Source organism: Aphis gossypii, chromosome 1 (assembly GCF_020184175.1).
Source record: "Aphis gossypii isolate Hap1 chromosome 1, ASM2018417v2, whole genome shotgun sequence".
NCBI lineage: Eukaryota > Metazoa > Arthropoda > Insecta > Hemiptera > Aphididae > Aphis > Aphis gossypii.
The window spans coordinates 49,603,812-49,747,990 of NC_065530.1; the positions used below are offsets into that span (position 1 = coordinate 49,603,812).

General features: G+C 27.2%; 4 protein-coding genes across 7 annotated transcripts; 3 read left to right on the top strand and 1 right to left on the bottom strand.

Annotated features, from left to right (window-relative positions):
• Window positions 1-2,620: 2,620 nt before the first annotated feature.
• LOC114132497 (cytochrome P450 18a1) lies at window positions 2,621-6,140 on the top strand. The gene is made up of 5 exons (XM_027997966.2): window positions 2,621-3,455; window positions 4,079-4,200; window positions 4,417-5,114; window positions 5,214-5,389; window positions 5,505-6,140. Exons 1-5 carry the CDS (start codon window positions 3,098-3,100, stop codon window positions 5,687-5,689), a joined length of 1,539 nt encoding a protein of 512 aa, XP_027853767.1. The 5' UTR covers window positions 2,621-3,097; the 3' UTR covers window positions 5,690-6,140.
• A 3,829-nt stretch (window positions 6,141-9,969) lies between these two features.
• Window positions 9,970-55,361, bottom strand: LOC114132491 (cytochrome P450 306a1). Of its 3 annotated transcripts, XM_050201812.1 has the most exons (10): window positions 55,215-55,330; window positions 26,453-26,652; window positions 26,236-26,395; window positions 16,539-16,565; window positions 13,298-13,669; window positions 12,704-12,849; window positions 12,410-12,609; window positions 12,032-12,326; window positions 10,554-10,884; window positions 9,970-10,468 (listed from the first exon to the last, which is right to left on the bottom strand). In XM_050201812.1, exons 5-10 carry the CDS (start codon window positions 13,608-13,610, stop codon window positions 10,275-10,277), a joined length of 1,479 nt encoding a protein of 492 aa, XP_050057769.1. In that variant the 5' UTR covers window positions 13,611-13,669; window positions 16,539-16,565; window positions 26,236-26,395; window positions 26,453-26,652; window positions 55,215-55,330; the 3' UTR covers window positions 9,970-10,274. The 3 variants fall into 3 exon arrangements, with proteins under 3 accessions (XP_050057769.1, XP_027853760.2, XP_027853758.2); XM_027997959.2 differs by lacking the exon at window positions 26,453-26,652 and having other exon boundaries at window positions 10,554-10,872; window positions 55,215-55,361; XM_027997957.2 differs by lacking the exon at window positions 26,453-26,652 and having other exon boundaries at window positions 55,215-55,361.
• Window positions 54,279-63,550, top strand: LOC114132490 (zinc finger protein 182-like). 2 transcript variants are annotated; one of them, XM_050201792.1, is made up of 21 exons: window positions 54,279-54,785; window positions 55,152-55,282; window positions 55,742-55,860; window positions 55,926-56,070; window positions 56,145-56,308; window positions 56,383-56,511; window positions 56,592-56,756; window positions 57,198-57,353; window positions 57,644-57,814; window positions 57,901-58,018; window positions 58,100-58,324; window positions 58,957-59,032; window positions 59,141-59,289; window positions 59,841-59,917; window positions 61,352-61,426; window positions 61,858-61,932; window positions 62,372-62,449; window positions 62,513-62,574; window positions 62,634-62,796; window positions 62,866-63,133; window positions 63,265-63,550. In XM_050201792.1, the coding sequence occupies exons 2-21, from the start codon at window positions 55,162-55,164 to the stop codon at window positions 63,366-63,368; spliced, it is 2,640 nt and encodes an 879-aa protein (XP_050057749.1). In that variant the 5' UTR covers window positions 54,279-54,785; window positions 55,152-55,161; the 3' UTR covers window positions 63,369-63,550. The 2 variants fall into 2 exon arrangements, with proteins under 2 accessions (XP_050057749.1, XP_027853757.2); XM_027997956.2 differs by having other exon boundaries at window positions 59,841-59,911.
• A 39,101-nt stretch (window positions 63,551-102,651) lies between these two features.
• Window positions 102,652-112,086, top strand: LOC114132504 (BTB/POZ domain-containing protein KCTD8). Its single transcript, XM_027997975.2, has 3 exons — window positions 102,652-102,825; window positions 103,002-103,597; window positions 110,771-112,086. Exons 2-3 carry the CDS (start codon window positions 103,104-103,106, stop codon window positions 110,958-110,960), a joined length of 684 nt encoding a protein of 227 aa, XP_027853776.1. The 5' UTR covers window positions 102,652-102,825; window positions 103,002-103,103; the 3' UTR covers window positions 110,961-112,086.
• Window positions 112,087-144,179: the final 32,093 nt, after the last annotated feature.

Sequence of the window (144,179 nt, forward strand, 5' to 3'; positions counted from 1 at the left end):
TTTTTTGTACCCATCACGTCAATACACAATATTATAGGTATAATTTTATTTTATTTATAAATCTGTTAGGTTAGATGTTTGAGTATTTTTATTTTTATTCAAATTTTATTAATTATTTTAATTTGTTATTGATTTCGGTCTTCGGGGGGGGGGGGGGGGGGGGTGTTTTAACACCCAAAACGCCCCCCTGTGTACGTCTCTAATATTTTGAGTAAAATGATATGTAATATAATAAATAATTAGGTACAATTTTAACTCTTATAATATTTAATACATGCAGAAAATATAAATTATAATAAATAAATCTAAAATAAGTCGTAATGATTCGTTTCAACATTTAATATTCAATATCACCGTGATTATAATTTTAAACGTTAACCAGAAAAATTATTGGATAACTATTTTTGAATCGTTTATAACTCTTGGCAATTTTATTCAAATTAAAAGTTTTAAAAATAAATTTGTAAAATGATTTTTTTTTGTAGTGTACTTTCAGAGAACTTAACCTTTTTTACAAGAATATTGCAGAAAGTGTGTTGAACTTTTAATCAATGATATGTTATTGTCCATAGAGCTAATGAATTGTCATAAAATATGTTCCGAAGTTCGACACGTTTGTAAATTTAACGGTTCATCACTCTCAATAAAAATCTATGGTAAAAATATATTATTTAAAGATTATTGTACGTTTGCACCCATTATTTGCTTCTGATAAAATCGTATACTCTATTAGTATCAATCTATCTATAAGTAAATAAATGCTCAATTATTGCGTCTGAGCCACTGCTGTTTATTATATTATTATTAAATACATATTTATTATGTGTGTGTAAATACGTTATTACCTTATCAACTAAAACTATAGGAATATAGTCCGTTTTCTGATTGTATATTGTAAATAAATTAAACAAAAATAACCTAAGTAATTTAAAAACCTATTTAAATGCTAAATAGTTCTTTTGATAGACTTATCACAGTAATGTATAATAGAGATTATACCATTATTATACATTACTAATATTTATAACCAAAATAAAACTCTATTTGAATATATTATAACGCTTATCGTTACTAAAAATCTTATGAAGTGAATAAGAATAATTTTTTTTATTTTTGATACTTAAGAGCACTATCGATCAAAAATAGTTAGTATTATTATATTATATTAATATACATCAAACATATACAAGAACCAATCGACAAATAATGTTTATTTCTTATTTAAGTTTTTAAATATTTATATTGCGATAAATAATGACCTTTTTTTTCTTCAAACAATTACATTTCATAAGCTTTTTATTCTGTAAATATTAAAAAAAAAAGTATGGTAAAAATATTGAACACAATACAATACAACAAACTGAGTAAGATATCGCGTATGTTTATTATGTAGTAGCTGATACCTACCTAATATACGAAAGTTCTATGGATAGAAATGTTTATTTTCCCATACGTAAACACAAACAAAACAATATAATAGACTCGTTTTGTGAAAATGACCGTTAATATAATAATACATAGGTATATAAATGTCTAAAGCGAAAGTTCCCAATCTCAACTTGCCGTTTCTGGTGTCCTATGTTCTGGTTATTTATTATTATTATATATCCCTCTATTTGGTTTTCTAATGAACTATTTAAACGACTAAATAACATCATTTTTAGAGTTCTCGAGAATACGTCGAAAAACATATCGGAATTAGAAGCAAAAAAAAAAAAAAACACGCACATGCACGCACTTACGTACACACACACACACACACACACACACACATACACACATATACTTATACATATTATACTGAACAATACATTATTATTATTTATGTGTACGGCGTGAAATATTGAAAAAAAAAAAATCAAAAATAACGTTCGTTCGAAATACATGTGTTGTGGGCGCGGCACGGTTTGCCGTTGGGAGGATCTACAAGTGTGCATGTGTATGTATACGCGAGTGAAATAAATAAATAATCCGGTGGTCGCGGTGTGCGCCGGCCCAACGCTCAGCCGCGTCTGTCCGCGCGACGACCGTCGGGGCCTGGCGAAACTCGCTCTTTGAGCCGTCTTCGCCGCGCGCTGAGAGTAGGGACCGCGACTCGTGCGCGCGCTCGCATGTGTGTGTGCGTGTGTGTGTGTTCGAGTGTCGGTGTGTGAGTGAGAGAGTGTGATAAAGAGAAAAAAACACCGTACGGGTACGTCCTGTTGTGCACGATAGAGAGGAAAAAAAAGTGAGATATACGAAAAAAAAAAAAAGGAAGGAAATCTCGAACGCTCTCGCGCTCCTCCTCCGCCGCCGCCCCGGATCGCGGGTATCCCCCTACAATCGGTCGCGCGCTGGTCTGAGAGAGAGAAAACAACAACAAAATATTTAAAAAGAAAGAAAACACACACTCACACACGTGCAGATATACACCATACCAATACAGGTACACGCACACACACACCTGTAAATACACCTGTATATAGTGTATACCCGGGCGTATATAATATAATATGTATTATACGAGGTGTACCTACCTCGCGCACACGCACGCCCGCACGCACGTACACGCACACGCCTATCCCTACTATATGGGCTTTCGACACCCCGATATATTATAAAAGACCAAAAGAAGTACTCTCCCACGATTATTTTCAAAAGTGATCCCAACTCTTCGATGCCGACGCACGCGTCTCTTGCGTAAATACTGGCTGCAGAGTACACACTATACGTATATCACATATCATATTATACATTATCCACCATCGCCGACACCATCACCAACACCATCATCATCGTCATCATTATAATAATATTATTTATAAATTATTATATTAATATTGTTTTGTGTACCTACTGCACTTTCGCGAACTCGCCGTTATCATTGCAGTCGGGAGTGATTTTTTTGAAAAGAATAAAAAACCGTCTTTTCACACAATATTATAATATATTATATTATATTTTATATATCGATCCGATATATACGTATATATAAATATTTTAATATTTTTACCGTCCGCCGTACAAACGCTGCCCAATACACTATATCTCTTCGCCCGTTTGACCGTCTTGTTCACACCCGGTCCATCGGCTCTCCGCGCGGCGGAGGCGGTGCGAGATGACGGCCGAGATCATGTCCGAAGGCGGCGGATACAGCCGCGAACTGTGGCTGAACGCGGTCGCAGCGGCGCTGGGTCTGACCTACTCGGCGTACCAGCAGCTGCGGGCCGCCAGGACGCTGCCACCCGGGCCGTGGGGCGTACCGTTCCTGGGGTACGCGCCGTTTTTGTCCAACCACTGCACGTACCTCAAGTACAATGAGCTTGCCCGCCGGTACGGGCCCATATGCTCGTTCACGCAGCGCGGAAACACCGTCATACTGCTCAGCGACCACAAGCTCATCAAGACCGCGTTCGACATGAAGCAGATCACCGGTCGTCCCAACGACGGGTACATGGACATCATCGGAGGATACGGTAAGTCGCTGTTTAAATAAATTATATTTATAATTTTTGATAATAACGCTCGCGAGAAATCGACGGACGTAGGTTTTTTGATTTCTGATATAATATCACAACGATACGACCGATGTAATATAATATAATATATTGTACCGATTATAAAATTGTTATAGTAATTTTTACCACGGGTTTTTTTTCTCGTCATCGTTACATCGTAAATCGACTTTTTAAACGCGTATCATTAATATTATAATACTATGTTGTGTGCCGATGTAAGCTATTAATTTTTTTTTTTTGTAAAGTTTTTATTCAAATAAAATATACACGCGTGTCCTCGAGATGACGAGATATCATGCACGTTGAATATAATATTTTGAAACTATGTCGCAATTTTTTTTGACATACTATACGCCGGCACAATATTAATTATTAAATAATCACGTGGCCCGTACTGTTGCTACTGCTACTACTATAATACTGCAACTATTACTACTACTACTTCTACTACTACATTACACAACGTGTGCGGACACGCGAATAATGGCTAGAATAATAATAATAATAATAATAATAAAATACTGTGTGTCATTTCCATACCGACCAGACTTGTTATTAGAAACGTTACTTTTTATGTATAGGAGCGGTAAATAGCACTGGGAAGTTATGGGAGTCGCAAAGGAAGTTTTTGCATTTAGTACTTCGACATATGGGGATGACGTTCACGGGCCACAACAGGTTGAACATGGAAAACAGAATAATGGTAAGTAACGTTATACCATTAATACATATTATATATTTATATATTATATTTTACCTCGTAATAACTAATATTGTACACGATGATCGATTTTTCGAAATTTTAAAATAATTAAATTGAGCGCAGTAGGATATAATAAACTGACGTTTGTAAATTAATAAAAAATGTTTAATTATTATGTATACTTATTGTTATTAATTAGTTTTTTGCTTTACACAGATCGAAGTATCAACGTTAACGGAAACATTTCACAAGGCCTGTGGTAAACCAATCGATCTAAATGCCGGTTCGTTGTGCCTGGCCATCACCAACGTGATTAGTTCATTGACGATGAGTGTTCGATTCGAACCGAACGACCCGCGCTTCGAGCGGTACATGCACATGGTCGACGAAGGTTTCAAGCTGTTCGGCATGTTGAGGCCGGTGAGTTTGTTTTTGCCTAGACGTCATATTAACGACGAACGAAACATACAGGAAAAAATCAAGAATAACCATCGAGAAATCGCCTCATACTTTCAAAATATTATCGAAGAACACAGGAGTACATTCGATCCTAATTGCATTCGAGACCTGGTCGACGCTTATCTGCTGGAGATAAATCGCTCACAAGAAGCCGGCACGATGGACCAATTATTTCAGGGTTTAGATCCGAACAGGCAGGTTCAGCAAATTCTCGGTGACTTGTTCTCGGCCGGCATGGAGACTATTAAGAATACGATTTTATGGGCCATGGTGTACATGCTCCATTATCCGGATGTGATGACCAAGGTACAAGAAGAGATCGATTCGGTTGTGGGTCAATATAAATCGCCGGTGTTGGACGATTACCCCAATTTACCATATACACAGGCCACCTTATACGAAGTACTGCGGAAATCGAGTATCACGCCTTTGGGCACAACTCACGCAACCACCAGGTAAATTGTTTATTCTCGTTTCGTATAATATGTAACACAGTTGTCAAATATTTTATTATACGGGCGAGCATTTCACGAAGTATTGTATTGTTTTAACAGTGATGTAACACTCAATGGTTATCATATACCGACTGGCGCTCAGATCATACCTTTACAACACTTTGTACACAACGATCCAAACTTATGGGACGAACCGGAGGCATTCAAGCCGGAGAGATTTATAAATGCCGAAGGCAAAGTGAAAAAACCCGATTGTTTTTTACCTTTCGGAGTTGGTAAGATATTATATTTTTTTTCTGAGTACATAATACACAATATAATGTGAATAATAAATGTATTATATGTTATATGAAATGATATTTATGAAATTTTTTTTTTTTTTTATAAAAGGTCGGAGAAAATGTCTGGGTGAAACGTTAGCTCAAATGGAACTATATTTGTTCTTTTCAACCTTGTTACACGAATTCGATGTATGTCTACCAGATGGTGACGAATTGCCTAGCATGGACGGCCAAGTCGGTATCACACTAACTCCACAATCGTTCAAGGTCGTTATGAAAGCACGCAACAAATAGATTTTATCTAATTTTTTTATTCTCAGATCCTCTTATTTAGGTTGTTTATGTATTTTTAATGGAATATTATGTATTTATTAGAGTAATATTCCATAGTAATTGTTTAGTTTAAAAATGGTTTATTATTTATTTACCAATTGTACGTGGTTCCCTATAAATTATATACACATTTTCTAATATTTAATTTAAAACCATACTATTTATTGATTAGCTAGTTTAGTTTAATTTATACTGTTATGTAAAATAACAATTTTATTTGTTTATTTAAAGTAGTTAGAAGTGCATGTTTTCCTATTGATATGTTTATGTACTTAGTGCCATATACCATTTTTTGTAAAAATGATTTGATGTAGTGCTTTATTTTGTATTAAAGTATAATTGTTATTTTTTTTTGATATATTACCAATGTACAATCAACCTATTAAAATTAAATGTTAAATGTTATTGTCAATCTCTTGTTATACTGATTTACTTCAGGGGGACTATTCATGCAACTAATACGACACGAATGATATCTTATTTGACTAAGTATCATTAAGTCATTTTAAATTTAAGGTACCCGCTGACAAAAATTTTTTTTTTATTATCCATTTCATTGTTAAATATCACATGTTTCTAAAGCATATATACTTAGATTTTATATGATAAATTTCAAGTAAAAGTGAGTGAGAAAGTACTTTAAACCTGTAAGAATTTACACTGCTGAGCTAATAATATAAGACATACCTACAGTTATAAATAAATAAATATACCTGTGTGTGTGTGTGTGTGTGTGTGTGTGTATGTGTAAATATTTAGTACCTACATCTATGGTAAAATTAAACTTTTTAAGTATGTATTATGTCAATGTATTCACAACTATAAATGCTAAACAAATATACGGTTTGTAGAGTTAAAATACAATAATTAATATTGTCGTTGTAAAAAAAAAAGGTTATATGGCTGTTAAGCCTATAAAAGATGCTCGCCTGTTTCCAACTACTGAAAGCAATGATGAATTCGTTGTATTCAAAAAGCAATTCTGAGCAAATTTTAGTTTACATATTATGTTTATAATTTTAGTTCAATTCAAAGAACAATATTATAGTCATTAAAAATTTAACATTTTAACTATATTTTAACTAATTATTAATTATAAAGTAAATAAATTGAAAATGTCAATTTTCAATACTGAAAATCATAAAATACCATTCAAATAAATCTAAAGAATAACTTCATACAATTAAAAAAAAAAAATTATTATCTATCGAATTATCCGGTATTTACATAATTAAAATTAAAAAAATAATTATTATTGAGAATTTTTAGTTCTAGTTAGAATCATAATATATATTACATTTCCAGGTCTAAGTATATAAAAATGTCAAATTGAAAATTTTACATTAATAAAACCGAAAGAAAACAAAATAATAACCGAAATTAAAAATGCGTTGTCTCATAATAATATTTCAATGTTTTGTTCACAATACGAGAAATTTTCTTAACGCTTAAGCAAGTAAATTGTCTATGACCCTTTTTAAAATACTTTATAGATAACATTTATAATCGACAAAGTATGTGGTTGCTCAATACTTTTATGAAGAATTCATTGTATATTAGAAGATAAATATACGTTTAAGAGATAAACATCATCACTTTTAAATCAAAATCTACTCTTAAATCGTAACCTCAAGTTGTATGTATTTGTTTATAAATCTCTACTATATTATCGCAGCGCATTGAACATATTATACACTTAAGGTTTTGGAATTTATGACAGCGAAATAACTAAAATATGTACATAATGTAAATAAGTAACTATATTTTCTATTTTGAAGTATTTTACCTAAGGGTTAACAAAATCATGAATACATTAATAATTTGTCTTCTAAAGCAATGTATACTTATACAGAAGACGAGAACTCTTAAATAATTTTTAACTAAACTATTACTAAGTAATAGCTTAATAACTAGGTATCTAATATGTATACTAATCTGTATATAATTAAATGAAAATTAATGTAAGTATTAAATGTGGAACATTTTCTAAATTTGTTATTTTGCCTACTTATAAATTGTGTTACATCATTGTGACAATATAACATATATATTCGAATACGTATAGGTGTTCTGTATGTATAATTTATATAAAAATTACTATATTAAATTATTGGAGTTATTTAGTTTAGTATAACATCAATTATATTTTTATGGCAGACGGCAGTGTAACGGTTTTAAGAGAATTTAAAAAACAAAATAGTGGAGTGTTAAAGTATTCATAGAAAGTATCTATTAGATACCTAGTAATTATATTTTAATGTTGCTATTATAAATTTTGCATTTTAATCGACCTCTAATAAGTACCTACAATACAAGTACATCGTTAGAAAAGTCAATACAAATAAAACAGCTTTTTTATTTTATGGTATTTCAATACATCATGTATAAAATAAATATTATTGTTACGTATTTTGAGTTTAAAATCTTTACTTAATAAAAGTTTTAATAAGAAACAGCTAAAATAGCTAATATTATCATTATTTTAGTAATTTTTAAAGAAAAAACATAATTTTCGCGAAAATTCATTGGCATCTTTTCAAATTACGTCCTTAACATTATAACTTTATAGGTATTGAATATCTGTTCTCCGACCTTCCGCCTAATATTACCAATAATTTTAATAATGTGAATTTGTATAATATACTTGTAATAAATGGTGTCTCATTCTTTGTATAATAAATTGTATTTGTATGAGCAAAGTTTATGAAATTTGTGTAATTTTTAAAATAAAGAAATTTAAAATTATTATATACTGTGTATAAATATGTATTATTAATTGAAACATAAAATTAATTTTACTATAATTAACGCATATGGTATGCACAGTCGAATATGTACACTTATAATAAATGGTATAAAATGATAAAATATAACAAAAAAATAATATTTTTGTATCATTATTCATTATTAGGTACCAATGACAGATAAAAATTAAATAATTAAGTATATAGTACGCATCATCATAAATCACAGTACTTACCTAAACCGACATTTGCGCATTTTTATATATTATACTGTTTATAGATTAAAAAAAAACAATATGTTCCAATAATATTATACAGTACTCGTAAATTTGTAAATCGTAATTTTATACAACACATAACATAACCCTAGTGGCCTACCTAACGTGTATAAATGTATATAATACGAATGAAAAATGTCTTGTTTTTTTAATACTCATTTGGGTTATTGGGCGAAAAAAACCTGTTATTTAAATTTAACCATCGGCGACTATTTTAAAGATAATAAAGAAAAGATTTCAATACTTTTCGTCAAATAAAAATAGGTATATAATATAAAAATGATACTATATAAATCGCTTCTTACAAATATTATTCTTTGCCATCCCTTAAATGGCCTAAATCATAATAATAGGTACACCATCTGCAAATAATAAAAGTATATTTAAAATTTTAAATATTGTTCCAACCGATGAGACGGAAAAAACTACTGATTCGTACAAACGTATAGCGTATTATGTTTTGTTGGTTTTTTTTTCAAAGCACTTTTTAACCAAGTCACTAAATGTTTAAATGTTTTAAAGCAATATTGATTATTCGTTTTTTTGATTAAAAACCGATTTTTAAGGTAAGATTATGATTATATCTCGATAATATGCAAATTCGTATTATTTGTGCATTTTAAATAATTGTTGAACTCTCTGCTTGTATGAATTACAAGTTATTACTTATAGCGTAAGAGTATAAACCGATTGTATGTCGTTTTCAATTAATTTACCACCTAGCACGTTGCTGATATTTGTTTTATCATCATAAATAATTTGGAAAAATAATAAAAATTATCATGAATAATTATGATAATTGATAATTATTATAAAACCACTAACTGGTATACACCATGAAGCGTAGTAAATACAGTCAATGTAACCTATATACATAACTGACCAGACCGGTCGTGTTCACGTTATTAATAATTACTCATTATGTACCCATAGTATTACAATTTAATTGAACATTACACTTCCTACATTAATAGAATAATTTTCCCGCCAGAAGAGTACTACACATATCATGAATTATTAATTAATCTGTTTACAAACACGGATAAAACGAGCGAAAATCGTTCGCACACGCACACACTCACTCATACATTCACTCATTCACTTCTTTTTAGATGGATATAAAGTAGTAGGTACCACATCATAATATCATCATCATAAGCGATTAATTCGTTTTACTTATGTGCTGCAGTTATTATAATTACGATTTATTCGATACAAATTTTAAATAATTGGTAATTTTGATTTTTATTTGCAAAAGAACGAACAAATATTAACGATTACACCGATAGATTCAACGAAAACGTTGCAGTACATCAATATCATATAAGAAAATATAATACCTGTGTGAAATTACCGTTTATAGTTATTAATATATAATTATAGTGGTTTAAAAAATATACATTTGAACATTAGGCGAATATCTCACTCATAAGCCATAATAATTAAAATGTTGTATGTTTTTATAAAAAATTTATTTAAAAATCATTGTAATCAATTTAAAAACAAATTGCACACCAATTTATCCTAAATTCGAGATTTAAAAACGATGTTGTGCGTAGCCGGACTGAGCGTTATGCCAAACTCCCCGTCCATGATGGTGTTAATTTCTTTTTCAGATAAACCGTCTTCCATGGAAACATTGAAATTATGAATTATATTTGCACCGAATAAATAGAGTATCCAATAGGAAAGCGTATCTCCAACACAAGCTCTTTTACCTAAAAACAAGATTACGCATTGACTATTGGGGTTCAATAATTAAAAAAAAAAAAAAATGAACGTTTCTAACTAGTAATTACTAACCGGCTTGAAATGGCATAAATGCTTTGTTGTTTATCATATTTCCCTCGTCGTCTAAAAATCTTTTCGGTTGAAATGTTAGAGGGTCCGTCCAATATTTTTCGTCGTGGTGCATTGCCCACTGCAGTGGTAAAACCATGGTCCCTTTTGGTATGCGGTATCCCTCAAGTGTAATTTCGTTGTTGACCGATCGAGGTATTCCAGATGGAGCTACCGGCCGTAATCGCATCGTTTCAGATACACAAGCTTTTAGCAATGGAATGTTTTCAATTTGCTCTAAGTCTATTATCCCGCCATTTGTGCACACAGAATCCAATAATGTCTGTAATTCATTCTAAAAGTGTTTTATTTTATCAAATGGTATCAAGAAAACGTTATCAGTAATTTTTTATTAGCCCATCTATTACACAATATGGTTTAGAGTTTAGACCTTTATATGTAAGTGACATTTTATTACACACATATCAAATCTATCTTATAAATTTTAATTAATTATCATCATTTATTTTAAATAGATGCAAGTATAATTAAAATTATATGCTGCTATTTAATTAACTTCGAGGTATTTTGAAAGTAATTATCTACATTTCATTTTATTGTTCCTAAAAAATATGTCCATCAGAGTACCTATCATTAAAAGTTCATGTAATATTAAATATTGAAAACGACCATATTAGAAAAAAAAGCAAATAAATAATTTAAATTTAATTTAATAACATTAATTATAATTGTACACCATAATTCATTATATTTATTATTTACATATATACGAGTGTAGTTAACCTACAAGTAGTAGTTTATAGTAATATGTAGATGAGGTTATACCTGTATTTTATTATTTTCTTTGCATATTTTATTATAATATAATATATGAATCACACGCATGGATAAAAAAAGGTAGGCATATGTATTATTATGCTGTACATTAAGCGTCAAAAGGGTCACTATTATATGTATACTATATTTGAATTTAATGATATATCATTGTACACGAAAAACAATTCTGAGCAGAAACGACCTAACGTACTTATAATTTATAAGTTCACAAAGTATATTTCATAATGTTTTTTTTGATATGCTCGGATAGCTAATTTATTTTACTTATAGTTATTCGATAGCTATGATAAAATATTTTTCTAAAATATTTCATTTATTTTATTACTAGTATTTTTTTATTATAATAATATATATTTAATATTTATAGGTATCATATAGAATCATACTATCATATTATATAACTCAAAATTTAATATTTTTCTGTAATAATTACCGTTAAACAGTAAAAATAGACTCATAATATATAAACAAATAATATCGTCGCGTCTAGTAAAATACTAAAATTCATAGTTATATACTATATACTTAACGTACAGGATGCTTGTAATATTTATAAAAGATCATTATTCATTATAATATACATGGCTACGCATAAAATATAACTAAATTCCAGTATTAATATTAAAATAATATGTGATTTTTACCTGTATTTCTTTATTTAAAGCCATGTATAGAAGAAACCATCTTAGAGTATTCACGGAAGTTTCTACACCAGCACCAAAAAGATCAGACAGAAGAAAACAACATTGTTTTTCAGTGAAGAAATGGGAATCTTTGTTGTTTGTTCTTTTTATCATTTCTTTCATGAACATGGCCATTAGATCGTCACTTTCATTGATTTCATTGCCTCGTTTCTCCATCAATGTTTTGTAAATGCAATGCGTATTTTTAACTCCCTCGATTACTTCAAAAACAGTATTTTTGTACTTAGGTATTATCCTAAGAAAATTACATCAATAAATATTATTATAACACATAATTATTATACAGATATCACACGAAAAATTATATTAATTTCTAACTTCAACATTGGTAAAACACTCAATGGAGTAGCTATAGCAAATTTTTTGGATCCATCTTCAGCTAAATTTCGTAAATAAACCCAATTAGGGTCATCTTCTGGCCAAGCTTTACCCAACACTATGAGATTTATGAAATCTCCTATTTGTACTAGAAAAAACGTTCCTGTATCAATGGGACATGTATTTGACTCTCGTAATTTCTAAAAAAAATATATACATTCAATTATTAATTATATTTAGTAAAATATAATACGTTCAAATAATTTATGATTATCTAGTATAAATCAGTGTTACCGATATTGTAGTAGACACGGCGTCGGCAATAAGTAGTTGTAAGTTATTTTTCTTCTCCCCGAACTTCGACACGCCAATTACCTTAAGCCAATTGCAAACAAATTTTCGCTGTTCTTTCCAAAGAGGTCCGCGTGTAAATATCAGACCTATTCATTATTAAATTTATCTAAATTACAAAATAGCTTATAAGAGCTACAATCACTACTATAGTAGAGCGTTGATTATGTGTATATAAATTATTCACACTACAATTTTTTTTTAAAAAGATGCATTTTAATTTTATATTTTTAAATTAGTTATTTTTCATAATTATAACAATACATAATAATATATTATATTTATTTTATTATATTATACTTATGTATTATATATACAGTAGGTATATTAGTTTTATTTTTTAGTTATATAAAACATTTCAATTCTTGTTCATTAATAAAATAATACATTTTTAATCATTTTTTGATTTTTCGCATCTTCCTCAGTCCCAATTAGTGCGAATAATCGACTATCTACTGTATATTATAATGAATAGTTAAAATGAATAGTTAAATGCTATTTAACCCAGTTTAAGCCATTTGCGATATAGATACTTACCATGTTCTTGCATGATTTCGTTGATAACTTCAAAGTTAGTGCGGTCTGCCAGTTCGTTCCGTGCTAATGCCATTCTAACTAGTGTCGGCTCCGACATAACGACTGCAAAATGTTTTCCCATTTGAATACTGTAAATCGGTCCATACTTATAAGCCAGGGCCGTCAAAGTTTTGTAAGGTCTTTCAGGATCTAGCCACGGAAGATAACCGAGAATTGGAACACCCCAAGGACCTGGGGGTAAGTTTTTGTTGGAACGCCATAGATATCCAGCATACAACGCACCAAATAATATTACACCAATGATCCAAAACATAATTTAAGTTCCTTTAATACGATTCAATAGATATATAATTGTAGTAAAATAATTGATACCTACAAAATTATAACTTTAGATTAGTAAATATTTTTATTGTTACACATAAATATTACAGTACCCGATGCTAAGTCTTAAAAACTTACAATTAGATAATAACAATGCAACTTACGATACAATTAATTAAACTAAAAAACCTATAACATTTTATAATGTTTATTTATTTAGATAAATAAACAGAACATTTAAAATCTATAAAATTGAAAACAATTTAAATTATGTAAATTTGGTGTGAAATCACAATATAAACTGAATATAGAGTGGGAAGGATTATTGGATAGATACCTGTCTTTACAATTTTATAGATTCTTTTTATATTTATCATGCAAGATAAATCAATAAATTGACAAATACAGTAATATATCATAATATATTATACACTATACAGTAATAAATTGTTGGTCTTAGATTCTGGGTTCCAAAAGTTTTGTGAATACGTGGTCGAAATGAATTAGAAAAAAAGTCATTTGTATATTTTATAGATGTCTTTTAGTTTTCTTTACAAGCAAATAATATTATAATATATAAGTATAAACTAACGAATAATACGCGCCACGCGATCTATTAATGTATACGACATAGTTATTATAATAAATTATTACTATATGCTATTAAAATTAATTAATAGGTACAACAGATGGCTGTAAAACTGTAGATTGAAATTTATATATATATATATATATATATTTTACACAGCATTATACATTTGTTTTGATTAAATGATTTAACTATCAATTTTTCATAAAGAATAACAACAATTATGATTTATGTGATGTTACTCTAATTGTTTGTATGGCGAAAAATGTCAGAATAATGACAATATAAAGCGAGTGTGGTTCATAACCTAGGTACGCATTTGCGAGTATACATTTTTCTATATTTGACCACTGCATGCCTACATGATACACATTAGGTACTTATTGTCTATCGTCGAATGAGATGATTTTATGTTATGTTTATCTTTATTGCTTTCAAATGCAATATTGAATAATAATATAATTATAAGCTAACACAAGCAAAACGCTTGCGGGGTAGTATCATTTAATACTGGGGCAGTAGTTATAAATGTAAATACTACTGCCCACCCGAGTCCTGCTGCAGTATGTCACACTGAGTTATTTTTTTCTTTATTTTTTAATGTGTACACCGCGAGCGTATTCCGTTCACGACACATTTCGACCTTTTATATTTTATTTGTATATAGTTTTTTTTTACCTTCCCCGTGTTTTGATCGCGTCCCGTTCAAAACTGGTTGTAAAGTGGAGCATATTTATTATATTATTATTCGATTGCGTCCCAAATGCGGGTGAACGAAAAAAAATGTATACAAACTATACAGAATGTGTCCGGCGGGTACGGTACGGGAGAAAAAAACAGATTTCAAACGGTATATCTATACGATTGCGAAACGACATAATATTATATAGAATATGCAAAGAAATGTAAACACTAAACTCTTGAGTCCGGAATATTCAAATCTCAGCATTCTTTGCTGCAGACACACAAAGGGAACACTATACATATATATTTTTCTTTCAAATATATTTTAGGTATAATACTATTAACTATTTCAAAATCTAATACAGAAGAACTATAAAGTAAGTTAACATAAAATACATAATATATTATATTCCACATGTTTTAACATTTGCATGCAGTATGCACAATGCACATTCTATGTATGATTAAATTATTGTCTTGTACATTTTAAAATTGTATTGCTATTGGGCTAAGATGTACATATCTTTAATATCGTTTAAGTACTTTAAATACTTAATTGACATTTTAAGTTGGGTTAGAAATTCGATTTGAATCGGTTAAATTCAACCGAATCTACGTACTTCTGTTAAAAAAATGTAATACCAAATAAACCTGCAGCGTAATTTGCAAAACATACAATCCGCATTTTAATATTTAATAAATTTATATAGTATTTAGAATATTCAAGTATACTAATGGATCATATTTTAAAATGGAACTGTAATATATTTTCAAACGAGAATCACATATTTTACTATAAATTTATTTTTAGATTTAAAAGTGTCTAAAAGTTAGCCTTGCGAAAATAAATAATATAATATATTTTTAAATTAAGAGTAGTACCTACCCATCAATTTTAATAATAACAGTAATAAGTTAAAAAAAAAATTTGTTTAACTATTTGTCCACTTAAATTTTTTTCAGTAATTTTAAATACATAATGTTTTAATAAATAATTAAATATTGACATTTTCAAATATTTTATGATATAGTTTGTATATTATTTTATATATTGTGTAAAGGGTAAAGGCAACATTGTCTAACCAAATTTATAATGACTAGTCATTATTATGATTAATTTTCAACATTGACGGCGTAATATAACATTATATATATATTATACATATTTTCAAAAAACATTATTTCATTAACAATTTACAACCAAAAAGGGGGTTTTCATATTCTGAAAAAAGGTTTATATTATCATGTGGTATATATAAATAGTGAATAGGTAATACGTATACTTATTCAAATACGAAATTCAAAATTTTAATGAAGTCATATCTCAAACATATTAATGAAAAAATATAGATACTCGCAATTAAATTTCAATTCCTGAGCTAAAAAAGAGTTATCTACTTACAGAAAAAAAGCATTGATAAGTGAGCCGAAAGCGGCGACCGGAATGATTTTATCCGTAAAACCACATACGTATTAATATTATTACTAGGTACAGTATTTCACTTAGTTATAAGCTTCTCAAAGACTAAAACGTCTTTAATATAATATATAATAAAAAAAAAAATTCGATAGAGTTTATTTAGTATACTCGTAAATGCTTAAGTTAAATCTATAGAACAAAATAAATGGAGTTCATTAAAAACTTACCCGTCAGTAAACGGTGGTTTTTGATTGCAGTTGTAGTGATCTCTCACTATCGTTTATAAATGAGTGCTTGACATCTGCAGTTGGATCAAGTTGTTGGGAAAAGATTACGGTTTTTAAAAGTGAGACAAATACACAATGTTAATACAAGAGTTTATTAAAATTAAAGTTATAATTTGTTACAATAAAAACAAGTGTATAAGAATTTGAGGACAGCACGTTAAGTAGCTGCCCGAGAAAAAGTTAATCTTAGCAATTCGGACATAGACTAGCTCTATGCGAATGTGAAACTAATTCTAAATTTTAAGACGGACAGAGACCTGTATTTATATGGTTCTCTGTACCCCCTGGTTGTACATGATAGAGACTAGGAAATGGACAAAAAGGTGTGTTATAGAATGTTGTCATCGTAGCTGCAAAAGTGGTTTTGCGCCCAAGACACTTGACACTGGATTGGACTTGTTGTTGTGCTATTAAATCAAGGCGTGCGCATCTATGAATTATGTGCATGGCTTGATTGTCAAAAAGTGTTAAATAAAAGTCGTTTGTGACTGTGTTTTCCCATACGCTTTGATTCTTGGAAATTGCCATCAGAATTAATTGCGTATCGCTACGAGTATGCTAATAAAATATTTAAAAGCGAAGGACATTGTAGTACATGTAGATAAGTTAAAATAGAAAAGAAAAATAGTGAGACGACTCCGGCGGCTTACTACATTCCTCCCCTCGAAGCTGGAAGTCCCCGACTTTCTTACTTAAAACCGTAAGGTTGTAAATTTGCATAGTGGGGCTCCGGGCTATTTCTTGCTGTAAGTGGAAATTCAATTATGTCTTCGTTTTGATTTCTTGTTACTGGTGGATTAAGCTCTTGGCTTTCTTCTTGAGTATGTTCTGAAAATTGGGTTTTGCATTTTTCCGTTAATTTCGTCTTTATGCTGTGTATTATCATCAGTGTCATAATTATAGCGACAAAACTTATGGTTATATATAATGCATAGTTAAACATTTGTTGTATGTCTTGAATTTCCTTGATTTCTATGTTGATTTTGCTTTGACTGTCCAATTGATTTTTTGAGTTAGACACTAAGTGTAAGTCGTCCATGTTATTTGTTTTTACATGATAGTCTTTCATTAAACCGTTAGTCTCTGTTCGTGGTGAATATTGGTTACGATCTATTATTGATTTTGGATTAAAATCTGCGTATTCAGATCTGTAATCAATTTTTCCTGGTAATAATATGTCTCTTGTGGCGAAACCTTTGCAAGTTTCGTTTAAGTGTATTACTCCTACTCCTTCGATTGTATGGCTTGTTGATTCTTTGTCTTCATCACAGGTAACGAATAACACGTCATAGTTGGTTACGTATATCCATTCATTTTTGAATCTTTTTTTATGAAAGATAGTTGTACCGATTTGAACATGCATTACTTCACAATTGGTTGGAACTTTTGGTGGATCCTGTAATAGTAATACTTCGCATGTGGGTCTAATGTTACGAGGATGTAAAGGATTAATTTCAGGACATAATAGGAAGTCTCTAGCGTGTTTACAATGAGTATAGTAAAATTCATCATAGGTTGCATAATGTTCTTTAGACTTACTTATAGCTAGATACTTATTAATAGGTTTTATATAAACGCAATCGTTGCCAGTACATACTGGTACAGGTATTAAATTATATAAAATAAAATCATTTTGATAAATTAAAGGTAAAGAAATTATAAAAACTAGGTTGTCGTTAGCATAATAAATAGCAATATCTGAGAGTTTCACCAGTTCATAAATGTTAGTTATGATTAAGTCAGTGGGTAAATCAGTTCCCCCTGGTAATGATACTTTAATATCTTTAACGTGTTCTAATAACTCCTGTGGAGTTATTAAACTTGGGTGAATAACTCCTATCTTTGCTTGATGTATTATTTCTAGTAACGTATTTGTTTCCAATATATGTTTTGTAATTAATAGATTAACTTGTATAAAATGTTTTGTTAAGTAGTTTTTAACCTGTTGTTCATCTGTAATATTTGTTAATTCGTTTATTTCTAATGACATATTAACATATTTGTTTGTTCCTATATCATGGTTTAGTTGAACCACTTTAATTTGTTCTTTAATCAATTTAGATTGTGAGGTATTTTGTGCTACTCCTATGTTAAAGTTAAACTTTTTTATGCATTCTAAGTTACATATTCCATAAATTAACCTAGCTGCTTTTGCTGCGAATTTAAGAAGAGCATTACGTTTACTAATTACGTGTCCTATAGAATCTAAAACTTGTGTCTTTTGATGTTGTAAATTGTTAATTATGTCATCGGTTACAGTAAGTAGACCGTTACAGTTAAAGTTATCTGTTACTGGGTTATGCATATGTGTAACACATAATACTTTTGTTTTTTCAATCATAGTATTTATGTAGTCAAATTGTTCGTTATATTTAGTGAGACTAATATATGCAGTAAGGTCCCATTGAGAGGTTATAAGTTTCAACGGTCCGCGATTTTCGTAGTAGATACCGGAATGTTGAGTTAAATGTTCGTCTGTGAATCTTAATGTTCCCGACGTGAACGGTATCATTAACATTATTAGTCTGAAAGTTGTTTATGAAATTAATAAAACTGATTATTCATTTACTATATTGTTAAAGTAAATTGTTATGAACTACCTAATATCAGTTATTACTAAAAGAAAGTTGTATTTATATATAATATATATATTCCAAAAAGTAAAAATATTAAATAAAATTGTATTTAAGTAAAATAAAACCCAAAAATAATAAAAAATAATATACCCATTTCCATAAAAATAAATGCCAATATAAGCTGAGTTGGCTTAATAAAATAATGAATACGTATATTATATAAAGGAAATTTAACCACTGATGGCGTCATCTATCTGGACACTATATCTAAGTCGTAGATATCTAAACAGGCATCCAGACCAAATTACATCGGTTACGGGGTTATGTGCTTCTATGCACCCATGATCCCCTCCACAAGTTAGACCGTGTGCTTCTGTTAGACACAGCGCACGACCGTTTTTTGTTATATCTCCGATATAATGGGAAACTATAATTGTTTTTCCGTACAGTAGTTGTAAGTAAAATTTTCCGTTGGAGTCAACGTCCCATCCCCTCATTGAAAGAGCGATGTGCGGTACCCCTAAAGCGTCAAGTATTTTGATGTCTGTACTACCCTCCCATAGTACGATCACATCGTAATTTTTTATTAAGTTAAGTATTTGTTTTTTGGTTAAGTTAGTTTCAGTTGAGTGGTCCGAGTCATATATCTGGGCAAGTACTGGGTACAATGTTTTGGGTTTGTCTTTGAAAATTCTTACTAAATGGTGAACCATGTCTTTCCATTCTTTTGGCGTAACCGCTCTATTTTCTTTTAGTAGCAACGCGCGCCCTTCCAGTTTCGTTACTAGACCTGGCGAGTGTCGACCCATTAATGCTCCTGATATAAGAATTAAGTTGTCGCGCCCTAGATTCGTAAACTCGAAATCCATGACTGCGTATTGAATACTATAATTCATTATCCACACAAAAGAAAAAAATACTTATGTCAAAAAAAAAACAAAACACACAAAAAAAAAATAATAAAAATAAAATGAAGTAGAAATAGAAAATTAAATGAAAATAATAGACAGAAGGAAACAGATTGAGAGGTTTAGAACAAGACTAGATTACAGAAACGTAAGTCTAACATAGTCAAATATGTCTGTTGTGTCTTCGGCATTGTCTATATAGTTTTCAAGTAATGACAAAAAGGTTTTGTAAGTGGACGTTGGCTTTTTGTCATGTCGTGTGTAAAATGGTTTAGTGTTCTAGTTATGTTTAAAATTTCTTCAGCTGAAAAAGTTTGAAGTAAATTTTTGTTCGCTAGATCGATATGTTTTAATAAACAATTTGGTATTTCGTCGTGAACTAAAACATCAGCGTTGTGCTGTTCGCGTCCTATTACGGCGCTAAGTTCCTTTAGGAAAATATGTTGTTTAATTCTAAAACAGAAAAAAAAAAAAAAAAAAATTGTAGCGGATAGAAAAGTAGAGAGAAGAAAAAAAAAAAAAACTGAAAACTAAATGATTGTTAATATAGATTAGACTTATTGACTTGAACTTTGTTCATCGTCGTAATACCGTTTAACATTATTTTTATGAATACGATACTCGCGTCTACCTTTTTGTATTGTTATGTTTTCGTTGTCATGTACTAGTAACACTTCGTATGGCCCTTGCCAATTAAAGCTTAGCACGTTTTTCTTATTATGTTCTCTAATAAGTACTTTGTCACCTACGTGAAGTTCAATTTCGTTTAGAGATTTGTCATAGTAAGTTTTGTTTGTTTCTTTTTTCTTAATTAAATTGTCCCTAGCTATTTTATGAGCTTCCTGCATCATACGTTTAAGATCGAATACATAGTTATCGTAATTGTATTGTGGTTCTGGGTCTTTATTAAAGGCTGATGGAATATTTGGTTTAGTACCGAACACAAGTTCGTAAGGCGTAAAATTAGTTGAAGTGTGAACAGTTGTATTATAGCAAAAAGTTGCGTAACATAACAATTTATCCCAGTTGCTATCTTTATCGACAAAACTTCGTAGATACGTTTTTAACGTTTTATGACTACGTTCGAGAAAACCGTTTGTTTGTGGATGCCAAGCAGTTGTCTGTACCTTTTTAATGTCTAGTAGTTTACACATGCCCTTAAAAACATCGGATAGAAAGTTGGTTCCACAATCGGTTAGAATCGACTTGGAATACCATATGTGCATACGTAACATTCGACAAATGCTTGTGCTACAGTAGGTGCGTCCGTAGACGATAATGCTATGGCTAACGCGTAACGAGATAACTCATCTTGTAGTGTTAGTATATACATATTTCCTAATAAAGTTTTTGGTAATGGTCCTACTATATCTAGGCAAATGCGTTCGAACGGTTTTACTACTGTGCTGGTAATTAACATCGGTTGTTTTGTTTTATTATGGGATTTATTTTTCTGACAAAGCTCACAATTTTTAATATATCGTTTTACGTCTTTTTTAATATTACGCCAGTTATGGTTTATTTGGAGTCGCTTTACGGTACGCGATACTCCTGCGTGACCCCCTAGCGGCGAATCATGATGCTCGTAAATTATTTGTTGTTTTTCTTCTTCTGTATACTGTCTACCACTATATATTTTAACTACGATGTTTGTACCTTTAAAGATATATCTGAACATCGTTCTGATTCGTGCATAATTTGTTAAAGAGGACTGACCGTCTAATTTAATGGTTGAAAAGGCGGTTATGTCGTTGTTAATACAATACGTTTTAATGTCTACTATTGCTTGGTACACGCCCTCTGGTTCAAGAGGCGTGTTATGTGTTTTTAGCATATTATAGAAAATCATCAGAGGCAACGTATCGGAAATTACACAAAACCGGTTTTCGTCCGAAAATTGTATTTTATTAGAATTGACATTCTCTACGATACCTCTTACCTCGGAATGGGTTATTTTTTTGTCCCCCGGTATCGGTATAATTGTGGTTTCACTTTCAATGGCCTTGCTAATGCTGTCGTTAACCTCTACAATTTTCGAATTAAAAATCGGTTTGTCTTCCGCGGTTCGAAATTCTCCGAATGTTTTATTATCTACTGTTTGATCGGTTTGTATTACTCGGATACGCGATAAACAGTCCGCGTTTGAATGTTCCGGTCCTGCCCTGTATTTTATAGTATAGTCGTAATCAGCCAACTGTAATCGCCAGCGCATTAATTGAGACGATGCGTCTTTAATACCAAACAGGTATGTTAAAGGTCGATGGTCGGTGATTATGGTAAAGTGTCGGCCATAGAGATATGGTCTAAAATATTTCACGGCCCATACGATGGCTAACAATTCTTTTTGAATAACGCTATAGTTATTTTCGGCTTTGTTTAGTGTTCTACTCGCGTAAGCTATAGGTTGGTCATTAGGTACGTCCCCTTGAGAAAGTACGGCTCCTATGGCATATTGTGAAGCGTCAGTACACAAGTTAAATTTCCCTGCTTCCCAGTCTGGATAGACTAGCAATGGCGGGTTCATTAAAGCCTTTTTAAGTTCTTGGAAACTATGTTCGCAATTGTCAGTCCATGTAAATGGTACGTCTTTTTTAAGTAAGTAAGTTAGTGGTTTTGCTTTTTTTCGCAAAATTGTCGACGAAACGTCTATAGTAATTTAGTAGTCCTAGAAAAGATTTTATATCTTTCGCGTTTTTAAGCTTGGGATAATCTTTAATGCATTTTAATTTGTTAGGATCTGGTGACACCCCGTTTTCGTTAATTACATGTCCCAAATAGATAACTTCTTTCCGTAAGAAAGAACACTTTTGAGGTTGTAATTTTAATCTATGCACGCGCAGTCGATTGAAAACCTGTTCGAGTTTGTTTTGGTGGTCGTTTAGACTGGACCCATGTACGACGATATCGTCAAGATACGCTGTACACATTTCCTCTAGACCCATAAGAACGGATTTCATCGCGCGAGTAAAAGTAGCGGGTGCTGAACTTAGTCCAAATGGCATACGTAAATATTCGTAGTGACCCGATTTAGTGGAAAAAGCAGTTTTATGCACATCAGATGGTTCAATATTAATTTGGTGATATCCGGAAGCTAAATCTAGAGTACTAAAATATTTAGACGACCCCAGAGATTCGAGAATTTCGAGCAAGTTCGGCAATCCGTATGCTTCGTTCTCGGTGACTTCGTTAAGTTTTCGGAAATCTACACAAATTCGTAACTTGGGTTTCCCTGCCGAATCTAAATTCTTTTTCTTTACTACTACTAATGGAAAGTTAAATGGTGATTTAGAATCGCGTATTATATTACTATTTTTCATTTCCGTAACTTGTTTTTCGATTTCTTCTTGGTACGCCCAAGGTAAACGATACGGACGTATGTTAATAGGTTTTGTGCATCGCGGCGTGTTTATTGTATGTGTCACTACCTCTGTGGCACTTAAATAATCGCCGGGCAAGTAAAACAGGTCCGCGTAATTACAACAGAGCTCTAAAATATTATCGCGCTCCTCTTTGTTTAAATCGTTCGTGTTAAGTTCGTTTTTTAATTTCGTTATGCGATCCGTTTGGTCGTTATCTGCAAAGGATGCTTTAAGTACGGTTTCATAATACGGTTCCCATTCAATATGTCGTGTGGTTAGCTCGTCGATAATAAAAGGTTCCTCCGAAATATTTATTATATTGCTTATTATTGTATTAGTGCTAACCGGACTGATGCTATTTGCTATAATAACGTTTTCGTTGACGTCTTGTTTTTTTATAGTTATCGCGTCATGTTTAATATTTTCGTCGTTTTTAATTAGAAGTACACAGTTACTTCGCGGTGGTAATATAATATCTTTTAAACCGGTTTGTTCGGGTATGGTTAACGTATTTTTATTATAGTCCATAATGACTTTGTTTTGTTTTAAGAAATTTCGCCCGATTATACCTGATTCGTTTATTGGAAAATCGTCGAACACGACGTCGAATTTTACAAGGACGCCTACTTCGCTAATTTGCATAGTCGTCACTATAGTCCCGATCGTAAAAATAGGTGTTTCATTGATACCTTTGATAGTTCGTTTTTCGTATTCATTGATAACTACCTGTCCGTTTAATGCGGAGAGTTTAATGAGATTCATTTCTGCACCTGAATCGATTAATAATTTAATATACTGTGGATCGAAATTATGTGAACTACAGATTATGTGTTCCTCCTCGAAATTAGTAACTACTCTTACGTGATTTCGTTTTATTTCACTGACGGTTCGATTCAATTGACTAGTAGTGGAATTTTCGTTTTCATTCTCGTTGCTACTAGTGCTATTATTTTTTTCTTCGTTATACCTACGTTTTCTACAATCCTTAACAGTGTGGTTATTTTTTTTACAGTATGTGCAGAACCTAACCTGTCCTTGATATTCTTTTTTTACTACAACGGGTTTTTCGTCGCGATTACTTATGGGATTTCTAAAACCTGTGCTGCCCGATGTGCTCGCGTTACTACGACACTCGTTTGCATAGTGCCCCATTTTTACATTTATTACATTTAATATTTTTTTTATTCGCGTTATTTTTCCCGTTATTTTTATTCGTGTTAAAGCGTCTATTTAAATTTCTTATGTCCTCCTCTTCTTCGACAGCAAGCGTAATAGCTTCTTCGAGAGTAAGAACGTTTCGCGCTCGTAACAGACTTCGAATTGCGGGTTGTGCCCCGTTAATAAATGCATTGCGCGCTCCCGATTTATGCGTGTTCGCGACTGCGGCGGCGTCATTTTTATTTAGCCCTACCGTTAGTGCGCTTACCAAATCGTGGTAACATTTTTCGGTGCGTGCGGCGAAGCTTTTAATATCTTCGTCGTATTTTTGTTTAATATTGTATAGATTTGTTTGTAAAAAACCGATTGAGTGCGTTGCCCCGAATACTTTCCGAAGGTGGGCTTCGAGTGCGGGCCAATCCGGAATACTGCGATAGCGTACTGCTTGAAAAGCTTCCCCCTTTAAACTTGTTAACATTCGTTTGAAAATCATAGGTTTAAGAGTTTCGTGGACGTTTTCCATTATATAATTACATTCAAGTATATATGACGCTAAATCTGTCTCAGATCCCCCCGTAAAGGTCGGAATCATGCGTATTGCAGATTCAATTCCTAAAGTTACACTCATGATGGTTGTTCGTAAAGTTTGTGGGTTGTATTTAATTATTTCCCAACACCGATTAGGACTCTCAGACATATACTAAAGAATTTATTTGCTTAACGGCAACTTACAAAGTGTTCATTGTTTGTCTGGCCCTGTGGTTGTCCTGCTTTGAAAACTGCGCTGCGGCTCGCTTCGCTGCTAGGCTCGATTTGTTGACTTGTCGCAACTTATCCGTGATCTCCTTCCGTTGATCCTGATGTTGACACACTCGAGGTCCGCTGATGTACTTGATTTTGGGTTGGATACCAAAATTCTTCTTTCAGGTGACCCCACACCTGACACCAAAAACGTGTAGTGATCTCTCACTATCGTTTATAAATGAGTGCTTGACATCTGCAGTTGGATCAAGTTGTTGGGAAAAGATTACGGTTTTTAAAAGTGAGACAAAGACACAATGTTAATACAAGAGTTTATTAAAATTAAAGTTATAATTTGTTACAATAAAAACAAGTGTATAAGAATTTGAGGACAGCACGTTAAGTAGCTGCCCGAGAAAAAGTTAATCTTAGCAATTCGGACATAGACTAGCTCTATGCGAATGTGAAACTAATTCTAAAATTTAAGACGGACAGAGACCTGTATTTATATGGTTCTCTGTACCCCCTGGTTGTACATGATAGAGACTAGGAAATGGACAAAAAGTGTGTGTTATAGAATGTTGTCATCGTAGCTGCAAAAGTGGTTTTGCGCCCAAGACACTTGAACTGGATTGGACTTGTTGTGTGCTATTAAATCAAGGCGTGCGCATCTATGAATTATGTGCATGGCTTGATTGTCAAAAAGTGTTAAATAAAAGTCGTTTGTGACTGTGTTTTCCCATACGCTTTGATTCTTGGAAATTGCCATCAGAATTAATTGCGTATCGCTACGAGTATGCTAATAAAATATTTAAAAGCGAAGGACATTGTAGTACATGTAGATAAGTTAAAATAGAAAAGAAAAATAGTGAGACGACTCCGGCGGCTTACTACACAGTCAATAAATTCTAATGCGTACAGGCAGTAGGCATTAAACTGCAACGTAAACCTTCTTGTTGACGACGATTATCCTTACTGTAGAAAATATGATGATGTGTTGATGTTAATCTGATTATCTGAATTTATGATGGTATTGTGTCTGGTACCTGCGCAGTCTATAATAATATATTATGTATTGTCAAAATACAATGGTTTTACGAAAGAAAAAATACATTTTGAACGCGTGAAAAAAATCAGGAAAACCATGAGCGGCCGGCGGATTATCGTTATTTCATATCGACATTGATAATTATTGTGTATTTGTTTCAAAATTATTTGTCGGTATGTAAACTGCATAAAAAGACCATAATGAAAATAATGTACAAAGTATGTAACCGCGCTGTGGATTTCACTTTTAAATATTTGTTGACCGCTATAGGAAAAAAATAGTAAATATATTCAATAAAAATTGTCGTACACATTTATTTGACCAAATCAGATTCATAAATTCCACATTCTATAATAGGTACTCATTCTATTGGTAGGTACCTATATTATCATTTGTATGAATATCAAATTGTACATTGTGATTGTGGCGTTAAGCGCATGATCGAATAGTTGATTCGTAATACAATGGATTTTTGTCGAATTGAATAAAAAAAAATATTACGTATTATACTTACATATGAATAACAATATTGCTATAAAAAAATTGTCTAAAAAATAAATCTCTTAAATTGTTTACTCATAAGTTGCTTGATAGACAAAAATTATAAACATCACATATTATTCATTTTGTGTCATGTAGTTCACCTCGAAATTTGAGAATAAGCCTAATCATGAAAATAATTTAATATTTGTAGTACTAATTTTTGTTACTATTGAAGTCACGAAGATTTGATATTTTGCCAATAAATGTTCATTCTGAAATTTATTACCTTGATGAAAAAAAAATAATTGTTGGTATAATAATTTAAGGATCAGAACTAATAACTAAAATCTTGGACCGGATTATTTACTAAAAAATATTTATAGTATCGACAGCTTATTAAATCATTTATTATGTATATTAAAATAATAATATTATACAATATACCATAGCAGAGGTATTTCGTATTGTATAATTAATATATAATTATAATATTTCATTTTAGTTTCAAAATAAAAATCGTATTTTTTTTCTTTCATACCCAGTAGAGGAGTCACCCAGAGTTCTATGAACTTTTAAACCGATTCAAAATTGTTCAATGGGAACAGACATCGTGAATAATAAAACCTTGAAGACACATTAATGAGACGATAAGGTCGTCTGCAGGACGTAGTCTCGTCTACCACAGGTAAGATCCGGTTTTACTTTCATTGATGTAAACAAGTCCTATATTATATACGAAGGGTCTGCGATTCCAAGAAATCCGATGCAAACACGTTTATACTCATTGGGGTGAACAGTCTATAAAGAATTCGGTATTGTTCCTACGTGTTATAAGACGAAAAGAAGGATCGCTCCCCCAATGCATTATTGGAATGTCGACGACTTCAAAGAGTCATATAATATTCGGATATTTCCATTATATTATTATATACGTCTGTTACAGCAATTAATTGTTGAACCCACAGAATAATAATACACTTCAAACGCATACGAGAACCATTTTATAAATTATAACTTATAAGGGTACATTCCAAGTGGTAGACTGTAGTCGTACATCTACATGTAGACACATCCATTGTTGAAAAAAATTCAATAGAGAAAGACATTATTATTCTTTTGGTTTATAAAAAATTAATTATATTACCTATAAAATAACGTTTGTAGGATAGGTAAACACTTTTTATAATATGAATACTTTTTAGTATTTAACAATCATGTATCCGAGAAAAAAATCCAAATAAACGGAAAAAAAGTCCGAGTAAAATTATTATTTATTTAAATATATCGTTTATTATTAAATTAAAACAAAATTACTAATTAGGTAACTATTAAACAAATATGTTTTATTATTAAATAAGTAGTCATTTTTTCAAACAATATGGTTTAATCACTCTTACTACAGAGACAGTTTTGTACACAATGCTATTTCAATTAGAGCTGGTACGGAAAAGAAGAAGGGAGTAGCAATAATTTGTATTTTAATGTAATATATTAATTTTAATAAAATAATTTAACGTACAAGTAATTTTAAAATAATAGTTGAATGTCTACTGCTTTGATTAGTGCATAATTAATAATTATGTGTATAGGTACCTAATAAATAATTTTTTTTTTAATTATTTTTTGTTTTGACTTTTTTTTTCCGTTTTCCGGACTTTTTACCGTTTATCAAGTATACATTCATAAATAGTTATCATTTAAAACGCAAAACATTTAATTCCATTAAAATAAAATTGCCTTAAAAAAAATTGATTTTGTTATGTCAACTAAGATAAAAAGTAATACCTAACGTTTCTTTTAGATGGACTATGGAAAAATAAAAACAAATATTCCGACAATTGTAAATTTTCTAGAAAATTAATAAACAGTAAATTGTAACGATATATGAACTTGGTGGATATTATTTCAAAACGCGACCAAATAAAAGGTCTCAAGCGCCATCCAAAACGCCAAAAGTTGACCTCGGCCTCGGTAATTATACGATTGAGCGCAGTTCCGGAGTAATAAAGAACATGATTTTGACTATTCAAAGGCGTACGATTGCACACGAAATTAGGTTACGTTACCAAATTTCACATAGGAAGTTATACTTACATATAACACAAAAATTATGTTATATGATAATAATTTTGAATTTCTAATACTACGTCATGATAGTATGATCTAAAATATAATCAATTACTTCTTAGCGACGGGATGGTATTGCCAATAATAAGTAATAAATAATCTACTATAGTAACGTATGCAGTATCTATTTCAGGGGAGTGACCAGGGGAATAATGAATATTATCAATGGAGAAAAATGTATACGATATTGTGAATTCTCTTCGTTATTTATACACCCCCTTGAAAATGTACGATACCCCTTGGCTAAAATGTCTGAAATAAACACCGAATGTACAGATTTTCCGTGAACCTATTTATTTGGCAAGGTTGCTTAGAAGTAAAAATAAAATATTGCTTGTAATTGTACGTCTAAAAAGGTATCGCACCCCTCGGTCCAAATGTGGAAAATTCTGGTAAATAATGGTTAATAAATGACGGCAATGATGTCATATGCTTACAACAGCCAATCAGAATACGATATAAGACACACGACACGAGAGACGACGTAGTTGTTAACCCGACTTTATAGTATGTAATGCTCACGATAAAACTGTACGAGCGATGAGCTGGTCACAGTGATATTTTCCTTTGGTTAGTTGTAGGAAAACGACGTCGCAGTTCATAAGCGCATATTGTTTATTCAAAATAATTTAATATTGTTTTGCAGATGTAAATTGTAACAACATTCCGGCTAAACGAGTCTATGTAATAAATTAATTAATAACATGTATTCACGAGCATTATCACCTATTATAGTCGGTCAGACGAGACGCGTGCAGCCCGTTTTCCGATTTCTGAGGATTATTGCGTGGCCGAGGTTGTCGTGCAAGGTAAGAGTGTAAGACACAAATCGCTCTTCAGTCACTTGATGAAATATATTATAATATTATCATTCATAATATCATGGATTTCCTAGATTTCCACGATCACTTACCAAACTATATATAAATTATAATTCTACCTATATTTTATTTTAACGTACATTAGTAGGTTAGTAAAATGTTAGTGAATACTTGGCAAAATAGTTGCGTTAAAAAGGTTGCGGTTATTAAATACAGTTTTGATATAGCAATTAATCGACAAATATCAAAACACATTTCAGTTTTCTAGGTGTTTTCCATAATTGCCTAATAAAATAAAAAAATAAATAAAAAACAAAAAAATAAACAATTAACACCGGAAATTTAGTCCCTAAAAAAATAATCCTGTAATAAAAATTAGGTGTACTTATAACAACTAATACACATTATATTCACGAGAATTCAATGTCAGTCTTTGTATAATTTTAAAACAGTCAATTTTGTTAGTCATAATAAAAATAATAAAATTTTGTATTACAATATCAACAATAATATGTAAAAAAAAAAATATGATAATACTAGTATTTCATAGTAATTTTTTTAAATAAAAGTATAAAAAAAAATGTGTCCACTTCAATTTTATAAGTATTTAACCGTTCACATAAGGTTTTTAATTTATTTTTAAAGGTTTTTGATTTTGAATATTTATATTATTTACTTAAAATTTAATATTGATGGTCAATAATATAATATTATAGAAGTTGTATAGGTACTATTGTAATAATTAAAATAATATTAATTATTATCCCCAGACCCCAATTATTGTCTTTTTTAAATTTAGCAAAATCTCTGTATCTGTTTTCGACGTCGAACTGTTATCGTTATATTTTAAGTGTCAGATTTACGAATCATTTTCATCTAATCGTTACTTTTAAACTGCATCTTTATTCTTTAGAAATTATTATTTTTATAGTTTTTAGAAACATTGTATAATAATGATAATTATACAATTTTATATAATCCCAGTTTATGTTAATTTTATATTTGATTAAATTTATTAATAATCTGTGGTAAAAATAAGAGGCTAAAATAACTAATTATATTATTATTCATACTAATAAAGTATTGATGTTGACCTAATAAAAATGTATATATTTAAATAAATAAGTGTTAGTATGAATCGCCAATAATAAACATTTAACAATATTTAAGGACATTCTTAGTGAATGTATATTGAATTAATTTCAGTAACAATTATTATATATGATATTGAAAAACTAGAAAATTGCTATATTATAATATTACACAGTCATTATTTTTAGTGATTAATATAAACTTAAGTATAGATATTTAAATTAAATTATAAGAAAAAAATCACTTTAAATAAAAAAGTAAGTAAATGAATACCACTCTGCTGTTCATTAGGTGTCAAGTAGGTCACTAATATGAATGTGGTAAGTTTATTTGAATTATATGATATATCATTGTAAGCGAAAAATGATTTTTAGCAGAGACTGTCTGTCAGCCTAGCCTGTATATAAGTAAACTAAGTATATTTCGTAATATGTTTTTGATATACTTGGATAGCTATTATGTATTAAAGTAATTTATTTTACTATTAATAATACAGTATGTGAATATAATTATTTCCAAAAATATTTAGGTAATTTATTATATGTTATTAGTATTAAATTATTATAATAATACGTTTATATTTTTTTTATAATACGTTATCAACTTATATTAATAGAACTCAAAATGTAATAACATTTCTCTGTAAATATCGTAAAACAGTAAAAATAGATTCATAGTATAAATTGTCATTAGTATAATTATTAAAAAAAGTATAGTAGCTATTATTACTAGTATGTTACTAATTATAGTATACTATAATAGTATAATTTATTCATAATAATATAATATTGATATAAGTTTTAAGTTGATCCAATGAATTATTTTAAAATATAAAAAAATAACAACATGGTTGTTTTTCGTTTAAATAAGTCAATTCGTCCAAATTTAAATTTAAGATATTATTTAAACTGTCTTTATATTTTTATATTAATTATTGATGATTTTAATAGGAAGTACTTATGAGGAATCTTGTATTATATTTCTTAAAACAATAGATTAAGGACAATAAGATACGTCATAACGATAAACGAACAATTTTTTATAAAATTGTTTGTAATTTCTTGTGATTTTGACTTCAAATACTTAAAAAAAATATTTGTAGGTACCTAATTGGTATTTTTTAATTGAAAAATTAACAACTCATAAAAAGTTTAGTATAAAGTGTTCAAACATTTCTTTCCAGTGAATGTTTTTTAATCTACATTTATAGAAATAAAAATAACCTAAACAAATCAAAAATGTATAATATTTATAAAAAAAATTTAAAATGTTTGAACATTTTATCATACAATGAAAATGAATGATAATATTATAAGCATTTGGTCAAAATTACTATATCTACGGTTATTTGGTCTCGATTTACACTAAAAAAAATAAAAACGTTTTTGTTAAAAATTGTATTTGCGTAAAAATACAATAAGAAAAACCTAACACATTGTATATATACCTATATATTATTAATACATGCATATAAAATATATTAAGTTTAAAACACGTGGAGAAAATTATTAACTATACTTATAGATATTATATGTAATAAAAACGGTTCATTGAACTTTTAAACCGTTCTCCACATTACAACATCACAATATTTGAAAGACGTAGGTACCCAACGTGTATAATAATGCGAATAACTCTGATCAGTTAGAACCACGATTAGAACCAATAAGAGTCAAAAACACTAAGATAAATTTTAATGAACCAACAAAGAGCTTATTATATTATTATAATACAAGAAATAGTATTCTGCAATAGCTCATCATAGATAAAATAAAAAAATTAAAATTAATTAAAGTATCTTTAGTAAAACATTTACGTGTAGGACGTAATTACGTGTACCTGTATCGTTGAAAAAATATCTATAACAGTTCAAAGATCGCTATACAAAATAAACATTATATTATAGTATAAAATATGTCTATATTGCATTTACGAGTATAATAATAAAATGTTTCACTTTCAAAATATTATCACTGTAAATTTTGTATTTAAAACGAATATTAGAAGTAGCAGTGACATCAATTTAATATAAAAACTGCCCCTTATGGCCAAATCTTATTCCTTGCTCCTTGGATACGTAAAAAGGTTTAGCCATCTCTAATCAAACCTTATTAGCTTATGCAAGAAAACGGTATGGTAGCCGGTAGGTCCTTTTTTTGTGTTTGGTAAAAAATAATGTTATTATTACCTTTACTTATCTGTAAAGTTTAATTATAGTGCTATAACTTATTTATATGTATTAAAAGCAAAATAAACTAACTTTATACATCCTTCTAACCATCCCTTAATTTTTCAATTGTATAACATATCGATACAGTGCACTCAACGTTTTAAAATGTTAGTATGAATGTAAATTGTAATGTGATAATATTAATATCTATTATTTTCCGTGTTACAATATTTTTTATATTTGCTTACACGTGATCAAAACCACGTGTTTGCATTCAATGATGATGATATAAGTTATATCATATAACTATGAGTCATGTAGTGCAAAATCATACGAAAAAAACATCCGAAATGCTATTAATTCACTACTTTAATTGTTATGAACATTCACGAAATAAACAAATTTGTAAAACGTCACTGATAACCTTGTCTCTAAATTTATACTTCATAGTTCAATCGCCGTATATGCTAATATAAATATATTCATGGTCAATGGTTCAAGTCCGGTCATTTCTTTACGATATTTACAGACAAATTAATTGTATTATTTAATCCAAGTATACACTGCAGTGTTATACAAATATGCACGTGTATAATTTCACTCTAGAAGATTCGTTTAAGGTATTTTAATAATTAATAGCTAGGTACTATTATTTACATTTTACCTTTATTATATATTATTATAATATGACGTGTAGTATCGTATCACAACTAATAGTATTCAAATATCATGGTTGACCGCATGATGAGGATTCGTATCGGGGTCTTGTTATATCATGATAAATACTTCGTTCATATTCGTTTTTTATTAGTTACATATTATAATAATAAAATAATAACAATGCTACTAATAATAGTGAGTTAGTTAACATATTCAAAATTTGTTACTAAAAACATTAGTATCGAAGACATTCTAAGTCCGTATATTACCTAAACGAATTCGATAATAATATATTGTATTATGTAGTGTAGTATATATTTATACATTATACATGTGTATTTTATATAATATATAAGTAGGCACTGACTGCTTTTATAGTTTCATATTTAGACGGTTAATTTTCGAATCGTTATTGTGACTTTCAGGAAAAAATAAATTCCTTGGCGGAATTTAATTAAAAATATCAGAAAATTAACTAGAAAAGGAAATATAACCTACAAATTTTAAAAGTAAAAAAAATGCAAAATAAAAGTTTCATAAATGGATTCGTTGTTACATAACTCAAATTATGTACTTTGGACTTACAAAGCTACCGTTTCACAATCTACAAAAAAAAAATGCACTTCCCTAAAAATCCATAGCCCTGTTAATAAATTTTCAATTATTTATTATTTGATTTTTTAGGTATATACTTATTACTCATCCGTATTTCTAAAAATTTTTAGAAAGTTTTCTCAATTGGTATGCGTATTGCTATTTAACAATATTTTTATTTACGAATAATTATTTTCAATTGAAAGTAAAACGTATTCTTTTCAAGGTCAGATATTATATATTATTTTCGCGATACTTTTAACATATTCAGAATAATACGTTATGAGATAATAATATCAGACGCATATACAGTTCATGGACGATATATACAGTCGAGACGTAGAACGGAATCCCATTCAGACCTTGGGCACATTAATTACGTCGCGTACCTTAGATCATCTGACATTATGTATACCAACGAGTTTTTAATATATATATATATATATATTATATATATGTATATATATTATGTACCATCAAAATATAAAATTGAAGCCAATTTTTCAATACGCAGTTTTATAGTATAGGTGTGGATACACAAATCATTTTTCACTTATAGAGGTTTTCATTATTTTTTTTATGAACATATTATGTATATATATATATATATATATATTGTATAAAATATATTATGTATATTATGAAGGTTTGCCCTCGTTTGAGCCTCAAACAGGTACCTAACGAAAATATTTTTTTAAAATACTTACGTATTAAAGCACTGACGTAAGGTCTTTGGCGGTATTCCATTATAATATATTAAACGTGGGATACCGACATAAACGTATTGTATAAATATGTATTTTATGTATATTGTGTTATGTAAGTATTAGATAAATATGATTTGAGTTTTCAAAGGTTAACCCATTTTCTTTGGATAATAATGAATACAGAAATCGCATGTAAATAAACAACATAAATTTATATAGGGGTATCCACTATTCACTTTACATAACTATATGATAAACGATATTAAACATGAATACATTTAAACATGTTTTCAATTTTACATGAAAATTTACAAAATAAAAAATGAACAATATTTACAAACAGTAACTTATTATTTATTAATATCTAAATCCTTAAAAGAACCTGTATTTTTATGTCTAATACTCCAAAAAACTCAAAAATATATGTATAGGTATTTACTTAAAAAATATTTCTATAAAGGCATTTTTCAACGCTTCATACAAATCAAAAATTTAGTGTGAAAAAAAAATATTTGCTATTATTTTTAAAGAAAATTAGAGATCAGGTACGAAAACATTCCGGTTATCAAAATAACAGATATTAAGGTATAGAGGTAGGTACAGTTTTCCTTAAATAAAACAACTGTAACTAATAAGTTCAAAAATGTCCAGTAGTATATGTATCACACACACACACATAATATATTATGTATACAAATGCCTTCATAATCAAAATTGTACTATAGAATCTCGCACAAATTATCTATGATAGGTCATTTCAACAAGTTAAAACTTATTTGATTGTAAGTCGAAATTAAGTACTACTAAAAAGTATATACAACTATAACAGAACAACATCACTATAAAGTTATTTTAAGTTGTCTGTGTAAAATAAATTTATAATTTTATAATTAAAAATAAATATTATTTTTTTTTTTTTAATAATAAGTCAAATATTATGAAAAATAATGTTTTTGTTAGAAATCAATCCTAATATGCTTCAAATATTCTCTATTCATTCACATATGGACTCTCGAGAATCTTGGGCTATTACTACCTAAATAATATATTAAATTGCTATCGTAAGTGAATTATTATGCAGATATATCTATCTATATTCGTTGATACAACTATTATAAAGTTTATATAAAAATAATTATTTTAACGATGTAAATATAATATGTTGTAAGGGTAGTATAATTTTTTTATTGCAGAATATTGTGGTTTTACACCATATGCTTTAATAATTAATATATTGGTATATTATGTTTTATAAACATATATGTTGACTATAGTATAGAGTTTTTGATAAATTAGTTATTTCCTTAAACAGTATAAGTTATGTCTGTATCATAGACTACTTTAATATTGAACCGAGCATTTATATTTAAATAATTGTTGAATTGAAGGAAATCTACTGTGGAAATTGAAAAAAAATAATATTCAGTGACTAGTGAGTACGTAAGTTCCTGGTTTCCATACTTGATTTATAAGTATAAATTAATTACAACAAAATTACAATATTTCTTATCAAACCTGTCTAAATTTATATTGAATGTATTTAACATAGGGAGTTGTATTTAAACTGCAACATACATTGACATGGTTAAGTATTATTGTGTAACATAATATAATTAATTTGTATTTGGGAAAAAATTAAAGTTCAAATGTTTTAGTGCAATACGTAAAAATGTATAGGTACATATATAAAAATCAAAATATAATTTATCTAATAACAACAAATATGATTATAATTTACTATAAAAATGACAGTCTTAGGACTAAATTGCACAGATAGAAACTATCACGAAATTAACATACATAAATATGAACAAACTAATAATGTTTTTTTAAAACTAAATATATATATATATATATAACGCGTATAAATTGATAATCGCTTGTTAATTTTAGAAAATAAAACAATATGTTTATAATAAAATATAAAATAATTAAAACTTAGTAACCGTCAAAAATGCAATACCTATTATAATAGTCTTTCATAATATTTACTGAGAAACATCAAACACTTTCTCTTTAAAGTTAAAAGCTTAGTAGATATTATAATAAATTAATAATTAGAGATTGGAGTTATGGTTTTATTATCCGTAACATACATACCAATTCATTATGACACATACTTTGTATTTTAAACTATAGACAACCATATTGATATAGACCGTATATATGTATACTTGCATTGAGTACATACAATTAAAATGTTCGTATTTAAACGTAGTATATAGTATAATACGTTTAAAGCGTGGTGTATGGAGAGTATACGGCTATACCCTAGCACCAGTTAGCTGATTTAACGTAATTACTATAGAGATACGCGTATACTCTCTTATACCTTCAAAATTAATCAAAAATACTCCACATCAATACCATAAGTTAATTTCATGTTAAGTTAGAATTTTTTTTTTTTTTTGAGATGCCTACCCTCGATATACGTCTATGTGCTGAGCGTATATCTTAAAAAAAAAATTATGAATATTTCAAATATTATTTTTATTTATACTTGAACAATTTGTTATTTTTGAATAAAGCATCAAAATTTAAAACAACATCGCACATAAGTTGTTCTTATTTCCAGTATTTTATAAATTTTTATATGCACAATTCTTTATTAAAATGCTATTTATTTTACTTGTAAGCTAAGTATAAGGAATTACTTAAAAAATAGCTAGTAATATCATTTATTTATATAAAATAATATTATACTTATTGTCATAGACAATTTAATATGTGATTTATCCAACCTACCAAATTACTTATAGCAATAATATAATTACCTAATTATAAATATATGATAAAATATTCTAAGAAACATAGGTTGACAGACTATCTCAGGTTTGAATCATTTTTCTTTGAGTATGAAAATATATTATCACATTAAATTTTAACATTTCCATTACAGTGACCTACTCAATAAGGAGGTATACTTCACACCTTCTATACAGCAGAGTTACTTCCCGGATTCAATATAAAATATTTTCAATGCCTCGGTTTTTTTTTATCATAAACTCAGTCTACCATGATACTTTGCTTAGATATTGGTTTTACTAATATTAATATTTTAAACCTCCATATTTCATAACGTTAAGACAGTTTGACGCCACCTAGCTATCACTTATCAGAACAAATAATGCTTAAGATGTTCTAAAAAATAAACAACATCGTTGTAATAAAACATTTTATAAGATCATTAACCTATCCAGTCGCCCAAGAATTTTTCAGTGAAATCCAATAACGATACCAATCCATAAATGCATTGACCTCTGAACCTAAGGCCGATGACCGTCTGGCGTCTACAAATTACCAAGATGAGAAATATGTAAATTAATGAAAGAAGAACAGGGTTCGGATAACGAACTCAACAAAAATATATATATACCTATAGTTGTCCTTGGGTGTACGTCGACTTAACCAAGTCGTCTACAACTGTTATTCTTGAACACAGGAGCATATTTCCCTTGAAAGATGGATGCCAACAACCTCAACATGTATATATAGTATATACTAACAGTGGCGTATTTAGAGGGGGTGATATGGGTGTTAGAACACCCTCCATCGGCCGTATGTATTATGTTGTATTTGTTGTCTTAGTTTTAGTATTATTTATTTTATGTGCTTTATAATAAAAAAGTTTTATACAACTTACACACATACTTATAATAATTTTTACTAATATAATAATTTATATCGATATACCTATGATTTGTGTTAATGTATTATGGGGTGGTGTGAGGGTTCTTCCCCCGTCTTCCATGACACTATTAAATATTAAAACATCCCCATAAAATGAATCTTAGATACGCCACTGTATACTAATGAATAATGGGTAGGTACAGAGGCACTACACACTTTGTGATAAACAGTGGTTTATTCTACAGAAATTTCTGCAGTTTAAGATATAACTTTGGATTAGAAACGAAAAAGGCTAAAAAAGTAGAAATTCAATATGCATTTATGTCTATAATAAATATTATGTTATTATTGTAAATAAATAATTTAAAACTAAAGTTTTAGGAATGCAAATTTTAAAGAGTTAAGTAATAAGTAAAATACGATGTGAAAATAGTGTAAGAAATTATTAAATATGAGGATTCAAATAAAATAAATATTTTTATGTTATGATCCTTGTATGAAAAAAAATATTAGTATAATATAAGTAATAAGTATAGACGTATAGTATGTCCAAGAGTGTTGTGACATCATTAGATGACTTTTCCACTCGACATAATATCAAGTTAAAATTACATCTCACCCTTATTTAAACTTATTACCTAATAACTGTTCAAATAGAAAAGTAAAAAAGTGTAGGTTAGTGGGTGTATCACTCTGCTGTACGTTATAGGCTACGTGGATCACTATTATATTATATGAGTGTTAAATTCAAATGCAAAAAACGATTCTAAACGGAGATGATTTGTCAGCTTAGGGGTAGGATATATATTTTTCATTGGGTGGTGATTAAGATGGTTTATGTTTTAATGACCTGAATACTTCAAAATTAAATCATGCACCGACAAAAAATGCCAATTTAAACAATTGGTGTATGTTTCAAGTTTCTACAACTAGTAATTTGTAACTTTAACATAAATCTAAAATTAAATTAAATAGTTTACCGTAATAAGTTTTTGAGTTACAAGATAAAAAAAATTTTATTGAGAAACTGGTTTTGCGTAAAATTTCTCGTTTTTCCGTCATTTTTTTCGTTTTTCCTGATTTTTTTTTTTTAAGCTGTTAGAAACTTCTTACTTTTTACCTCTATAATTAACCAAGGATATTCACTTTGCTATCAGAAACTACTCCTGAAGTTTGAAATTGAAGCATTATTTCGACAAGTTAAGATTTACACAGACAAAAAAACCAAAAAAACACACATCATTATAGAATCGATATAGGTATTTATCCTCCGTTCTAAATCTAAAAGTATACAGTTTACAAGTAGGTACGTAGAAGTGTACTACTTATATTGTAATAAATTATAATTAGGAATACTCAAATATAACCCTTGAAGTTTTAATATTTTGACTTATATTATTAATATATATTATAGTAATTTGTTAATACGCAGAATTTTGGTATATTAGCATTCAAAAGTTATATGTTACATAAATGAGTGAACTTTTTTAACAACTTATTTAGATTAATGACATAATAAATAGCTTTTTAAAAATAGTAATAAAATTTAATTGTTCATATATTTATATTGATTTGAATAAGATTTTTTTAGATTCTGAACGAAGTGATGAATGTATTGATTTTACAATGTGTGTTTTTTTTGTGTGTCTGTGTACAGCCTGACTTGTCGAAATAATGGCTTCAATTTTAAACTTTGGGGGTGGTTTCCGATAGCAAAGTGAATATTCTTGATACATTATAAAGATCAAAAGTAAACGTTTTCCAATAGTTTTCAAAAAAAATCAAAAAAACGTCAAAAAATAGTGACGGAAAGACGGGAATTTTTACGCAAAACCAGTTTTTGACCAAATTGATTTTTTTTTTATGGTTGTAACTCAAAAACTAATCACTGTAAATACTTCAAATTTACACAAAATGTTTATATTAGTTAACTTTATATAAGTTTAATCTATATACAGTTAAATTTTCAAAATATTTTAACTTTTTTTGAGTTATTTATAGCCAACTGAAATTTTTCTGAGAAATTTTTTTTGAAATGTCGATAAAAAAAATTTGGATGACCAAAAAAACTTGAACATTTAATACAAAGTTCCTTATTAGTTGTTCTTATTGTAGTTAAAAAAAAAAGTCAAAAATCGTTAGTCACGGCTTTTTTTTATAAGTGTTTATAGTACACATTTTTAGAAATATGTCAAAATCGCGAAAATTTGGAAGTAATTTTGAAGTTCAAAAATCATAAAATTGTTTGTGTTTATATCTAAGAATAAAAAATGTAACTATATATATATATGTAATTATATTTAATTCAATAAATTTAACTTAAAATATATTCTATATTTTGAACTGCAGGAGGTATAGGACTAAAGAAAACTGTTGAGTTCATCAGTTGCTGTACTTATACTATTACTTATTTTACAGAAATCATTTTTAAATTTCAATTCAAATTTCAATTTGAAGTTTCATAATAAAGCAATTGTTATTTTTAACAAATTTATTTCTAATTGTATAAATTCCAAAAAAATCAAGATTAATTATTAACTAAATAGATATCATTAAATACTATAATGTCTATAAAAAATATGCAAAACAAAAAATCTATTATTGTCGCATAAATTCTTGTCAATTCTTCCAAAAGACTAAGAAGGAAGTATTGGCAAGTGTTTGACAGTATATACCAGGTTTCCGCGTGACCCTATAGGCTATTTGGCCATATAACACTATATCACTGTAACCACTGTAGTTGTGAAAAGTATTCGAATGATATATTATTATATTCGATGTAGGTCACAAAGATTTATCATTTAAATTAAATGGATACTTGGCTAAATTATTATAATTTAAATTACATATAAATGTTCATGAACTTTTATAGATATACGAGTACCTATAATCATTAGTTTATTCAAACCTTCTTGGATACACAAGTACATAGAAAATAATAGTATTATAAAAGGGGTGAAGGGACGTCTTGAAGGCTTACTGTGCTTCGAGGTAAAAAGAAGGTTAGCAACTCATAATTATTAATTAAGTTGTACATACAACTTTGTATCGTGTGAGATTTAACTAATATGTTTATTTTATCGATATCTGATCACGTGCGATGACTATACAAATACATCTGGTTGGCTATTTAGCTTATTGTAGTAAAAAATATTCTTTTGACATTCTTATTGATAATTTTTCGGTAGGTAATAATATGTAAACAATATTTATATAATACATCAATAAAATGTATTTTTGAGAATTTATGGAAATTACGAGACGACAATCAAAACATCCGCCTCTGATATAAGCAATTTGACATTGAACTACGTAAAATAATATCCTAATCAAGTAAACATCCAGCTGATGCTTATATAACATGTCATATTGAAAGGTCAAACGTTTTTGAAATTGTTGTTTATATTTAACACTTAATATGTAATATTATAGACTATAAGCAATACAGGGTACAACGGTGTTTTAATAACTTTAAGAGTTAAAAGTTTATTGATCTTTTTGGACCGTGTTCAAGATCCTTTCCTATTTTTTTTTTTTTTATATAATTTGACCTCTCTTCTTTGAATATATCAATAAACTGCAAAGTACAAGAGAAAGGGGTCCTTGAACGAAACAAACTTACACTCGATTCACGTCAACATTTATAAACAAATATTAATTTATAGCATTATATTACGTATTAATAATACGGTGTTTATTTATAATATTACAGCATATTGTACTTATTTAATAATTTTTAACTCTTTTTTTTTTCAAATAATATTATTCAACAGTTTTATCACGGAATTTAATGTATATTTTATTATTTTTATATTATATCTGGTGTATTTTAAATAACATATCATGTGTGAATCATCTAGAAATGTGAATTTTATTTGACATCAAATTGTTAATATAAAATCAAAATAATTAAAAATAAATACTAATATTAAAATTTTGCATTTTAAATAATAATTTTTTATACCAAAATAAATAAAATAAATACCAAAATTGAAGTAAAATTAAAAAAAAAATAATAATAATCGATAAATTTGTTTACCTAACCTAACGGAAAAACATGCATTAAACTTTCGAATCTGCAACTATCTACTATAGAATCTTGAAAAAATAATTTATACAGTTAAAATATATATATAATATTCAGATTTTTTTTTTATATTTTTTTCAACATTAAAATATGACCGATTATAAATAAATACAGTATTAAAAAAAATTACTTGTAGGTCTCCATACCTTTGATTTTCATATCTAAAAAATATATACTTTATTTAAAAGGGTGAACCATGATTTTAAAGTATGCCACCTGACCACCTGTCTGAACAAAACAATATACAAATCAAAACTAATTAAGCGAATCTCTAAGTCTCAATAACATATCATTATATTATAAGACTATAAAACTAATTGAATTTAAAAATAACATTTTATAAGTATATAATTTCTGTTATGTATATATTTATAAAATTTGAATAGTATATTCGTATGTATGTTACACATATTAGATTATTTTGATAAATTCAAGAAATTTAAAACTTTGATATTTATATTTTATTTGTTTATATATAATATGATTTTATGTTTTGTCTTACAGAAACCAGGAAAGTTTATAAGAATAAAAGTTCCCTACTCTTTCTTTTTTTTATAATATGATATCATTTAATGTAGTCAATGTAGATGAATGGAGTAAAATATCAATTTTAATTTTATATAATTCAATTTCTAAAACATATGGCTATAATCTTATGCTATATTGTATCTAATTAGTCTTATTCATTATACCATAGGTATCAAAAGACAACAGTATTACAATAAGTTTAGACGAGGTAGTTATGTTAAACGTACCCCATTTGTACATATTTTGTGTTGTACACGTAAATTAGAATTAGAATCTACATTATATGATAAATACCGGCATTTTCGAGGATTGATATTTTTATATAAGTTCCTACGACCTACCTATAAAAATGAATCTTGATCTACAATAATTTGCACTTTTTTTTACGTTTATACGAAATAAAAAGGAATAACCTAACCTAACCTAAGTACTATATTATAAACATTTTCTATACCTATTACATAATGTTAATACTAGTAATATATATATAGTTTATAAATTATATTATTATGCAATATACCTATAATAATCGTATTGTAGAGGATATAATAAATATTCCAAAACGAATGACGGAAACATGCATAACGTAATAATAGTAATATACGTTATGAACCTTGACTCAGTGCCCTTACGGCAGGACATAAGGAGGGGGTGGGAGAGCGGCAACGAAAAAAAACAGTTAAAAAATACACATTCAAGTCAAATATGTAGATTATATATACACATGACACACGTCGTATACCGATGACTGCAGTGTTATTATAACATTTTGTTATCCAGGAGAGGGTTTAACGTGGCAAAGGAGAGAGAGGGTATATGTATGTGTAGTGTGTGTGCATGTGAGTCGTCGTGTCCTAGTGCACTAAAATACGTGTGCCGCCCGCGTGTTTGTATACGTCGTCGGTCGCGAGCGCGACTAAGGTTCAACGACCCCCGGAACACCCAGCGGCGTGCTCGAACTGGACCACTTTCACTGTTTCCGGACGTTGAACCGGTGGCCAGACGAACCACTGACTATATTATTATACATATTATTATTATATTATATTATACGAGTGCGAGCACAACAAACTCACACACACACACACACACACACACACACACACACCACACACACACACACACCACACACACCAAAGACCAACGAGCCGCTGACGACTCGTCTCCCAAGAAAAACAGGCCCGCCGCCGACCCGCTTCATCGGTGGGTCAAGGAACTCAGCGAGCGACCGCGCATACGTACTTATAATTTTTAATATTGTATTGTATATTCGTGATGCGCTTAAATGTCGTATAAGTTATAATATCAATTATATCAATATATACCTTGTTTTTTGTCTCGTCATACTTATAATAGACAATGTTATGTCTTATTGATTGATCCTTCATAAGGGTATATTAAAAAAAAAAATATATATATTATATATATGTGCAAAACAGAAGTTTATATTATTATTATACGAGAACGTATTAGATGGTTAAATCTCAGATGGCTTCCTGGTATTTCTCCGTTTCGTTTTATGTACGAGTCCAAAATTAAATAATATAACGTTATGATCAGGTATTTTAGGTTTAAAACTTAAATTTATAACCAAGTCGGAGTACTTCCACTGGGCAGCCTCTTCCCTCTGTCTCTTCTGTCTGTTTATTTTTTTTTGCTATATGTATTATGACTTAAACTTATTTTTCAATAATTTAACAGTAATATAGAAATTAGTAAAAAAAAAAAACAAAACAAAACAAAAATAATAGGTATTTTAGATAAATTATAATATTATTTAGTGGCATTACAAGGACCATTTTGTGTATTTGTGTGTAGGAAGAGGGATCATAATTGCCACAAAAAATTAAAAAAAAATAATATTTATATCTCATAATATAATAATTCTTACATATATATATTAATTATTTTTATTATTATATACGAGTATGTGTCAATGTATTATGTTTTTCATATAATATATTAATATAGGTAATTAGAATTTCCTTGATTATTTCAAATAGTACTCAAAAGAATTGAATATTAAAATCGTTATTACAATATGTTTACCTGTTGCCTTATAGAAAACACGAGATCTTAAGTTTACAGAACGCGTCCCACTTTATATCAAAATAATAAATATAATAAACTGTATTTATGACATATATCTGAGTGATATATCACACATATTATGATCTGTAATTACACTACAAATATTATTATTATTATTATACCTGCAATCGCTCAAACTTACGTTACGGAATGGGACCGAACTCAATGGTAAAAAACTGCACTTTTAGAGTAATTTCGAATGAGGGTGTGACGCATTATACGCAATTTTTAAATTCTCATTTATATTTATTGGACACAACGATATTGTGGACCTATAATAAATGTGAAATTTACTACCTTTATATATCTACTATATAGAAAATAATATAGACTATCGATTAATCAATTTATTATCCATAAAACAATACATTCAAAAGACAATTGGCTATGTACATTCAACGTAATAATATATCTATCAGACGCGAGCAAATGGAATTTTTCAACATAAGACAATGATAGTTTTTTATTAAATCTACAATGGTATTGTAAACCACGTGGCGATTCGATTATAGCAACAACCATACAGTCAGTCGGACGGTCGCATGCACGCATATATTATAATATAGATGTAGTATGAAATACAAATGTATAATATTATTTCTATAATATAATAGGTAGGTACTCGTATATAAAAAAACCTTCTAATTCAACGTGACCAAATGACTCGAATCTGACACATAATCGATAGGTTTATAAATCAAATTAAAAATTTTTTGTAAGTCTTGATCCTGAATACTGAATAGTATAAAATATGGTATTGTATAAATATTAATTATTATTAAGAAATCATAATTCATAATCTGATTACTTTCGAAAAACGATTTCAAGCGGATTTCAATTTTTAAAGTTATTTACTGCTCACTAAAAATAAACTGTAATCGAGATATTTTTTACAAAAATTAGTGTTTTGAGCCTTAAAAATATTATAAAATCCAAAGTTTTCGTAAAAATTATAAATTTTGAATTAATTTTAGTCTATACACTAGTTACATTTGATAAAATTTAATAAAATGTTTATATTATTTTAAAATATTGATAAATATTACTACCTATAACATAATATATGTATTATAGGCGTATATGGTATTTAACACCGTTATACTATGTTATCCTCGAGAGAAGAGTAATGGACTTGAGATGTAATCCTTAAATTACCAGCTGCCCGTTCTACGAGTAGTTGCTTAGAGGTCATAGATACTTACATGTTACATAATATAGGTATAAGATCAATTTGGTAGTGATAGCAAGTATGTTAAGGTGTACATAGCGGTTTATTTTTGTCATTATCTCAAAAAGCATTAAGGTTCTCGAAATATTTTATTTTTACATAGTTTGAGGTTTTATAAAATTATTTATAATTCTTTTAATTACATAGATTTTTTTAGTATTATAATTTATAGAAATTGAATTTGTATTTGAACTTCTAGTTAATATTTAAAGTTTAAGCGTTTAGCTGATCCGAGGTAGTGTAGACCAATATTTTACGGAGAACCCTCGTGCCTTGTACCACTACTAGTCTACCTACTCCAACTATTATGAAAACTCTAAATACTTATTTATGGAACATCGGTTATAATTAATAATTAACTGTTTGTTTAAATTTCATTTTTTATACTGTTAAAGTTTCAAGGAAATATTCTGTTTTGGAATTTGTAATAAGAAGTATAATTTCTTTCATAAAAGTAATAAAAACTTTAAAATCATTGTTAAAATAAACGTTACAAATATACGTTTTTACTTTTTTACAGCTTAATTGCTTTTTAGATTCATCATATAAATTAATTTAATGTAACATCAATACCAATATACTATATGATATATTAATTATATATATAGTACCTACGTAAATGTAACTATATAGTAAACAACTTTAAAATTGTATTTATTTTATATTTATAATAAATAATTTTGATATCTTTATTTTATATTATACTCGTAAATATAGTATTACCATTTTGTATTTAGTAGTAATTTGGGGGGGGGGGTAGGTGGGTATTGCAACCCCGGGTATTCCATTATATAAAGTATTTAGATTTGACATATTGTTATATTGAACTAAAGTTGACGAAACCTATTTTTGCGCTATTGCTAAGGAACATTAATATTATACCAAATAATAAGTAGTCCATAATACGGACGTCGAACAAACTGTGTGGCGTGGACTAACTTAAATTTTAAATGCATCATGGTGTATAAAATCTTCAAATTAACCGTATTTTTATTATTATTATTATTATTATTATTATTTAACTTATAAATAGTATAAAATAAACTATAACAAAAAAAAAAAAAAATAAAGATAAAAATGTATATAATTTAAAAATTATAGTCATATCACAACTGGGCATATAAATAATTAAAATAAATAACAGCACTGCGTTCAATAATACAAGTTTATAGTAAAATAGTTAACTACTTTGCAATAACTAATTAATTAATGGAGCTGCAAATTAATGCATATACCTACATAATATACCTACTTATGTATAGGCTATGCCTGTTGTAGTACTGACTTGATGTAAAAGTTTTCACGGAATTACTGTTAGCCATAGATAATAATAATTATAATGCAGATTTGTATGTATTTGCATATTATTTATTCTGGTATCTGGCTGATCGTACTATGTTGTATCAATCGTATCATATGCCAAGTGAGCACAAAATTTGTTTCATGACATAACGATTTAAAAAATGAAAATTTTTTAGTGCATATTTTCGCATATTTCGACATTTTTCTATTTTAAAGGCTTATTTTATAATTTTAATCGCATATTTCATCTTTTAATGTATATTTCGATGATTCTTTTTTATACTATTGTCTATTATATTGTGATCGTAAGAAAAAAATATTATACATTTTTAGTTTCGATTAATATCAAAATAAATTAATAGGTATTCTTGTAAGTTTTAGGTATAAACGGTTTTTCAAAATATAACCTTACATCAATAATCGAGGAAATAAAACACGTATACCAAGATAAGAAAATATCAATTATTACGATCATGATTAACCATTGAAATTATTTCATTAGTGTTCAAAAAATAATTTTTTTTTTTTTGTTAATTTTTTTATCCATATTTTAACATTTTAGAGCATATATTTATGCATATTTAAGAATAATTGTTATCACATATTTAGTTGGTTTTTAATGCATATAAATATAACGATATAATAATAATTATTATTATTATAGCTATCGTTTTATATAACATACCGACATACCGGATGTTTCTCATAATAGAGAATACTATTCATTGTCTCAAAACATTTTTTTTTTTTTTTGAGAAAATAATAAATAATTGCTTTTCACAGACTCATAACAATTTATAGACGATTTTCAGTAAGTGGTTAATGAAATTTAAATAAAATTATTTTAGAATTTTGAAAAGTGACCTTTATCAAAAGTAACATAACATATTAACGTATTTATAAGGCGCTTTATAAACATTTAAGTAATCAAAAAAAAAAAATGTTAAACGTATAATGAAAAATGCAACTTAATTTTAATAACACAACAGCCATGATGTACTATGTAGACATGGAAATATTTGAGATTATTAATATTTACAAAGTTAAAATTTACAGATCTCTGCACCGCAATGCGATAATTGACGGCCGCGGCCTACCGTCCTAAACATAGTTTAAGTACAACATCATACGGGCATGTGTCATACGTCCATATACTACTTTAATATCCTCAATTCACACTCCCATATATGGTGACTACCTACTGACTTGTGCGGCACGTGTAGTTTTCTATAAATAAGTAGAGAACATTTAAGTACCTATAATAACTATTATAGGTATAGGTAATAAACAGTTGTTGCGTTTCACGGGTTTTGCAAATCGTGAATGAAATTCTATAGTTGTTAATTTGTTTACGTAAAATTATTAGTTTTATACACGACAAAAGACAAGTACCTGTACCTATTATTAAATGTGTTAAAAATATTGTCTATAAGGGCCTAAGAACGATGTTTTCATAAAATCTCTTAACATATTCCTTGTAATAGCTTATAATATTATATATTAGATAGGTATATATAGTCTATACAGGTAGTTACTTATATAGGTACCTGTTACATTATGGATTTCCTTCATTTTTTTTATTTAATCAACTGGAAGAAGGAGATATAGCGCCGTGTTCATAGTTAATATGGCCATTGACCATTATACTATTATAATCGATACGAGGTTATTGATACCTTTGGAAAAAAACATTAATATGGTCACTATACGTTACAGATTGTACTAAAAGTGGTATTACTTATTTATTCATCAATAAAAACTATTATTACTTATTTTGAAATGTACCTATTAATGCTTTTCTTGATTTATTGTTTTTGAAAATTTTGAGATATAAGTATCTACTATACGTATGAAATTTTAACATTTTTACTACCCTTAATTTTCCTTAGATATCTTAAACAATTTATTTATGAAAATTATATATTTGTATATTTGTATTAAAACAATAAAGCGTTAGGTTTTTTTTTTATTTGTACATATAAATTATTTTGAAAAGGAATTAAGTAGCATAAATAATATTATATTTACACTAGTACTCTATTCGTCTTAACTTTAAATGCTAGTTCATAAAAATAATTATTAAATTTGTATGTTTGATAGTAGTTGTAATTTATTTATATAATTATAATATGCACTTTTTTAAAAAAAGTATTCTGCTATGCATTGCAAAAATAATAAGTGTAGGTGGTAATTTAAAGATCAGAAATTAATGTATGAACAAAAAACATACAGGGGTGAAACATATGAGAGCAATAAAAAATGCTAGAATTGTATGCAATAAAATAACATTACAAATAATCTATAAACAAATTTTCGAAAATTATTATAATAAATAGTAATACCTACTTTACGAATATCGTTCAAATGAACATAAAAACCTCAGTTTAACCTATAGCCATCACTGGAGTTGTTCAACAAAATTGAACGTGTTGTACAACGATGATTTTTTTTCAATACCTACCTAGTCAACTTAAAATTATAATAATGAATCGAAAATAAAATGGAAGTACCTATTTTTGTGGACTCTTTAATATTATAATAGGTAAATATAAGAATGATGGTCAGACTTAAAATTCGACTTTATCGAGTCAATAAGAACCGTACGCATTTATTGTATATCACCAGTCAGTTACACTTAAAACACAATTTTCACTTCTAGAGCTACGTATAAAAAAAAAGCATCGCATTCATACCTCAGCTCTAGTTCCGTATACCCGATTGTACTGTAATATTGTGTGTCTGTGAGCATAATTTATATTATAGCGTAACGTGGTCGGGGAAACCTTTTTACGATTTTAGTTATTTAAAAAAAGGTTTTCTATTCCTTATGGATAAGTTTTCCGTAGCTGGGGGTTCTAGCACTGTGCAAAGCCAATGGCCATATATGAGGGGGTTTAATGTTCAACCACCTACACCCCACTGAAATATTTTATAGTTAATAAATTGAATTTATATAAGTACCTTAATTATAATAATTTGCATAGTAATGAAAATATTATTTGATTTAAACCCCTCCCCTACAGAAAGGGTAAATATAATATAATAATTATTAATTATTATATTTTAAATAATACTTAACTGTTTTGGAGATAGTTGGTTAGATTGTGTAATATAGTTAATGTCGAACTGCCTGCCGTGTGTCATTTTAATATATTAAGTAATTATTCGGACATGTAAAAAGTGTTGACTGTATAATTTTGTAATAGTCAATCATATAGCGTGTAACAAATGTTACAATAGTTATACTAGTTAGGGTATAGTTATATTATATAGGTAAATATAAAATATAATAATTTAAAGGCGGGTTTCCACTATATACGTGTACGTGCATAAAATACTTTTTTGTGATTGGTTGGTAATTGGTATACGTGGTAAGCTTTAGGTATATCAGAAAGTTTATGTATTCTTACCACACGTATAACCACGATACCATGAAGTTGAAACTAGTTCAACTAAATTTCCGTGTGTTTAACGGTCTAATTTGAGCGATAGCAGCAGTAACCAATTTTAAAATTTTAAAAATGTGTTATATTATTATAATATTAAATTGTATTGTTTTAAAAGTTAATTAAAGTGTTCAAGTGTATTATTTACACTATAGAGTCGAGCCAAATTAATGTAAGTTAATTTATCGCTAAAATTAAGCGCTTACCAGTTACCGTGCTATTACCAGAGTATTTTTCATGAAGAGCGTGTATGTAAAACCGTACGTACGTGTGTGTTGATAAACGTGCACGTACACGAGAACGGTCAAGTGTAAACCCACCTTAATACCGAAGAAAATAGCAAATTTATGTTTTCCATGAATAATGGAAGTGCATCTTCAACCACGGTAGATCCATGTGAATGCGAATTGTTTTGGACCGTGATCCGTGGATAATAAGATTTTAGACGCATATTAAATTAGGAACTTGAGCCTGACAATCGTTGCTTACCGTATCAAGTCACTTGAGGATTAAAAACTTTTACTTCTAAAATACATCATAACATGCGTTAAAAACTGACTTAGATACGTAGCATCATGCCGTCATAGCCACATAAGTACATTTTTAGATAGTTATTTACCTATTGGTTTTTCACTGTATTTTTTTTCATTAGTGTAAAAAGATTGTGAGGCATCGTTTTTCATGTACAGTAAGCGTGTCGATTTTAAATCAATAATTTTTTAATTAGGGGCCGATTGTATGAAACCATACTACGGTCAAGGATAATAATATTATGTTGCTGTGAATCAAATGACAAATGTAATACAAAATCAGCTGCGACATCTAGGTTTCAACATAAACACTATATTTATTATGTATAATTATATAAAAAAAAAAAGTCAAGTGGCACTCGGGGACTGCCGCGATAAAGCTATTGCAGTATTACATATTAACACGAAATAAGAAGTTAATAAAATTTAATAAAAAAAATAATAATAATAATATAATATAATATTATTATATTATTATATTATTTTTATTATTATACTGTATATCGTCGCTGAAACTGCAACACCGCATATCTCAAGATTTGACAAAATGCATTTGTTTTGTTGGTAGATAACAGTGAATAATATTAAACTAAAATAATAAATAAATGATAACGATTATTATTATTATTATTTTATTTTCGGTAACCATGGTAACAATTAACGGGTAACGGTCACGCTTTTTCGTTACGAAAAATATATTTTCAGTCACCACGCCTGCGATAAAAGCTATGCAATAGCTTAAAAAACATAAATAGGTACTTGGCTTATAAGGAATTAAGAATATTACTCATATTAATAAATGTTTAAAAAATATATGATAAAATATTATTTTACAATAATTTTGCAACCAACTGTTGTATAATTTGTACCTTAGTTGTCTAATCAAGTGTAGAGTTTTACTGTGGCAGCGTAGGAGGATAAAACTAATTGAAACGATTTAAGGGAGCACACAACATAAAACATAAGTGTTTTTTAACTTGTTTTTAAATTGTACATTAATGTAGCTATAGTTACATGAAATGATTCGGTGAAAATTCAATATTAAAAAAAAATATTAAGAAATTTAGAATAGTTGTGTGACGTCAATAGCCCGGTAAAATAACTTTATATTAAAATGTTGATACTTTTATCGTCTTAAACACTTAAAATCACACATTTTTACTTGAAATAAATTTAAAAAATAATACATTTAGGTAAGAAAATCTTGATGTGAAGCGAGAAACTTTTATATGTCGTATAATATAGGCAATTACGTTGAACCGAGTGACGTCACGCGTTTTTTCAATTTTTCATAATTCATTGGGGATACCTTCCCCGAATGCGTGCCGTTTTTAATTTTAATTTTTTATCGTATTCATAACCCGACTACGTCGTTGTATTATCGACAAATGTATGTATTATTTCAAAGACAATTTTATAGATTCTGAACTTCTAAAGCGAAATTTCCTATTTCTATGTGGGCTGAAATGATTAGTATAGTTATGAAAGAACAACAAATTCTTGTGAAAGTTTTCATTCCAAGTACAATTCGTTATTTTATACAAACCACCCAGTATCCAGATAAATATACTCTTCGAAATATTTAAAAAAAAATGCACAAATTTAAGCCCCAAAGATATTAAGAAAACTTAATAATAGTACATGCAAGAAAGTTACATTCATCAAAAACAATATTAATCAATTTTAAAATAATAAAATATCAAGTCTGAATTTCGTAAAAAGAATGACATTTAAACATTGGCCTAAAATAAACTTACTATCCAAACTTAAAGATGTAAGTCGAAATAAAAAAAAAATAAAATATTTTCGGGGTGTAAGCCAATTCATCACCTCATGGGGCACCCTGGATAACTCAAGTGAATTCGAACGCATTCGGGCTACGTAAAAAATTTAAAAATATGAAACATTTTCTTGGGACGCACACGGGTCATTAAATATAAAATAATGGTAATTTCGGAACGTACTTGGAAAGCCCCCAATTCATTGTATGGAGAAATGTGAGGAGAAACGTTCAACCACTTAATAGTTAATACTTCAACCTATATCATTTTCTTAAAATTGAACACTCTCTTTAAATAAAAAATATTTATTTTTTGTGTTTTATGCTCCTTAAACGATATTGAATTTGTGTGTGTGGAAAATCAAAATCGTAATTTAACATACAAATTACTTAATATTATTAATTTATCAGTTATCTCTCTTATATTATATCCTATCCATAAATATTATAATATAGGTGCCGGACGGATCTAATGATTTTAGTATTCTGCGCTATCTATCCACTATTTGAGCGAAAACTCACGTTTTTTTATATCAGCAACAGTAGAACGTAAATACTAAACATGATAACGAAACGACAATAATTTGATTTATAGTATATAAACATAAACATAATGCTAGATAATATTGTTTAAAAATTATTTATTATTTATTAGTTTATTACTAATTTTCTATTTTTCATTTTTCTACCATTTACTTATCTACATTCTACAGTGATTTAACTCCATTCTACACAAGAATGTCGAGAATAGTTGTCTCTTTGGATATATTCACCCTTTCGTGTGTGGTGTTGTATCTAAGAAACGCTTCCAACTCTATGAAATTATAGAACTATTATAGATAATTAGAAAACATTTTGGGTTCCTACTGGTTTTAAATTAATTTTAATGCTTACACAATATTTCAGTTTTAAAAATAATTATGAGTATAATATAATGGTTGTGCCTTATTAATTCATATTAAATCTAATAATTGTGTATTAATGTGATGTAATTGATGTAAAGTTACATATAGTAGATATATTATAATATTATAGTTGGATAAAAATATAAAATAAACATTGGTTATTCGTGTTAATAATTCGTTTGATATTATCATACAATCGAAAAGAATATCCAGCAAGTAAGTATATCCTTAATTTGATCCATCTACTTAGGTCAGCGTTTCTTAAACTATGTTCCGCGGAATCCCAGGGTTCCGCATAACTAAAGTGCTTTTTTTCAAGCTATTCAAAAAATTTAACTAAAGGTTAGTGACTAGTGAGAAAAAATGTTTTACGCGTTACAACTATTGAAACAAAGTACAGAGTTTAATTATCGAGTTGTAATAACTTATTATTGAAAACTTAATATAAGTAGCTAAAAATCTAAAAAATAAACCTCGGGGTTCCATGGTTAAAGTGAACATAAAAAAGTTTAAGAAACGCTGACTTAGGTATAATTGATTTCCTTACATGGTGTTAGTACCTAACATTATTATTTTCAACAGATATTCAGACATGGATAATCAACTAGATATTATGTTAGAAAATACCGATTCAGAATTTATTACCTTAACGTATGATGATCATTCATTGGTCTCTCATCCTGAACAATTATCTGCCGACTGCACAGATATGAGTAAGTATCCAAATATTTGTATTATGTATTGCTATTTGATAATGTACTTAAAACAATTACATTAACTTGAAAGAAAATTAAAAAAACTATAGAATAACATGTGACATGTTATTGTTAAACATTCTTTTGTTTTATATAGTCTTATATTTTATACTACCAGTGCAACAAACATTGTCATATTTTTTATCAAGTAATTTGAATTTTTAGGATCATATATATATAATATATATATAACTTGACTGTTAACTATTTAAAGATTATGATTGTTAATTTTTACTACTAACTAAATCTTTTATTTATAATTTAAAATTAATAATTATTATTTTTTTTTTTTTTGATTATTTATTTAAGTATAAATAAGAATTTTATGCAGTTAAATGTTTAATTCTATAAGTGTGCTTATGTAATTTACTGTTTAATGTTTATAAAATATGATATTTATTATTAATTATTATTTAGTTTTAGACCCAGTTAATTGTCAAAATATTAATGGCATGACTCCATTAAATGATTTGTTGTTGGGACAAACATTCTTAATAGAGACTAATGATCAACCATTATTTGTAAATGGTACAGAGGTAAAGAATTTTGATTTCAGTTTAGTATATTATTTAATATTAATATGGTTTTTTTGCTTTTACAGTTGATTACATTCCAACATATTGACTCTAACGGACCAATAAATGATATCCAGACTATTTCAAATAATATCGTCTCTGATAAATCAACAATTGAAAATATCAATTCTACTTTGAATTCTGATCAAATTCAAGAAATTTATTCAGATCGTAATAAGTTTAAAATTATTTTTTATTTTTTATTATTTGGAAATATAGTTATATACCAATCTATGACTTTATAGTTAATAAAACCAATTTGGATATAATAAAAACTACCAATGATTGTAACAATTTGAAAGAACATTTGCAAGTTACGATTAATACTGATATAACTAGTGGGAATTACAGTTATTCGACTGCTATTAAAATTTTGGACGATGTCGCTAAAAGTCCTGTTGATAGTAATGTAAGTTAGCTTTTGTTAAATTATTTAAGTTGTTATAAGTAAATATGATTAATTAATTATTAAATTTTATTTAGGGTCATTTTGTTTGTGATTTATGTTTACATGAATTTTACAACTGGAAGAATTATAAGAAACATAAACTAGAACATTTGAATGATAAGCCATTTAAATGTTTGAAATGTTTAAAATCATTTAACTATAATGTAAGTTATAATAATTTTCCATAAATTATTCTAATCATTTAAAATATATTTACATGTATTAAATTATTTTATAATTACAGAATAACTATCTACTTCACATTGCTTCTCATTCAACAAGTAATTTAAAATGTCCAAAATGTAAAAAAGAATTTAAACGCATAGCTAGCTTTAAGGCTCATTTAAAAATTCATAAAACTGAAGAATTGATTACATGCAATATTTGTGATAAAATATTTGACAATCAGGTAGGTACTTAATTATAGTTGATTTGTTCTTGTTTATAAATACAATGTTCAGTGATTTCTATTTATTATAACTTCCAATAATTTTTTAAAAAGCCTAGACTTAAATGCATACTAATTAGTAATTATTATTTAATTATGTTGAAAATTCATTACACAATATAATAGGTAAATATGTCGGTTTTTATTATTGATGTATTATTATACATTTTTATAGGTTTAATTTATACTTTTAAATTATGATAAATTATTAAAATTATTAAAAATTGAAATAAAATAGTATACAAAGTTGATTTGAAATGAGTATATTATCTAACCGCTTACTATAGATCACAGTCATTATCATATTACATCTAATAAATAAGCAAATACTTTATATTTGTTTATGTATTCTAAAGTGTATTTTAAGTCTTATGGTGTTATAAAATTACATTTTAATTTTAGTATCGTTTGGACATTCACAAAGAAAATTGTATGCAAGAATATATAATTAATCCTGATGAAGGAACATCTGTAGATTGTATTAAAACTTGTACAGTTTGTAATAAATCTTTTTCAACTATACCAGAATACAAAATGCATATAAAGGAACATAGAAAAGTAAGCAGGATTTATTATAAATAATAATTTTATCGATCACTAGGAAAACAGATTGCAATTATTCAAATAAATTTGCCCATTTTAAAAAGTAAATATTTTTAAAAATATTATTGAAATAAAGTTTATGTATATTTTGTTAGTTTAAGATACTGGCAATTTTTAATATCTAAATTGTGCTATAAATTATATTTCAGTATATAAAAACGAAGTTTTTCAAATTAGATATTTAAACTTTGCTGATTAATTAATTGTGATAAATTTAATTACTAATTATTTATTTTTAATTTTAGTTTGATTCGGTGTTAAAAAAATATCATAAGGTTACTTCAAAGTTAAAAAAAATGCATAAAACAAACAATAAAGTTAAAAAATTTAAATGTGATCATTGTGATTGGTCATTTAATAAGTCAAATCTTTTACTTCGTCATATGAGAACACATACTGGAGAAAAACCATTTGAAGTTAGTTGTTTATTAAATTATTACAATGGGATTTTTATGCTGGCATCATGTATGAGAAAAATAACATTTTTTTTTTTTTTATATAGTGCTCATCTTGTTCAAGATACTTTACTCAACAAAATTCATTAAATAGACATCTGTTAAAACATAAAGGAATACGACCATTCAAATGTGAATTCTGTGATATGAGTTTTTGTCAAAAAGGTCATTAAACAGTATAAATAAATTTTAGATTTAACATATTGTTTAGATAAGAAATAAAAATCAGAAATAAAAATGTTTTAGGTCATTTAATTAACCATATGAAAAAATGTCATGCTGTTACAAAAGAAGAAACAAGAGTTCATAAATGTTTCATGTGTTCTTGTGTTTACAATAGTTCTAATGCTCTTAGTAAACATTTGAGCGTTTACCATGGATTGAAAACTAAAGACTTAGATAAAACTGTTCGAAATCATGTAAGAAAGAGTATAGAACTAATTGATGATGAATCTTTACATTCAATGAAAGGTAAAAAAAATAAATATATTTATACTTAGATTTTTAATTAGAAAACATTTTTTGGCACATGTAAATGTCTTGTGGATATTTTGTTCTTAAAAATTGTATACAAATCACAAATCCTTAAATTTAATGGGTTTATCGTTGGAGTTATATTAGTTATATTTGAGAATATCATGACTATTTTTTTTTTTAATATTATTTTATAAGCATCTTGAAAATTGGAAAAATGACCTTCACAACTTTTTTAATAGATATAAGATTCTTACTTCATATTTTAAATATTTTAAATTAACTGCAAAATAAAAATCTCTCAAGAAAGAAGCTCAAGAAAAAAAATTTACTAATTGTAATATACTTATCTGTATTTTTCGATGATAGTGATTAAATATAATTTTTTATAAATATAATATTGTTCTATGTTTTTCTGAGGACTTTTATTCTAATTTCAATTTTAAGTATAATTAGAAGTTAGTTCTAGGCCTGAATGTAATTCACAATTCCTACATGAAATATAATGTAGTACATATGAATAATTGATTTTTATTCATAAAAATTATTTTGCGGCAATTTAACAAATAGTATTGTTATATTTGCCTTTTTACATTTTATTTAATTATTTTTGTAATATTTATGTTTAGATCATTCAAAGTTAGAACAATGGCTTGAAGAAGCAGCTCATGAATTGCAAAGTGGTCATAATAATACCAAATTAAAGTAATTAATTAATTAATTATAATAAATTAATTAAATAATAAACTAATTAATTTAATTAAATATTGATTTAAAAATGTTCTAATGCATTATATATTATTAATTTTATAGAGATTGCAATGATACAATTACTAATCAATGTAACTTTGGATTAAATCTAATTGAAAACGAACATTTTGATCAAATTTTAAGCCCGATTTCTAATATAACTACTAGTGATCACATTGAAATTGAAAACTTGACATATTCACTTGCTGATGGTATTGTATTTTTATTTTTTATTATATATATATATTCTACAAAGCTTTGAAGTGTAAAATATTTAGGGTATTTGTGTGGTATGCTACCTACTATAAAATACTGCCTACCAAAAGTCTGTATGCGTGTGTTATACTAGTGTTCTTATTTCACTTTGTTATGAAAAAGTATCTTTACTTTGAGTCTAAAAATGTATAAATAGCATATTGTAATAGCTGTACAATGTTAAAGCGTCATTATGATAACTTATGAATATTCACAAATGTTCATAATTTGCTTCATCATTAAAATATTAAAAAAGCCTATGAATAATATTTTTACTTTTAAATTTGATCAAGTTCAATTTATTCTAATAAAAATGTAAAATGGATTCTTCTGAGTATAAAATTGACCATGTTATGCACACTTATGCTTTAGTAAAAAGTATCATATATATTGTAAGTTAAAATGTTTAATTTGTATTAATTTATAGTGATCACAAGAAGTATACCTAATATTTTTTATGTCTCACCATAACAAAAAATGTTAATTAATTATTAATTTGTTATTGTAGATGAAAATTATATTATTATGAAGAATAAAGAAGACCAATCAATAATCGAAAATGCTATTGTTCAAAGCCAAGTAAATGTTTTTAAATATTTGTAACCTTTTATGCATATAATAGATAATAAGATAGAAGTAGGCACTTTGTGCATTTTTAAATTTAAAATTACTTTAATATTTGATTATTTAAATGAACTAAAATAATTTAACAGTTATAAATATTTTGTAATTGTTTGGTGTGTTGTATGTATTGACTATTGACAATGAAATCAATTCAATAAAAATGAAAACATTTTTATAGTTTTGATCAGTAGTATTTTAGTACTTTTAATATAATTTGCCTTAAAGAATCTGACCAAATTCATTAAAATCTTGAATATAACATTAAAAAGCATATAATTTAAATTTTATGATTTATTAATAAGTGATAACTACTATAATAAGTTAGGGGAGTATGTTCTGTATTCATTATGTTAAATTTTAATTAATCTATTTAATGTATAAAATAATATATCTTGACTTACTAACTAATTGTCACCTAGCCAAAATCGTAGAAGCTTTATGTATGAGTTTTGGTCAAATTTTGGTATAGAGACTCAAATTTATCCTTTTAAAAGTTGTAAGAAGAGTTAAAAATGAAAAATGTTATTTCTTAATCAGATTTTTTTCTTGAACTTTGTATAATATGTTGTACTCTGTAATAGCTATTATAATTAATATTAATTATAATTGTATATAACTTAAGAATTTAGACCTATATTTTATATTTGGTCAAAATCATTTAAATAACTATTAAAAATATTTGTAGTTTTCATTTAATGGAGTTTAAAACAGTATAAACTTACTGGTATTATTTAACCTGTTACTAGCAATTGTGTTAGCCTGTGTTCACATGTTTAGTTAAATAATTTTAAATTTTTGCTCTTTGTTAATAATAATAATTGATAAGTTATTTATGTTTTGTACATTTTTTTCTTGTCAAAACAATTTATTTAGAAATTAATATCTAGATTTATGTTATTGAAAAAAAAAATTTTAATTAATTTTTTTCTGTGTAATGTTGAGAAATACAATAGAACAATTAACAAACAAAACACCAGTGCCAGATTGCATACAAAATGTATTGCATAGTACAATTTAATTGATTAATTATGGGTTACAAGATCATATAACCATTAGCTCATTATTGGTTCATAAAATGTTTAATGATTTTTCATACAACACGGCATAATGATATTATCTGTTAAATAAATACTGTATTGTATACTGTACCTATTTAGTAATATAATATATCATTCATAATTTTGTGGCTAATATTATATATTTATTATGTCTTTCTGGTAATAATGACAAAGATAAAAACAAATACATAATTATATCATTAAATAAATAATGTTGATCAATGAAATATGGATATTATATGTAATGTACTAACATAATATATAGTCATAAGTTGAAAAAATAATTCTAGTTTCTATTATCTATTAGTATAATAATGTTATGAGTTTTATGTTACAGGAAATAGAACAAGTAACAACTGCTACTGAAAACGGATCAATATCTTTAAATGTTGTAAAAGAAACCATTGAAAAAGTAGGCAATATATTTATTAAATATTTATGATATAAATTTAAGTTGCTTAGCATTGGTTAGTTTACATACTATCAAATGAGTATTATCAATTAATGAATTATTGACATTACATAATATAACATATTATACTGACATAATTTGAGAGATGAGTTCTAATTTCTATTAACTAATTAGCTCCCAATAAAATTCACTGCAATAAGAAAATTAAGTATATTGTATAAACTCCAAATCTTCTTCTTTGTAGAAATTATTTATTTTTTATTTAAATAATTAAAAGTATAAAGTTATTTTAACCTTACATACTGGAGTATACAGTATTTACTTGATATTAATACAATTTTTCTATATTTTTTATATATATATTCTATATAATATATATAATATATATTTATAAATATTTTAATATTATCTATGTATTTTTTATATTTTAGAGTATAGAACCTGTAATAACTGCTATTGAAGATGAATCAATATCATTAAATGTAGAAAAAGAAACCACTAAAGAGGTAGTGTATTTATTATATGTTTAAGGCAAAAATTGAAATTACTAAGTATTATTTAATTTTATACTATTAAATGAATAATATCAATTAATAAATTATTGATATAACCTGTAATATATTCTGTTAAAATTTAAGAAATAATTTGAGCACTAGTTTCTATTGGATAATTAGTCCTTAATACAAGTTTAAGGAAGTTGGAAAATTTAGAATATTGTTGAAATTTTAAGTCTTTATCATAGTTGTTAAACTCAAGTTCCCAAGTTTCCCCCTATTCAGTAAAATGTATAAAAATACAGAAACCTTTATAGTGCTCCAAATAAAAATAAAAACTGACATCTTAACTGTTGGAATATTTATTTATTTGATAATAATAAAACTTTTTAAACTTTCACATATTTTTTTGGTAGGTAACTATTAATATTATGTATTTTTGATATTTCAGGATGTCGGACCTGTTGACATGACTGCTACTGAGAATGAATCAATAACATTGAGTGTTTTAAAAAAAACCACTAAAAAGGTAGTATATTTATTAGATATATAACATTTATACGTAACCTAATTATTCTGTCATGTGAAATAGCTCCCTTCAAGAAAAAAAAAATGTGGTGATAAAATGTCTAAAGTGGACGCACAAAAGATTTTGTAAGCTTATTATTTATAATATTATTAATGTGTCATTTAATGATGTACTTAAATTTTAGATCAAAAAAAAAAAATATGAGTAAAACGTTGAACATGAAAAAAAGGAATAGCATCAGTAATGAAGTTAAGAGAAGTATAAATAATGCAAACAGTAAAAATGAGCCAAAAATAATATTTGTACCAAATATAGCTACTAATTCAGAAGAAAGAACCATTAGTATTGTAAGTTATAAATACTATTTTAGTATACCAATTTTAAGAATTTCATTAATTTTTTTTTTTAATATGAAGACACAAAAACCGTCGCCAAAAGTGTGTCAATTCTGTAAAAAAATATTTAAAAAAAATGCTGATCTCGAAAGACATGAAAGAATACACACTGGTGACAAACCATATAAATGTGACCAACCAAATTGTAATAAAGCATTTGCCACTAAGAGTTCACTCGAATATCATATAATTACTCATTCAGGTAAGATGAAAAGAGCCGAGTGCCCTCAGTGCAATGGATTATTTGCTACCACCTCCACTTTGAAAGTTCATATGCGACAGCATACAGGTAATTGATTATTATTTTTTTGATTAGATTACTTACATATTTAATTTGTATACTTAAACATTTTTAAAAGAATATTTTATGATATTATAATACCTTATTCGTATAATTATAAGTTTATTATAATATTTTAGGTGAAAAACCATTTAAATGTCCTGTATGTGGAGATGCATTTCGAACAACTGGGCATTTACATACACATGTGATAATTCATGAACGAAAGAAAAAACCTAAATAAAAATATTTAATTTTTATCAGATCAAAATTTTGTTTGTGGTTTATTACAAAATAATTTTACCAGCAAGAATATAACCATTGCTGATGGTTCTGAAAGTAAATAGGGCATATGAGCCTCGCAACATTAGAATTAATTCCTTTGAATAGTTTTAGCTTATAATATGTTTTTATTAACAAAATGACCAAGAACTATTCAGACTATTCAGTTAGTCCAAGAGCTGGCTTATGTGGAAAAAACAGTTAACATATTTTTATTAATACATATATCTAATTTATATAAATTTATATTGTTTGTATTATTATATTAACATATAGGTAAAGCCACTTATTGATAATTTAATATGATTATATTCTTTTGTATATAACTTTTTATGTCCTAGAAGGTAATATGTTCCTACTAGCTCAATAATGAATTATGAGATATGTACTTATGTACCTACCTACGTATAATGTATGTGACTGTCTTATAATATCTTAATTTGAGACCTTACAGATCAAAAATTATATTTATAAAGTTAACATGTACGCTTATCAATGTAAAAGTGTACCTATTGGCTATAATTGTGTTATGTAATAATTTGTACATTATAGATATATATTAGTGTTAAAATTATTTAATATCTATACCATGTCTGTAATCGAAGATGAAATTTGAATAAATTATAGCATGTATATCTAATATTTATACTATACAGATTTTTTTTTAGGTAGGTATTCTTTTTAAAACCATAGATAAATCTCCTTCAGTCCTTTATAATCAAGTTTTCAAATGAATAATAGCTGATTAATAGCCGATAATCTGCTTTGATTATATGGTTGTGGGAATGATTGTAACATGGTTAATAGTCCTAAGAATATTATATTGTTTCTTAGCTCTTAAGAAAAACTGTTTTATCCCAAAAAGTGTCTCATAATATTTGCTTGCTTGAATACGAGTATATTAATAGATACTGTTGGGTAACATGGTATAAAAACTATAAAATATACGTTTTTAAAGTAAGGTTATTTAGCGCAATGTTTCCTAATAATTACCTACTTATTATACGGTATTTTCACTCAATTTAGCTGGGGATAGGTATTTGCAACAAATCTCTTTGTACTCGATAATGTAATTTGCATTAGATATTCTATTTTATCGTAAAAATTACTGTATATGTGATAATAGCTAGTGTTGTATACAATTTATATAATATGTGCTTCCATAATAAGATAATATGATCGGTTAGTGGCATGCATAGAATAAAAATATATTATACAGTACTTGAATAATTGAGAGGTAACGAAGTCCCTCTTCTTTGTAAAAAATATTTATGTAGATCCTGTTTAATTATGTTTTAAACAGTAAGACATTTAAATATTTGAGTAGGTATACGTTCATTATTTTTATTCTTTCGAATTGGCTATAATTGTTAATATTTCAAATAAAATTTTACAAGAAATTATTTGAATATGCCGATCGATTTTTCTTTTTAACTGTTCAGACGTCCTCGTGGTAAATTTGATATTGTCATAATATACTCATATTTACTAACGATTTTTTTTTGCGAATAATTCAATAATAGTTATAAACCACTAGGTATACGGGTATGCCATTAATGATCTTATGACTTATACAACAAAATTGTGAACAATTAAAATTGGTGAACGATACCAATGATTTGCTATCTGTATCTATAAAAGTCGAAAATCTGGCGTCCGATGTTATCATTAATGTAATATGGTCGTCTTAACGTCAAACGTGTTTTTATACCTAAAAATTAAAACATATATTTAGTTGATTACAAAATTAAAAGTTTTTCGTGTTATAAAATTGAAAAAAATGTTGTCATACGAATAAATTAATGTTTTTTTCGTTGGTTAATTATTTCTGAAGTAAATATTTTCATAATAATGTATACATAAAAAAGAGTACCTACTCACATAAAGTCAAACGGCATTATTTTGAGATATATATATATGTATCATGTGTGTGCATTTATATATTTGTATACCTACCTAAGGGGTTAGATACAAAGATATTTACAATTTTTTCTTCACGCGCAGTCAGTCGTATAACATGCGTAAATCCAAAATAAAATAATTTATTGTATCGTGCCATCGCTGTTTGTCTGATGTGAGCGTAATATAAAATTTGCTTTCAATGCATTTACACTCGTAAATCACAGTTTTTACTAGTTTTCATTTATGATTTCGGTCATATACGTAGACTTTTTGGAATCCGCATATTGTTGGCATATCTTAATACAATATACGGTAATATCACATAGACTGATTTTCTTATTTGGCGTGCAAACAAATATTACCTATTTAACATTTGTATGGTGTACATTGCCTGCAGAATGTTTGTCATCAACTGTTGCTAACATAATGTTTATCCGTGCAACAAACATTCTTCGATCGAAATAGAATAATTTTTTAACATTATTACACTCTATATGCTTCAGAAATGTCATCATACGAACATTCTATACATAATGGCAACTATACTATACGAAGATGGGACATCATTAAATGGCGCGTTGAACGATAGTTCGGAACCTTGGGACGCGTTGTTCGGACGGGCGGAAGCGCTGACTGGTTTGCCCAGGTTAATAAACGTGCATCGTTATTCTGTTCACATCGGCGCTGTTCGTGAACAGGGCCAGCGCGAAAATGCTGAACAACGCGATCCGGTTACGACCCAGCTATTGCAGACCGTCTCGCTTCCGGCGGAAGTACAACCGCGTCTCTGCCGCCGCCGAAAAACGGAACAATAAATTCGCGTATTGGATGACGATCGTCGTTCACGATGGTCTTGATTGTGGTATCACTTTGTCGGCCAGTCCTGCGGCTCGTCCCGCTGTACCAAAATATATACAGGACGTGTTTTTTCTATTTGGCGTTTCTCTCTGATCCAGGACAATGGCTCGGCGTATATTATATTCGACACGGTCATACGGCCGTGTTTCGAGTACGCAGCGTCGTTTCGGACCGATCCCTTACAAAAAATAATTATTTATTAGTTTCGTTTCACAAATATTGGGTTAAGACTTATGATTAATATAAAATTAAATTTTATACAATTGTATCATACGTATTATTGTCTATTATTGCTGTGCTAAGAACTATCTCCAAGTATACCAATTATTTAGGAAAATAGCATTGCAATTAAATTAATTATAATTGCGACATTGCGTTGTAAAATAATTTATTATAAATAATAAATAAATAACATAAAACATAAAATCGTACTTTTTAAATGTATAAAACATTAATTCTTTTTTGAAAAATAGTTTCAATTTAATTTATAACCTACATGGGTAATAGTAGGTATAATATAAATGGCCAGGGGCGTATTTTAGGGGGCCTGTATCACCCTCACACATCGTATTATATACTTTTTTTTTATTATTATTAAGAGTATTAGTATCTTTAGGTTCTTTGCACTCCCCATCATGTATGCTAATTTTAACTATTTGTTTGTGCCCCCCCCCCATAAGACATTTCTAAATACGCCCCTGCTAATTACTATAATTATTGTATAACCAATATTTAAATATTTAAATACTATTTCATCAAAAAAATTTATAATATTATAATTTAAAAATTAAAATAAGTATAAAATCCACCAATTTTATTATTGAGAATATTAACCGGCGCAGGATTAGATCTTAGATTAATTTGAATTTTTTGTTCGTGCCCTCCCGGCCTCTTTCCATAAGACATTTTTAAATAGTACGTTCTTGTGCATGGAAATGTATTAAATTTATCTTTCATAAAAGAAGGTTAATTGTTTATATCATATTAATATTAAATACCTATAATAAAACTTTATAATATGTTCTTAATATGTTGAGGTAATTAAGAAATATTTTGACATGAAGTAAAAAAATTGCTTTGTTGAAATTGGTACTCAAGTGGCTAAGTATTCTGTAAAATTAATACACATCAAAGTGAGAAATTTTGAATAGATCCGAAAAATTCGTATTAAATAAAAATCTATCTAATGTACATTTAATAGCTAAATGCAGGTATGTAAATATAAGTATATATTATGTACGTATAAGTATGAATGTATGTGTAATAACTAATATGTATGTATTCCATATTGATACGTATGCAAGTGTATCCGATATGAATGTACGAGTATATGTAATATGTACGTGTGACATATTGATATGTACCTATGTATGTTTAAACTTTAAAGTATACTCCAAAGTCTAAATAAATATATATATATCGGCCGTCCAACTAGTTGGCGTCGCGTATAATCCCCTGTAATCGTCAGTTTGCTTTTATATGACGTAGTGAGGGAAATTGTGTTGTGTCTTTATGAGTGATGCATAAACCGGTACCTATATTTCTATTTAAAATAACCTCTATGTGTATGTATGTATCTATTATACACAAATGCATGTTTGTGCATATGTATAATTTATTACGTATAGGTACACATATACGCATATACAAACATACAAACAGACTATATTATATACCTATTATACCTACCTTAAATACTTACATACCTGTAAGTACCTGTAAGCTTATATATATATTAGGTACATTTTCATTTAATACGAATTATTCGGATCTATTTAAAATATCTCATTTTGATAAATATTAATTTTACAGAGTATTTACCAATTTTAACAAAGTAATTTTTTTTTACTTTATGCCTTAAATGGATTTAAAATAGACAATTCGTTATTATTTAACTATACCAATATTTCAATAATTACAGGTACTATTATAGATAGCATATAAATACATAGGTAATTGTAAAAAACAAAAAAGAGTTAATTGTTTGATTAAAGCTCTAAAGAATAGGTGTACTTATAAAGCAGGTAATAGGTTATGGTCACGCGATTTTATTCTAAAATATAACATGTCGAATAATTTAATTTACACGATAAAAAGTTGTTAACACGACACTTAAAATAACTGCATCTAGATAGATAGAAAACTACCTAATATTAAACGAGCAACCAAATAGCGTATATAATTAATTTTTTTCATAAGATGTACATCTAAACATTCGATTTTTGCTAAAACGTACTAATTATATATGTAAAACGTAATTTAATTATAGTTAAGTAATGTATAAACCTGATAATGTCCACCATTTATAATTAAATAATTATTTTAATTATTTTATCTTATTTTATCTTCTACCTACCTGGCTACCTACCCAACTTAAATGTTTTAACAGAATTTTCCAAATAGCAAATGTAATTTATACGCAACAGATATTTGAGATGTGTTTATCCCTATATACAATAAACATACATTTTTAAATTAAGAATAAGTTGATAAATATTTTATTTTTAAATAAGAATAGCTATATTACATCGTTCTTCAGGTAGGTTCTGGGTTATTTTTTTTTAATATTTAATAATTTTTATTAAAAGTAAAATTTTATAATAATAATCAATAATGATATAAATGGTACCTATAAATTCAATTATACTCGTTTTCACTTTTTTATAATATTTTGTTCTAAATAATATAATAATTATAGTATAATGGTATAAAATAATTGTACAAATAAATGAAAAAAATCTTTTGTTTTAAATTTAGTTTTTATTATTACAATACAATTTACGAAATCGTGTTGATTTTAATAGCTACTGATATATCATATCCGACTCCACTAATTCCATATATATATATATATATATATAGGTACACGATTCCGCATAATTATAATGCAGCGTTACCATACAATTAATTACTCTTCTTATTATAAATTGTAATTTTTGAAAAATATTAATTTTTTCATGGTTGGTTAATAAAACGTGCAAGTACCTATACTTTCAACTAGTGGCTACTAATTGTTCAATTTAAAGTTTAATGGCATGATATTATGATGCTATATTCAATATTGTATACAATTATATTTAAACAGGTAATAAGTAGTTGAACAATTTACAAAAAAATGATCAGCTATTAATAATATATAATATGATAATATGTAAAATTTTGAAAGTGAAAACTTACTCCTTCATCGTGTATTGACCATAATGTGATTTTTACGAAAAAACTGTAATTCGTGGCCTTTTACATGAAATTCGGAGATATTCCATATTATGATTGTTCTTAAATATACTGCTACGTTCCCTTAAGATATACATTATATTTGTGAAATGATGGCAGTTTATTTACATTGTGAAAAATACGTAAAACTAGTTTTTTTGGAAATTTGATAACAAGTTACTGTAGGCCCAATAAAAAATAAAAATTTGACATTTTTTACGTTTTTATGCATGTAAATTATGGCATAAGATCATAATAATTATACAATTTAAAACATTTATTATTATAAAACATATAAAAATATAATAATAATAGATACGAAAATGAATAAAAATTTTATTCGTTATATCATTATTTCGTTATACACTAGAGCGATTTTGACGCGCAGTGAAAACACGCGTGCATCGCACTATCGCTCGAGTACAGCGTGTCCTTAAAAGTTAAAACGTGCGTTACCCGGTGCAACCGTAGTATGCTTACCACGTGCTAAAATCACTCTAGTGTGGCTCGGTCCTTAGAATAATATATATTTTGTTTTCGGAATGGCAACGTTGCATTTAAAATTATGCGGAACCGTGTATGAAAATTATGGATAATATAATTATAAATGGAATTTGCGGAGTCGTGTCTCGTGTATGTATATCAGTGGCTATTAAAATTTAAAATCAACACGATTCCGCAAATTTGCGGGAATCGTCCTCCGCCGGTTTTATAATATTATGTTTTCGATAAAACTATAAATGTCAAGAATTTGACAAACTCGAATCGGGTTATCGTATCAATGATTTTTATTGTATATTTTGTCATTTGTTCCTTTAAGTGCTTTAGGTGTTGGTCTTTATTGAGAATACTCTTTTTTTGTTTAGTGCTTCGTAATTTTACGCGCGTCTCTGACTATACTTTAGTGAAACCCTGCAAACTTATGATTAGCACATTGATAACTATGCAATTGCATATTTTTTTCCTTTTTACTTTTAGGGATTTTTGTCGGTTATCTTCACGAATAATAACAATTTGAAATTAATGGTGAATTTTTGTTGTATATTTCTGCATATTTAATGGTTACCTATTGCATATTTTTACAAAATTCGAAATTTATTGCATATAAAAGCAACAATATAAAAAAAAGTAAAATAACATTTGGTCAAGTAGAAATATTAAAAAAAAAAATTGTTGGCATAAAATAATAAAAATAAACGAATTTATATGCAATCCCTTAATATTTTTTTTTTTTACTTTTTTAGATTTGTTCAGTTATTTACATGAATTGTAATAATTTGAATATAATAGTGAAATTTCATTTATATAATTCTGAAAACATTTACGATATTCGAAATATATTGCATATTAAATCAAAAATGTTTTATGTAGGTACTTGGTTTATTTAAGTAATAATTATTGTAAATTGTTTAATTTATGAATTTTATTTAAACAAATTTAATTTAAACAAATTTTATGATTTTTACTGCACATTATATGGTATATTTCAATACATTTTAGTGCATAAAAATCCGTGATCTTCTACACCCACTCATGAATGTACATGCATAAAAATGTAAAAAATGTCAATATAGGCCCACAACCACTTGTTGTCAATTTTTTCTAAATAAACTAGTTTTACGTATTTTTCACAGTGTAAATAAACTGCCATCATTTTATGAATATAATATATATCTTAAGGGAACATAGCAATATATTTCAGAACAATCATAATATGGAATATCTCCGAATTTTATGTGAAAGGCAACGAAATACTGCTTTTTTGAAAACATCACATAATGTAATATACACGATGAAGAAGTAAGTGTTCATATTCAACATTTTACATGTACGATCTGATGCGATGATTAAATAATGTACATGCATAAAAACGTAAAAAATTTCAAATTTTTATTTTTCATTCAGCCCAATACCACTTGTTGTCAGTTTTTGACAAAAAAACTAGTTTTACGTATTTTTCACAGTGTAAATAAACTGCCATCATTTTATGAATATAATATATACCTTAAGGTATCGTCACAGTATATTTTAGATCAATAATAATGTGTAATATCTCCAAATTTAATCTCAAAGGCCACGAAATACCGTTTTTTTGAAAAAATCACATTATGTAGATTACTTGTTGAAGAATTAAGTTTTCACATTAAAAATTTCATATATATGATCTAATGCGATGACTAAATAATGTACATGTATAAAAACGTAAAAAATGTCAAATTTTTATTTTTTATTAGGCCCACAGCCACTTGTTGTCAGTTTTTGACAAAAAAAACTAGTTTTACGTATTTTTCACAGTGTAAATAAACTGCCATCATTTTATGAATATAATATATACCTTAAGGTATCGTCACAGTATATTTTAGATCAATAATAATGTGTAATATCTCCAAATTTAATCTCAAAGGCCACGAAATCCCGTTTTTTGAAAAAATCACATTATGTAGATTACTTGTTGAAGAATTAAGTTTTCACATTAAAAATTTCATATATATGATCTAATGCGATGACTAAATAATGTACATGTATAAAAACGTAAAAAATGTCAAATTTTTATTTTTTATTAGGCCCACAGCCACTTGTTGTCAGTTTTTGACAAAAAAAACTAGTTTTACGTATTTTTCACAGTGTAAATAAACTGCCATCATTTTATGAATATAATATATACCTTAAGGTATCGTCACAGTATATTTTAGATCAATAATAATGTGTAATATCTCCAAATTTAATCTCAAAGGCCACGAAATACCGTTTTTTTGAAAAAATCACATTATGTAGATTACTTGTTGAAGAATTAAGTTTTCACATTAAAAATTTCATATATATGATCTAATGCGATGACTAAATAATGTACATGTATAAAAACGTAAAAAATGTCAAATTTTTATTTTTTATTAGGCCCACAGCCACTTGTTGTCAGTATTTGACAAAAAAAACTAGTTTTACGTATTTTTAACAGTGTAAATAAACTTCCATCATTTTATGAATATAATATATACCTTAAGGTATCGTCACAGTATATTTTAGATCAATAATAATGTGTAATATCTCCAAATTTAATCTCAAAGGCCACGAAATACCGTTTTTTTGAAGAAATCACATTATGTAGATTACTTGTTGAAGAATTAAGTTTTCACATTAAAAATTTCATATATATGATCTAATGCGATGACTAAATAATGTACATGCATAAAAACGTAAAAAATGTCAAATTTTTATTTTTTATTAGGCCCACGCAGCCACTTGTTGTCAGTTTTTGACAAAAAAAACTAGTTTTACGTATTTTTCACAGTGTAAATAAACTGCCATCATTTTATGAATATAATATATACCTTAAGGTATCGTCACAGTATATTTTAGATCAATAATTATGTGTAATATCTCCAAATTTAATGTCAAAGGCCACGAAATACTGTTTTTTTGAAAAAATCACATTATGTAGATTACTTGTTGAAGAATTAAGTTTTCACATTAAAAATTTCATATATATGATCTAATGGGATGACTAAATAATGTACATGCATAAAAACGTAAAAAATGTCAAATTTTTATTTTTTATTAGGCCCACGCAGCCACTTGTTGTCAGTTTTTGACAAAAAAAACTAGTTTTACGTATTTTTCACAGTGTAAATAAACTGCTATCATTTTATGAATATAATATATATCTTAAGGGAACATAGCAGTATATTTCAGAACAATCATAATATGGAATATCTCCGAATTTTATGTGAAAGGTTACGAAATACTGTTTTTTTGAAAACATCACTTAATGTAAAATACACGATGAAGAAGTAAGTATTCTATTCAAAATTTCAAACATATGATCTAATGCGATGACCCAGGAATAGAGCTAGGATTTCTCTGCAATTGCTTATTTTTTCTTTTTTGGATTTTTGTCAGTTATCTCCATGAATCATAACAATTTGAATCTAAAGGTGAAATATTATTTGTATATATTTCTGTATATTTTCGCAAAATTATCGCATATTAAAACGATCATTTTTTATATAGTTTGTTTATTGCAATTTTTTAATTTGTGAATTTCACATAAATAAAAAAAAATGTTCTTGCATAATATTTGTTGTGTATATTTATGATTTTTACTGCATATTATATGGCATATTTAGGTACATTTTAGTGCATAAAAATCCGTGCTTTACTTATGACCATATTTTAAAATCACAGTTCGGTTTTTTGTTAGTTATTATTTCCATTTTCCTAAGTTTGAGAAAATATAATAACTCCATAATTGTTAGGCATATAATATAGTCACAAGTCACGTATAGCACGTTAATAAATAAAAATTGAAATATCCCAGATGTAATACCTGTGCCTGTTTGTAATCATCATCAAAATCGATGATAACTGATATACATTACGAAAAACATGTATGTTCGCGCTCATATACGTTTATTAATTAGTCTTAATCAAAGTTACGATGTTAGTTGTTAGATGTTAATTGTCGGACTGTTGATCTCTTAATAAAGTTGATAAAAATGTCCCAGTTATCCTGATCCGCTGCTCGGATAAGCGGTGAATGTTTACCTTATAAATATACATATTTTGTTTTAGTATTTGTTTTAGTACCTAAAGGATTAAAATGACATTGTTTTTTTTTTTTGTGAAAAATTAGGTATAGTAAATAGTAAATAGTAAATAATAAAATGTTTATTTTATTTTACTTATAAATGTATAACGATAAATAGATATACCTAGGTAGATATTACAGGTGAAATGTATTCACGAAGTAGATGTATTGAGGGGTATAAAGTATAATACAACTATTCATAGGCGATCATGATCGTCGCGCACCCACGACCCTATATTTTAAACAACACTTTTTATACATAGGTAGAACCTCTCACGGAACTGGCTGCAGTAAACATGAATATAGATAACCAATGACCATAATAGTTCAATTCTCACAAATGCCATCGATTCTCTTACTCCCCTTTTTTTTTATCCTGTGACAGTTATTTTTAAATATTACCTAAGTTTTAGTTTTAGTGAAATATTACTTATTATTATATTATAACTAATTGTGTTGTTTAATTAACTTTTGTCGATCCACATTATAATTCTCGTTCAATAATTATTTATGATAGGTGATTCAGGATTACTAAATTTCCACACCACCCTAGGGGTATTAGTTTGAGGTTAGACTAGTTAGAGACACTGTCGTTTATTCTGATTAAGTATTGCCTATTTGATAAGATAAGTTGGAGTATTTATATATTACGCAGTTTAATTTATTAGTAAAACTAGTTAAACAAATAATTGTGGACAGCATGGGTTCCTAAAAATTAATTTGTCTACAATATACTTTTTTTTTTAATAATAAACATTACATTTAATCGAAGGGTCGTGTTTATTCACGTTATTTCAGGGTTCTCCTTATTATTTGCCTTAAAAATGAATACATTTATTTTATTATTATTAGTTATTGTGTTATTATTCGAATATTTTATAAATATTTGTAAGTAATTTTTTTGTGGGTACGTGACTTTGTACAGAAAATATGGACAAGGGAGAATATTATGGTATCAGAAAATCGTAGTGCGGTTGCGTTTTTATCATTATCTTAGTATTACATTTTCCGAATAAAACTTCTTTATACCGAATTTCGAATAAAATAAAATAACATTAAGTGCGGTATAAGAACCATTACCTGTTTATTATTAAACTCACATCGCAAAAACTTCTTTGCGATTTTCAAAACGAATATAATCAATAGGCAACCTTCTACCCATATAATAGGACGTTGGGAAATAACGAACGTAAACTTAATTTGTGATATTGTTGTTTATTTAATTTGATTTAAAATCCGACCAACAATTCTATTTCTTAGAGCTGTATTTTTAATATTATTATTATTATTTTTCAAAGATAATTTTCAATTTCCAAGAGCGGTAATTTTAAAACTGAAGTTCTTTGTAAATGTTATTCTTTGCAGTGTGCACACTCATCAACCAGGTTTGATTATGAACATATTATAATATAATAGTTATATTTTGTTTGTTCAATATAATATAACATAAATGTGTATAATTTATAAAGTGTGATTTATCAAGCATGCTTATTGCAATCTTATTTTTGGAATTTTCAAATATTCTAAATTCTAATAATCTAATATACTATAGACGCGGTCTCACGTAAAGGTGGGTTTCCACTGGACCGTTCCCGTGTACGTGAACGTTTATCAACACACACGTACGAACGGTTTTACATATACGTCCTTCGTGGAAAATACTCTGGTAAGCACAGTAACTGGTAAGCGCTTAATTTTAGCGAAAAATTAACTTACTGTAATTTGGCTCGATTCTATATCTAGTGTAAATACACTTTGATTAACTTTTAAAACAATATAATTTAATATTATAATAACATAACACATTTTTAAGATTTTAAAATTGGTTATTGCTGTTATCGCTCAAATTAGACCGTTAAACACACGGAAATAGTTGCGGAACTAGATCCCACTTCATGGTATTGTGGTTATACGTGTGATAAGAACGTATAAAATTTCTGGTATACCAAAAGATTACCATGTATACCATCCAATCACAGAAAAGTATTTTCCATGCACGTACACATACACGTATGTAGTGGAAACCCGTCATTAATAGCTATTTGAATTCCAGAGACCTTTACGCGGAAACCGCGGTATCACTTCTCTAATAATAAACAGCCAATCAGCGATGGACGACGCCGATGCGCGACACTCGTGTCTGGAACCGTCGACCAGCCGATAGCGCGAACCGGTCCCGGACTTCTAGTCTTGTGATCGCAGTGGTGTGCACTACACACGCGAACTTTACTCGTTTTCGTTTTCTACAACACGCACTTGCTAATAAGCATACCACAATTATTGTTTTTTGTCTTTCTCTATTTTTTTTTGCTGATTTTTTTTTCGTCTGCAAAAATACGTCACCGACATCTGCTCACTCACAATAAAGTTTTTTTTCGTTATGACACTACACCTCAACACCGAAGCAACCCACCAGGTACATGTCACTAATACAGGTAATATTTTCTAATACTTATAAGATTTTTTGTTTGGTTTAAGTAGTGCAAAACTTTTGTTTATCAATTAAACATCGTTCTTATGCGTATAAATTAAATAGGTATTTGTTTAGTCATGTTTTTTTTATTATTTATTATTCAGATAAAAATTAAAAATTGTAGGATGATAATAGATTATATTAATATTTACTATAATTTTAGATCAATCAAAAACTATTCTTATCTACGATAACCTAACCTTCCTGTTATATCCAAATTATTTTTTAAATTTTTTCACAAATATAAACAAATAAATACTACATATTACAGGTATTTTTGTGATGTGTATAGGTTGTTGGAATTAGTTTTATTTGTAGTACATAATGATTTCAGATTAAAAACTAGGAAATTACTCGTTCGAATTTCGATTTAGGTACATCAATATCAAATAAATAAATATTATTCTCTATGAACTGATTTTTATAAAATATTGTCAAAAATCAAAAATTATTATAATTATTATTTTAAAGCAAACAGGAATATTTTTATTAAAATTCATAATATACGAAAGAACAATATTATGTCTTATGTTATAGGATTTTGAAACAATTGGTTCAATACTATTGAAGTATTGGAATTATATACGTTAGTTTACCGCATCATTCGTGTTCGTCGTATAAGGACACAAGGTGCACCAGTCTTATATCAAAAATATAAAATAAATAAAAAAAAAAAGTATAAATAAAATCACTTTTATTAATAAAATAATAATAAGCTAATACCTAATATAAAATATAGATTGTAGTTATACGTGTGTTTATTCGACATCGAACAAATTATTGTGTCACGGTTTTACGCACCATCACTTGCTAAAGTGCTTATATGAGTATAACTTCCGTCGTGAGGTTTATTTTTGGTCGGACCCAGAGAGTGAGATACATATTTTTGTGTTTGTTTATTATTTATATATTATATAATACATGACATAATATTGTACCTATATCTGGAAGACATTTGTAGCGGACAGAGGTTAATCTCGAAAAGCCGATAGTTAGAACGTGTGCGGAATTATTGCTATATTGAATGTATATATGTCGCTTCTATTTTGTGTTTTTACCCGTCTCTTGAAATGGATAACAATTTCATCCAGTTCACGAAACGGAACTTCATTTTTATACATCGCGTAATTACACAATTTGAATAACTTTTCACAAAACTGACTGCACGGATATTCAGTAGTACGGAACTTGTTCGGTAATCTGTACACACACATAACATAACAAATAATAATAATAATAATAATAACGTTTATTCAGATGAATAAAAACGGGCAAGTGCCCAATAAGCAATAGTAAAGATAAATAATGCGTATAACGTGTATAATGTTAATTAATAGAGACAACTTGTCATAATAACTAGAGATACTATATATTGATGGGTAATTAATATTCCTGTGCAATTTTGTCAGTTTTGTGGATATAAGCTGATAGTAATTACTTATGTGTGATCGGGGTTAGTTAATTGTGTATAATTTAATTTATTTATTTTTACTTAGTCTCAATCAAATAAGTAATTGCAAGTAATAATAAATAATAATAAAAATAAGTAATAATAATATGTACTATTGAATTTAGTTATTTAAATATTATTTATAGCAATATAAAAATAAAACTTAGTGGTTACTATTATAATGAGAACCAATAATCTTTTTTTCAGTAGGTAAATTGTTGATGTTGAATGATTTTTTTGAAATTTTTGATTTACTTATTTATAAATTTATACCAAAATAAAAATTTAAACAAATAGTTTCTGAGCTATTAAAATGTATAAACTAAGTTTGATATCATCCTTATAAAAACAGTTTTACAAAAATATAAAATGGATGTTGGATAGATTTTCAATATTGAAATAATGACTTTTAAAGTTTAATGTTTGTACAGTAGGTATAGGTATAGGTAACTTCATTTTTCAATAAAACCTGTAAAACAAAAACAAAAAAGATCTTTATTTACTATTACCATATACAAATAGTTATTATTATTTATAATAATTAAAAATATTTATTGAAGTTATGAACGTATATTTTTATCAAAAGTTTAACTATTATATCATGACGAATGGGCATGGAGCCAAATCTATATTTACCACAATTAAATTATAAGTTAACCGAAATATTACGTGAGCAATGAATTTAAAATTTAATAATAAATTGTTAACTAACCAAAAAAGATAAACTATAATAAAATATAAACTTTTCCAATTAACTTGATTATGTTGAAAAATAACTTAGTATATCTATACTATATACATTGTCGTGAAAAGCCACTTGCTGTAAGTTAATTGATTCGGATTTCTGAATAAAGTACCAATAACAACAACATACCTTAAAAGTTCAAAGTTTTAAGAATAATTCTTAACTCAATTTTGAGATGTTCAGTCTTACATCTACACTAAATATACTTAGGTACATGTATATATTATATAGATGTAAGAGTATTTATGGGCGTGTTCAAAACAATATTAGTAAGGATTACTTTTCTTCAATTTATACCTCTGTTTACAACCATAAAGGACAATATAATTGAATAAAGTTAAAATATAAGTCATGTTGAAGTTTTTTTTTGGTAGTATATATAATATATATACAGAGTAATTTACAAAATATGCTGACTCTTAGTTTAGATTCTGAACGAAGTGATGAATGTATTGATTTTACAATGTGTGTGTGTGTGTATAGCATAAATTATCGAAATAATGCTTCAATTTAAATACTTTGGGGGTAGTTTCTGACAGAAAAGTGAATATCCTTGGTGCATTATAGACGTTAAATTGAAAAGTAAAAATCTTCCAGTAGTTATCAAAAAAATCGAGAAAAAAAGTGACAGAAAAACGGGATTTTTATGCAAAAACAGTTTTCGACAAAATCGTTTTTTTATATTGTAACTCAAAAACAAATCATTGTAAATACTTAAAATTTTCACCAAGTGTTTATATTAGTGTAATCTATATACAGTAAAATATTTTGGCGTTTTTGAGTTATTTATAGATAACTACAATTTTCGATTTTTCTGAGTATTTCTTTTTTTGAAAGTCGATAAAAAAATTTTGGGTGTCCAAAAAACTTGAAAATTTAATACAACGTTTTAAATTGTTCTTATTATAGTTAAAAAAAATCAAAATCGTTAGTCACAATTTTTTGATTACCTAGTTGAAAGTTCAAGCTTTTACAAAATATGTAAAAATTGTAAAAATTTACTAGTAATGTTTTAGTTGAAAATTCAAAACTTTTTTATATTTATATTTAAGGTTAAATAATTCAACACTAAAATTTCCATAAGTTTTTCTTCAAATAGCTTTAGAGAAAACTCTAAGTCTCGTGATAGGAAAAATTTTATAAGCGTTTGAATTTTATATTTTTACGAAATCGCATAGGTAACAATAACGATTTATTCTCAAAGGGTTTTAATTATTTGTTATTATTCAAAAAGTTTAAGACGTTGATACTTGAAAATTTCACCAGTTATTTAGATAGGTATTTTCTGTACATGATTTATTTTTGGGTATTTAGTATTCACTATTTATATCATTAAAACATAAACCACCTTTTTCACCGCCCAATTTAAAATACAATATATTTTATATGTTATATCTAGACTGACAAATCATCTCCGTTCAGAATCTTTTTTCGTATACAATGACACTTATCATTGGATTCAAATTTAACACTCTTATACATAATAGTGATCTACACGGCTCCTAATGTACAGTAGAACGGTACCCATTTGACCATGCTTTTTAATCTTTATCTGTCGCACACAATTCATAAATGCATCGATTCAGTCGTAAAAATGGTAGTCATTCAAATCTAATACTGTGTAATAAAATGCCATAATACCTACTGTAATAGTAATTAGGATAAACGTTTTAAATTGACAAACACTACTTTTGTATGTACATGCGTTATAAATTATAATGTAGGTATAATAATAATTAAATAATATGTAAGTGTACATAGTTATAATATTATGCTATGCTATTGATTTCTATGGCAACCGGATCGAAGCGATTTTTTTCCTAGTGTCTCATCGTTGGTTTAAGTGATTTAATTTAATCGTTATTTTCAAGCTTTCGTACAGTTATTTCTATGCTAATGTATTGAAATAACAATAACCGTTATTTTTTTACAAAACCATTTTATTGATAATATTTTAACGTTTTACACAACAGTAAAGACACACTGTTATAGAGTTACATAACCATGTTATACATTCGTACAATTATATAATATCATTAATAATTATTTCAGTTGATAAATAACATCATTCTGCATTTAACCTGTTGTAACACAAACTTGGACCTTTTGTCATAGACTTTTCTTTAACTAATAGCATCAATTTTAAATAATTTATTTTTAAATAAAAAATTAAATTAAATTTATTTCTACCGATTTCAACCCTTTAAAATAAAAAATTTGAAAAATCCTTTCTTAGTGCACGGTGAAATTATAATATTAATTTATTCTCAAACTTTAAATTCGATAACTCAAATAAGTTCGGCTCTGCGTTGATTATTATTAAACTACACTCTTTTATGTATATATTTTTTTTATTTTTATTTAAAAATAAATTATTTATAAATTGTTGTTAATGGTTTTTAATAAAAATTAGTTGTAATAATAAAGTGATGAATGTGTCAACACATAAGTCAGGTTGTTATACCAACTATATAAAAACCACGAAATAGCACATTATTGTATCTTATTCACCATCGTAAAAAAATGAATGTAACTTTGAAACTTAAAGGTTAGAAAATATAAACTTTCGTACACATCTCACGGTGTCCAAAATTTACTACAAGTGGATTGCCTACCTGATAATATACTGCTCGCATAAGAGAGTCAAATTTTGGAATTTTTAACAGGCAACGAAGTTCGCGGGATCAGCTAGTATTATATTAAATAATGATTCTATAAATTAATAGCCATATAACTAATTTATTTGTTTTTTTAAATAAAAAGGCAAAAGGATTTCACTCATATTTATTTGCAGTAATATAGTTATAAATTATAGGTAAATAAATATTATTTGTAGTTGAAAAATATAAATTATAATTTACCTAACTGTTATAATAGTTATGAATTATTGTATTTTCAATATTTATAACACTACACGTGATTATTAATGGTGATAACTTGTTTTTATATCAAATCAATAATATATTCAATTGAAAATATTACTTATAGTTATAGCCTGTAGGCTGTAGGTATATACTTGTATTATAGTAGTGTTGTCCGTCAACGTAAAATAAAATATTGTATATATGTCGCATCCGTTTTCACTCGTTTCGTGGAATGGATAAAAATTTCATCCAGTTTGCGAAACGGAACTCTTTTTTTACACATCGCCTAATTATATAATGTGGATAACTTTTCACAAGACGGACATGGATTTTTATGGCGGTTTTCAAAAACGCTAGATTAAAAAATCACTGTATATAATAGAACACTCAAAACTAGTGCGACAAAAACGCAAAACCGTAGCATACAGCGGTTTCACCCGGTAACGCGCGTTTTTGTCGCACTAGTTTGGCGTGTTCTATTATAATATGTAGTGCGTTTTCAAGAAGCATTAAAATCACTCTAGTGTGGCTCGCCCCTAAAAATCCGTGTCCGTTTCGTGAAAAGTTATCCACATTGTGTAATTACGCGATTTGTAAAAAAAAAAGTTTCGTTTCGCGAACTGGATGAAATTTCTATCCATTTCACGAAACAGGTCATAACGCGAAATGGATACGACGTATATATTATATTGATATTGTACATATTGTAAATATTATACTATGTTTGAGAAAAGTAGTGGAAACAAATAATTATAAACAATTATGTATAAACTTTTTTTCATTTAGGTAATAATGAATGCATTCAAATTATGGTTTTCGAACCATTTTTAAAAATCATAGTTTTTATAGTTATATTTAACATAGGTAACCTATGGATAAATCATCAGTCCAGTTATAATTATTCCATTATTATCTTTTATTATTTACTTAAACTTTGTAAACTATGTTTTGTAAGCCAACATTTACCAACTTAACTAATTGTTAGTAATTTGGTTAGGGATCCTCTTTCTTACTTCGTGTATTAATTAAACACTTCCATTGTGCACCGTCCACTGCTGTAAAGTTTTTCAAAGCAATTAAACAGTAATTACACGTAAGATCTTATCAATGTCATTATTAAATACAAAACATTTTTAATGAATTAGGTAACACCATAGACGTATTGAGGGAGTGTTATAAGTATTTTAACTATTGCAATAAAGTATAGGTATTTATAGAATAATATATTATCAACTCATATTATGATCCTACATTGCTTATATTATTCTTATAATTAAGATCGGTCATAAAAGCACACACATATACATGCCACAAATAATTGTCTATCCTTCAACTTATAAAGAGTTTGTAAATAATAGGATTTTAACCTATTATTGTAAACCATTATACAAACCTAAAATAGCCAATTTCTCATAATATAATATTACAATATAAACAATATTCATATATTGATAAACGTATACTTTTATGATAATATACAACTATTTATGCAGTGTTACCTTATAGAGAACAGCATCAAGCGAAGAAGATTCTGTTTGTTCACTATTATTTATTTTGTTGTTTCTTTTATTTATACTTTGTATAATTTTCATAATTTATAAAATTAACATAATTGTATTAATCATAGTATTATTTTTATTAACTATCCTAATAATTTTAGTTTTCTATACTCAATTTAAATCTTGTCTTCTTTGAAATTTATTATTTTGGAAACTATTTTTGGTTTGTATAAACTTCCAAAGCTTCGCGTGAACAGTTTATATTTGTTGGTACAAAGGATTTACACTATACTACGATGTGCATTTTACGCATTTATTTTAGCGTATTTCAAATCAGTGATTTCAATTTACTAGTAGACTGAACATCTAAACTTTTAATTGAAACTTTACTTTGTTTTTCGTATGGATTTTCAGTTGCTTTTGAAAATTGATGTGAATAATAATTGTTTGCTCTGAATCATTTGTCCACCACAAGTTTCATGGTTGTGATTTCCATTATTTACTTTCATCTGTAGTTGAAGGTTCAAAAAATAATTTTAAGTGAGTTGAACATTTTTTACACAACGACGTCACTATTGTCTTCGACTTTTTTTTTGTTAGTTGTATAATGATAAAAATAAGACCCGTCTATTTTATACATGAGACAATAATACAAAGCTAATGAACGAATATCGCGTTTGCAGATACTGAATTTACAATAAAATGACTAAAAAAAAATAAAAATAATAATTATATATAAATCATAGTATGTATCAAGTTATTCATTTTTATATAAATTATGTTATAGAATAATTAATAATGAACTCACTAATTAACGTATGACAAAAAACTGATATAGTTGGAAAACCTAGTTATTGCTTTATTATATCTGTAATTCTTATAATTCAAAATTGGCTACACAAGAATTTCGTCCCGAAATAAAAAATTTAATAAGCAGGTACATTATATACAGACATTATACATTATATACGTATTTAGGGCCTTAGGGGTAATCAAGGTATCTTGAGTGGATTTATGTGTGTAGCTTGTGATAATAGTAATATAGGTGCGACTGCTGAGAGTGATGTGCAATGTGCATCTCATACCTTGATGCCTTCTCCTATTATTGTAATCCTCCGGAAATGCGATTTTCGTTTCATCCATAGACAAAAATAGTATTGCAAGTGACATGTAAATAAAGACATATTTGTCGATTTTGTCTATGGTCTCATCGGTAATGATAAAGCGTAATCAGTAAAGCTCGCAAATACGCACAAGAGTTGTTCTGTTAAAATTTTGTTCCTCTGCATAATATCACAATATTATTATTATTACAACTATTTATTGTTTATTAGATCGGGATACTTTAGTTATTTTTGCATCGTCAAGTTGAATTCAAATTAAATAATAATCGAGTAGAAACATATAATTGTAAATAATAATAATTGAACACAACACAATGTACCGTAAAACAAATTAATTTTCTTAATGTTTCCATCTTTTATCTCTGTCAAGCATTTAAATTAGTGTTCAAAGTTGTAATTTTCTATATTGTAACACCTGATTGTCAAAAAACGGTTCAAAAATTTTGGTTTCCTCTCAAATATAATTTTTTTTTATTTACACATTTTGCTTGTTTTGTATATCCGCCATTAAAGTCGTTATAATTAAACTTAAATTATTATGAATGCTGTGTACAGGTTGTCTGCTTTCGAGCGCAGTAAGCAATAGTTACTCGTTAGATAATACTATAATGTATATTGTATATCCTACAGGGAAATCACAAAGGTTGACTTGTTATTGTTTTGTTCTTCATGATAGTAGTATAGAATACCTATTCCTGTATGTACCTAATATGTATATAAAGTATCTTTATTGTTGGACATAATAATAGATTTTAGAATATGATTTTTATGTAGGAATTTCATGCTGTTCAAAACGATTTTAATAATTGCAGTTCTCATTTATTTTTTTAACTGAATTGTATAATAATCAATTGTGTCCGGTTCTTCGGTGGAGAAGTTAATAAAAACAATATTACCTAGTTTGAATTACTTAAATTTTATATAGTTAATATTAATAACGTTTAGTTATAAGCTTATATAGATCATTAATTTTAGATTTATTTTACTTGGAGGGCTAAGTTACATTTATGATGATTGCTGTTCAATATAAACATTTTTAATAATAACTAAATAGTTTATTTAGTTTATAAAAATATATCATAATACTTTTTTTTTTTATTACGCACTAGCTATAGTAGGTACTAACTACTAAGTACATCTGACGTTAACGCCACGCCACGCCTGAATAGGTTGATATTATAGGAAATTTTCGATCAGTAGAACTCATGTGTTATTTTCTTTTTAACTATCTCATGAAAATGTTTGTAGAAAATAATTGTTTGAAATTATGGCTTTTTAGTATATTAGAAAGTTCTAAAAATTTTAATTAGAATAATAATTAATGCATTATACTAAAGGTGAAAAAATGAGGATGAAAATATTTGAAAATCACCTTGTATAACTGAATAATATCATGTTTTGTATGATACATTTTACACTAACATTACTAATATTATATACCTACATTTAGCTATTAATTGATTTAAATTTATAATTTATAACTAAAGAAATTGATTTAAGTAAATTTCACAATGATCATAAATTATTCATAATATATAAATACTAGATAGATATTAGATACATAACATACCATTATATAATTTGTTTTTATTTGGGACAATAATATGATATTATATTGTATTATAATATGATAATTTCTGTATTTGTTGTGTTACACATTACTACATTAGACATGATTAGGATTAGATTACTCAACTATAGTTATGATTTTTTAGATAATCATGGAATCCTAATTATAACATCTAAATGCACGACTCATTTAAAAAATATTTTTATATTTGTTCGTCGTAAACACACATAATGCAATATACATTATACGAGTACACTACAAATACCTCCTATCCGAAATATCTTCAAATGATAACCAAAAGCCTATATTATACAGTGTATAAACTCATTCCCTTTGCTTTCGAATATTATTAATATTTATAGGCACTATAATATGTAATATATATATATTATCATGCATATAAATTTACAGACTCGTATTTGCGTTTAGGATACGGGTCACAAGCTATTTAAGATGTATACGTTGTGTACATTATACTACACATATTATATAAGTTTATTTTATACAAATGCGTGATCGAAATAATTTTTAGCGAGCAAGCTCGACGACTCGGGGGTAAGGATATAGCCACATAGGTATAAATTATTATTCTACAAGTCCATATACACTGCTGAACGTTCGCAGGTCTGTTCTCATATTTTTTTTTAAAACGTCTACCGACAACTGGCACACAGCTCTTAAATACACACTAGTGCTTTATGTAGTACATAATAATAATATATACATACTCGAAAGTCGTTTTATATACCTACCTATTACTATACATTGAAAACCACGCGTGTTTAATAATACGTGTGTACAATTATAATGAAATAGTATTATATTCAAAGTACTTATATTTATGGGTGATCTCAATAATATAACACATTATTTCAGAAAACATATTTTTTTTTTTTTGAATATTTCTTTTACATAAATGTAAGTCGTTAAAAAACAACACTTTGGGAATAAATTATATATTTTTTTATTGTTATAACTTTTCAAGTTTTATACTCTTTTTGAATGATAATATACATTTTTAATTTCATATTCTGAGACAGAATATTGTTTGGAGTATTTAGATTTATAAAACCAAATTTTAGTCATGAAGTTAGTAGTTTATTAGATAGTTATAATTTATATGTATTAAAAGTATTGTGGTATATAATATCTCTGTGCACCTCAACTCCATTAATTATTATCTAAATGCTTGAAATTCAAAAAATACTAGTCCAAAATTCTATTAGTTATTAGTTGAATATGTTTTAGAAGAAATTAAAAATGCATGTATCATTATAAAAGTAAAAAAAAAAATGTATAACGATAAAAAATAGTAAAAATATATTTTTTAAAACATAAGTTTATTTTTAAATAATGACTGATGATGCGTTAAATGGATTACCGGTATAAATATTTATATATAGATTGCATCGTACATAATATACTATATAAAGTTGATATTGTGCGCTTATATTTGTACCCATACGTATAGTTATAGAAATTATGTTATGTACTTGTGTATCGTACATATCATGTATACCTACATTATCATCCACTCCGACAGCGTATACCGCGCTGCACGACAGGGTTTGTACACGATGTACGGTGTAAATTTATGCGGGATGGCGATCGCAAGTGCAGACTTTGTTAGTTATTTCGGTTCGCCTCAGGGGCGTAACTTTAAATATTACTATACGCGTAGACGGTAAAATATTACAACGGGTGTTTTCACGATATGGAATACACTAGAATACCCCTCACACGTTCCTTCTCGTCATCCTCGTCACTTCATCATCTAGCTAGTACAATCACGATAATGATTTATAGTATAGGTACGTGGTAGGTAAGTAAGACCCAAAACGGTATACGCACGAATGCACGCACTGCGCACACACCACTCATTGACTTGGGCCTTTTTGGAATTTTCCCTGGTCTTGATCGATACCTGCCACATACTTATAAATTATAATGTATATTATACCTATACCTAAACGTATACCGGTATACCCATATAACGTGAGCGGAATTCACATGGATTTAATGACATTTTTCGCAGACGAAATGATAGATTGAAATCGTAATAAATAAAATAACTGATCGGAATCGTTTTCTATTTTGACTTATTTTATACATTGTATAATCATGGTAATTGGTAAATGTAAATGTATATCAACGCCGCGTAATCATAATATTAAGAATTCTTCCTGTATTTTCGTCGTACTCATATTATTTAGTCATAACTATAACACAATTTATGAATTTGCGAAACGGCATTCGTATACAGATTTTGACACTATGATATTACTGACTATAATTTTTTATAATATTTCATTCAGATAAATTTAACATTTGTATATAGTATATATACAGGGGTACCTTTTTTTTTTAAAAGCATGCCATGAAAAATATTATATTGTTATATTGAATGTTATATTCAATATTTAAAAAAAATTTTTTTAATATTTTTACCTATTACCTATAATATTATATAAAATATTATAGTAAAATTTTTTGCGTTATTTCGATTTCGCGATTTTCCATCCCTGATATATACTATGTATTAGAACAACAAAACGATTGTTAAAATTCATACAATTATTATAAATGCATACTTACGTTAAATAAATAGATTTAGGTGCATAATATTCTGTATTTACTAATTATAGCTGTTATGATTAATATTTTTGATAAATTTGATGTTTATTTAAGTATTAAAATTTAAAATTGTTAGAAAATTATTCTGCTCCGGAATATGAAATTTAAAATGTATTGAAACGATGTCATTAAACAAAAAAAATAACTTTTAAAATTTTATAACGTATATAAATAGTAATTTTTTTTCTTCAAAAATGTTGTTGGCTACTTTTTAATGACTTCAAATTGTCTAAAATTATCCCAAAACTATAAGACATTTCGAAATAACGCTTGTTACTTTGAAAAAAATCACAGAGCATTTATTATTATGAATTTTAATCAACACATTAGTTACTTATATTTATTGTGTGATGAATAACCATTTAAAATAATTAATATGCACAGAAATTAGAAAGATAGATTGAATAGTTAGTATAAGTAACAGCAGTTAATTATTTAACAAATGTCACATCTTTCGGTTTGTAATAAAATTTTGAGATGATTCTCAATTCCCTTGGCCATTACCAGATTTAATGTACCTACCTACCTACAGCTCTGCAATTTATAAGCTCTTTAGCTTTTGATGTGTTTACCTTGTTGCAGATTATTATTATTATTATATTGCGTTACTGATGGCACAGACGGCATTATACTCATTCACTCTCTTACCACAGCTGTGATACGTTTGAATTATCCATCTTAGAAAATATAATAATATATACTTGACCCAATTTTCAAGTAGTTAGGGCACCGTATGCGTACGCTGTGACATAATATCGTTATTATATTATATTGTCTCCGCCAAATGTCTCATCAAATTTATTCTATACGCTTTGTTAGTCATATTATACACTTCGATAGTCTACTCGTATATAATTATAATATTATGACATGCTTTGACATCGATATTATTTTAATATTTTATTCGTTATTAAATTGGACATTTTTTATATGCAGTAAAAATGCATCAAACTTGAACTATAAGGATAGTTTCTAGTTACGATTGGATATAATTGGATGATTGGGAGGTAAAAAATATTTTTATTAATAAATTAGTATAAAATATAAAGCAGAAAGACGGGTAATTTACACGACACTATTATAATATTATTTATATTATTATTATTATAATATATTTAATTAAAAAAAAAAAAATACTTATATTAATTTTATACCACAAAACTTTAATAGTTTAATTTACACGATTCTACGAGTTATTTACGTCGGTATTGACATAGGTCAATAGTTATAGAACTTGAAAACAATGTGATATAATGTTTGCGATGTTTTTGATAAAAGTTAGTTCAGTTTACCAAATTATAAATAGAAAAAAAGGCGGGCAAGAAGATACCGCTTTGTTGTTCATTAGTTGTCGAATGGTTCACTGTAACGGCCAACGGGTGTGTTAAATTTGAATTAAACATATCATTGTATACGAAAATCATTCTGAGTGAATGTCTCTCAGCCTATATAACTAATATAAGTATATTTCATGATATAGCTATTAAAGTAATTTATTTTAGTTTAGTATTACGCAAGATTGATTTAATATTTTCAAAAATATTCCTTTTATTATATTATTATTAGTATTATTTAATTATTATAATAATATAATGCATTTTTACCATATTATATTGTTTTTATTAACTTAGGTGTTAATAATACCTTACTGTAAATTTTAAATACTGTAAGACAGTGTAAATAGGCTAATAGGTAAGATGATAATATAAATATAAAATATTTTAAAATTAATCCACATATTTTAAAAATTTAATTGTGAATAATTTCCTTTCTTTTTTCTTGAATAATTACTTGCTTTCTCTTTTTCTCTTCTCAATCTTCCCACGAGCTAAGTGTCACTATAATTGGTGAATTCTTAACCACGCATATCATGTTCTTTTTTCTTTCGTATTATATATACTTATTATGCTAATTCAGTATAGATTGTATATTATATATATATAAAAAAAACCAAAAAAATAGTAAACTGTATAAGATTTTTACGTCCTCATAAATATTTTTCGTGTACAATGAATTAGCAATTAGCATTGAATTCAAGTGTAACATAAATAGGTCCTTTACAGTGGTCACTGATCTACTTTTTGACCAGCCGAAAGTCTCGCCAAAAGACAAAAAGTAACTCAAAGTTTATGTATAATGAATTTCTCGATTTTTTTCCTATGACTTTTTAATTTAAACATTTATTTTATTAATCTAACTATAACAATATAGAAAATAACAAATCAATATAATAGCTGTTACAAACTATCAAAATAGTATTAACAAATGTTATAAAAAAATGTATGAAATAAATATTTATATTTATATTTAAAGCATTTTAATATTATATTGTACCTGTAGATCAATAAAACTGTAATAAAAATCAAAATAAATGCAAAAAGCATCCTTTTTTAATTTTTTTTTTTTTTTGTAGCTGCAATTGAACCACAAAATACATTACCTGTTTGTTAAAAATTTAAAACCGATGTATCATATACAAAACGGGCTAAATACGTATTATTTGTTTAATGATACTTATAATGACTAAAAATATAAGAAAAGAGAAGTCTTTCTAATCTAGTTTTCCATTAGCACTTAACCTCTAATACCCAGAAGCCATATAACACTTGAGCTTATTTAGTCGAAATGTCTCTTCACATTGACGAAGTGGTTAGACAATTAGTACATGCATTTTAGCACGTTTTGTTTGTTCTCGTGGTGATGGATAAACTAAATAATCTATTTAAATAAATAATTCACTCTAACATCTGCTATTATTGTATAAATAAAAACACGCACATACTCGCTTTTCGCGTCTTTTAAACGTACCTAATTTTTTTTTTCTCAGCATAAAGTCTTGAAAACATAATATAAAATTTTTCATAAGGTATTAATCATAGGAAAAAAATATTATATTATCTTAAAATATCAAAAACACTAAGGCATAATTATTTATGGCATTTCAATTTAAAGTTAAAATTATAATAAAACGAGATATTTAAATGTATTATTAAATAACATTTTAAAGAAAAAATGTAAAAAAAATGTGAATATTATATGTATACACAATGCTATAGGTATATAAATGTTTGTGTAAATAATAAGCTTTTATTTCGAACATCAAACCGACAGCAGTATACGCAAAACTTTGGATACGTTATATTATTATTGTTTGGCGTTTTGTAAAAAACCATTTTATGTATTGTACTACTAAAAGTTCAATTCAGCGGCGACGTTTTGATAGTTTTTTTAGTTATTACTTGGTTTTTTTTTTTTTTGTTCAACGGTGTAAATATATCCCTATATTACAGTCTGTTGTGTATTTTTTCTTCTTGTTTTTCCCTTCTTCTTATTTATTCTAATTTGCATTCTATCGGACTTCTATTCTTTAAGTACTTCTTTAAGTACTGTAAATACTGTCACACTATATAGTATATTATATATTTATATATATATATATATATATTTCCCGTTAGTTACTCAATAAATAACATCAAAAAGGTTATCTCTACTATTATTATTATTATTTGTTCGTTGCATGCCATCTTATTAATTTATTCAAATTCCCGATAGAAACAAAAGAACTTCATTTCCAACTTTCCATTCATTAATATAATAATCACGCATCTAGTCAACTGTCATCGTTACCTCAAAATTATTAAAAAATTAAAAAAAAAGGTTGTAGGATCTTAACTTTTTCCAATTTGTCTGGTATAGTAAAATAAATATGCACATGTATAGTCTCATTTTATTTTATAACAGGGTAACATACGAATTCCTAAGAATGTGGATACATATAGAGTTAAAAATATTTAAAAATATTAAATATTTATTTTTCAAAAAAAACTATTGAAGGTTTTTAATTGGACATTTACTATGCAAAAAATGTAAAGGTATCTACTAGGTTTATTATAGAAGTAGTATCTAACAGTTTTTTTTTACTTGTAGATATTATTATGATGATCTTTATATCTCTGTAGGTATATGTAATTACACCTGATATATTTCATTTTCACCCTGTCTTTATCATAGTTTATAATATTTATAATACTACAAGTACATATTATGTATATTATGTAATATAAATTACTCTACGGAATTAGGTGGGTATAAAAAATGATTAGATTGTATATATTTATATGCATAATGATTAGATGTACAATAATAAGCGCAATAGTAAGTCGTGCACTCGTGCATTAGGTAGGATAACTTATGTTATCATTTGAACACATATATATAATATATATGTTAATAACTTAATTACAATCTCATAAATATTACATTAATTATTCCAATCACATAGATTATAGTAGAATCAAGTCATTAATATTGGTTCTAAATGTCCTACGTACGCGCTTATGTTCTTATGTTTTACCTTTGTAATCCTCGTACCACGGTTTAAAGTATATGCGTATAATTATTATAAATTCACTTAAACGCTTTTGAGTACTTAAAACTTAAATTAATTAACTTTTTTTCTTTATTTTTTTTATTGTTACCTAAGGATTTAAGTCTGTAAATTTGTTGATATAACAAAAATAATAATCAAAATTATTATTGATTGATATGTATTCAAATTGCAAATAACATAATTTTAATTTTAAACAAAATAATAATAGCTAAGTATTCATAATTGAAGAAAAGTTATAATTATTCTTTAAAAATATAACTTCAAATTAAACTTTAAACTGCATAATTTAAAATTTAAAATTATAAGTTCTATTAATTAAAAAAGAATAAATAATCTTTCGGAAAAAATCACAATGTGACAATCGTGTGTTGTATGATTTGTATGTATATGTGTGTGAACTGTGAGAGTGCTTTTAAAGTGTATACAGCTTATAAAAATAATAAAAATTGAAAGTATTATTATAAGTAGGTAGATATTAACTATTGAGTTTAATTCAGTGTACTTCATACGTAACTATATACAATTTAATGATATAGGTTGGTTATCTATAGTGTAATTCTATTCTATATTATGATATATTTTATAGCATTAACTAGCTGTTACCTGCGTGTTCCGCCCCCGTAGATAGTTGTTTGCAAATTGTAGGGCTGTTTCAAATTATGTATATATCATATATATATAAACCTGTCTGTATATATATATTATATATGTGTGTGTGTGTGTGTGTGTGTACTGTATATATCTACGCAATAATAATAATAATTTAAGATGTTTATAAATTTTCATGAATATACTTATACATAGATAATAAAAACAATTTTTTCATCACATTAATAACATTATTCTACACCCGGGAATAATATTATATAATGATATTATAACGTCGTTAAATGAATAACAATAATAATGATTATTAAACAACATTGGGCATGGAATTCTGTGGGTTTTTACATCTTACAACCAATCAGCGCGCTACTGACTTACTATACTACTTATCTATTAGTTATTATTATTATTGGATGTGTCTTATTTAACCTATCCTATCTTATAATCTATCTTGACTACTCAAGTCTTAAGATTAAGTACGTCAGTCGTAGTTAAAACGCAATAATCTATACTCCAAACCCAGTAGGACCATTCAAAGCACCGAGCCGATCTTTTTTTTATAAGAAACGAAATTAGCTATTATTTCTCATGACGTATATAATATATATATTATGTATAATATGTTTATATTAGAATGAACATATTTACTTTTAACTCTTAACGGTTGGCCTATTTTCTTCTATTTATACACATTCGTAACTAAAAAGTGTCAGTTGTGTAAAATAATTTTAATTAAGTGATTAACATTATTTTAGTTTTTATAATACTCTGAAAGGTATACGCAGGAAACCGTTCGTTGTTTTAACGCGCTCCATCTCTGTGAAGTGTGAAATTTCCAATTAATAACACTGACTAACAAACTTTCATTATATAGTATGATTTTATTAACTATACGCAAAGTTAATACGGCGTGTATAGTAAAATAATAATGTACACTTGCACATTACACGGATAATAAAGTTAATGAACGAAAAAGTGTAAAAACTAAAATTGTGTATTTAATATTAAAACAAATTTAAAGTTGACTAGCTTACAACGGTTAAAATAAATTATTACGTACAAAATAAGTTTATAATAAAGTTTTTAAATCAATTTTTCACTGAATAATATTATTTTAGTAAAAGAATTAATTAATAAACTGTACAGTTTATATTAAATATTATTATTTTTTTTTTAATGTAAAAATGTAAAAACAACAAATATTTATCATAAAACTTATATTATTTAACCAAATAATACTTATTATATTAATATAATATAAATATGTTATAATATGTATCCAGTTATTTACAAACATATATACCATGCATACTTATTTGTTAAGTAATATTTGATTATAAAAATTATTCATTTTATTAGATTTCTACCGAATTAGTTTGATACCATGTGTTTTTATTTTTCAATAATCTTGAATTTAAATTGTTTACTGTTTAATATTAAAAGTTTTAATTTAAAACTGTTTAGTGAATATACCTATTTAGTACCCACCTATAAACCGTATTTCAGTTTTTATTATTTTAAAGCTCTATTTAGTATATATTATATATTTTAACTTTACAAGGAAATTATTATTTAATGCAAATATTTATTCATATTTTGATACACGTGTACTTATATTGTTTAATACATTTTGAGAATTTTTATTCATAAATTCATTTTATGAGCACTTTAAACTTGAAAAATATCCAATGGAGTAAATACTATAATACATGATATTATTATAAGTATACAGCAATTTAAACTATGCTCAGATTCGTTTTTCGAATGTGATGATTGATCATTGCTTTCAAGTTTATAGCTATAATAATAGAAACAATAATATATAACACTTTTACTGATTCACGTCACTATACGTAGTAGGATATAGCTACATAATATATTAAATGCGTAGAACGAGTTGAATTTCAAGTTCCAGTAGTGTCTTATTAACTTATTATTAATATTTTATCATTATAATATAATATGATATTATTATATTCTAGAAAATCAACAAAAACCAAAATCGCTGTTTACTAGAAAACTTGCATCATAATATTATTGTATTGTATATTTTTGTGCACAATACCCTCGAAGACAGTGATGTATCGGTAAACGGTATTTTCTTGGTTGTGTATATTTCATGTATAATATCATATAATATGATACGGATTCGTCAGAGATTATGTAACGAGATTGAAGTACTTACTATGTATATATCTGGTAATTCAGTAAGGATTTCAGGGCTCTTCTACATATTATTATAATGTTAACTGTAGTGACAGAGTTTCAGAAAATAAAGTTCAAATATGTTTTTATTATTCTGATTCATATATATATTATAATAAATCATAATCAAAATTAAATACTATACAGTTTTTAGCGATTACACAATAATATTTTCAAAATATATAAATTACGTTTAAGCTATTTATGCCTTGATTTTATATTCACATCTATTTGGCCTACAATGCCATTAATTTATAAATTAATATCATAATATAGTAATATTATGATAAACAATTACTATAATATAATAAAATAAACGATTCATTGATTATTAAAATTGTTGTGTAATTTGTGTATTTGCATAAAAAAACTAATGTTTTACATAAGTTAATTATTTACTTATTAGTTATTATACTTTTTCCAACAAAGCTCAGGCCACATATTTATAAGTCATTTATTTTTAAACCCTACTATTATGTTTGAGAATCTGCATAATATAGTTGCAGTGTCTGTTTCCATTACAATATATTTATATAGTTGATCTTAACAATTAATTTTTTTTTTTACATTTATTTACAGTTTCCTACAGTTATACTTTCTTACTTACCTTTTTTTTTCATATTATAATAGGTATTAATGTTCTTTAATATTGTATTATTTTATGGATTTTTTTTGATTTTTTCAGCGATGTATTGTGAAATCTTATTCGTTAATGAAATTAATACTATTGTTATTAGTTTATTAAATTTAAATATCAGAATAGATTATAATTCCTAGATTTCATTATACAACAAAATTGTTATAGTTTATTTAATACTTTTTTGATTTATAAAATATATTTTACTGCCGTTGAACTGGTTTCTCTTACTTTTTTTATAAAGTATTATCTTTAAGTTAATTAATTTTTATATTATTTTTTATCAAACCCTATAAGTCATATCATAATTTATTTTTAAGCTTTATTGGAATTGAAAACCAACTTAGATTGCGCAGTCTCCAATTTCATTAGAACACTTTAACATTTTATAGTTGACTTGACTGTGTGTGTGAAAAGAAACATTATCTCCTTATAAAAAATATTGAACACTTTTTATTGTTATTTTTTTTTATAATTTTAATTTCAAAGAGTGAAATAAAACCCAAAGTGTGAGTCAACAAAATAATAATGAACGAGACAGTAATATTACAATAGTATTCCCGAAATGCATTAAAAACAAAAATGCTTGAAGAAACCCTAAACTATATATTAAAATAATATTTTACTTTGGTATGAATAAAAAAAAATTATGTTTATTGTTTTTATTAACAGCGCGTATCATCTATACGTCTATCATAACAGCAACAACAAAATAACACAAAACTTTCAAAACGATATTTCTCGCATAACGATAAAAGCATAAAAGAGTCTAATTTTTCAAATGATTGATGCATTTTTTCAATTATAATCTTTTTTGTTGCTATTTATATATGTTGCTCTTTTATGTATTGTTATTCGGACATTCGAGAAAATGTAACTATATTTTCGAGCTTAAACGCTATAATTTAAGTTTTAGTATTTCGAGGACAATTATTTTACGTTATATAGCAACTACAGTAAACTATAATACATTATATTATTATGTGTATTGTATATAGTATCATAACAGTGTCAAGTAAATATCGATATTGATTTTGATCGATTCCTATACAATTATCACATCATTATTTTTTTTCAATGATGACAATAATTCATATTTATGTTTTTAATATTCGTTATTTTTATGTTTCATTAACTTAAAATAGCGTACTTAATATTTTTTATATTTTTAATGTATGTATTGTGTTACAATAAATTATGTTATATCAGAAAAAATTTTGTTTACTATTTATTATTAACGTTATTTTCCTACAAATGTAAACATTATTTTCTATTAAATTATGTTAATACTTAATATAGACGTATGAAATCGATAATGTTGATGATAATCGGATAGTTACTGAATATTTATATGAATTATGGTTATACGTACTATTAGTTTGCAGTCATTGAACGAGTTTGGTCCAGGTAAACTCATATATTATAAAATAAATGTCCAACCAGCAATGATAAGGTGGCAGTTAAATGTGTAATTCGTAAGTATAAAGTTAGTAAAACTTTATCGAAATAGATAAGTTACATAGATGGTGATTAGGTTTTTTTTTATAGATGGAACATGAATACATTATATTCTTTAAGTAGCTATAAATGTATGAATATTTTGAAGTTATTTAGAACATGTTGACCTAAAATAATTATTATAGAAAATAAAAATACTTTATAAAAACAGATTATATTATTATAATATTAAATTTAAAAAAAAAATTAAATCATTTCAATAAATAAACTTTATTTTTAACTATGTTAACTTTGTTTTCAACTTCAATATTATTAAATATATTATTCTCTATAGCTATAAATGGGCATGTCTCCAATAATTATTTTTATAAACAGCCCACTACTAGGAAATCGAGAAAAGTCACGATATCTCACTGACATAGTCCGCTGCTGCACATCAATAAATAGCTACTTGCGAAGCAAAATTGTTAGAAATGAATTATGTGATCAATATATTAGTAGATGGCAGACAGTTGAAATATGTTTTACGAATGCGTAAATGGTAATATACAGTGAGTAAACGTCAGTTTATATATTATTCAAGCTGCGTAGACAATAATATAATTTAAATTCACATATAATAATATGGTGCGTACAATTCGTAAATTGTACATCGCGATATGAAATGAATGCGAATAGACTATAAGTTCTGTTTATATTGAATATTCTCTTTTAATTCAATTTCTTGTCAAATATTACTACATACATTTATAATATACATACATATTTTTTAATTATTTAATGTCTGTGTAGTATAAAAATATGAATTCTACTCCATCGTAAATTGTAACCCATTTCGTAAAATCACCACTTATGTTTATATAATATAATGCATATAATACTATTATACTGCTGTAATTTATGCATTATACGCGTGTCGCATAATATAATATATATTTATACGAAAACTTTAACATGTATCGAATTGTCTTGGATTCCGAAAACAAACAAGTGGTTATTACGTCGTAAAACACGAACGCGTTCTGAAAGAATTCGAAATAAATGTTAAATAAATTTTAAATCGGCGTGTAATGAACGTCAGCTGCCTTTGAACGTTTTCGAGCCAAATCGTTTCCGCAATACTGCGGAAGCGAAAAAGTCTTATATGCAGAGTTCGGAAAGCATAATTTATGTATTTATAGAGAAAGAGAATCATTTTAAATATATTTCGTTTGAAGTACTTGCACGAGATAGATTTTCCAATGTCAATGGTGATCTGAAACGAAATTCAAACGGATGTAAATGGGATGAGAGGACTCACGCGTCACCCATATTGTGTCTACATATATACAATATAAAAGTGCAATCGCGTATAAATAATGCATTTATAAATATATTATGTTTTTCAGCAAAACTGCAGTGGCGTAATTGTGAGTGTTTGGAACGGTACAAAATAGAGATAGAGATGATGAATGTTATATTAGTATCTAACGCGTAATCCACTGCTATACTTTTGTTAAGCGAAATACGATTTATTGCAGTGTGACATACTATATTAAAAACGGCGTGATCACCGAGTATATTGCCCTTTCCTTATTTCAGCCTTGCGATTGTTTAAATTTTGATTTTTGGAATATTTTCAAATATAAGTCAGTATTCTTCAGGTTTTTATATCATATAAGGGGCATCCTTTGTGGTGCCACGAATTATTCTTTTTCCAAACTTACTGTCGTAAATATTATTTTAAACCAAATGATAGTTTTTTATTTTTCACAAATAACAATACTTCTTGATTTTACATGATATAAAAATGAATGAAATATTTTGTATATCTATTACCTGGTATTTACTATAGGTACCTACTCAGATAATTTTTTTATGTCATTTTAAAATATTACTAGATTAAAATGATTTATACACTCTATTTTTAAACCAGAATAGTCCTCATGTATTCCAAACGAATTTATTATTGACATTCTAAATTCTTAATATATGAAGTTAAATAAATCAAATACTAATTGTTCAAAATTAAATTTAAGTATATTGACATTTTCTAAAATATCAACGGCTTGACAAATAACTTACAGTTGAAACAGTTAGTCCTAATTAAAAAAAACATAATTTTATGTTTGAAAATAAGATTTAAACATTTATAAGAATTAGAGTTTTTATGTTTTTACATACGAGTAATTAAATATAAAATGGACGTGGTGATGCTTGGTTGCCTATAAACTAGTGTTTTATTCACATGTAGTTTTTTGTACAACCAGAAAATTAACAACTTACCATATTTTTTATAAATTTTTGCATTTGTCACAATATTGGTTGATATCCTTAAAACTTTTATAATATGCAAAATTGAATAAGTCGGTCAATCGTTGTAAAAATATCATAAATCTGGTTTTATAATAAAATATTTGTGTAGAATTAAAAAATATGAGTTTTAACCAAATCCGTTACATTTTTTTTTTATTATGATTAATTGGTTTGACAAATACATTTTTTCTAAGTCAAATCATCACATTATAATATTGTATATTAAATATATATTTATAATATTGTTTTTTAAGGTTCCCGAAAACCAAGTTGTGGAAAGGGGAGTTGGATACTATAGGGCATACTTCCGTTATGAATCTTTTGGTAATACCTCAATATCTTTTTGGTTTTTTTTTCTTCGAATTCCGATAATAAACACCTAACCGAAATGTAAAACATTATGTTCTTAAATGTTAAAAACTATTTTATGATTATTTAAACGTTTTTAAAATAATAACTTTCTGAAACGTTTTTCCTGCAAGTTCATACAACAAAAGAATCACACACTGTATAATATGTACAATTCTTCTTCAAAATGACCGTGAAGAGGAAATTCTACTGCCGCGGCGAAAAAAACGTCTTTGAGAGCCAAAGCGGATAGAATACCGCAATAATTACATTTCGAATGACTACTCGCAAGTCATGACATGCAATATTAAATTTTACCGTATACATTCCACGTGCGGATTTGAGGAAATGTAGTATAACAAGAAAAGACACCGCCGGAAATGTATATCCATATTCGTATTTTATTCATGTAGTATTGCAGCTGTATAAGAAATAAAGAAGTATATCATTTATATTGTATATAGACAAAGGTAATTAATAATTATAAAAATATAAAACTAAGTATATACTGTATATATAATATATATGCATAATGTGTGGTGTAACGTATGTCTATGATGATGGTGAAAAGGTCGTTTAATATGAAAAATTCAATGGTTTCATAGTTTTTCGTCACTCGACATACTAAGTTCACGCCCAGTAGAACAAAATCTTGTCGTCAAGATCAGAAATTGGTCTTTATAATATATTTTGTTACAATTATATTGTAATAATATAATGTGTAATATTATATACTTGTTTCATTGTTGTGTCTTGACAACGATTTAATTTAAACGATTAAAATAATTGATTAATAATTATTATTGGACCACTGCATTTTAGATATTAGATATTATACTTTATATAGCCATATGTAGATACAACACATTATCATCGATAGACTTGCGATATATTGTGATGCAATGCATGTTGGTCTTCAACAGTTTGATTATCACATACAACTATTAAATAATACTCGTTACTATAATATATAATAGTATAATACTATAATTATATACCTACGTTACAGTCCACTAGGACATATTATATTGATTTTATTAAACATTTTCTTGCAATCTATGGAGTACTCGACGAATTTATTACAAACACCGAGTTCATCATTTCAGCATCATAGTCTGGTTATTTATATTAGCTTTATTTAAAATCATTTAAAATATCTATAGTATAATAAGTATCAAAATTAGTTAATATAGACACTTCGACTTGGATCAATTAACCCAAAATGAAAGTTTCAAAGTTGTAAAAGATATATCTACCAACATATAATAATTTAATTTATAAGTAAGCTTCTGGACCAATAATTATGCATAATAGGTAATTATTCAATCTTAGTTAATTTCTGTTATAAAGTGATTAAATATATAATATACTTATAACATTAAAATAGGTTAAAGATAAGGCGTACCTTGCATAGATACAAAAATAATAAATAGGTATTCTAATTACACTATTCTTATTAAGAGCATAACTACTGAGACAATATTAAAGAACTTGGGCAACATTGTTTAAGTATATTTAAAAAATAAAATTCGGGTAATAAATAAGGGAAAGAAATCTCGATAACAATGTTTTCGTTATTATAATATTATTGGTCATTATATTTCACTAGGTATTGTCGGAGTTGAAAGCAACAGAGCCAAACTACGGGTTGTCCGGAAGTGAGAGGAGAGTTGAAAAGGGGGTCGCAGTATTTGTTTTTTAGGTGTTATGATGGTTTTGACGACGATAAAAAGCCACTCGAGTTACATTAGATCGTCAGCCCCGAGCACACACCAAATTAATATCTGACCACACTCGGAAGGCTTAACATATACTACTATAGTGTTCCGAGTTCAGAATATAACGTAATGATGATAATATGTTCTGAAACTCCTCGGGATCTCACACATCGACCCCGCTATCGTCTGGGGACACGACTACGACGGCTGACAGCCGTAATAATAATAATAATGACGATGACTATATAATATACAATATCGTTATGATATCTGTTGTTTTCCTCGTATTCTCTCTGAATATCAGCTGTATAAACGTATACGGTCCATTTCGTATACCGATCCTAACCGCGTTATTAATATCATCATGCCATACGTAACAGGCGGTCTCGGATCTCGCGGTAGGTAATTTTTTTTAATTAAATCGAAATATGTCGCACGCGACGGCTGCGTCGGACGCGTGTGTCGGCGGGCGGTCGGACCGACGTGGACGGGGGTGAAGACGGGTTAGGTTGCGCGATTACGTCGGTCGACCGTGGCACAACGGATGCGACGCGCGCGACTGCGGCGCAAGCGTCGTGATCGCGGGGCGGCGACGGGACGGCATCATGGGACGGGGCGGCGGTGTATATTGATTACGCGCGACGAGCGCGGTCACCCGCGCGCGCCACCGGCCGAGAGTCGGCGAGGAGAGCGAGGCGGTTAGACTTATACCACCGCGGCGCGAGAGCGAGACAGCAGCGGCGTGCGCTTCGCGTTCCGGTCAGTCAGCGTATACCACCGGTGGTAGCGGCGGCTTCGGCGGCTTCGGCGGTGGTGGTTCCAGTCGATTTGTCGTCATCGTCAACGTGCGTATATTACATTATTATTACCTATTATTTCCGTGCCGTATTGTGTGTTTATATTTATATTATATAAATACGACAATCATACAGCATCGCGCGAAATTAGTCACTGCGCACGCGATTATAATAATATCACATCGTCTTATATATTGTAACAATAATATATTTACAACGCGTAGTTGCGTGTCGGCGAGCTCGCGTGTCTGTACAATTTATCAGAGACTCGTGTGGCTAGCGACCAGGAAGTCGCGTACCGAGAGCTGAACAGATCTCGCGCGGCGATGGACCAGGTGGTCGACCTGAACGTCGGCGGCGTGTTCTACACGACGGCCGCGTCCACGCTGGTGCAAGCGCAACCGTCGCTGTTGGCCGACCGGTTCAGCGGCCGGCTAGACCCGTTGCCCAAGGACAGCAAGGGCCGGTACTTCATCGACCGGGACGGCGTGCTGTTCCGGTACGTGTTGGACTTCCTGCGGGACGGCAAGCTGTCGCTTCCCGAGAGCTTCCGGGAAAAGGAACGGCTCCGGCTCGAAGCGGCTTACTACCGGCTGGACGGTCTCACCGAGCGGCTCCGAGAACAGAGGCCAGGCTACATCACCGTCGGCTATCGCGGCACGTTCGCATTCGGCCGGGACGGGCTGTCCGACGTCAACTTCCGCAAGATACCCCGGATACTGATATGCGGCCGCGTGCAACTGTGTCGCGACGTGTTCGGCGACTCGCTCAACGAGAGCAGAGATCCAGACCACGGCGATACGGATCGGTACACGGCCAGGTGGGTGTTTACTATATATTTATTTTTATTTATCGTCCAAATCGTCGACACATTATCAAGATATTGTCGTTATTATTATTTATCATCGTCATTATTATTATTGATCGAGTACGTTGTACTTAACGTTTTGCCCCCAATTTGGAGGAGGGGTGTTCGGTGGATGGTTAACACACCTAGTTTTTAAATTAGCACCAATAGAATACATTTTATTTGTGGACTAACTGAAAAAAGTAAGGTACTTCAGTATCCTTAGGTTTTTATTTTAACTGTATTTCAAAAATGCCTTGTTGTAAATATATACATAAGCAATAATGTCCCATATTTATGTGTAAACTTTAACTGTGATGTTCGGGTAACCGACCTCATTACCACGTTTTCTACATAATCCGATGTAGACTGTTACCAATCTTGAGCCAGTATCGTATTAGCATCGTGGATGTAAATATAAGGGGTCGCCACCGCACCCCAATCTTACCTGCAGTAACCGCATTTAGGTTTGAGTGGGTATCCGTTTGGTCTACAGGTCCGACGTGTGTGTGAGTGTGTGTTTATATTAATACTTTAAAGGTAACTGCTAGTAACCATGCGTTATGATTTCGTCATTTCGAATACACCTAGGTATCATATTTATATAAAAAGTACGACGTCGGACATAATACCTGTAGGTATTACATTATATTATTATTATAATAAATTGACCGCATATAGCTTATAAGAGCGGCTTTTGTGTGAGAACGCCTGTGAAATGAATATTTTAATAGGTTCCAAAGCAACATGTGTTTGACATGTCTTATTCAGCGATTCGTATAGTAATAATTATATATACATATATATATAAGCAGAAATAAAAATGGTCGAAAAAGCTCTATTTTGTTTTTGTTTTTTTGTTTAAGGACTCATGGACAAACATTAAATATAACAAAAAGATCCTTTCATAAGACTTCCTGGGTGTATTTTTTTTGTCGTTATTATTTTGTTAATGTGTTATTTGTTTACGCTCCGTTAAAATGTGCTTTTTTCGAGCTTATATGATGTAGGTAGCGTATTTCTATAATAATAAAGACGGCGTTAAAAGTTCAGTAAAAATCGATTTTTGTAAACGACAATTACTATAGGTACTATACGCAATAAACGTTATATTATTATATTTTTCTATGAACGAAACGAAAATCATCTACTTACGATATCATTATAAAAAAAAAAAAAACAAACAAACAAACAAACGAGCAAAGCTGAATATAACTATCTACTATCATCCATCAACCACTAATGAAATTACTTGAAATTTAATTTTGTAAACGGCAAATAACGTTATATACTATGTTTATAATATTAAATCTGTCAAGTGACTACATAATTCAACAATAATTAAAGTCGTTCGACTTTAAATGGTGGCTCGTTGCATTTATGTTATTGCAGTTAAGCATATTGAAATGGATGGTAGAATTTATTATTATGAACTAATAAAAATCGATTGTAAATAATAATAATGATGATAAAATGATAACAATAATAGATGATCACGTATTTTTTATTATGTTAAAGGGAAAAAAATTCTCATTCACAATATTACGAAATAGTATTATTTATAATATTAATAAACCAAGAACAAAAAATTATAATGATAAGGGCATTATAAAACAAGTAAATAAAATTGTTAAATTAGTGATTTCTTCATTTATAATTTTATTTATTGATTAAAATATGAAAAAAGTCATAGACAAAAAAAAAAGGTACATTAATACCTCTTTATGATAAATATTTGATAGGTCATACTAGTGTTATTATTATTATTATTAATTCACATATTTTTAAAAACTATGAGATTGAAAATTGATTTGTTTAAAATTTTAAAAGATAATCCATGAATTTAATTTCTCAGTAAGATTAATTATTAGTTGATGATTTTTGAAGGTTTGCTTTAATATTCCAATTTTTTCAATTAATCGTCTTACATGGCTATGAAGTAATATATCAATTATTGGTTTTTGATTGAATAAAAATATTGTAGTGCTGAATTTCTTATGATTTCTGAATAAGTATGTCCATAAAGTAAATGTATTATCAATTTTAAAAGAAAACGTATATTATAGTGTTAATACGTCAAACAAACTTTTGTTAAATTTAACACAATAGGCCACGGTCATTATTCTCAACCTCTTATTCTTTAGAAAACATCTTACACGAAACAGCATATAAATATATAATATGTATACGCCTATGTGTGTGTGATCTATGAAAACACTGAAATTTCATTATTTTAGGTGTTTGATAAAATACCTTTTAGAATTTAGAAAGTTATACAAAATTATATTTGATATATAGTTTAGTTTTCACCAAATATGTACATAATATAATTATTTTTCTCGAGAGTAAAGGCTAATATTATAGTATAATAAAATAACAAGTCAAATGCGTACTTAATGCAATGGTGTATTTTTATATTAGTAATTAGTTACCATTAATACATTCATATTATATTAAATTGAATATAATCTTATAATATAGTATCTTGTATAACCTATTTTTGGAAAAGTGACCGAATAAAAATATTTTGAATTTCAACATGAAATTGGCCGTTTGAGTCTGTCATGAAAATATTAAATACCTCATTCGTTCGTTGGTACTGCTAATATTATGATTGTCGAGAATGCCAATTCAAATACTCATGTAAATACCGTACTAACTACAAAGCCAATATTCTTGATGATTTTTTTGTTGAATAATATTCGTGGACATAGACTCAAATAACCTAATTTACGTAGGGCGTTCCTCCAACTATATAGTTATCGATATGAAAATACAAATTATTATTTACATAAGCTAGGTATATGATTTTCGCACAATATTTATTTTACGAGTATATCTATTAAGCACGAATGTAATATTATAGCTGGCAGATATACACATTTATAATAAAATATTACATGGTCAGGTCATATTATTATTTTACCACATTTTTTAAAAAAAAATCAATAATTCTCAACGTTTGTATTTATATCTCACTTATCATTGATAGGCTATCAATAATATTATTATTGCAACTAATTTTATAAATGTAAAGAAATTATATTTACTTAGTAATAGACTTGACATAGTTTTGGATAGCTAAGTCCTCCAAGCTCCTATTCTATATGTGTAAATTGATGCAGAATACAGATATACTTTAAAATAACGTATGTTTCTAATAATTTCTTATAGAAAGTGTGATAGTTGTATAATTTACTTGATAAAATCCATAAAAAAAACTATTTCTACAACAACTAAATACGACCTTTTTTTTTTTTTTTTTAACAATATATTAATCATCTAAAATCATTTTTTGACGATCTCGAGTATTATTTAATCTCAATTATTTACTTCCATTATATTTTTATTTTTATTTGCTTTTGTTTTTTTTTTTTTAGTGTAAAAAAGGTAAAACTAGATACTTTTTCTGTTAAATTAACATAATGTAAATAAATATTTTGTTACTTTTCGTTTGAATGAAAACCATTTAAGTTTCATATTTTTTTTTTTTTTTTTATTGTTAATTTTCATTAACTGGCATGTTTGTCCAGTTATAATCTGTGAGTAAATTACATTGAAATCGTTTTAAGTTAAATTCCTAACAAAACGTTAAGAAATATATACACCAATTGACCACTAGTGGTAAGGAGAATAATGGCCAATAGAAGCGAATTTTCGCATATTATACCTACTACATTATATTGTTATAATATAATATAATGTGTAATGTTACGGTTTATTTGTATCCTTACTACCCCAACTTATTCCTACCCACCAACCGTCACCGTTAATATATATCGAGTTGGCTAAGAGCTTTAAAGGTATTCCGGTCCGGCTCCGCGCTGTTTAAGATTCTGTTCTGGTCACGAGCCATTTGCCGACCGAAGACTCACCACGGATGACTAATGCTACTGGATTTCGAAAATGTACAACTCATATGGTCATATAACTTACATTTTTTACGTTTTATAATTTTATTGTAAACAAAAAAATTGTTATTTTTTTATACTCGCCTGTTTTTTGATTAGTTGTGTTTTATACACAGGGATGCTATAGTAATTACCTTGATTTTTTTAATATAATAGATAGACTTTAATATAAAACTATTAGTACAGATTTCATATAATAAAAACTGTGAAGTTTGTAAATTTTCTATTAAATTTGATGGCTGGCATTAGATTACACTCTGATTAGTGGACAAATATGTATCGATCGAGAGTGCCCGATATTTAGAAATGTAATTAGATAATATCTAATCGTATATATATTATATACGTTTATTTTGTTAGTCTTGTTCTCCAAAAATTAATACACACATTTCCTATTACGTTATATAGTGCATATTAAAATATAATATCATATAATAAAATACAATAATATATAATATTTATATATTTTTCCGCCTCTAGAGAATGAACTGTTTATTATCTTTTCTTAACACGTCATTGCTACTATGTGAACGTTGTACGAGTATTCTGTACTGAAATATACATGTTGCGAAAACACTTTGTGACGTATAAATGTAATTTATATGACGTGGGTATGAAGCTTTAAATTCCTGTACTCCAAACCCCTCTGTTCTTGAACCTTGTGACCATACGTCCCCGAAATTCGAAATAAAATTCCTTTCTTTTCAGCTAGATGATATACGATGACAGTGCAATATAATTACAAAATTACATGGAGCTATTTGTAATATATAATATATTTTACTTGTTCGATATTTTAAATAAATTATATACATTATTACTTTAAGCATTTTTAATTCCACAAATGTTTCTTATTATAAACATTACACGTACCTTAGTGTCTATATTATATGTACCTACAGTTTTATTTGTTAACTTATTTTGATTTTCATAAATAATAATTTTAAAAATATATACTATCAATGTGCATTTACGCTCACGTATTTTCATAAATGTTTATGTATGAATTCACCTATTAATAACCTTTCTCAGCACGTGAAATAGGGTAGCAGTGACGTTAAACATGTGTAGTAATAACCGGAAGTACAGTTAACACACCCACACACACATATATGATATATTATTTATCTATGGGTTACAGAAAATATATTCTATATAACTAGAACACCGTACTGATTCATTTTTTATATTTCGTTTAAAAAAAATATATATAATATACGGAAGAATATCTACTTAGATTTTTTAATCAAATAATATGTATAATATAGGCATCTTTAAACCACAAATATCGATTATTATAAATTATACATGTTTTTATTGTATAATACAATATAACGAATGAGGCAATCTGTATATTTTAATTAAATTAATTTCCCACGTGCATAATATAATATCTATAAATGTATAAATTGCATAAATATTTCATTATTATATTCTGTATACGCATAAATCGATTAAATTCACGGTTTATATCACCAATATAAATTAATCTATATAGTAGAAGGGTATATAAATATAATATATAAACGCGTTGCATTAAATTATGATCAAGTTTTCGTAAATAAAATATGAAAATAGTTGAAAATAAATAAAAAAACAAAAACATATTTATTGGTATCGGTATAATAGATTTATTCTTATTGGTGGGCGATTAAATCAAATTAAGGTTAATGGTTACGGAAAAAAATTGAATTCGTAAAATGTAAAGTAAATTGAATAGAATCTACATAAACTAAGTCGATAAAATATGCATAATTAGTTTTACAATTGTTTTCTCTATACTTATTAGTTATTATTATATTATATTATTCTGTTCGTGAATGTACGACGAAATCATCTAGAAAACGAATGGCAATTGTTATTTTAAAAAGTTTGTTTTCATCCGAATGTTTTGTTTCGCCGTTATTTTGTTTAATTTTGACTGTGTAAAAGCTCCCTTTGCGGATATGCGCGTCCTTAATGAGCCTAAAAATGTCCGTAAAGTGTTCCCTTTGTTTGCAAATATCCACCATTGTTCTCGTTCGAGCGATTGTCTATCCAAACAACGGGAAAGGGTTATGTACGCTAATTGTACTATAAGCCTTTATCAGACTCTGTGTCTTCAGAATCGCCACCGTTGCTATCACCGTAGTCGTCATTGTTGCGCGCTAAACAGTTTCAGCTCGATATATCATTATGATGACGGCAGCATATATGGGTTCCCTCAATCAATCGAATTCGAATTTTTCTTCCTTTGCATCATGCAAGTAAAATTTTCTAATATGTAGATTATAATAACTGTATAACTATGAGATTTTACTCATATGCGAGGACGCAAGTTTATATCACATATGTGACTTTTACCCCGACAGAGTGTACGGTAAATTTTTTTAAAAAAAAACATTTAATATTTATATTACTTTAAACTGCACAGTTTATATTATGTTTTTTTTTAATAAACTGATTCAAATAGTGAATGATCAACCAAATAACGCTATTTCAACATTATCTTTTTAACTATGGTAAAGTTTGAATTTGTTAAGGAAATACATTTTTATTAGGACGTACTTATAAATACAATATTTCACATCTCGGAAGATTAAATTAATCGTCATGGTTTCTTATCATTCGCGAACAAAGATGATGCAAAGGATCATTTAGGTCAAAAGGATTCCTTTATTATCTGCGATGATTACTGCCAAACTTGTGTCGTTATAGACCCAACTCGAGACTCCTAGCCCTTAAATCAGTGAGTAGCTTTATTCGACTGGCCACCATATTATCTTTTCGAAAGCGCCCTCTTCCGCATCTTTAGTTTATGATCGCATATCACAAGTGAGGCCTATATTATATTGTTATAGGTAAAGGTTATGTATATTTTTATTGCGGGGATAACATTTCATTTTGCTGAAAGACGTTTTTAAACTGCAACTAGTCGTTTTGATTTATCTTGGTCGAATTTAAATTATAACTGTAATTGGAAAAAGAGTACAGTTTACGTGCAGAAATAAATATAAAAAGATACATGTTGTATCACGTATACCGTCATATGATAACATAATATTTTATTTAATAACTTATACGGAGTTTGAATTTTAATGGCTTAATATACTATAGTCGCGTTAAATTGGAAATTATTTTTGATAAATACAGTCCGATTAAAACATTTTGAAAATATCCTTTTTTTTTCAACTAGAAAAATCCCAATAATCATAATGTAAAAATTGACACTAACGGAGTGGTAATTATTGCGCAGGTTTTTTCTGAAACACACGTCTATCGAACAGGCGTTCGACATGCTTCAGGAACAAGGGTTCTACATGGCCGGCAGTTGTGGATCGGGCACGGCTGGTGGCACATCCGCTGCTGAACTCAAACCGGGCGTGGACTCGGAGGAATGCCGTTGGAATCATTACAATGAGTTCGTATTCGTCAGGGATTCATGAATTTCGACCACCGACACCGTCACCGAGACGAGACGAGATGACGAGGGTAACGCGCGCCCGTCGTCATATCATTCATAATTTATGACATCTCAGACCAAACATATTATTATTATCATTATTATTATAATACTATTTTGTAGATAATATTATTATTATTCTATTTTCGTTTTCCGTTTAAGTTTCTATATTTTTTTCCATTCCTTTAATTATTATTAATATACGTAACGTTTATTTATATATATATAAATATATATAAATTATAATGGTAATTAGTGATTATACCATTTAATATATATCATTATTATTTTTAATGTTATTATTAAAAATATTACTAGGGTCTAGAAATAGGAATATTACGTTCGAATAATATATAATAATACAATATATATGAATATATATATATAAATTAAGTATAATATATGTTTATTCATATATAATAATAATTAATAAACCTATCTCTGTTCCCTCTCTCCAATCCCCCCTCAAAAAAAAAAAAAACCAACAAATTATCAAAACACCATTATTTTATAAAATAAAATTTTAAATTTTGGCCTAATTTTATTAATCGTACGTAATACCTTTTAAATAATAATATGAATAATAATATTACTATTATATTTTAGGACCAATTTGATTATATCCCTATTTTGTACCGAATAAAAAATCGGTTTCGTGGTTATACAATTATAATATAATATATATTTGTATTGTTTTTTTTTTTTAGAAAAATGATAGCTATTTAAATAGATATTATACATTAAACATATTCATCGTGTTGCGAAATGATATGATATGGTGTTGTAAATTTCATTACATTTATATATTATTATAATATAATATAGTTGCTCTAAAACATTATATATAATACACATATAAGGTATATTCGTTATTAAATTATTATCATATGATTAATATATAATATTATAATAATATACTATAATATACGTCGATATTAAACCATGCTATGTAAGATTAATATTTAATTTATTATTAACAATAATAATAAAAAAAAAAAACGAATAAAATAAAAAAATTCATGCGTCTTAAGTGTTTCATTATACGTTTTAAACAAGCGATCGTGCATTTGGTGTCTTATCTACATCAATATAGTGTGTATGAAATATTATTTGAGTTTTGTTTTTTGGTACCCAAGACTACCGTCGATATTATAAACATAATGTTTTTATACGTGCATTATCGTTAAACGCTAACGATATACAAAACGTTAATAACCGTAAGCCTTTGTGGTTAATGGGCATACATTATAATTAAAATATTAAATATATGTAATATCATATATAATAGGTACAGTATAATTATATTATGTACAGCACGTAAGTATTTAAAATATTTTATGTAAAACCTTCACTACCCATGGCGTCAGTATGCACATAATAATATTTTTTATAGTTATTATTAAACCCGTTTAATCCTAATCGCATATCGTAACAAAAAACACAGACTATTATAATTAATATTACAAACACTTGAGTTTAGATTTTGGAACAATATTATCTACAATTATTAAATATACCTCATCTAACATACACATATCAATATATAATGACTTGAAGTTGTAGTATTTTTATCAAATAGGTAATTTCACTATTAGCAACAATCGAGTAAAACTAAAAACAAAACTACTCGGAATGTTATTATAATAATTAAATCTTCATTGCATTTCAGTTTGTTTGTAAGGGTTGTTTGAAAAAAGTTATTGCTCTGAACACAAGACCAGAAAAAAAAAACCGGAAGTTTTATCCCTTATGTTAATAATATTTTGGTCACGTAAAACCGTCTTGGTACTTTTTTTTTCTTCTAATGAAACCACCACCGCAAGTCTGCTGAGAAAAGGACGCGACGATGAAATGTTGGAAAAGTTTTTTTGTAATCTTAAATTATTATTACATTGAAAGCTCGCTGAAGTATAGTCCCCCGCACCCCGTTTAATTCTAAAAAACAATGGGCAAAAAAGAAATGATTACGTTTTTTTGTAAAAAAAATCTTATGTGTTAAACAAGTTTCATCTTATTTATCTTATTATACTCCGGTAGTGATAACAGTATATTATATGATGTGATTAGTATTATTATAATTGGTTTGTATGCACGTGTGTATCTTATAAATGCGTTTTACTTTTTTGAGTGCTGCAATCGAAACATCCTTAAGCAACTATGAACCTTTAAATATATTTTAAATATAATTTCTCGAATATAAAATATTGTAATTTAATATTTTATTTTAATGAGTGAAAATTATATAGTTAAGAGGATGCAGCGCAATATTTGTTTTCTCTCTCAGACCCATATGTAATATAGATAAAACGCTTACACCTAAATTCGTTTCTTTTTTTTTTGATTTTTGAACAACCTTAAAGTAAAATCATCTATTACAAAAATGTTATAAATTTCAATGATACTTTCATTGCTTTGAGATATTATTTATTTTAAACAAATCGATATGTCATACCCTTAAAAATATTATTTTCTATCGTTTTTGTCATACGCAATTTTACTCTAATATTGCTCAAAAATATTTTTAAAAAAAAGTGATTCTGCGTAAATTCGCTCTGTCTATGTCACGTACAGACTAGAGAGAGAAAATCAACAGTGAGTTGACATCCTTTTAATAATTATTGCTAGTATATCAGACGTAATGGCTTACTGGTGCTTTAGGAAAATGTTGGACTTCTTTTGTATAATATACTATGATTTAATAGATGTTGATAATTTGTGTGAAGAAAAATTACACGTTGCTATAGATTTTCTCGAAAATGTCAATACTTTAACCCCGAAAAGTTTATATACTCGTCGACTCCATTTAATATTTATGCACTACAGATTAATTTATTAAAACTAAATATTGAACAACGTATATATATTATTGTTGGTATAAGGTATTTATATAATGCTGAAGTTGACGACGGGAGTGGCTAGTGATATAGATTATAGAATACATAATGAAATAATATAAATCGATAATAATATGTATTGGGGTAAACATCAGACGAGTACAATATAATTATATTTACACGAAAAATCATGAAATATTATCCTATCGGAGGTATTTTATTACAAATTATTATTATTATTATTATTATTATCATCAACAAGTATACTATATAGGTACTGTGTGTAGTGTTATATTTATATCGTAAATCTAGTAGTTGTAGGGGGACATTTTTATAATATATCGTCGCCGCACGGTCTCGCCGGCAGTCTATTTTCGCGTGTTACAGTAAAAACAAACGTTCGCCGACTGTCACCATTTTTCACACTCTGTTCGGAAAACTCATTTACGTTAAGCCGCGTATATACCATTCGGCGCGGCAGTCGACGCTTATTCACCTGCCAAACAAATTAACGTCGGTGGCACATTAAAGTGGTAATTGTTCAAAGGACACGAACGTGCCAAAAACTACACGTTTTTAAGCCCTAAATAGCGGCGTGTGTATGTGTTAACTGCTGTGTATATAATATTTATATATATATATATTATACGTGTATAGTTTATTACATAATATATACATTAGTTGAGCCGATGAGTTGTACACTTTTCACTGTATCGTTGTTGGTGAGAGGGTGGGGAGAACGTATTTATTTCTCTATAATACGATTTTTTTCTTTTTTGTTATTCGTGAAACTTCGTCGTATAGAGTGTTCACTATATTATAATCGTTGTTTGGAAATATTACCTATACAGCATACATATTACAATGAATAAACTATAAAGCATAATTTTCTTGAGAACCTATACGTATAACGTATTTAATAATAATACTATTATAATGTCTAATATTTTATGTGTGAGACAATAGTTTTGTCGATCAGTTTTTAACTGCTCGTAGAGATGGATTATTCCACTTAATTTTAATCGGTCATCATGTTCACATTTTTTTTGTCTTTTTTGAAAAAAATGGTGTTATGTAAAAAAAAAGGTATTACCATAGAACCCATTTACATGACCATAAGTGTCATATTATGACTATCGTGATTTATCATAAATACATTTTTCTTCAATAGACATTTTTTTTTTATTCAGATATTTTTTGAAAAAACATTGTATTATATTGTTACATTGTTCTTAAATTATAAAAACAAGTCATTTTTAAACATTTTTTTTCAAATAATTTTTAAAAATAAACATATTACTTCAACGTAAAGAATTATTAAGAATTTAATTTCAGAGAGTTTTAATTTTTAACAAATGTTTTCTATTAATTATCACCAATGCCTGTTTATTTTTTTATTATTTAAGCTTATAGATTGAGGTTATTATAAGTTATGACGTGATACAATTTTAGTAGACAAAAAAATCCTTATATTCACATATGTATCTCAAAAAACTCAAGACTTTAGGACCAAAATAAATAATCCTTTTACAAATCTAGGCTAACCTAAATAAAACAAAAAGTTTAGAAAAATATCGTTATTCAGCCTTAGCTCAACTACGTACTAACCACGATTTTCCTTTGTATTCGAAACATTTTTATAAACTTTTTGTTTGTCTGAAAGTATAAAATACCGTACAATTAGTTTATTATTTATAAATGATAAGTAGTAAATAAGCATTACAAGTTTAAATAATATATAAGCAGCTTTCAGGTTAAGGATACTAATCTTCTATTATTTGAACTTAAAATTGCATGCTTATACAGTAAAAGATAAAATCCTCTGTTTCCGATATTTATTGATCGGTGTTTTCAAGAAAGAAGTTTTTCTATTACTCCGAGTTATGTACAAATTAAATCGAGTTACCTTTTTACTCTTAGAAGTAAAACCATCGACATTGAATGCGAAACATATATTATGTATGTATATTAAAATATAACACTTTTTACGTTGTAAGTAATATTATAATAGTATATTATTATTATTATTATTGTATTTTATTTCTCATCAAGTAGCTTTTTCGGGCTCTTTGTTCTGCGTCGTTGTTACTATCTTCGCCGAAGAGACGGTAAGTGCGTTTATTAAATTTATCCGCAATAAGTATACATTTTTTCTTTCACTGCCTAGCTCACTGGCCATCTTTTCCCAACTGCGAGCAGTAAAAGTCGGCGTGTAAAAAGAAAATATTAACCATGTATTATATATACAGCATTCTTGACTAGAAAAAAAAAATAAAAACCTCTTTAACGGCTGAGTTACACCATCCCTCAACTCGTTTACCTACCATCCCTTTCATCACACGCCCGTCCATAATCCTTTGACCCCTCACGACCGTTGAACACGATAGATGAGGAGGTTTACGTTTCTCATTTTGTGGTGCGCCTACGCGGTACGCAGTATTTCGTCATGTAATTATATATTAAACATGCTGAACACGAAGATGGAATATATTCCGTCTTTGCCTGTAGTTATAGTATAATACACTTCAAAACTATACTATTCGGTTTATGACGCGCGACCGGAAATCCGGTCAAACGCGAAATTCGCTGTGGAGACCATCCGTCCACAACGACCTGTATTTACACCTACCCTATATTATATACTTACCTTTTACCACGATTCGATCGAATGGTTTTGTTAAATTACTATTGTTGTTGTTGTTGTTGATGTTGTTCAGAGTATAAGACTTTGACTCACAAAAGTCGTTTCTTGTGTTTATTATCATTATTATTACGCATGATTTATACCTACCTACTTCAATTTTAACGACCAAGATTTCCGATTAACAAACAACTTAGAAATAAAAATGTTCGTGTACCACACTATGGATTTAATAATATTTTTGTATGGTATTCATACATTTTTTACAAAATTATTCACACCTAATGTGTTAATGATTTTTTAAAGAAATGCATAATAATACACACATTATTAACAGGTATATATTGTACTATATAGTATTTTGTTATAACTGAGTTATTCATAAAACATGTTCATATTTATTTTTTCATTTAATAATGAATTTATTATTTCATAATTCAATCTATATTCAAATTTAATTTATTTATAATTATTTAATAATGAATTTATTATTTCATTATTAAAATTATACTCAAATTTTATTGAACTATCATCAATATTTCATAATAAATTTATTAATATTTCGATTTTTGTAATTTTTAAATATACATACTTAACTTAAATATCATATTTTAAGTTTCTTGAGATATTTTAAACTACTTAAGAAGTATTTTGTGGGTGTTGCAAACTTTTGTTTTTTTCAATTAAAACCTCTTTTTTACTGTAAATTATTTAATGAATATATTTTTTTAAAACTGTTGATGTACCTTATTTTAAATGTGAATGAATTTTTAGTTTCTTAGTTATTAAAATGTTTATACTAGGGATTAGTCTTTAATAAATTTTTTCAAAAATATAAAATATACATAACATTGGATCTAGTATTTATTTTATTATACTCTGACAATTTTTTTTAAATAATATAATTTAATAAATCAATATTAATTAATAAAATATGAATCCATAGCCCACACATCTTCCAATTCATTATCACGAAACTATTTTTCTTAATACACATAGTTAAATAACACAAAAACTCGTTCGAGTTTTGACGTTGCTACGTCAGCATTTTCAGAATAAATATTAAATAAATGATTTACAATAGAAAATGGTGTTGTTATTTGAAAAATATATTATATTATATATATATTATATTTCCATTAAAAACTTCTTACGTAGTTCAAAAATATCAAGAATTTAAGAATATAGTTTTATTTTATTTTTTAAAATTCCAAAAATTAAATAAAAGAACGAGGTGAACATGTTTAGTAAACCACTCTTTATAATATTTTGTCATTAATAACTAAATTACAGTTTTTGAATGACGCACGTCCGGCTGTGAGTCCAAACTCTAAGGCTTTATATTTTCCCGGAACGAAATTACGCCATCGAATACTGAAGTCTGTAGAAGTTTATTCAGACACCTTGCCAAACTTTCAACGTGCGTGAAGTTTCATATTATAATATGTTATGTTATATAGAGGCTTTCAATCTTCGTTTAAGTCACCAAAAATCACATCAAGTTTTTACGCGATTTCCAAAAATGTTATATGACAAGTAACGTAAATTATATTATATTATTTAATATGAATTCATGCTTAATAAAGTAAAATTAAATGATCTTCAATTTGAAAAATTTTCTTAAATTTTGATATTATTTTAGTGGTTTAGTTTATTTTTTATTTTTACATATATTTAATGATTAGATTCTAATCAAATTAAAATTAAATTATTGTAAATGGTTTTTTAACATTTTTTATAAATAGTTACATACTTTTAAAATTAACACATGTTAAGTAAATAACTAAAAATAATAATCTTTAAATATACTATAAACATTTAGTAGTCAGAAACTTAATTATGAATGTTGTAATGTTACATTTGTATTAAATTTTCAATTATTTTGACACAGCAAATAATTTTCTATTAACATTTGAAAAAAAAAATTAGAAATGTTATCATAAATAAAAAACGATAATTTAAACATTTGGTGAACATTTAAATATTTGCAGTGTTTATTAATTTATGAGTTATATAAAAAAAGACTCAAACATTTTATTTGATTATAAATTCCAATTTTTCATTCATTTTTTGTTCATTGTTCACGATTATATATTAGAAATAAGTACTAGAACATTGTAACATTTAACTTTTTTAAGTACAAACTAGATCCAATTTTATATTCTCGTCGCCTCATTTTTGAATATCAAATCATTTTATTAACAACTTATAAAAAAATGTAAAAAAAAATCACATTGTGATCAAAACCAACATTGTGAAAAACCAATACATTCATCCCTTCGCTCAGAATTTAAAAAAAAATTATTATCCATATTATAAAAACTTTAAAAAAAGGTTTTATACTATCAGTTTTTTGAGCCATCTGGTTATTTAATTGCAAATTTCGTTAGAAAAATACGAGTATGTGATATATTTGCTGCGATATATTACGATTTCGAATGTTACGATGAAGTTTTTATTTTTTTTTTTCATTTTGTATTCAAGCCAATAGCATTCCGGTCGCACGACAGCTTATGTCAACCTCAAATTTATTCAAAATAAAATAAAACACACGCATATATGATATATTAAATAACTTTATGGTGTATATGATATCAGAATTTAAAACAATTTTTTGTAATATTACTAGAGTTCTAATATCTTATGACCTATGCAGCTGTAAGTATTATTTAATAATAAAAAATATATCGTATACATTATACGCATCATTCGTCGAAGTTTGGAGTGTATTTATAGTCTGTATCTCATAGACAATGATTGAAATGTACCGAGTCTCGTTCCATTTAAAATTGAAAATTGATGTTAAATTAATAATAATGAAGAAAAAAACAACATCTTGTTTTGATAGTGCCGATACATAGAAACATAAAAAAAAATATATAATATATATTGTGCATGTTACGTCAAGTTATTGATTATTATTTTTTACACCCATCCAACATCACGAGAGGAATGTTAACAAGTGATTGTTTATACTTGTACATTCTGTATATGATATTAACTATGAGTACACACTTTCTTGATTAGAAATTAAACTTTATAATGCTCTGAAAATGAATTTTATGTTAATTATACACAAAGTTATATAAACTAAAACTTAAAAAAATAATCATTGCTTAATATCAAAAAATAAATTACATAGTATTTCTCGTATATTATTATAAATTATTATATTTACACGTTCTTACATAGTTAGTTTACGGGGTGCATTTAAAACTATATGAAATATTAAAACGTTTATCTTATTTTCATATTTATAATATTTATTTATGATTTGTGTATACACTACTATAGTATTATTGTATTAAAAAATTAACATCGATTTCAAAGCCTTGATATCATTAGAAATAAATTCATATTACACCTGTAACGTTAAAACCTCAAATCAATTTCGGTATTTTTGACGAAAAATTAAGAACACAATACCTACATATTATTATCTTTATTGATTATACTAATAACTAAATATGTGCAAAAATGATTAAGTATTTATTAAATATTTTTAATATTTTATTTGGGAACTCATGAAATGGATACAGTTTTAATGTTATTAACTATCAAGAAATAAATAAAATGGTTAAAAAAAATATAATGAAAATGCAATAATAAGTCCTATTCGTGTTATTATACGTATTATATATTTAAGCAAAATCCTTCAAAATTAAATGTGTACTAATTTCTCTCATTTTATTATAATTTTTCTAGATAAGGATTATGCTCTATAATTTTGAATAAAATAGGATTAAAAAAAAAAAAAAAATTATAAAATTGTGTGGCTATTATAAAACGTATAGCAGGTTAAAGTGACCGTTACAAAAAAAGTTCCTGGTATAATATTCTACCCTGCAGTTCTTATACAGAATTCACTGCAATAGGTTTAAACATCAAAAGTAAATAACGTATAATACAACATAATACTTATCTGCTTAAAAAGTAATTTCCGTAAAAAAAAATGAACTTTTGTCCTTTCCGGCTTCGTAGTTTCCCATATATTATATAAATAATGATTCTATATCATATTATAAAACGGAATTCATACTCGAAAATTATTACATTTTTCTCAAACAGCAGTGGATACATTTAATATTATTAATGTTACCTATTTTAAACAACCTAATTTAAAATAAACGAATTTGAGTAGATTTGAATTTATGATGTATTATCATGTAGACAAACGATATTTTAATGTGATATTCTGTTGCTGATCATAACTCATAATAACAATTCGTTAAAAAAAGAAAACACTAACGGCTTTATCTCAGAAATACATTTTTTTAACTGTCTCTGTAAGTCATCGATTATGTTACATTTGACTGAATTGAGATAAAAGTGTATAACCGCATTGTATAATATCATTGTAATTAGCTACCTATATAATATTATATTAATGTATTGCGTTCTGCGTGTACGGTATTATTTTGAACATTATAAATTAAATATATTTGACAATATAGAATATAATAATACAACGAATAATCATCACAACGTGAAACTAATATATTATTGCAATATAATAATATTATTTATGAAGTGCACACAACCATAACATTCCTCGGAATTCAATATAGATTTCCATAAGGTAGGTACTGAAAGTCCGAAACACGTACTGTGCGAGAAAAACACTTCTGCAGTGGCCCGCTGTCGTTCATACTACAATTTATTTACGTACGTAAATTTTTAAAATTATTACACATTATTGACACTGTACTATGCCGTTTATTATACATAAGCTCGTACCGCTGTTGTATATAGTTACTCGCCAATTACAAGAGACGTATGCGCATGTAAGTTGTGAGTGACTGTTCCGTATTGGAAAAATTTCGACCAGACCAGCTGTCAATGCCGACATTCGAACTCCAAAACAGGTGATATATAGCGCACGATATTATATACATGTACCTACTTAAGTTTTCGTTTGCCAAGCGAAATTATTTAATATAATATTATATAAGAGTCGTATATTATTATATTTCGACATTCCGTCTGAAAAAACGAAAACTTGTAAACATCGACGCAAATATTATTATTTATTGCTCGGCCCGTGTTTTCGCATTTATCACTGTAAAACAAAAATCTCTGAAGAAATTCTCGACATATCATAATATTATAATAGGCGCGTGCGACGGTGCGTCTTCAGGTAGTACATATTGTATACGGCTGCAAGTATTGAAACTCACAAATTGCAATTAATCAAAACCGTCTCGCACATTGTTTATTAAATATTATAATTTATAATAAAATAATGTTTGTGAGTTTGATTTAATTAAGAACATAGTACAAAATATATATAGTTCCATATTATATTATAGTATCGTAAATCTATGTGAAAATCATATTCGGTACAAATTCGAGTTGATAATTATAGTATAAAACTATATAATATATATTTAGTTAATAATTTGCAGGATTTTGTAGATGGCTATACCAAATATATTAATAATCTTTTGCCGATTGTAGATTATTTTTTCGTTATGCTAATATTACTATGAAATACTTAGTTAAACGATTTAATAAAAATATACGTTCATTTACAATATCAACGTGTTTTTACATATCGTGTATTGTAGAGTCATATGATACACGTCGTAACTATTTGACACGATATTTATAAAGTCAAACATAAATTTTAATTACATAATTGAGTATTTTTCTATCTTTTGGTACCAGACTGTTGATACTTATTATATTATATTCCACATGTTTATTGTTTAATGTATTGTTTCTTTTCCAACTTACACAAACCTCATGGCTTATACACTATGTCCACTATGATATATAGCATAATACAATTATAATAGGGTCATTTATAATTTTAAATACGCAGGTAAATGAAATATGTTTTTGAAAATAAATTTCATCACGTTTTAATAAATTCGTAGTTGACGTAGTTTAAATATAGCGTGCTATTTGATTTTTAAATAAAATACCTATTGCTTTTTTTTTCTTTCTTTCCCCTTAAATGCAAATCAAAATTATTATATTCACTATATTTGTGCACTATACGCGCATATAGGTCCGTTCACAGAGCGCAGTTAATATAATTATTGTCGTTACCTATATAATAGAATGGAACACACAACAATGCACACGGGGATACAAAGGAATCGAGTTTTGCGCTCGAGCATTGTCTTTTATGACTCGATTTGTGTTCGTTTACTATCAAAACGTTAAACCAACGTCTATACGAATCCATTCCAATTTAATGAACAATATTACTATCGTAAACGTATTCCGAAAAGAAATTTAATTGTTACGAAATGTTTAGGATTCTTCGGTAATTGCGAAATAACATCGATAAGTTTAGATACGAATATAGAGCACAGAAATTCCTAACATGTAATCTATAACGTTGGCGCATGTTCAGTGTATAAAAGGTTTTTTTTAGTTTTCTTTATCTTCTTAATTTCACTAAACATGATCGATAAGTCATCAATTCAAATTGTTTTTTAAATAGATAAAAAAAAAGTTTTAGTTGGTATAATATATTATTAATACTTATTAGTAAATATTTTAATTAAGCATTCTTTAAATTGAAAATTCTACTAAAAAAGTCCTGATCTTGTTGTATGAAAATAAATTTTAAACCGTTGTTTAACTCTCCCCGCTCCATATTATGAAATGTCATCATTGGATAGCTCCTTGCTTCAAAACTCCAGTCTCTAAAATGTAACTTATTTATTCATTTATTTTTAACTTATTTTATTAATCTTTAAATATTATTTGTACTTTAAAAAAAAAAAAATAAAAAAATAACTTAAATCCATATAACCATTAAAATAAATGTACCTAATGTAATTTTATTTATAATCAGTTAAATTGATTCCCTTTTAAAAAATTCCAACACTTTATGTTATTCTTTTAATAATTAAATGGCTTCTTTGAATTTTAATTTATTATAATTTTCAATATGTTTCATATACGACTGGTTAACCATAGGTATCCTTATTATTAATTCGTACTTGATATTTATCACATTAATTTTTTGAGTTGATACACATATTGATGTAGTTTATGTTTCAAATGTATTATTTGTCGATTTCATGGTTTTTATATACTTATTAGATATATCGTGCAATCATGTTCAAATGGAAAATGTGTATGCACATTAAAAATCTTGTATCGTACGATTGGCTTAAAAGCTATAAATATTTCAAAGTTCATATATTATATAAGAGTAGAGCGGATTTAATAGCAAATTGAGATAAGAAACGTCTGCTCATCTCAGTTCAATTTGTCTGTAGAGTTTAATATGGTTGTAATCGATAAACCTCTTTTCCAATATTACATATTTTATGTTCATCATTACCTCTATAATATGTTCTCTGAAAATATGTTTTATTCCAATATGAAATGAAAATAATTTTCACCATTTGAAATTCAAAATTAAATTTTTCATACACATGAAAACTTTAAAAATATTTGGGAATTCATGCAAAAAAGGTACATTAAAAGAAAAAATATATTAGTTCAATCTTATTTCCTTGCAGAAGTGTTATCGATTGCCAATGTAGTTTATGCAACTTGTGACCATGGAAACATTACATTTTAACTATCATAACTTATTAAAAAAATTAATTTATTGTCCGTTATTTCCAGTATTTAAATACTTTTCAAATGGGTCTTGACGAGCAAGTATGAAAACAAAAATGTTAATTATCAAAAAAGATAGTTATCAATGTTATCATAAAACCGTGCTTATTTCACGCTCGTTTAAATACGTTTTATTAATCACCGTTGAACATGAAAGCCCGTCAATAAGTCACACGCTACTTTTGTGCATAATACATATTAATATATTATACAATATTATTTATAACTGCAGTCTATTTAGTTAATCAGTGTAATAATACAGACATCGTAATAAAATGAATATACCAATTCGTTTGTAACGTTGAGCCTTAACAATACCTATAATAAATTATTTACATTTTTAAAAAAATATATATCAAAACAAATACTCGCTAATGTGATTTTGAAGTAAAATGAATAATTTCTTTGTTATGAAGTTTACATTTGTGTATATAATCAGAGACAAGCTTTCAATAAGCCCGATGTACTGAAAAATCAAAAACCTATTCAACTTTCCTTGGATCCAGCAAAGTTCAATGTTAGGCATAAAACACACATAAACTAAAACTCACCTTACTAACTGTACAACTATATATATTTATATACTAAACCTATTTTATAGGTCTAGTAAAGATATAAGTATATTTTATAAAACTAAACGGCAAAAATAATTTGTTAATCGAATTATGTAATACATCATTTTACAATAATTGTATAAAATACATATAAAACACTCAAAAACGCTCGACCAAAATGTAGGCCTAATATGATATCATTATTATTAATGATCGGCGAAAGTTTGATGTCACAAACATTAAATATTTTTTTAAATTATTTATAAAAAAATTGATTCAATGAAAAATGAACGTGTCGTAAATTGGAGTGTTTTTCGTGATTTTTCAGTGAGTTTTCCTTACACAAAACGTGAGCAAATCAAAAAATAATCCCTCTATCGTATACTTCCTTTATGTTCAATTTTCCACTGAAAAAAGTTAAAAGCATCAGTTGATCGAATCATTATTAACTCTAAAACGATCACGGATGTAATAAAAGATATCATTGCAATAAAACTAATATACCATCCACAAAATTCGCTTATAGAGTCTTAAAACGTGTCAAATTATGGAATCCACCTCATCGATCACGGACAATCATCATAATCAACTTTATTGGACTATTACTTTTGTTAATATTTTCTGGAATTTGATTATAGAAAAAATATATTATATTTTATCACTGTCTAATATTGCCATACTTTAGTCCATATTATTTATAGTGAATGTTCGAGATTTTCTCGGAAAATAGGCTATTTTCACGAGTTACTTTCGTCATTGTCGTAAAGATGATAAATCCGCTGAAAGTCAATAATATAGCGCGACTACTAACCACTTCTAAAGGAGCAAAAACGACGACGACAAATAAAAAAAAAGTACAAAAAAAAGCTAGACGAAATAAATCAATGATGTGAATGGAGACTAATGACCATTGGTGAAGAGAGATAGTGGATCGAAAAACGCCGTAAGTCGCATAATAGTATAATATAGAGTTTGTGTCGTCGCAAAGTTGATATAGAAAAATGTTTTTTTTTCTGTATTATTGTTATTTAAATTATTTTTTTATTCACATCCTAAGAAAAATCAATTTATTCGTTTATAATATCATATTGCAACATGTAGTAATATACACATAACTATATAAATAGCATTTAATATTTATTCCTGACGCATATTATATTATAATGCTATATAGTATATACCATACGAGTATATTATTTATAATAACCACATTCAAATCGATTTTAGTCAATTTCACCAATTTCTCTTGACTACTTGAACTATAAGTATCTTTTGTGCCAGTGGATTTATTACAAACTAAAAATGTATGTATCGATTGCGCCAGGAAAAGATTATCTATAATATTGTTAGGTATTTTGTTAATTGAATTAACAATGACAATTTAAATATTACAAATAATAAATAAAGTAACTGTAATATATAACGATAGAATAACTTGTAAAACATATGGTATAATAAATTAATAAAAAAATGAATTCATGATAAATTGTGAATGAAAAATGAAAATAACATATAAAATATTAATTTTTATAATTTTTTGTAATGGTAAATTGGAACATATTGATAGTGGCGTTTTTATATTTTAAAATATTGTCTTCATTAGTTGTTTTTATATTTACGGTTTTATATCTTATTTACTTTTGAACACTATTAATTTTAATGAATAATATTGTATTTGAATAAGTTTTAAAACTTCACACAATACAAAAATATTTAGTAATTATGAATGTGTAGTGAAACGACTCACAGGAATTTATAGTTTTTTTACTAAATTTTATGTTGCACGACCCTCAAATAAATTATAAAAATGTCACATGTTTGTCAATACATTTATCAATAAAGTATCAATCACTAAATCATTTCAATCATTCACAGCATTCCTCGTTATCATACAATTTAACTCTAACAATTTTTTTTTTTGTACACCACCACTTAGTCTATTTTAAGGAAGTTGCTTACATAAAAATTTAAAAAATCTTATAAAGATAATTAATTCTTTACCACGTTTACTCAATTAAAATTACTTCCATTAAAATATTATATTAAATTAATAATTTAAACGACTACTTTATAATACCAAATGATTATACGAACGACAAAACGATAAATAATAATATTTAATTAGTTAATGAGTATCATAACTTTTGGTGTGTTATTAAAATTCAAAATCTATCGCCAGGTATCGCATATATGTAAAGCTTTACAAAGTATAAGCCCTTTAAAATATTATGGTTTACCGTGATACAGTATATTGTTGTACTACATAACGGATGGTACAAACGGTACTACATTTGCTTATTTACCATGACTGTGATACTTTTGTATTATTCATTGTAGAAAAAATACACATAATATTATATAGTTAACTCAATTTCAGAATAGGTACGACATCCGCTGTCATTTGATATAGTTAAAATATTTTATTGTCTGTTCTAAAACACACATCAATTTATTTTATCCTTATTGTTTCTCTACGTGATACCAAAACCGTACACCAAAGAAATTTTTGTTATAAAAGCAGGGAGGATTAAATCCATATATCCTTCCCAGGTATGTTCTTGCACGATACGTTATATTATTTGATCGATACATAGCTCATAATGTTATTATACATACTTTTAATACCGATTTTTAGATTCTGAGCGAAGCAAGGTTAAATCAATATATTGATTTTACCATGATTTGTATTTATTTTTTTCAAAACAGTAAAAATAATTAGAATTTTAATATTTTTAATGACAGAAAGTTGGATGAAATTGATAGTATATTACGGGATATAAGTAAAAATATATTTTTCAGTAGCAATAATAATATTTTGTATTAAATTATTTAACAATTTTTTTTTGTCATATAAATAAAAATGTGTTGCATATTTTTTCTAATATTTTTAAATCATACTAATATTGAGTTTTTATAGTGTAAAATGTTAAACTATAGTATAGGCTTTACGCTACTGAATGGCGTCTGTGTTGAGGTGGATAAACAACCTGATCCACGAACAACAATAACCATAGGATTATGATGCGTTTGTTTGGTTTTCTATATTGTATTGTTTTTTTTTTATTTTTACATAAATTTATTTTAGATTGCATATACTTAATGTTTAAATAACATGGTGGTGGAGTAAGAAAAAAAGTATATAAGAGACAGGATGGATAGTAATTAAGGGTGTTTATGCAGAGTTCTCGTGCGCCCGATCCGATGATTTATCACCGGTGGAGACGTCGTTGGACCGGAGCGATAGCGCGGCAAGAAGGCATCAGTTAATGTTACACAATTAAATTATATTATAATGTAATTTGTTTGTTTTTAGGCGTTTTTCCGTATCTATAAATTAATACTACTATTAATTTTTTTATTTTGATAAACTGTCTTCCAGACCTCAACAGTATAAAATCAGTATTTTTTGTTAATTGAAATCGTTGATCGAAAAAATTCATATCATAATTTAATTTACCTATTATGTACGAAATATACTTAAATTATACATCGCAACATCTTACAAAAATCATATCTATAATCTTATCTCGATCTCATACCCAAACGGTCAATCGTCAAGACTCTAGAGTTTATATGAACAATGAACATATTATATTATAATCATTTTAAATTTTAACAGCTTATAATTTCGATAAATTTATTATTTCTTTCAATGATTCTTTTATTTATATAATACTATTTAAGTTTAAATGTTTATCTTTATTGTGTTTGCAGAATGAAACTTACTCAGGAATTTTTATTATGTCGTTTTTTATGTTTATCGACCCATTATAACTTATAAGTAATAACTATTAATAATATAATACATAGTAGTCGCGTTAAATTATCATATAATATTTAAAAATAATCTTTAAACAGCAATGGGTCATTATATCATATTGAGCAACCATCGCCATCCTTTTACACGTATCTATAATGCATACGTATTAAGTCCATAGATTTTAATCACCAAGATGGATAAACAATTGTATTGTTATTCCATGTGAATGGTTTTAAAACTTTAATATCTAAATGGCTCAAGTACACTTGTAAGCGCGTGTTTAATTATTTTTTGAAAATCACACATTTTTTTTCTTTTAAATGTGAAAATCACGAAATCCTATTATTAATAACATAGTTCTACTAACATTTTATCACTTACGACACTACTGTGTTTCATTTCACGAACATTTCAAAAACATAATTAGAGTGTTTGTATGATGACGGTTTACACGAATTAATTACACAGAGAAGTAGGTATATCTCTGTGATTTAGAGGAATTAGGTCATTACTCATAAGTAAACATTTAATATAGGCGTCACCCTTTTTGGCCTACAAAGTTTTTTTTTTAATTTACATAATATTATATTACAACAAATGAAAATGAAAATTTTTCATTTTATTTTAAAATAATATTATATCAAGCAAGTTATCTTTATTTTCAAAAAAAAAAACAATTATAAATGAAATTAACATACATTGAAGACTATAAAAAAGCAAACATTTTCAAACACAAATTATTTTTTAATTTGACTCTTTAGTTTGTGTTAACATATTATTGTTACCTTTAATATGTTAAAATATTTAATTGCAAATTTTTTTTTAAATTTTTTTCGCACATAAGTTTATCAAAAAAAATGTCAAACAATAATAAAAAAATACAATTTAATCTTAATTGTTAACATATTTGATAAGCATATCCATAAATCATAATGATCATAATGTAGGCATTTAGGTATAACTATATAATTTTTATTCGACTATAATGTAATCGAAAATACTAATATTTGACATATTTCACTAAGACATATTTTGAAATTTTTCCACTTAGTTGTATGAAATAATTTGATATAACTAAAACCACATTTATGGGTCTAATTATATTTAATTAAACATACAAATTGTCAAACTCAATTGTTTTATTTTTAGTTTTAAATAAAACTATACTAGTCGAAAAGGGATAGTGACCTAGTAAAGAGAAGAATAAATATTGGCCGAAAATAGAACTATCCCAATATAGTATAAATAGATATCATTTGTTTTCGGATTTATGTTAGTATGCAAAAATACTTATACCCAAGTATGTAGTGGGTACCTATAACGACATAGCGTTTTTCCTAAATAATAGATGGTACTCACATTATGAGACAATACGAGTTCATCTACCGCAAATACTGCCCTAACATAGTAAATACTCGACAATAAATGGTCGATTGCCCTATTTACACGGACATTTTGAACAAAATAGAGGGTAAAACAATAACGCGTATGGCGCATTAAATTAATTGGTTTCATAAAATTGAACATTGCAATCAATACTAATATAATTTATTATTAATAATATTTTTTACTTGTGTTTGAATCGTCGTGTTTTTAATTTGTACTATGCAGTTTATTACAGTGGTTCTTAACCTTATTCGAATGACTGAGGATTTTACATTTTATAAGATTTTTTGTAAAACACAAGTATTTTTTACAGTATTTATACTTATACATTTTTTTAATTTCTTAATATTATATATTAAGCAATCCATATTATATAGCACAAAACAGTTTACATATATATTAATCGTTTAAAAGATTTAAATTTTGGCGGAACAGCTATTCCAAGTCTACGGAACACCAGTTAAGAACCCCTGGTTTATAGTAATACAAATACTTATAATATATAGTAGTTAATACATAATACTATAATAGTAATAACATAACGTAACCTGCATTTATTATTGATAGTGTTTACCTGCCTCGTTTTACATGCTGAACTGCTGATTATATACTTATATATAGGTACCAATGTAGTTATTTGTTTTTCGTTCGTAATACACGTCAGTATGTGACTTAACATTATACAATATTAATATCGGTAATAATAGTCTGTTTATTTGAAGAAGTATTGTGCTTATGTAGAACGCACGAGTAGACAACCGTAGACCACTATAATCAAAATTACTGTTGTAAACTATGATGATTTCGTGTCATAGGTATACAGCGCTTGTAACTTTCTATCATCACTAGAGTTTGAAGTACAATTGCACTCGTCAAATATATCGGAAGATTCGTTTATTATATATTTGTATGTATTAAATTTGGTTTAAGTACGAAAGCTCAATGACGTATAGCAAATAGTATTTTAGTCTTAGACCGGCATTTACAAAATAATAATGATACATCTCCGTGAACTATTAAAAACATGTACTCGTATACAGTTTTGATGTGTATAAAAGCATATATTATACATTGTATGGTACAAAAATAATAGGTACTAATAATTTTATTTATTTGGCACAAGGAAAGATTACACTTGTTTTTCTTTTTTAACCTTATATAATTGTGTCGTAAAGTCATACTCCCCCTTTCTTATCCACTGAGGAAAATCTCTTTTTGGTGGAATTTTGTTCAAGTACTAGTCTAAAAAACTTGAAGTAAGATACTTATACAATAATTGTACTATAATATTATATACGACGTAGAGAAAAAAAACAAACAGATAAATGTATTGGTAAAACTAAAAATAATAATAATTGAATACGAAAGTGGAAAGTGTACAGTATAAAATTAATAAAATCGACTATAACGATGTGACAATAATCAGTAATCACTACTGTGTGTGTGTGTGTAGATGATACTGGGACAAAGAACAATGGACCCGTACCGATTTTTATATATATAATATATATTATACGAGCGGCCGCGTACCACGACGAATAATATCGATTCGATCCGATTCCAGGACATTAACCGGGAGCGCTTTTTGCCACCGGAATTCGCGTTTTCGTCGACGGTAATTTGCGATCAAACTGCACCCCTAAAACGCCGCCGCGTAAATACGTTTTCCCGGCAGGAATTCCCTTAGGATCCTTAAATCTCCCATATATATGTGTGTGTGTGTGTGCATGCGTGCAGAATGCGTATGTGGAGGATCTGCAGTAGTATATTATAGAGGTATATATTCGTGAGTGCGAGACGAATTAAACGCTTTCGGTTTCCTCGCCGCATGTGCATCGTATATTATAATAATATATTATGCCGGTACCCGTTGTTTTCGATTAAAACCGAAATCCCCAGTATAATATGTTATTATAACATATAACGCGTGTATACGACGTCCGTGTGTACGAGTAATGACTTCTATACCTGTAAAATATAGAAGAGATAATGTTATAAAGCATTAGCTACTGTCTATTCCGTTTCTGACTCTACGACGTTAAATAATAATAATAATATATAAATGGCCGGATCGTCCTCGGACAAAATCCGACTCTGAATCCCATCGGTCTGTCCGGTCGTATAATTGTACACGATCTCAATACTCGATTTACTCGAGTACTTAGGTATTTAATAAAATATGTTATGTAGGTATAAGCGTCGTGGTTATCTGCAGGTACACAATTTCGCTAAAATAACAACGGGGGTTGGAGTTCTGTTAACAATATATAATATATAGTATCGTGTATTATACTGGTATTCGCTATTATATATATAATTTATTTAGCTGGATCGTACTAGAAAGACGACCCGCAAGTAATTTTGTGTTAATAACGATCGTGATATATGGACTAGGCCGACTCTGGGGTATACTATAAACTATAAATATTAGGTCTTGTAAAATGGAATTATTTTTATTTGCATACATAAATACCCACGTACCTAACTATTTAATTAAACGATATTACTCCAATAACGTGTAATGGATAACACGACATAATAATATATACATCAAGTATTCAGAGTCGTATTTTTCACTAATATTTTTTTTCATCAGTATTGTTATTATTATTGTTTTTGTTGCTATTATATTTTATTTTTTTCTTTTCTACAGTACAATAATGTTCAATAATATAAATTATTTTACCAGCTGAAAAACTTTATAATTATTTATACACATCACACATGTATTGAAATATATTGGTGGGGACGGGGAATTTACAATTTAAATTAATACAGGTCACTATTTAAGTCACTTTCAATAGTATTAGATTTTTCACATATTTATACAAATAATCATATTCTTAAACCATAGCTTATTTTTGAAATCACAAAAATCGAAAAAGAAAATAAATGTTATTTACTTATTTACGCCACAAAAAAAAAAACATATTTTATGTTATAATATAGACTGCTCAGACTGAAATCAGGGCAATGAATAAAATATTGAATTATTTTTTTTTTTTTTTTAGGATATCAGAATATATACATAAAAAAACAATATCTATTGTATACTATACTGTATAGGTATAAGCAACTGTAATCATTAATAATCAACTGCACCAATAGTGGCATTTTCACATAAATCATCGAACGCGAGCGTATTGTCATTGCAAATTGTGTTTATAATATCGTCGCCGGTAGGTATATAAGATTTAAATTATAACATCGACGGTAGGGCTGTGACATTTGCACGTGCAAAACAATATTTGTATCCACCTCGTCAGTTGTTGTAGAAGTGCGATAACAATAATAACATTATATTATATCTGACTAATGACTTACGCCAGACTATATTATATACACGTAAACGATGACAGACGCCACTGTATATCTATGTATATTAAGTATAATATTAATATTTTATGATATTATAGAAACGCGATGTCGGTGACAAAGATTGGAGAACCGAGGAACAATACACTCGGAGTGATATAAATATACATAATTTATAATTACATTATATACATAACACGCACTTAAGCGTATATTATATTTATATACAGGTGCAATACGTTCGTAAGGGCTGCGTGCTATACAACCACCCGTGAAGGTTACAAATTCGAGACCATAATAGCAGTGTAGTTGCAGTACATATAATATTTACTACTATATCGGTGGAGAGTAGGTATGCTGTAGACTGCTGCTGTGAGAATATAGGCAGTTTTTCAGATTTAACAATCTTTTGAGAGTGATTTTTTCACTAAAAAATAGTATTTTACCTTTAAGGAAAAAATAAAAATTCACTACCTAGATAAAATCGCCTTGTTGATGCGAATATTGAACTAAAAACATTATTATTCATTATTTTAATTTAAACTAAAAAAGATTTTTCTGGATCTGTTGTGTGTGTATGTGTGTTTTTTTTAGTGATATGATGGTTGTATAAAAGAACTTTTTATTTTAACAAAATAACGTATATTTACTAGTCTAAATATAAATTATCAAAAGCTCAGAATATTGAGAAAATAATAATAGTGTACCAACATTTTTATTTGTTCGGAAATCCTTGCCAATTGTTTTGTTACCCAAGATATCGAAAATAAATATATCAAGAACAACCTTAATCCTATGTAGTTAGTAAAGTACATAAAATATACGTAAATTATTTAAACAGTTTTAAAGCGTTGTAATAAATACATAAAGTTCTTTCAAACTTCCTATGCAGATACAATACAAACTTATTATTTATATACATATGTCATATATGTATTATTTTGGTAACAAAGGTGTAAATTGTATAATATTATTAAGTAAACCATTATATCTGTAATGTTAGTATAAGGCCCAGACTTTGTAGCCATATAAATCTTAAAAAAATGTTTACGATTGCCAAAAAAAAAAAAAAACAAATCAAAATCAAGATATTTATTATTTAATTTTAGCTTAAAAGTTTAAAAATACGAACAAATAAAATGATATCAATTAAGATTTAAAAAAATAATTTAATACCATACAATATAAATATTTTTGTACCTAATAATTTTGTATAAATGTATTTTGATCTCATAATTTATAAAATAAAACACATTTCAGTCAGTCTTAAACACTTCTTCACAAGTTTCTTCTTTACAAGTATTTTAATTTTAAACTTCAGAATTTTTATGTATAGAGGAAATACAATTTTAAAGAATACGTTTTACATTTACCGATTGACATTTTCAATTAACTGATGTATTATATGTATTGTTAACAAACAAAAGTCGTAAATACAACTGAAATATTGCGGTAATATTTTTTTGAAAAATAATTCCGATACTCCAAAAATTATTATATCGGCCATCTTTATCTATTAGATATATTACGACGATTTTTTTCTAATTCTAGCCATAATATAGTTAATTAATGGAATAAAGTTATGGAAATAAGTAAAATTACTGTATAATTATTCAGAAACTATCAATAAAAAACAATATAAGGGTAAAACCATAATAATATAATAAAGTTTACTTTCTAGTAATAAGAAAAATACGAATCTCATTTATACAATTTATCCTGGTAGAAATAACCGACCAGCGTCATTAAAAAATTTTATCTTAGAAGGAGGAATTCTGACTCTTTTATTTAGTTTTAAGTGATTTAATTTTCTTAAACAAAACTAAATCTATTACACATTTATTTACTGATGTATCTTCAAAACGTTTCAATTTTTTAATTTTAAGGCTACTTTATCGTATCAATATATAATATATTATAAGTATATTATCAATTTACATACACAATGAAATCAGAAATATACAAATTATTTTTATTAAATTAAAAAAAATTGTCAAAAATTAACATTTTTGAAAGTAAATCTAGTACCTATCACTCATTTTAATTCTAAATAATATAGTATATTGAATATTCTACGGTTTTTATTTTATTATTTTAGTAAATAATACTTAGAATACATTAAAAGTTTTTTTTTCGTATATTTTATTATATTAGAGTAATACACCAAGTGTGGTTAGTTCAAGTTTCTCAAAAACGTTCATCGGCAAAAAAGGTACAATTCAGTAAAGAGATTTTTCATGACAGTGTGCTATCATTTAATGTCCAGTCACTTTTCCCCCGTTTAAATTATATACAGTGTGATTTTTTTATCATTAAACATTGATTATTTCAAAAAATATAGACTTTTTTCAAATTTTAAATTTTATTTTAAAGTATATACTTTTTGAAATAGTAAGTGTTTAATGAAAAAAAAATTATCTTTTTATTACATTCTAAACATTAGCTCTTAAACATTTTCTAATAAATATCTATACAAATATCGTACATATTCTTACGAACTTAATTTATTGATATTGGTTTTTATTTAATTTGTATAAAATATTATATTTCTATATGGAAAATTTAAAATAATTTAAAATACATTTAATATTTAACCTGTAATACTTGGGAATACATGAGATACGCAAAAATTCAACGTCATTCAAATACAGATGAATATCTTCAAAAATAGATTAAGATGGTTTTTTTTTAAAAAACTTTTGTTGGTCAAACCGTTTGTTTTTAGTTTATTACTTTACCGGCCACGACCCTTCAAGGTTTAATACATTAATCAATGGTTTTAATTAAATTTATCGAACGTCTAAACTACATATTATACTTTATCAGCGTACTTTTTTTTCTATACTTAATGTCATATACAATGACTTGGCTGTAATAAAAAAAAAACCTGTGTATTTAGTACAGCACTATACTTGTATATTATATTTGTGGTAAAACATTATGAACAGTTTCAAAATTAATACGCCTTTTGCCTACTACAATAGTAATACGTGATATTAAATGGAATAAAAGTCACACACATTTTTAGAAAAAAAAATGTTATATATTTCGATACTATACAAAGCATAAGCGTATATAACACGCAGTTCGTAGTCAGGCTGTAGTGTAGGGATTACCTAGATCACGAATTTCCGGCAAGTGGATTGGACCTATTGAATGACTTTCGACGATTTGGCTTTTTTTATACTGCAGTCCACTTACAGTCGGTAGCTTATATATAAAACTATAATATATTATATGTTTAGAGTTTGGACAACATAATAATATTCTTCAAGAAAAAAACACATACACAAAAAAGTACGTCCATAAGTTAGCAATTAATGTAATAATTATATTATACCAAATGTGCTGATTTTCGTTGTTCCGTACTATCATATTATAAAATACGTTTACCCATCGATACCCACATATTGTACTAAATAAACTTATATTATACCTATTGAATTTTACTGACTGGGCAGCTATTATTTAGATGAAATTACAAAGTAAAATTGGCTTGCTTTGTATATTCTCGATCAATCTGCAGGCTTATATCATCTAAAATTTTACTTATGGGCATAGATAAATTATGATTTATGAATAATATGTACGGTGTTGCATATATAATATGAGTACAATATAAGTCTGGTCGTGTATTTATTTTTACGGTACAATGCATACATAGTCGGACAAGAGTTTTGCCAAATCGATTTCGCACTATTTATGATTGTTTCTATATGCACATGTATTTATACAATGCTTGTGACTGCACCAGATGGTGATTTCTGAAGTTAACATTTGTGTAGTTATCCATGTAATAGTATGTACATAATAACTCGAGACTCGAGACTTATAGCACACTGGATTCGATACGAATACATATTACATTTTACCCGCAACTATTATCTCTAGACTACGATGAATAATATGATATTTCAAAAAAAAAAAAAAATATTATTTTGTGCGGATGAAATTGTTGGCGTATAATATTAAAGTTACGCACGTGCTCGCAGTATATTATTGTATATTTTATAGATACTCGTTAAGAGTTAAAACATATCTTAACCTCTATGTATATTGTATATGATATACGGCTGAGATAACTTGGATATGATTATCATCACTTATTCGTTATGTCTCTTGGTCCAGTGATGAAAATATGGTACAGTTAGATCTAGTTACGCAAAATCGTGAACACAGGAACGTAGCTATATTGCCTATACATGACCCCGTCCAATATATTTTGAGATAAGACATAATAATTAATATGAAAGAGTATAATACGTAATGTATATATATGTATTATACATACATCTTTGTATATACTATTTTTTAATACATGAGATAAAATTTTAAATCGGTCACAACGGAATATCCATTAAGTTAGATAAAATAACAATATTGTTTAAGAGTTAAAATATGAGGTTACACAACATGTTTCTAAATGATAATTATCGTTTTGTAGTTCGTATAATCATTTGATGTAGTTAAGTAGTCGTTTAAATTATCAATTTAATATAATATTGTAATGGAAGTAATTTTAATTGAGTAAACGTGGTAAAGAACTAATTCTTTAAAAACATTTTTAAATTTTTATGTAAACAACTTCCTTAAAATAGACTAAATGGTGGTGTACAAAAAAAAATTGTTAGAGTTAAATTGTATGTTAACAAGGATACAACTACAATATTTAAAGAAAAAAATAAACACAGTCATCTCCCTCCTAAAAACCTTTAACGGAAAATTAAATCAAATAAATTAAACAGAAAATTCGATGATTTAACAGAAAAGCTGTTAAAAATAATGAGTAATTTAGTATTGAAAAGTCAACAAATGATCTCATCTCTAAAGATATAGAAAATATAAGACAAAAAGTATATAGAACAAGACAAACATATACACCAAAATTACTCAACAATTTAAGAGGAACTCAAGATACTTTAATGAACATATAACAAAACTTATAAGTAGAAGTGAAAACTTTTTATTAATAAATGATTTTGAAAATAATATAACACCGTTTTCAAGGGTAACTATTTTAAAGTTTATGTGTTATCAAGAACAATTATTTATGGATGAGACATTTTCTTAATGCTCGAAATATTTTATAGTTAATCAGTAACATTACAATATCCCATTTGTTTATTTTTTTTGCCAAATAAAGAAACAATTTTCAATGAAAAAGCTCTAAGAAGCTTAATTTATTTTGAGAGAAGTTTACATAATGCTACAATTACTGTTTGACCTACTATAATTTACATGGCTTTCGTTTTTGTATAATATCTCAAGCATGTTTGAGAAAATTCAGATTTTAGGCTAATTTAGTGAATATAAAAATGATTTGAGTGAAATTGGACGATGGTTGTAAATCAATAAATGCCTGTGAGGTTGTTTCACTAAACATTCAAAAATACTTATACTCGGCACGCTAATTTTTTTTGTATTATATAGCTTATTCAAGTACAATATTATTCATTAAAATGAATAATGTTTTAAAATAAAATAAAACAAATATTGAAGATGTATTTCAAACATAAAAACCATAATAAGATACCTACTTAGTTACCATTACAAAACAAAAATATTATACATGTATATATAGTATCTTATAATATATCATATAATAAAAATTTTAGCCTGTTTAAATATAACCAACAGCAATTATATACTCACGGTAGAATAATATCATTCATTATAAATAAAAACATACGTTAGAATTTTATTATAGAAAATCATAAATTCATCATATTATAACGAATTAAAGTTCCTCATAACCACGATATAAGATACCCCTACCATAATATAAGTAATATTAATAAAACATAGCTTTAGTCACTATATAACTTTGAAAACGAGTACTTTCATTATTTTAGTGCTGAACAAGCAATAAACATCTGAAAATAATATAATATTATAGAAAATAAGTTTAACTGTTCTACTCAAATAACAATATTCGTAAAATAGATAAAATATTACATAAAATAAAATATTAAAATAAAATACATTTTTTATAGAATTTTTGGCACTTATAAAATATATTATTTATTTTATGTTCATATTTCTGCGAAGTTAGTTATTTAATTTTTTAGATTACAAGTTTTTTCTGGGTAATCTTGAAATTGTATTATGTATTTACAATTATGTATGATTAAATTTAAGTTATGTATCGATTATGTAATACCTTATACTGCATATTATATATGTTATAAAAGCTATTATAGATTCAGAAAATATATATGACAGAATCAAAATATAAAAAAATATCAAACGGAAAAATAAAAAATGTGTAAGAAAAAATATTTTCTTTTTTATGTAAATCATTAATATATCATTCAATTAATAAAATAAAATAAATGATTTATTTTAATCTTTTATATCTAATATAATAGTTCTATCAGTCAACGTCTTGCGTAGATCATTCTCTGTAACGACTGGTTTTAATCAAATTTAATGAGCCTAGACTTTAAATAAAACATTTAATTAATATACCCATCAGTTCAGTACAATAAATTGCTACTGGAAAAGAACAATAAAAAAATGTAGTTCATGACGTCGACGCGGTGGCATCTATTATATAAGTAAAAGTTGCATAATAGACTTAAATTACAGGTGATACATATAATATTTTATACAGGCCTGTAGAATTATAACGAGAAAATGAATTAATATTTTCGGAAATATATTTTAATTAGCTTCGTGAAATAACACAACGTCAATAATTATAATCACTGCAATGCCACCATCTAAAATATTTCATTGAATAGCCTAAAATATTTCCAATAACGAATTTCCGGTTGAAAATTAAACGGAAGAATATTGCGATCGGTGATTGAAATTCCCTATTATATTCATTTTCTGCACTCGCTGAATAAAGACTATACAAAGTCTACTCAGTGATGGATACAAAGGGCGGATAAGCTATTGAAGATAATGACTTTCTTTGATAATATTAGATACCTCCATCTTTAATTACTATATATAATATAAAAATAAGTATAAATGTTATTCTCGCATATAACATATTATTAACAATATAATACTTTTTTATGTTTATATCTTATCTTTTTTTAAAACTTAGAACATATTTTAATTCATGTTCAAGTGATTATTATTATAGATATATATTATTCTGTGTGTAGTAACTCTTCTTTTCCATTTCTAGATTTCGGTTGACTGTTATATCACCAGTGTTAGTATATAATGGACAAAGCCATTAAGGAAAGTAGTAGATACTTAGAATTTTAAATACCTTTTATTTAATTTTTAAACCTCCTTAAAGCATTAATTAATTAGATCAAATTTGTTACCAAAAACTTTAAGAAGTTTAAGAAGAATATTTTTTCTACTAGAAAAAGTTTTTTAAGACACAAAAAATAAAAAATTGATAAAAAAAATCTATTCTAGATAAAATCAATATAATGAGAAATATTTTTTCTCAATTCAGATTATATAAAAAATAATCAGAGTTATATTTTAAAATAATAATTTAAACTTGTGATTTTTGAAAAATTAATTTTTCTTTTAGGTTTTCGAAAATATGCTATTTTCCAAAAAAATAAAATGACAGTTTCTACATCATATTATAGTTATTATCTTAATATTATTTCGTTTAACAGTAGATACTAACCATTAACTTATAAGTTAAACGTCAATTTTTAGTCATAACTACCGCAAAATTGTATAAATGTGTAAATATTTTGAAAATTTGATAATAAAATAATAATAATAATAATATACATAAGTAACGACGGTAAATTTAAGTCCTTTTTTGAATTATTACAAAATAAATAAAATTATTATTTTTATTTTACATTTTCACGGTTATTAAGACTTTTAAAAATGCAGCATTTATAATATAATCATAAAAAACTTTTTTAATTGAAGCAAAATAAAAATTTTCAGTAGAATTATTTCACTATGAAATCTTATTATGTTGTGTGGCAAACTCCTTTACGGTATTGCAGAGCGAATAAAACATGTAGGTACCGTATCTGAAATTGTGTTGTATCGCTAAAAAGTTCACACTCCTATCGAGTCTGCAACAGCTATATAAGCTATGTATAAGAGAACTCATACTTTATTTATATTTAATTCTATAATTTTATATAGTTTATACGATTGTGTAGCTATCGCGTTACTTCGTTTGATTTCGACTTTATATTTCACGATTAACAATTCACTACGTTCTATCGTCGAATTGATTGACTTTGCTGTGTTTGGGGTTAAATTACCTGGATCGATCTAGTCACGCGCAATACACCCTTAGGATTTCAACGATTGTATACTAATTTATATATTATATATTTAATAAATTTCCATTGTATCTGTATATTTATATTATTTAGAGTAGAGTCCCTGATTTGATTCACCAGGACGAGGATATTGCAACGAAAATCTGTCTCTCCGCAAGCGCGCGTCTTATTATATATTAAACGCGTGTTCGGTTTAGCTATCCTCACCGCAGAAAATTTCATTAACCGTATCGTAGTAATCAGTCGATTGCGTATTCACGGGTTTACCCTCGAATGCGGTTATAATACGCTTATCGTACCATCACCAAAATCAGTGGATTAATGATTTGTATTTTTCGCAGTATATTGCGTTCGTTTTAAAACGAATTTTTCAACCCCTGTAGATTAAACCACTAAGTCATTATAGGTCACACATTGGCTTGTTACCAAAACATAGAACTTTTAAAATCACATTTTTCCTACAAACATAAAATAACTATTATCAATTTGTTAAACAAAACCAAGTTAACTTCAAGACATGCAGTTAAAATATGACTTTCTATACTGTACTTGGAATATAGTTATAGCTGTGATAATTTGCTATAATAATATTTTATTTTTTATAAAGTATTGTTTCTTCCAATAAATTATGTATAAAAAGAAATATATGTGATTAATTAATGTACAAAAAATATGTGGATAAATTAAGAGAAACCTTTGATTAACGAAATTCAACTCTTGAAGTTAATTAACACAATTATTAATTTAATATGCTAAATTTTGGATTGATATAAAACAGAAACTAGAGCTCTTAGCAAATTTATTTTCATGCTGCGACGAGGTAAATTACCAGGAAGGTTAATCAAATATTTTGTCCATAATCAATGGGCTTGCATGATTTTCGAGTCAATTATTAAATCATTTATTATGCTATTGCAGTAGCCAGCAATCATGATAACCGATAATACTGTAATAACATAATTTATTATTGAGTACCTATTTCAATATAATAATATATTAATATATAAAGTAATTAAAAATAAAAATAGAACATTTGGAGTTAAATAAAAACTCAATGGCAAACCAATAATTCAAATCGAAAACTATATTTCATACTTGCACAGCATGACGGCGATATATCGTATATATATATATTATCATGTAGGATGTGTGCGTGCACCTAATACACACTGGTACAATTTTATAAACGCGTGTAGTAGACATATTTATAAACACATACTTATACGCCTCTCTCCTTCTCTCTTACTTTTTCACACACACAAATATATTAATTCCTACGTATCAAACAAAGCCTGTTTTACTCAAGATAATATTAAATTCTATTAGGTAATTCATATTTATAAGTTATAACTGGCTACAATCATTTTTTGTGTTGATAAAATACCAAATAAATGTTTTTATAAATAAGCATATTTTTAAAGTTTAGATGAGCAGATAAAATTGGCCAGATATACACATCGGCAGGCATGATTGTAATACACAAATACACTTCTAATTAATTAAAATATTTACTATTAACATAATTACTACGGTGTTGATGTAATAAAAATTCATTTAAAAAAAATAATTATAAAAATCTTTAACAAAATATTAAGTCTTATAAATACTTCAAACTGTATATAAATAAATTTGTTTTTCAAAAACAAAATATTTTTCTTGGAAAACAATTTACTTATACGTCGAAAACTTCAATTGATAACTGCTGGAATATTAAAAAATATATATATATAGCATAATATAATATTATATAGAACGATCAAGTAAAAACAAAACCTACACACCTTTGTATTGTGCTATATATTTTACTTACTGCAGCCTGCAGCTGTGATATACACTTTATTATCCACCAGTTCGTGGGCGTAATTAAAGAAAATAAATAAAGCGTTCGACGGTGATAAATATAAATATATATACCTGTATACAAATACGAATTTTTGGAAATGACGTTATTTCGGTTGACTGGTGTGGAGGGTGTTAGAAGAGAACGTCTGGTTTCGAAGTGGGTAAATTATTATTGCACACCCATCGTGGAGAACACGAATCGTTTTTCTAGAAAAATATCCTACCCAGGTAAATGTTTTAAATATATGATCAGAAGAATGATTTATTTGATAAGATGCAGAATCGCAATCGGTAGATTGATTTAACCCACAGTTACTGTGCATATACTTATCGTCTTGTAAACGTATTTTCGACTTTTATGCGTGGGACAAAAGTCAAGGAGTGCTGAGACACAAAATACAATTCTTTTGTATACAAACAAACACATTTGACAACAATATGTATATGTGCGTCCTCATAATTGTAGAAATTTATGACACGTCAACCCTGTCTGCTGCTATAGCATTGTTGTCGGTCTCGCGGGCCTTCTATACAGATAGCCCGCACTAATGACGTCCCGGCGGGGACGCTGCACAGCAGTTACATATAATAAACCGTAAAACTTTGTGCACTACGTATACGTACGACCACTCTCAGAAAACTCTGACGACCCCGAGACCATTCTTTTATGTCTTTGCAGGACACATCATTTGCAGGGTATGTGAAAAAAAAATAATAAATAAATACAATTTAAAGAAGAGAGGGAAAAACGACAATAACCCTCCGCCCCGTTATGGTTATCATAACGGTAGTATTACGCAGCGTCTTTGTTTAACACGATGCTAAAAATAATAATAGTAATAATGATAATAATATAATATTACTGTAACGATTTTGACATGCATAATGTAAAGGTACCTATATAATATAATACGTTAGCTAGAGCCTTGGGATTAATATGGAAATAAAAAAAAAAAAGTAGTAATTTAATAATGCACCGTGACAGCTGAGCCACATGATGCACTATGTACCCATTATGCACGTTATTATATTATTATGTGTGCATGTAC

Excerpts from the sequence above, each read along its gene's own strand:
- LOC114132497 (XM_027997966.2), top strand. The coding sequence starts at position 3,098 with ATGACGGCCGAGATCATGTCCGAAGGCGGCGGATACAGCCGCGAACTG. Across the intron at positions 3,456-4,078 it reads GGACATCATCGGAGGATACG|GAGCGGTAAATAGCACTGGG; the intron begins GTAAGTCGCTGT and ends TTTTATGTATAG. Across the intron at positions 5,115-5,213 it reads ACAACTCACGCAACCACCAG|TGATGTAACACTCAATGGTT; the intron begins GTAAATTGTTTA and ends TTGTTTTAACAG.
- LOC114132490 (XM_050201792.1), top strand. The coding sequence starts at position 55,162 with ATGGATAATCAACTAGATATTATGTTAGAAAATACCGATTCAGAATTT. Across the intron at positions 55,861-55,925 it reads TATTTGTAAATGGTACAGAG|TTGATTACATTCCAACATAT; the intron begins GTAAAGAATTTT and ends TTGCTTTTACAG. Across the intron at positions 58,325-58,956 it reads ATCTTTACATTCAATGAAAG|ATCATTCAAAGTTAGAACAA; the intron begins GTAAAAAAAATA and ends ATTTATGTTTAG.
- LOC114132504 (XM_027997975.2), top strand. The coding sequence starts at position 103,104 with ATGGACCAGGTGGTCGACCTGAACGTCGGCGGCGTGTTCTACACGACG. Across the intron at positions 103,598-110,770 it reads ACGGATCGGTACACGGCCAG|GTTTTTTCTGAAACACACGT; the intron begins GTGGGTGTTTAC and ends ATTATTGCGCAG.
- LOC114132491 (XM_027997957.2), bottom strand. The coding sequence starts at position 13,610 with ATGTTTTGGATCATTGGTGTAATATTATTTGGTGCGTTGTATGCTGGA. Across the intron at positions 12,610-12,703 it reads CCGTGTCTACTACAATATCG|AAATTACGAGAGTCAAATAC; the intron begins GTAACACTGATT and ends TATTTTTTTTAG. Across the intron at positions 10,469-10,553 it reads ATTTATGCCATTTCAAGCCG|GTAAAAGAGCTTGTGTTGGA; the intron begins GTTAGTAATTAC and ends TCTTGTTTTTAG.